We start from the raw sequence: 144,179 nt of genomic DNA, 5'->3' as shown, positions 1-144,179 counted from the left end.
ATTTCAGAAAACAAAACATCATAGTTTTAAGTCCTTTTGCTTTTCAAGTAAATGTATTTGAATTTATGAATGTGTAGTTAATTACTAGAAAATAAGACAAATTATTTTTTTGCAGTATGATCAAACTTTGCCATTTTAAAGCTTATAGTGCAATGCAATGCTGATTGGGAGCTGGAGAAATAAAGGCTCCTCAGAAGATGTGAGATGTTCTGGAGGCTTGTGAAGATCATTCCTCCGCTGTCAAAGATTTGACAACAGAAAGACACATGAAGAACAAGATGAAGCTGGACGTTTGTAAAGTTACACTAAAAGACCTTTTACTTGATAAAAAAAACTCAGACAGCAATCAATCAGACAGCAGAAGACATGGAGAAGATTGTGTGTGACAGCAGAGTTTTGTTGATGTCAAAGTCCCCAACTTTTGACCGGTAGTGTATATATATTGCATGTAAAGCAGCAGATGGAGGGAATCATCAGGGCGGAGCTGATATGTGCTGTGATTTACTGTGTTCTTACATTGCATTAGCATGATAACCACCGCAGCGTAAATCTCACTCTGCTGATACGGATGCACGAATGCATTTGTGTGATTCATGGACGGCATCTCCACATTCAGGTCTGCAAATCATTAGCGTGCAGACGTCATATTTCTGCGGTGGAAATGACAGCTCTAATGCATCTCGGGGAAGGGCCGCAGTTTCTGTGGAGAACAAACGGATGCAGCGCATTACTGCTATAAGTGGCCACAGACTGACACAAAAAGCTCAACCTTTAGACCTACAGTACAGGGTCTGCACATGAAGAAACTAATAACGTGAATTTGCACAGATGTATAAGCTGCTCTTTTAGTCAAATCATCTTTATGGCTTTGTAGAGTCGTGTTTGTTGCTTTAGGGGAAATCCCAGCTAACGGAACATTCTCACGTTTATTTATTTTTTTAAGTTGTAACAAAAAGTTCTTAAAGTAATGTTTATGGAATGTCCTTATAACTTATGATTTATTTAATTTAATCGTGGAATGTGCTTGTGATGTTATTTGTACTTTGTAAATGTTCTCATAATGTTGAGAATTTTTTTTAAGAATACTAAAAAAATAAACGTTTAAATAATGTTATAATTTGGATAGAAGTAACATTAGTAGAACATTTAAGAAATGTTTTTGTAACATTGTAATCACGACGAGAAAAACTGAGCATTTTAACGTTTTTAGGATAGTAAAATAACGTTCAAGTAACATTTTATTTTATTTATCTAAAACCAGATAAAGTTCTTAAACATCCTTCAAATTACATTTTATTTTGTCTAAAATTAAAGCTAATAGAATGTGTGAACAATTGTGTAACCTTTAGAGAAAGTTATAATCACAACATGAAAACTGTCCATGTCATCATTTTACAAACATTTGAAAATAATGTTTCCACAGTATTTTTTATTTGTTACCTGAGATTGAGGAAAGGTTATTGAGGAACGGCAGGCAATCTGAAACATCTGCATTGTTTTTTCATATATATATATATATATATATATATATATATATATATATATATATATATATATATATATATATATATATATATATATATATATATATATATATATATATATATATATATATATATATATATGTATATATGTGGTGTTCCTCAAGGATCCATTCTGGGGCCATTACTTTTTAATATGTTCATGCTTACACTTGGTAATATAATTAGTAAATATTTAATCTCTATTTATTTCTATGCTGATGATTCAAAGTTATATGTTCCATTAAAACCTAAATATTATTTGCAGCCTCTTATGGACTGTCTGAAGGACATTTAAATATGGATGGTGAATAATTTCTTCCAGCTAAATACAGGCTGAGGTGATTATTTTTGGTCCCTCTAAAACCAGAAACCCTATAGTTAGTACTTAGACAGTCTAACTCCATATGTTAAGTCACATGCAAAAAATGTAAACTTTGACTTGAAAAGCAAATTAGCTCAGTTGTTAAAAACAGCGATGATCAACTGAGAATCAGTTCTAGACTTAAATCAACACTTTCCTTTCAAGACTTGGAAAACGTTATTCATGCATTTTTCACATTATGATTGGATTACTGTAATTCCTTATACCCAGGTCCTCCCCAGTCTTCACTGGCTCATTTGCAGTTGGTCCAGAATGCTAAGCCCATATTTTTAACTGGTGCAAAAAACGTGATCATATCCCTCCAATTTTAGCGTCGCTTTAGTATTAAATTCAAAATTTTGTTAAGCAACTTAAAATGCGTTTTTTTTTTTAATCCATGGCCTTTCCTGATTTCTAATTCATGGATTAGTATGGTTATCTTGGATATTAATTTGGATTTTATTATTTCTGTATGCTATGATTGTTTTTTACAGCACTTTGGTCAGTGTAAGCTGAGTTTACTTACTTAGTGGCTTTTAGATTTGTTGAAGCTGTTGGTGGCTCTCCTCTTTGTGCACTACTTTCAGAATTATATAAAATGGATTTAGTTCGCAATTTAGAATTTTTTTTTTTTTTAAGATCCCATGAGTATTTCTGAAGCGCTTCTTGTTGGGAAGTACTCTTACCATAATTGTTCTGTTGGAAAAGAATAGGTGTCTCCTCTGTTAAAAGCTGTTAAATTATTAAGCAGCGTCTCCTGTAGGATTTTTTTCCTTGTGTTTTATTTGGTGACCACTAGGAGGTGTTCTGGGCATATATATTTTTTTCTTTCTTGGTTTTCTTGTATGCTGGAAAGCGAAAGTAAAAATTTTCACGCCAGTTTGGTGCATGTCTTTATTTAAAATCCACACTTCTTTTATAAAGAACACCATTTTCTTGCATAACGCAGTGAAGCAGCATGTGCATAGAGTGAATACTTGATTCTCAACCATCAATATCAACCAATTCAGCACCACCGCTGTGGACAGCACCTGGTAACATCTCACGTAAGAAGGTATTTCTAAAGAAACTTCCTAAGGTACAGTTCGGGGAACATGCCTAGAAATTGTGCACATTTAGCGTTATTGGGAAACACAGCCCTGTTTATGATCAATTCTGAAAAGAGTTGTGCGGGCCAGTAGATTTTTTTTTTTTTTTTGGATTCACAGATGCATAGAAAGTTCAAAAGTTCACATTTTTTTAATTTAAATACTTTGTTAAATTATAAATGTCTTTACCGTCACTTTTGACCAGTTTAAGGTGTTCTTGATTAATACTAGTTTCATTTAAAAATAAATAAGAAATCTCACTGACCTCAAACTTTTGAAAAGTGTGTGAATGTCTCATGATAAGTCTGTTTTCCAAGTGAATGTTGTCATGAGTTATATCACCTTCATTTCATGTCCTTCTGCATCAAACACAACTTCACAAATCCTGCATTGGGACAAAAGGTTAATTACAGTTGTAAATCAATCATGATGAAATATGATGAAAATCCCATCAGAGTTGTGGAGCTCATTAGCGAAAACACACGATTTGTGTTGCTCCTTTCACATCCCTGCATTTATTCAGTGAAATTCCATGGAAATCAAACCAATTTCCAGCCAATGTATTTATATTTGCATAAACATTGTTTCAGTGTAATTAATGAGAACTTTTCTACAGTTCTAGATGGAAGCAGATCATTTTTCTGTTTAGCTTTTCAATGACAAAAAGGCCTAAATCACGTTTTGTTTGTCATTGATCCTTCGGTAACTGGAAAATGAAAGTTTTATTAGAAGTTGGTTTGTTTTTCTCTATCGTCTAATTCAATACAGAATCTCGTCACGAGGAATTTTCCATTTCTGCCTTCTCATCTGCTGCACAGAGGATTTCACCAAACGCTTCGTATTTCAGCAGATGATTTAAAACATTTTCCTCTGCGTGTGCTGTCAGACTGGAATGAAATCACATTGCCAGACTCTTGCGGCCTGTTTTAAACGAGTATCATTAGATTCGTTCACACTGTTGGTGATTTACAAGGTAATTACAGTCATCTGCAAAAATACGGATCATCTGCATAATCAGACGTTAGGGTAATTATTACTATGCACTTACTTAAAATGATGAGTAAATAATGATAAACATAATGGCGCTAATCTCGACTAATGCTACTATAAACTTTCTCTCAGATTCATGCTGCGTCTGAAGCAAAGAGTCTCGAGGACAAATATATCAATCAGAAGAGTTCCTGCAGCTGATTTTTATTTTCCTAATATCAGAAGCTCAGTCTGTCTTAAAATGACAGAGATAAAAAAAACTGGTCTTCAGAGACAAGAGTTCATTGTAATATTAAACCTGCTGTAACTTTATAAACTATCCAGCGAACAGGGAACGTTCTCGGAACGCTCTGGCAAGGTTATGAACAAACGTTCTTTTATTCTTCTTTAATGTGCTCAAAATGTTAGCACAAAGACATTGTTTGTAGGTTGTTTTCTTTCAGTTGGACACTTTTCTGTTTTTTTTTTAAATGTTACTCTTTGATTTAGAATGTTCAGAGAATATTCAAAAGTTACGCTGTCATAGTAATTGCAGAAATTCTAAAATGGAATGTTCCCATAGCATTAAAAAAAAAAAAAAAAAATCTTGATGACTGTTTTTTACAAAAATGTCGAGAAACTTTGCTTTTATTTTTTATTTTTTTCAATTTACATTCTTATTTTCTAATTCAAATGAAAATTCTGCATCCTTGTTGAAAATAATACATTTTCCGTAATTAATGTAGCATATAAACTGAGAATCTTTTAACTTTGAAACCTTTATAGATTGATTTTTGATTGATTAGACATCAGTTTTCACAGTATTTAAGAAAAATGTATTAGTATTTTTGTAGTTTTCCATTACAAGTATCGAAACATCCTAAAATCAAGTTAAAAGTAAAAAAATAAATAAAGAGGAAAAAACACACATTTGCACTTAAAATAAGAATCATACATTTATGCCAGTGAGGAAAAAGGAGATAAAAGAAAATTGTATTCATAGGAGAAGAAAAAAATGTAATTCAAAGGGAAAACAAGTTTTTTTCTGACCCCCCATTTTAACCATTAAAAAAAATATAGTATAAGAATAAGTATAAAAAAACTAATAAATATTCTTAAATATTTATTATATTATATTAAGTATTTTATATATATATATATATATATATATATATATATATATATATATATATATATATATATATATATATATATATATATATATATAAAATACTAAATAATTTCTGGAAAATTTCTAAGTTAAAATATCTAGATTTAAGGATATAAAGATATTTGTATTAGAAATTAAGACAAAAATGCTAAGAGAGATTTTATTTTATTTTATTTTTTATTATAATTTTTTTTAATCTGCCAGTCACATGATTTCACTCATAACACTGACTGAGTGTGTTTTTACCATCTTTGTTTTTAAATGAAATGCTAGTTCAGTCTAATTCAATCTTGTCTGTTAATGTATTAAATATACACAGAGCTGCTAATAAAATCTGTTTCACAGTACAGCGCATCTCTGGCTCTATAAAGGTCCACAGCCCGTGATATAAGGTGATATCTGAAAGGCCCTCGGCGTCTCCTCTTTCAGAAAACAATCACATCTCTGTTGTTCTGAAGAGGTTCTTCAGTCGCCGCTCGCAGCATTCACTGATTGCTCTCGTTTGCTGCTTTGTGTCAAATATAATATTTCACGTTTCATTTGAATGATCCTGCTTCTGATATCACAAAGCATAATAAGCCGAAGATGAGATGTCCAGTCTGAGGACATGCAAAACATCTCTTTAAATTGAATCTGGCTGTATTAACATGAACATTGGGGGTTTATTGGCCAGTGTTGCAGAATCACACAAGCTATTATCATAAACCTATTCATCAAATGTCACACTCTGAGGCTGAACTTCATGCAGAATTTTAGTATTTGTTCAGTTTATTTTTTTTTAATGCTTTTACTTATGTCTTTGACATCGATTTTTGACGTTGATTTAGGCTGTTCTCCTCAGTTCATGGCAGCCACAAAGCATTCCTTGGGAAACATGATTGTGAAAATCATCGTGAGATATTGCCAGAAAAAAGAGGTTTGGCTGTCCAGACAAGAGCGAGCGATTCCAAGATACACAGTTTTCCAGAAAACTAAAAGCTGAACATGAGAAGGAATTGGTCTTTTCAGAACCATGATTTTAGAAATAAGTATTTACAGGAATACTATCAAAAACACTGATTTCTGCCATCTTTTTGATGCAAATAGTTAAAACATAATAATACAACTACAGTATAGATTGCTTGGAAATCTCTTACGTTTTCTTTTGTTTCTGTTTGACTCTGATTGATCGTAGGGCTCTTTGATCTGAGTTCATGAGTGTACCGTACGTTGCCAAAATTATGCACAAAAAAATATATGATGTGCATGAGCTCAGAACAATGAAGCAATGCAAAACCTGTGCTAAGTTGACAAAAAGATTGAATCCAATATCTGCTGAAAATAACATTTTAAAAAAAAATTGTAGGCTGGTTATTTTTGACCAGAAACACCAGAAGAGTGGGGGAAAAAGCAATGCTCAGAAAGTGCACCATTTATCGAAAGATATAATACAATAATATTAGCATTTTCTGGAAAAATAAACTTCTCTCTGAGTCAAAATGAATGGACGAGCTAGCTAGATTTGAACTGAATTAATTGGTTGCTGGGAAATTAATTAAAAGAACCATTTTTTGAGTAATCAACTTTGATCAAATTTGTGGATAGGTGCCACATTTGTAAATTTAGTTGGTTGAACATCATTATAACGACCTTAAAAAAGATTGATACAAACTGTTGTGGTATTTATTTATTTGTATTTATACTTGTTTTCCTTTTTTATATAATTATAATAATACATTAAATTACTTTTTCTTACTTTTTTTAGGGTGTTTTAACTTTTTGCATTTCTAGGTGAACAGTCATTAAATATTGGCTAGTTTGAAAGTTTAAAAAAAAGGTTAGAAATTTTAGTTTTTTTTTTTTTTACACAACCGTCATAACTGTTTTTTTTCTTCTTCTTTTTTTTTTTTTTTACAATGCTATTAATATTTTTAACAATATTGAGCATTCACATTACAATTTTTTCTTTATTATTATTATTATTATTTATTATTATTTTTTTTAGTTCTCACTCAGGTTTTCTCTGTCCTGTTTTCCTTTACAAATATATAAACATTCCTAAATCAAGACAAGCAAAGTGACATAAGATTTACTGCATAGCATTGTTTTTTTTTTAAAATGTATCGAGCTAAATAATCCATAAAATAAAAAAATAAAAATGCATACATTTTCTTAATTTTGATACTTGTTTAAGAAAACATAACTTAATATTTCAAGTCATTTTACTTCTGAAATGAATGCATCTTGATTTAAGAATGCTTAGATATTTGTTCTGGAAAACTAGACAAAAATATTGAGCAGGAATATGATTTTTGCATGTGCATTTTCTGAACTAAACTAAAGTTTCATGTGGAGTTTGTGAACTAAACTAATCTTCCGTTGGCATGTTTCCACAGCGGAGCGTCTCAACAGAAACACAGCGTCCCTATGCAGGTGAACAGAAAGCGTTTGGATGTGTTTGAGTCTGCACTGCGTCTCACACAGGCTTCAGATCAGCACAGACGTGACAGGGACAACCTCAAACTCATTTGCTTTACTGCTTCATTAAAATCAGGCTGGAGGTGTCATGTTTTAATATCGTTTACCAGCTGTTTTCTTGTAAGCAAGTCTGCATTGAAATGCACTGTACCTTGTCTGCTCATAATAGCAACACGCTACTCGTAATTAGGTTTTAAATTCTTACGAAAAGCGAGTTTGCTGCGTTGTGAGTTACTAACAAAACAGTTTGGTATTTTAAAGCTACACTGACATGTTTTAATTAAATTTGTTTAAGTTTACGAGGAGTTAGCAGTTAGTTGGATTTACGTTGAAACAGATTTCGCTCAGAAATTGATGGTTATTTTCATTAATATTATAAAAAAAAATGAATTAAACAAGAAGTTTTGGTGAGGAAGACTGACTTATTTTATTTTAAAATGAACTCCAGGGATATATTAGTTTTATTTGCAATTTATAATGTTTATTTACAACGTATATACTGTACAATAGATTTTCAAATAGATTTTTTATATTTAATTTAATTAGAGACATATTTTTTGCCACAAAACAATGAATGATTTTGACTTAATAAATCTCAGTGACAGCATTAAACTTGAGCAGATAGATTTTACTAAATTAAGTAAAATAGTATTTAAAACCAATTAAAATGCAGCTTTTAAGTGAATATTTGCCTTGAAACACTGTAAAAGTGGTATACATAGAAGTGAATCAGTGAATCACTGATCTAAATGATTCACTGAACTGATTCACTGAACTGATTCACTGAACTGGTGACAGCAATAAACTTGAGATGACTAAATTAAAAACTAAAACAATTAGAATGTGGTCTGTTTTTTATTTTTATTATTATATATATATATATATATATATTTTTTTTGAAAGCAAGGAAAACAGCAGTTTAATTAAATATTGGTTATAAAATTATCCTAAAAGTGTGATGTATGGAATTGAATCAATGAGTCTGTTCATTGACACGAACCATCCAAATGAACAGATTTTTCAAAGATTGTTTTTTAAATTCTTTTTTTAATTTTTTTACACATACTGTAGATGCATACAAAAATATTCACAAAAATAGCCGTTGACTTCCATAATATGGAGAAAAAAAAAAAATCCAATGGATATCTATGACTCTCATAAGCAGTTCTTCAAAATATTCTCTTTTGTGTTCAGAATTTTCATTTTTGGGTGAACTGTCCCTTTAAAAAGTAACATTTCCATATTGATTCCAAAACTATAAAATGGAATGTCCACTAAAAAAAAAAAAAGACTTCAGAGAACATTGAGAAATAATATTTTCATAACTTGGGACCGTGTTCATACGGGAATGTTCTTATGAGCGAGCTGGGATCATCCCACGTGTGCAGTGTTTCTCATCACCTCGTGTTGATTTAGTTTACTTCTGAGTTCTCTCTCTCTCTCTCTCTCTCTCTCTCTCTCTCTTTGCGCCTGAGGTTTTGGCTTCCCTCCATCAGTTCTAGCCCCAAACCCTTCTGTAGATCACTTCAGCTGCGGTGGAAATAATGAGTCCTAAAGGAAACCATACTGTCGACCGTTTCGGGCCAAAAGATAATTACGAAAAGAATTAAGATTTTCCGAACGCTTATAATCCTCTCGTCTTGTCGTTACAGCATGGATGAAAGTCACGGCACCAAAGGAAGCGATATTAATGATGAAGGTCAGAACATCAATTCAGGCCGGTCTCCAAAATTCCCAGTGAAGGACAGAGAGGTGTGTGTGTGTGTGTGTGTGTGTGTGTGTGTGTGTTTAGGCCCATTTACAAAAACACACTTTATCAATTAAAAAATTGCATATGCACTAGTTTTCAAAGGCTTGGGGTCAGTGAGATAAAATAATAATAATAATAATAATTATGTGTTTGGAAAAAAGTATTTTCTGCTCACCAAGATTGCATTTATTTAACTAAGAATACAATAGAAATTGTGAAAATTATTAGAATTTTAAAAAGTGGGGTTCTGTGTGAATCTGTGTTAAAGTGTAATGTATTTCTGTGATGCTCCGCTGTATTTTCAGCATCATTCCTCCAGTCTTCAGTGTCACATGATCTTCAGAAATCATGAAAATATTCTGCTCAAGAAACATTTCTGCACTGAAAAAATTATACTATTTTTTTAAGGTACTGTAAGTGGTTGCAGATAATTTATTTTAGCTACATTTAAATAATTTGTCAACTAAATTTGTTTAAACACAGCTAAAATATTTTGCATTCGACCACTTACCTTAATCAAATCTTTTGTAAATTTAATGAATCCTTTTTTTTTTCAGTGTGATCATCATTAATAATCATCAACTATACATGCCCGTTAATTTAATGGGAAAACAACTTTAAAAGGTAATTGCAACTTTTTATCTCACAATTCTGAAAGAAAATAAAGTCAAAATTGTGAGATGTAAACTTGGTAATGTGAGAAAGGTCAGAATTGTGAGAAACAAAATGCAATTATCTTTTATTTTTTTATTCTGAGGTGGAAACGAATTAACCGTGTTGGATTGAAAAAAAAAAAGTCTGAATTCTAGGTCTATACATTGCAAATTTTTACTGTGTTCTCTCAGAATACAAAGTTTATATCGGAATTGTCAGAAAAAAAGTTTGAATTGTGAGACGTAACCTCAGAATTGCGAGAAAAAGTCAAAATTGTTGGGTATAAGCTCAGAATTGAGATACACAAAATTAAAATTAAAATAAAAAAATCAGATTTTTGAGCAATAAAAACAGATATTGCAAGACAACATCGGAATTGCAATATATAAACTACAAATTGCGCGAAAAAGTCTTAATTGCTAAATATAAGTTTTTATAAGAATTGTGAGAAAAAAGTGTGTCAACTATGATTTTTTTTTTTTTTTTTTTTATTTTTAAAGATTAATTTACTGTAACTTAAACTCAGAATCAAAATCTGAACTTAATTGAGATAAAAAGTCGCAATATTTTTTTCCCCCTTCAGTTTTAGGAAACATATTTCTTGATATTTTTGCGGAAACTGTGAATTATTTATTTTTAAGTTTTTGTTTTTTTTTTACTTAAAGATGAATTTACTGTAACTCAATGCATCTTTGCTGAATAAATCTATTAATTCTCTTAAAACAATCTTTATAAACAGTAATGGTTTTCACTCCAGTAGCCTCTGATGTTTATCAGGCTGTGTTTGCATTGACTCACGCAACATTACAAATGAACAGAAGGGCTTTGGGTCATTTTCGGGTCCCAGAGTCAAACAAATGAAAGATCCAGCGATCTGATACAGAACTCGACGCCTTAATGAGCTGTGCATCCTGAGCCTGGGATCAGATCCCATCTCGTTTCATTAAACCCGTGAGTCGGCAAACTCTGGCACAGACCGACGAACCCAAGTTAGGCCGGTTTTGAAAGAACGTGTTCTGGGGTTTGAGACCGACTGTCTTTCTTGGCCCGGATGCCATCCCTAATATTCAGCACATTTCATACACGGTTCATTTCAGCTGGACAGCTTCGGTGCCAATGAAAATACATCGGCTCTCTTCGCCTTCGACACTGGGAGCGATCCAGGCCTCCCTCTCGATCCATGGAAACGTGCACAGGACGAGAAGGAGAGAAAGATTTAATTGCAAAGCGAGCCATTCATTTAAAACCGTGGAAAGACACCAGCTAACCTCTCGGTGTTATAAATCACAGGATTGATGAGGGGAATGGCTGGAGCCGAACGCAGAAGGCTGAATCTATTGTCCATGTATGTTGGCTTCAGGAATATGGAGGCTTGCTTTACAGACGCCTGTTATTTGATGACTCAATGAAACCGAGCGAAAGAAGTATGACGGGGGAAAACGAGCGCATACTCCGATAAAACCCTCTGCCAGGGCTGTTAGATCTCCTGCTTGATTTATACGTCTGCATTCCTGACACCAAATCATGCATTTTCTCCAGGTAGCATCCTAATTAGGCCAAATCAAGACAATTCATGCTTTTTAATAAATTATTTTAATTAATTAATTTTGCAATCGAAATCTGTTCCGGGAAAGTGTATCTGAATTTGCATAAATTAACAATGTGTCAAATGCAGTTATGAGAGAAAAAAAAAAAATCTGCTTTTGGCAAAATAAATTACACAGACATCATCGGTTGATTTTTCCTGCGTAATTTACAGTAAAATTTTCTCATTCTGGAAATCTTTTGGTGTTAGACTAAAAAATATTTATAAAATGTATTTATTTGGCATTCATTTAATTTGTTTGTTTTTTAACATTCACTGCATTTCTTTGTTGATTAGGCATTCATCTAATTTATTTATTTATTAGGTATCATCCAACTAATCTTTTTTAACATTAACTGCATTTATTTGTTTGCTTGCCTGTTTTGTAATTTTTATTTATTTATTATTATTTGGCATTCACTGCATTATTTATTATTAGGCATTATGTGCATTTATTTATTTGGAATTCACTTTTCTATTTTTTTAATTATTTATTTGTTTGCTATTTTCTATCTTTTTTTAAATTTTGTTTATTTTTATTCATTTATTATACCAAACGCAGTTAAAAAATACAAATGTATTACTACTATTATTATTATTATTATTATTGTTATTATTATTATTACCATTATTATTATTATTATAATTATTATTATTATTACCATTATTATTATTACCATTATTATTATTATTATTTAATTATTATTTAATTATTTAACATTTTATTTATTTAGATTTATTTCCTGACCAGTAGGTGGCGCAGTCACAGTCCATCTTTTCCCGGGCCCTAAACAGTCCTGATTAAATGAAGAGGTGCATGTCCTCGGGCTCATACTGTAGTTTCTGTCGATGATAGAGATCTTTCACTGGATCTCCACAGCCGTCCTGAAGGTTAGTTTTGCACCAGAGACTGAAGCGGGTTTCAATCTCTCACCCGCTGTTAATGACGATTGACATATTCTGGGAAAGTATGAGGCTGAAGTGGAAAAAAGATTCTGCAGAAAACCCCCAGTAATGTCTAGGGATCACAATCCTCCTTTTCTTGCTGTCCAGTTTCCATGAGTTCATGTCCTGCCCTGCCCACAGTGTACCACGCTCTTGTGAGCAAGATGTCATCAATGCATAACGTTAAACAACGTTCACATTCACATTTGAGGAGAAAATGCTTCTTCATCATCTTCAGGACTCACTTGAACGTCATTGACTCTCGACACGTGTGAACAGACTGCCCTCATCTTGCTCCGAACGCATTTGCACCTCTTTCAGACTTTTAAAACATCCACTTGAGACGTCTCGTGACACATCCCTTCCCCTGTTACTCCAAACCCCAGGCCTCCGCCAAATAACCCGCACGACACAAGCTGAAGGCATCGTATTGCTCTGAGTGCTTGCTGTGGTTTGGGAGGTGCTGTATTATCTGTAATGAATAACACATTTCAACAATTAGACTCTGCTGAAAAACATGACGTGGGTGGCGAGTCTCTGGGCATGCACTTGTTAACTGTCAAACACAGTTTATTCCCAACCAGAAACTCACTGTGGTAGTTTTTCTACATTTTAAAACAAAAGCTTATTTGTCTACGACTTGGCATCAGAAAATATAATAAAAGAGAAAATAATTATGGCAAGTTATTTCTTTGAATAAAAATACATTAAAGTGAGAGGAATAGTTCTGAAAATGTATTCATTCTTAGGCCAAACAAGATGAGGGTGAGTTTGTTTCTTCAGATCAGGTTTGGAGAAATCTAGCATTACATTAGTGTCTCATCAGTGGATGCACTGCAGTGAATGGGTGCCGTCAAAATAAGAGTGCAAACAGCTGATAAAAACATTACATTAACTGATGGACTGGAGTGCTGTGGATTATTGTGATGTTTTTATCAGCTGTTTGGACTCTCATTCTGACGGCACCCATTCACTGAAGTGCATCCACTGATGAGACACTGATGTAATGCTACATTTTAACAAATCTGATGAAGAAACAAACTCTACTTTTTGGATGGCCTGAGGATGAGTATGTGCTTTAAGGTTAAATTCACAATCCAGAGCATCTCATTGTATATAAAATTGATCTTTGTCTGCTATTTACCCTTTTGGAATTACATTATTGGATTAACTATTGCCAAATTACACTTATCTAGAACAGTAGTTTAAAACAGATATTTGACTAGATTAGGTTACACTGGTTTCATTGCGTCTGTACTTGATCTCTACAAGATTTAACAAAGTTAAAACATATCTAATATCAGATCAAGTAAAAATAGTTGCATAAATCACATTTGCACTTTTTACAGTCTCTACATTTATCGCTTTCATTATGGCATTTCTTCCAGGGAGCAAAACCATATTCCTTATGTTTAACTGTATGAGAACACTATCAATTTCCACTTCTGGAGGAAATTGAAAAATTGCATTTCACAGTTCCACTCGTTCACGTTTGACCACCTGCAGCAATGTCACACAATCCCTCCGTAATCAGACGAGTTCACCTTGATTGCACTGAACATCTGTAGGCCTGAGGACATTATTCATCTGAGACGAATCCATTCCAGGCATTAATGTCGCTTTAATATGTGAAATGTGACAAAGTGTGTTTGTCGAGAAACGGACGTCTCTGAAAAACAGGTCATAGAGCTGGACGTCAAGTCATCAGACATGTTAAAGAGCCTGTGAAATCTGAAATACAGATGTCTGGAGCTTTGAGCACATCTGTGCAAGTGGATAGTGGATGGATACGATTGAGAAAGAAAGAAAGAAAGAAAGAAAGAAATATAGAAAGAAAGATATATAGAAATAATGAATGCAGATTATATTGATGAATTTGATTAATAGATTAATTTACTGATGATAAATGAGATGACTCCCCATTTAAATAAACAAAATGTTAGCGTTCTGATTCAAATGATTCGCGAACCCGATCTGAAGTCGCGATCCGACTCAAATGATTCGCGAACCCGCTCTGAAGTCGCGATCCGACTCAAATGATTCGCGAACCTGCTCTGAAGTCGCGATCTGATTCAAATGATTCGCGAACCCGATCTGAAGTCGCGATCCGACTCAAATGATTCGCGAACCCGATCTGAAGTCGCGATCCGACTCAAATGATCCGCGAAACCGCTCTGAAGTCGCGATCCGACTCAAATGATTCGCGAACCCGCTCTGAAGTCGCGATCCGACTCAAATGATCCGCGAAACCGCTCTGAAGTCGCGATCCGACTCAAATGATTCGCGAACCCGCTCTGAAGTCGCGATCTGATTCAAATGATCCGCGAAACCGCTCTGAAGTCGCGATCCGACTCAAATGATTCGCGAACCCGATCTGAAGTCGCGATCCGACTCAAATGATCCGCGAAACCGCTCTGAAGTCGCGATCCGACTCAAATGATCCGCGAAACCGCTCTGAAGTCGCGATCCGACTCAAATGATTCGCGAACCCGCTCTGAAGTCGCGATCTGATTCAAATGATCTGCGAAACCGCTCTGAAGTCGCGATCTGATTCAAATGATTCGCGAACCCGATCTGAAGTCGCGATCCGACTCAAATGATCCGCGAAACCGCTCTGAAGTCGCGATCTGATTCAAATGATTCGCGAACCCGCTCTGAAGTCGCGATCTGATTCAAATGATTCGCGAACCCGATCTGAAGTCGCGATCCGACTCAAATGATCCGCGAACCCGCTCTGAAGTCGCAATCTGATTCAAATGATTCGCGAACCCGCTCTGAAGTCGCGATCCGACTCAAATGATTCGCGAACCCGCTCTGAAGTCGCGATCTGATTCAAATGATCCGCGAAACCGCTCTGAAGTCGCGATCCGACTCAAATGATTCGCGAACCCGCTCTGAAGTCGCGATCTGATTCAAATGATCCGCGAAACCGCTCTGAAGTCGCGATCCGACTCAAATGATTCGCGAACCCGCTCTGAAGTCGCGATCTGATTCAAATGATTCGCGAACCCGATCTGAAGTCGCGATCCGACTCAAATGATTCGCGAACCCGCTCTGAAGTCGCGATCTGATTCAAATGATTCGCGAACCCGATCTGAAGTCGCGATCCGACTCAAATGATTCGCGAACCCGATCTGAAGTCGCGATCCGACTCAAATGATCCGCGAACCCGCTCTGAAGTCGCGATCTGATTCAAATGATTCGCGAACCCGCTCTGAAGTCGCGATCCGACTCAAATGATTCGCGAACCCGCTTTGAAGTCGCGATCCGACTCAAATGATTCGCGAACTCGTTCTGAAGTCGCGATCCGACTCAAATGATTCGCGAACCCGTTCTGAAGTCGCGATCTGACTCAAATGATTCGCGAACCCGCTCTGAAGTCCCGATCCGATTCAAATGATTCGCGAACCCGCTTTGAAGTCCCGATCTGACTCGAAAGACTCTGATAATTAGAGTTTGTCCTGGAAATCAATAGAGCATTGCTTTATTTCATGGTGTTCTGTCCAAAACAGACAGAAAACAGGAGTGTTTGAGAGAAAGTTAACCATGTACAAGATAAGAAACCCTCTGAGAGCTGCCTGCTTCAATGATGCAGTACGTAGCTTTAGATTTAAGTCAGCGATCCTCAAATCTGGCGCACGAGATCCACTTTCCTGCAGAGTTTAGCTCTAACCATAATCAAACACACCTGAGCATAATCAGTGTCTTCGGGATCATTAGAAAATCACAGGTAGTTGAGTTTGATCAGGGTTGGAAATAAACTCTGCAGCGCATTGGTCCTCCAGGGCAAGATTTGAGGAACCCTGATTTAAGTTGTGGGTGCGGGATTCTGTTATTTCACCTCTCTCCTATTCAGCTAAATTGTTTGAATGTATATCTAAATGACAATAATTGGATTAGATCCCCTCAACCCACAACATCATGACATTTGCAGCGAGCGCTCAATTGGCAGAACTGCTAATCAAGAGGAAAGGCCATCGAGCTGGACGTGTTTCACAGGTGTCTGGTCCAGCCAACACCTGATTAAACTAATTACATCGCTGTTCTGGCTCCAGGCATTGATTCATCGTGGGCGGTGTGTAATGCATACCTAAAAATTTAAATACAGAGCTGATGAATGAGTCAGTGTTTGCTGCACATCTCGTCGTGATTGCTAGAAAAACATTCAGGCATCTTATAATAAGATTTCAATCTTAAAGGTAACTTGTGCCATTTCTGTGCTGTTGCACACAATTTACTCCATGCTTTCCGTCATCTGATTGATAGTTTTTTATACAGCTAATTTTTTTTTTTTTTAAATGTTCCCTGGATATTTAATGCATAATGTTTCTAGATTATACAAACATCCCATTTCATGTTTGCACCCTAGTAAAAAAATTAAATAATTAATTTTAGGTTTTAGGACAACTTTGATGAAATGTACAGTTATTTCATACTAGTATAGTTCAAATCTATTAGCTTTTACTGATACATTCCTTGAGACTTACTGATAAATAATAATAGAATTAAACTTAATGTGCGTGCACGATGCACATTTCTTAATATTAAGTCTAAAATGTGTTTTAATTAATGTCAGGAATGATGAGGGTTGTTTGATCTTTGAATAATAATAGCGGTCTTTAAATACAAGATATTTAAAGTGTACTTGCCATAGTTTCTAAATATATGTCAGTATATCTTTAATTTGACTTCAGCACTACTTCCACACTATTAAAGTGCATTAAGCACACAATTAGTTTTTTTCAATGAAGTATACCAGATTAATATACTAAAAGTTCAATGGCAGGGTATTTTTATTAATTAAGTGCATGAATATCTAAATGCATTTGTAGTATCCTTAGCATGTATTTCAAAGACATTTTAGCAATTCAGCAATACTTTTTCTATTAATCATCTTAGATGAACATCCAACTCAAATGTTTCAGTAAAACATTCCATGTATAAATAATGTTTTGAGAATGTTATTTTAAATGAATGTTGCATTACTGCTTTGTTAAGAGAACTTCGGTATAGAATGTTATGAGAATGTTCCATGTTTGTGGCGTATATGAGCTATAATGCATCAAATATGACCAGTGAAAAACACATGAGGGTGAAACGCGATTAGCAGCAGGTTGGTGTGTTTCTGGAGAGGGTTTGTTGGCTCCAGCTCTGCAGTCGTTTGTATTCACTCTCTCTGTGTGTCCTTTAAGTCTGGCTGTCTGTTCTGGCTCCTTTACAGTATGTTGTCTCTTTTATCAATTCCTTCTTGTTCCTTCCGCCCCGAGGGTCTTTTCCCTCAGAGCGTCGGGCGTCTTTTGAAGTTGACCCGTGTTGTGCTGGGGGCCGGCGAGAGTGTGTGAAGAATGGTGTGTAAGATGTTGTGTGGAAGCCAGTGGAACGAGACTCGGACTCAAACCTCAAAACCCCAAATTGGCTGTTTAGTGAAGACGGATGAACAGAGAGGAGAGGCTCTTGTAAAGGCCCATGAATAAAGAACAAATGGAGAGTTTCTGAAGAGCTTCACACGTTCTCAAAAGCCTTGCGCAGCTACTTGTGTTTACTAGTCGCCTCGCTAGTGTTTATTATGCACATGCAAATGTAACATCAGAGGTCTTTGCTGTTTTTGGCAGGTCTGGGTTAAGTTAATAGAAGCTCATTGATAAAGAAAATCTATATTTGACATTATTTTGACAGCATCCTCATTTTAGAGCAAGTGCCTAAAACTCTTAACAGCGCTGTAGATTTGCAGGAAGGTTTCTTTTAAGACTTTGTCACAGTTCTTCTGGATGTTCAAAAGTCTGGCATCAGTAATATTGTTTTTTGAAAGAAATTAATGCTTTTTAGCAAGGACGCATTCAGTTTATTTAAAGGGAGAGTTAAGACATTTTTAATGGTACAAAATATATATTTTTTTTTTTTACTTTATTCATCAGTGAATCCTGAAAAAAAAAAAAATGTATCACGGTTTCCACAAAAAATGTAGCAACACAACTGTTTTCAGCATTTATGATAATCAGAAATCCCAATCCCAATTTACTTAAAATAAAACTTAAAAGATACCTAAAAAATGTAAATAAAAAATAAAATATTAAAAAGCTAAAACCAAAATAAAAATTAATACATACCCAGGTAACAAATATTTTTATTTAAAAAAGAAAAAAGAAAAAAAGGTTATTAAACATTGTAGGAAAATCCTTTTTTTTTTTTTATATATAAAAATATTTGTTACCTGGATATGTATTAATTTTTATTTTGGTTTTAGCTTTTTAATATTTTATTTTTTATTTAAATTTTTAGGTATCTTTATGTTTTATTTTAAGTAAATTGGGCTTGGGCTGGGTAAAATTCAGCTTTGATCTCATGAATACATTCTATTCACATAGAAAACAGCTATTTTAAATTGCAATAATATTTAAACAATTTTAATGATCCTTTTTTTCATATTTCTCTTTCATAGCCTTGGTGAGCAGAAAAGACTTCACTAAAACATTAAAAATCCCAAACCTTCGAGAGTCGATCCAGCACAAATGCTACAGAATCACTATTAACAGTGATGTGTACTTAATTAACAATGTTCCTCAATGATGTTTACTTCCAGATCTGTACATTTTTATTGGTTTTAGGACTACTGTAACCTTGTGACTGCAGGTTTAACCCGCTTCGATTTTACCGCAGAAGAAAGCTCCACCGGCTTAGAGACGAAACGAAGTGGATGGAAAGCTTCTCCCTGCACTCCACAGGTACATGCTCAGATGAAAGGAGGGAAACTATTTAAAAACACTCTAAAATTCATTAGCAGCCACTCAGAGAGCTCAGCAGAGAGAGAGAGCACCTTAAGTGCTGCAGAAATGAGAGACATTAGGAGCTCCAGGACACAAAGACATGTTTTCTGACCACCAAATCATGTGGAATAGAGAAAGCACATTCCTGTTGATTATAACTCAGACCGTCTGTAATCAAACACAGATTACTGCCATGACAACAGATGAACTAATAGCTGGAAAGGATGGGCTCTGAATTTACTGCCATTTATGTGGCCTGTCAGAGCCTTTCATTATCTAATGGAAGATTGGGTTTTTTCTTTCCTTTGCCTTTCCTTCTTTCTTATCTGATGAAGTCGAGTCGCCTTTTGGGAGCTTTAGTGTGTCGATCCCGTGCCATTCTTTTAGTTACACTGCAGAAAATGACTTTTTGCATTCTTTTTCCCGTACAAATATTTAAATATTGTTAAATCAAGGTATATTTGGTGAAAGAGCAAGTCAAGTCTTGTTTTCTAAAAAATGTGTTCAAATTGAGCGTATGACTAAAACAAGAACTAGCTGAAATAAAATAGTAAAATAAAATAAAAGTAAGTTTTAAGTAATGATTTTTTAAATATGATTATTAGTTAACTATAATAAACCCAGTGTAAATATAAAATATACACACGCCTACATCAAAACATAAGCTGTGGGATATTTCTTAATTAGTATTTTTGTCTGTAGACAAAACAAAAGTTATGTAATATAATAAAACTGGTTTTCTGGGAAAAAGGTAAAAAATTAAGTGAGTTTATACTTAAAAAAGAAAAAAAAAATGTTATGATTAAAGCAAAAACAAACAAAAAAAATTTTTTTTACGTATAAAATTTTTTTAAAGTATAAAATTACTTCATTTTGAACAAATTAAAATGCTTAAAAATTTCATTATAAATCACCATAAAAATTTAAAACACCATTTTTAATTTTACTCAAAATTAATAAATCTGAGACATAACCATATAGACATTTACCCCCACCCCTCCCAAAAAAAAATTAATTATATAAAAAATTTAATTTAATTTAATTTATTTAAAAGTTAATAGATAATAATAAAGAAGTTCCATTTCTCAATTTTATTTAGTTTAATGTTATGGAATGACAAGAAAACAAAATGATTACTAAAACTTTAAAAGGACTATAGAATATACAAAACATTAAAAATATAAAATAGTATCTCAGTTATACTAAAATAAAAAATGTTATTAATGAACTTATATTTAATGGATTCTAATTCATTTTGAATTTCTTTCTGTTTTTTTGTAATAATTGAGCATTTAATTTCTGTGGATTTTTTTACAATCCCAAATGTTCAGATGTTTTTGTTTATTGCAACTTTTTTTTTTAACAGTGGCATGCAGTCTTCTTGAATTTAAATTAAAATGTATTACATTTAAAATTATAATAAAGTTTAATCATTCAAAATTATTTCATTTCACTTTTTAAATACAATAACCAAAATAAATAAATGCACCAAACTGAATCTTTGGGATTGAAAGACAAGGGTTAGTTCACTCAAAAATGGAACGATGCGGAGGAGACGAATTGATGAATAAATTATTTATTTACTTTTCTTGTGCGCGCAATAAGTGTTCTCATAGCTTCCTAAAATTACGGTTGAACCCCTGATGACCCCTGGACCTTGATTGTGTTAATTACGTTGCTGTCTATGCATGTTCAGAGAGCTCTCGGATTTCATCAAAAATATCTTAATTTGTGTTCTGAAGATGAATTGAGGTCTTACAGGTTTGGAAAAACATGAGGGTGAGTAATTAATGACAGAATTATCATTTTTGGATGAACTACCCCTTTAATGCAAAGCGATTGAATGTTCAGTGCAGGAGAAACAGAAAAAAACTCTTTATAAGGAGCTGGAAGTCTAATGGTTTCCAGTCCTTTTCTATGTCTCTCGTATTCATTGTGGATTAGGACTCTGTAAATGGAGGCTGTTTTTCATTATACCTCACACAGCTCATGCTCCAGCACTCAATGAAAAATCATCGTCCTCTAACGCAGGCTTCTGTAAAACTTCACGACTCGTGTTTTATCAGGATTCGCTGGATTCTGGGTGTTTCAGGCCTCACGCTGGCAAACTTGATGCACTAGTGATTGATGAGCACTTCAGTGCTTTACAATTAGAGCTTAATGGGTCTGATTTTAGGGGATTTTTTAAATGAATGTCGAGCTTCATTCTGATAATGGACCAGAGACGTTTGGATGGAAAATACCAGTGTTTCTCTTTGTTTTTGAAAGACAGAAGAAAAACTAGACGGAAACATTTAGATGTTATGTTATCTGAAAATGTGCAGTTTGCAGAGAGATACTAAAATTATACAATAAATGCAATAATGTTTTTTTTTTTATTTAGTTGACAAAGCAGCATTTCTACAACTGAAACAAAATTGAAATGGAAATGACGTAAAATAAAAATAAAACACTTTTTTCATGACATAACTGAAATGCAATAAATTAAAGGAATAAAACAGCATCTACATGATTATTTGTAGATTTCTGCATGTAATTCATCTTGTAGGTGAATAGATTTGACCTGAATATTTGTTAGAAAGATCATGATTAAACACTATTCCAGATCTTTTTCCCTTCACTTTCCTGTAAAGCTTCCAGACAATTAGATTTCATTATTTCATAGTATTTGGAAAAAACCTGAAAAACCTTCCAAAGACTTGATTTTCTACAATTTCTGAAATCTGTTCATCCATGCCAGACACAAATATGAGCACAAGTCAGGGTGGAAAGTTTCATGCAAAATGTGGATTGATGCCCTGATATGATTATATGCATAAGGGTGTTTGAGATGGAGTAAAAGAATAGTTTGTAAATGTTGTAATCCACTGTAATCTCCTGATGTCTTTCGCAGAAGCTCACCGATGCTTTAGTTGCACATGATTCTGCTTTTATCTCACATTAGTTATTGAAGGCAATGTGATGAAGATGTCTTCTCATCCTGAATGGACAAACCTGAGAAATCAGCAGGACCCTTCAGTCTTCACTTCACCGCTGATGTCATCCGTGACCTTCTGAACCTTTGACCTATCCGAGGTCAATCACAAGTATGTGGCACAAAAACACCTAAAACTCTGCTGAAACTTCCTATCACTTTGTATTAATTTAATAATATTTTATTTTATTTTATTTTTTTATTTTACCACAGTTTACAGTATTAACAATAGCTTATTAAATGTGGTGTATAAAAATGTTTGGGTAAATTTTTTTGGGATTCACGATAAATCCATTCTTGTCAGCCATCGTTATCAGTTTTTAATGATTTGCTATAGTTATAATTAAACCAACATTGCATGTTGATATGTCAGACTTTTATTGTGTTTAAAAGTGATATAATAATAAACTAGTAATAATAGTAATAATAATATAATGTAATATAAAGAATATATATATATATATATATATATATATATATATATATATATATATATATATATATATATATATATATATATATATATAATGCACACACACTTTATTATAATGTTTATTATTCATTCTTTATTCTGTAAATTGTTATTTTATATTAGTAAATTAAATTATATTTTAAATTAAAATTTATATAAAATACTGGACTTAAATTTAAAACATGTTTTTAAAACAAGTATTATAATAATCAAAACAATAAACATTGTTAAAAAAAAGTAAAAATTGGTAATTCATACTGAAAAATGTTTATATTATAAAATATTTTTTGGACTCATCATGTTACAAAAGGACAGACTCAGTCTCTCTCTTAATTCAGTTTCAGTTCAATTTTATAGTACATTTGTATTGTAAAAGCATTTGAAATAATAAAATATCACCAGTAAAATAATAGAACAAGTAAGAAATCAGTTCTATGTTCTCATCGTTTCAGTACATTAAAACTCTTGGCTGGTGTTTTCTTTTTTCCTCCCAACACAGAAGAAGACTCACATGTAAAATCCCCGTCATAACTCACATCTCTCCATCTGCGCTGAATTTGTGCCGATGAAATCAGTCTGAGATTAGCTGGCATTAGATGAACCGCTCACATTGGTCCTTTATTTGCCTGATTGATCTAATCTCTGCATTAACAGAATTGCTTCTGTCTACATAAAGGTTTGTTTCACTGTAATATTGTGTGTTGCTGTTATTGAGCTGTTTAGTCCCAGAAGTTTAGTGTTGATTTAGTCATATTCAGTATTGTTACAGATTTGATCTGAATTTACTTTACGAAATCTATTAAACCAACTTACAAAATTGTTTAGGATGTTACAGGTTTTTTTTTTTTTTTTTGGTATCACTGATACTATTAATGTTCTTAATTAATATTTTATTAATATAGTTTTTATTTTTACATTTTGTGGTTTCATTTTAGCTTTAGTTGAAGTTTTAGTAATTTTAGCTAATATAGCTTTTATAAATTTTTGGTTTAGCTATTTTATACATCAAGTTTAACAAAATTAAAAGGGGAAATGTTGTACTGGCTTATGAAGGTTCAAATGAAGGTTCGAGGCTTGGTATAAAATATATAACACACCTAAGAATATGATTAAAGGGCTCATGAATAATTCAAATATTTATTTCACAGGAAACCAAGTGTAAAACATATTCCTCTCAATACATTCTGCTCTGCCATATATTCCTCATATATATCGCCACAATGCTGATGGATAGCGTTATAAAATAGACTAATTAAATCTGAAAAATGAATTGTGCCAATATTTCATTCCCCGCATCATTACGGAGTGGAGTTAAATTATTTTTGCCATCAAAGTATTAAAGGCATAAATCAGCGGTCAAATAAAAGCGTGTGCTGGAGAGTTATTGTTTGAATGGAACGACAAAATCATTAGAATCAAATTTATGACCCGCGGTCACAGAGCCCGAGGGACGCTAACGCTTGCTTCGCTACCTAATGATGTCTTCAGACTAAACTGATAAACCCTGTTCATTTTTACCAGTCCATCAGTATTAACCTTCACAAGTGTCCAGTGTGTATGTTGACTGTTGATGCATTACTTTAGGGAACAGAGCTAAAAACAAATGCAGATAAATAAACACCCTCAAACTATCTCTTCTGAACATGCAAAATTCAGTATAACATTTTCTCTATCAAACGTTCCTGTTAAAGTGAAACACCCCAGGTAAATAGGGGAAAAATTGCAGTTAATTTATACAATTTTTATGCTAAAAGTTTTCTGAAATGTTATGTTTAAATATGCAAATAAGGCATTGTCTAATTCAATACGAAAAAATTTGCAGGATTGTCCATGACAAAATGTTGTCAAAAAACAAAACAAAAAAAAAAACAGGCGAGTGATAAATGAACAAACCATTCTAGAAAATGTTCACAATATAGATAGAAATTGAGCAGTATAATTTGGTGTATGAAAGTGCTGCTGGAGTGGAGAAAAAACTCATTTTGTGAAAATGGCCATTAAATACACGTATTGCAACTGAAATCTACAAGTGCAATAATAAACTTAAGGTAACTGATATATGACCAAATCCTTCTGTAAAAATATGCAGAATATATTAAGGAATAAAGCCGTAAATTTTGGTTCATGTAAGTACTGCTGAAGTAAGGTAAAAATAATTTTAAGACAAATATACGTATTTCAATTGAAATGCAAAGATGCAAATAGTGAAAGTGCAATAATAAACAAGAGATGAATGATATCAAAACAAACCTTTCAGTAAAAATCTTCAGAATATAGACAGGAATAAAATTGTAAATTTTGGTATTTGTAAGTGTTGCTGAAGTGGAGATAAAACTCATTTTGAGAAAACAGCCTGTATTGTAATTAAAATATACAGAGGCAAATAGATAAACTGCAATAATAAACACGAAATGAATGATATCAAAACAAACCCTTCAGTAAAAATCTTTAGAATATAGACAGGAATAAAACTGTAAATTTTGGTATTTGTAAGTGTTGCTGAAGTGGAGATAAATCTCATTTTGAGAAAACAGCCTGTATTGTAATTAAAATATACAGATGCAAATAGATAAAGTGCAATAATAAACACTAGATGAATGATATCAAAACAAACCCTTCAGTAAAAATCTTTAGAATATAGACGGGAATAAAACTGACCATTGCATGAAAAATATAAATATAGGCATTAGATGGTATGTGGCATATTCAGCTTTGCAGTGTCCTAATGATTGCACTGTATCAATTTATTACAGAATTTTTAAAGAAAAATATGTATATTACTATGTACCTCTTATTACGATGAATTGTTTAATCACGTTTTTAACCATGATTTTTGTGCTATATAAATGCAATTGCCTTGCCTAATACCTTTAGTGTATAATGCATAATAACTTAACAAAGCATATTCTTGAAATGTCAGATATTTTATTGTCACCATTATTACATTTTAATGAGCTTCAATAAAATAATTTCTACTTAATTTAGCCTTTGTTAAAATTAATATGCATGCTTACTGTACAGTTTTTCTTCATGATTTTCGGACTAAATGATTCCTGTGGGAGCATATATTTTTTTGTCTATATCAGTATCCATTGTTCACATTTACACAGGTGTAACCTTTTCAAATGAAGTTAGAAAATTAAAAAAAGCAATTTTCTTGAAAGTGTGGCAAATGTAGAACATGAACTAAATGGTCTATTATTCATGTTATGAAAAGTATTGAGAATTTATTTAGACAAGTCAGCATTTTCTTTTATATAATCCATTAATAAGATGATTTGTGATCTTTTCATTGTGATGATGTGACTCAAACTGAATCACCTGAATCTGTCAGTGAATCTAAGTGTCCTAATGGAGATCATTACAGCACTCTTTAAGTTACAGTATCTATAATCTTTTCCTATTTCATACATTTCACTCATAACTTTATGTAAAACAATCATATTCTCAAATTATTATTACAGAGGTAAATTAATTTTTTCATGGACATTAATCTAATAAAAATATCGAAAAGCTATTTGTAGCCGAAACTTTAATGTTTGTGTTTACACCAAAAATGTTTAAAAAAAAATTAGAATTCTACCCTGATACTTGCCCTAACCAAACAAGCAAAATAAACGAGCCAAGCAATGTATTTTTTTTATTTATTTAATTATTATTTATAGTTGTTCAGACACGTGTATATACAAATACAGACCTTAGATTTTTTTCTCTTTTTTTCCCCCAAAAGTTTGTTCCTGTTTGTACAGTGGGGAAAAGCAAGTACAGCACCCAGAGATGCAGAAGAGTTCATGGAAAGAGCAGAACCAGTGTCATCAGAAGTACAGGAGTGAGAGAGATCTGGATCAACACACACACACACACTGGTGGGATCTCTTATGTTCGTTAGGAGTGTGTTGACTAAGGCATGTGTAAAACTCCATCACTAAGAGTAGAATGACTGCAGTCTGTAGAGAGTCGAGCAGAATTCAGAATGGAAGTGGAACTGAGCTGCAAACAGGATGCAAAATTTATATATATATATATATATATATATATATATATATACATAAAAACAAATTAAGTACAGTTTTAAAGTAAATAATACATTTCATTTTTCTATATGAATTACCCATACACATTTTATATAATAGAAAATGTATACAACAAAAGTTTATTTTGGATGTATTAATAGAATGTGAAAGTTGTATGGTGTGAGCTACAGCTTTGTGTAATAATATTAAACTTGATGCATTGATTTTTAAACAGCTTTGATTAATTTCATGGGTCATAAAAGTTAATATTAAGTTCGCTTTTTTTCCAATTGTATTTTTCCATTTGAAGTACCCATAAACATTTTATATCATAAAAAGCTGTCAGAAACAGTAGTTTTTTTTATATACTTCATTGTATTTAGTTATAAATATATATTTAGTTAAATAAAACTAAAGTATTTATAGTATTTTTTATTTAATTTTTTATTTATAATAATATTGTATATAAATAAGTAATATATACATATATATATATATGTTCAGCCAAGTTGAAGCCCTAAGACTGGCAAGAGCGGAATCCAAATCTTCAGTACTTATCCTGCTTGATCTGTCCGCTGCTTTTGACATGTTTAACCACCAGAAGCATAAAGCCACTTTTACAGACTTTTAAATAAAATTTTCCCTCCTGGTTGAATAACTTTCTTAACTCAAGAATCAGCCAAAAACATATCTCTTCCATCTTTATTTGACCCTCTAACTCTATAGCACTCTCTATTCTAATTCTATTCTTAAAAAATTAAAAATTAAAAAAATCCCTTTTAGACTTGCACTCTATTAATTTGCTCCTTTAAAAAAACTAACTAGCTTTCTAATATTTTTGTATTCTATGTTTTCTTTAAATTTTTCATACAATTAACAAAATAAACAAAAAAGACCTCTAACACTAGCTTTCTCTATTGTTTTTCTATTCTGTCGTTTCATTTTTATTTATTATATTATTTAAAAATCCCTTCCTATAAGTACTGCGTTTAAGCAAACTGAGACTTGATTTTGATTGCTTCCATTGTCTTAATTTGTAAGTCACTTTGGATAAAAGTGTCTGCTAAATGCATAAATGTATGTATGTATATATTTTTTCTAGAATTTATTATTATAAATATACATAATGTAATATTTAAATAGTTAAGTAATACAATACATTTTTTGTATGATATAAAATGTTTTACGTACCATTAAATGAGTTAAAGCCAGTTAATGTATTATGAAGTCTTCTATAACAAGCTTAATAATAGTACACAAGGTTGTAGCTCAAACCCTACAAATTTTATTAACAGGATCTTAGAAAAAAAGGGTGTAATTCAAAAATGTCCATCTCCTGTGATTATAATTTCAATTCAACATCCTCTTTCAGTTCAGTTCAAGTTCACACTCACTAAAGAGATTCCCACTCTTAAACTCTAACAGAGAGTCAGACTGTGGTGCTCGGTTGATAAGAACTCATGACTGATGGCAGATGATTTATTCTCAAAATCATTGAAAACAAACAAATGAACAAATATCTCCAGAAAGATTTTAAAGCAGTGCTGGACGCTGTTAGCTAAAGCGCGTAGTGCAAAACCACAGCACTCTCCTGCATAACCTTCTCATTTCAGTGGAACTACAGCACACATGAACGTGTCGAGAAAAGAAGAGGTGAAAACAGCCAAAAGAACACTTTATTTAACATGTTTTTTCATTATCAAGTCCATGCACATGCCACGTTATGAAACCAGCAAGTTCCTTCAGTTAAAATCACAGACAGTCCGGCAAACACAGCATCATCTGAACAAACGCTGCACTTTTGAACTCCGTCCATCTGATCCTGCTGGAAAACCAAAAACATTTAAAAGCCATCCTATTGGCTCAGGGCTTCAGACCGCAGTTCAAAGGTGGCCACTGATTGGCTGCATTTGTCGTATGCAAAAATCCTAACATTTCACTTTTTGCACTCATTTATTTATTTGTATTTTTTTTTAGAAAAGACGTGAATCAAATTAATACCTTAATATCAAACATTATGTACAACACATTTTGATCATAACATTTAATGTGGTATCCATAATAACAAATAACAGTGATGCTGAATCATAATAATTAATGTTTTATGACGTGTCTATTTTTCCGCGTCCTCCAGAAAGGTACAAAAAACAAGTAGTATTCTAACACTATAATGTTATAATTTTGACTACATTAGGATACACAGTATCCATTTAATAAGCTGATTCTGTTTCCCAGTTCAAAGTGTGTACAAAGCGTGTTATTAATGGTAATAATTGGAATACAAATGATACAAATACTACTGAAGCTGACTTTTTCAAAAGTTTCTTTCATGGTTTCTAATGTAAACCATGAAACGGAGCACATATGGTGTGTTTCCTCGAGTCCTGATGTGGCAAAGGCAAGTTGCTGAAATCGCTACGCTAACAAAAACAAACAGGACTAGCAGAAGCTAACAGACTTGTGAGAGTCAGAAAGGCAGGAACCATTATCCAATTTGCAACTGTTTGAAAGTCCACAGTTTTGTTTGATATCTTCTGTCTCTTAATGAATTGGTGTTGAAACTCATTTTGTCTCTTAAACGGAAACAGCGCCACAGCGAGTAACGAGGCAAACTACAGTTTGGGTGAATCTCAATAAACACATCCAGATCACATTTCACTGCACAAAATTATATCTCCATAAAGAAAATTAAGCCTTTTGCATGTTTCACTTTAGAGTTTTGTTCTGCAGTTTCTATTATTCTAAGTGTACTTCATAAAGAGGTTGCATTTATTAAAATGATTAACAATCACTTCAATTATTCCTTGATTCAGTCGATCTGAATAAAAGCATCTGCTACATGAAGAAATATAAATGTAGCAATACTTCTACAGCATTTATGAATCTTAGATAATGCTAATTTTAGCATAACATGACCTAATATGATCATAACAACTGTATTTAATAGATTTATAAGTGCTGTAAGAAATACATTGATTATTTTTTTTAGCTAATATTAACGAATGAGACCTACACAATGGAACTTATTTGTTCTAGATTTGTGATTATTTTAACTGATTTACTAATTACTGTATTGTTTTTATATATATATATATATATATATATATATATATATATATATATATATATATATAATCATCAAATATTTAAAATGTAGTACAACAGGTGCTATGATGATAAATAAATACTTAATTTCATGGTGAAGTGTGTGATTTTTATGACACCAAACAAGATTTTAATTTAAAATTAATAACTTAAAAATGTAATGTTATAATAAAAAAAAGCATATAAATTATATCTATATTACCACAATAATTTATATGTAATTATATATTATGGCATTTTTTACAATTATTAAGTTACATATTTAAATGCTTATAATATACACACACAACACCTTTAAGTAATGTACTCTTTTAAATAAATTATCAAATTAAAATATATGACAGAATAGAATAAAATTCTGTATAATTATAATTATAAACAAATGGAGGGCACATTAATTATTCCTAAAATATGCTTCATTTTGTTTGTTGGAAATATAATTGTATTTAATTTTACATTTTTAAATTCTTTGATTCTGTGGTGAAATATGAATTTGGTTTGGTGAGATTCACCCATTGGTTCCTCTATCATATAAGGCTTCGGGAGGAGAAAAATGCCCATGTTCTAATGTATTGCGTATGTCGCATCAGCATATTAAATGAGTCAGAACGGCACCAATTGACAGCTACAGAACAAACAAATGCATTAATGAAATCATCAAATGATACTAAACTTTATTTTCTCCGATGGAAACGCTGAACTCAAAGCACTTCCAGGAGATATTAGTATAGTGTACAGTATAAGGCCTATTCAAACAGATGCTTATTTTTTCCACCCATGTAAATGGGAAACATCGTGCGGAGCCCCTTTCTGTATTTGGTTCCTAATAGAGAATCGGACACACAGTTATGACAAGAAAAGAATTTCCATGATCCGTTAATGTTGATATCTCATATCAATTGATAAAAGGTCATAGGAAAAATATAGATATTTATGTTGCAGTTAAGTTTATCTTACAAAATACAAAATCGTTGTTTTTAGTGGTGTGGTCTACTAAGACAAGTCCCTCGAATTGCATTAGAATCAAATCCAAATTCAGACTAAGCGATACAGACTAACCAACATCTTCCTGCGATTAGGAAAGATCCTGCGGCGAGATGCATAACAGACCGTTTCCTCCGATGCATTCTGCAATTTGTTAAGGGAAGGCAGACGAAGGACGAAAGGCAAGAGTCTTTGTTTATATATAATATCGCTAACAGCAGAGCCGGTGAACTCGGGTTGATGTTTATGTCTGTTTTATGTGAAACCCACCTAAAAACCTTCAGTTTTCACTGAGCGTTTCTTAAAGCATTCTCTAATTACCCACAAAAGAGCAACTAGCTCCCAATGGACCCAAATCAAATCTGAGACCCCGCCCCCTTTCACCCAGCAGCCAATCCCCAGCGACTGGCCACCGGTCGATTGGTTAAACAGACGATCTGCATTTCTTCTTTGCACGGCTAATCGACTTTTCTTAATCAAAGACAGCAAAGGACAACTTAAATATTGGAAAACAAAACGCAAGCGCAGCAGAAGTGTTCCTGGTAGATCTCAAGACGAGTGGGGTTTCCCGGGGGCTGCTTGAGGGGCCGGTGAGGGGCTATAAGGTGAGGAACACAGAGATGCAGAGCAGGAGCAGGGCCAGCAGGGGCCCTGACGTTTGGTGCCGCAGGCCTGAAGTCGACACATCGCTCCGGGACGGTTCAGCCTCGTGACTGGTGTCATCTGGAAGTGGGGAGACCAAAAAAACATTAGCCACTTCTATATAAACATTTGAAAATTATTTAAACATTTACAACCCCCCCCCCCCCACGCCCACCAAAACATTCTGTACTATCAATTTAAATTTTTATGGATTGAATTTTCCCTAACATTTGATATATATATAACATTTTCTAAACTATGACATTATTACAATTTTATATATATTTAATTTTATACAATATTAATTCTTTAACAATTTTTTTTAAATGTGTGTGTGGGTATATATATACATATATATATATATATATATATATATATATATATATATATGGGTCAAAGACGTTAAGATGTCCGCATCAAAAGAAATGTACAAAAGTGATTTTGTGTCCGTAGAAAGCACATTAAATGTAAGTAAAATGTCTACTTTTAAGGTTTCAAATAAGTTTTTGGAGAATAAAATGTCAAAATTTGGTTGAAATAATGTTACATTGTTATTCAGTGTAACACAATATTTATGCAAAAATTCAAACAACATGCTTATTCTGACGTGTACATATTAAAATATCTAAAAGAATAATGGAGCATACTAAATTTTATTGTGTTTTAAATTAGTAAAAAATTCTTACTGACAAATGGGCAAAACCTGGGATAGTTAAAAATTTAAAATTACAACTTTGGGGTGAAAGTAATTATTCTTTTAATATGTCATAAATTGATTTTGTTGTAAATATGCCTGACAAGATTGTTACACTGAATTACATTTTACTGTGTGTCTGCTGTAAATCAGTGGAAATTGATATTTGAATATGATATATATTTTTTGCTCAGAAAAACAAAAACAAGATAGCAATTAAATAAAACCGAAAACTTTTTGAATTGTTTTTTTTTTGGGGGGGGGGGGGCTACAACAGTTTAAAGCAGTATTACACTTTTTTTTATGCGTAGACACTTTTTCGTTTTGACCCATATATATATATATATATATATATGTGTGTGTGTGTGTGTGTGTGTGTGTGTGTGTGTGTGTGTGTGTTTGCTTTAATTTTGATGATTAGAGTTTATAGCTCAAGAAAGTCAAAAATCTCAAAATATTTGAATATTTCCTAAGATAAAAACAAAAACAGTAATTCAAGTCCAAGTGTGTTTATTTCTGCACTCAATACTTGGTTGGAGCTCCTTTAGCACAAACTTCAGCATCAGTGAAGTGTGGCGTCAAGCAGCTTGGATTCTGTGCCTCTACAGTCTCCCTCCAGACATTGACTTCTAAATGAAATGCCACATTTACTTTTATCTAAAAATAGGACTTTGGAGCACTGAGAAACAGTCCAGTTCTTTTTCTCCTCGGCCCAGGTGAGATGCTTCTGAAGCTGTTTTTGTTTCAGAAGTGGCTTGGTAGCTCTTTTCCCGAAGACGTCTGAGCTTCGTGACTCTTGATGCACTGACTCCAGCTTCAGTCCACCCCTTGTTAAGCTCTCCAAAGTGTTTGAATCGGCTTTGCTTGACAGTTGTGGTCATCCCTGTAGCTTGTGCAACTTTTCCTACCCATTTTCTTCCTTCCAGTCAACTTTGCATTTAATATGCTTTGATACAGCACTCTGTGAAGTAATGACCTTCTGTGACTTTCCCTCTTTGTGGAGGGTTTTAATGATCCTCTTCTGGACCATTGCCAAAAAGTCAGCAGTCTTCCCCATTTTTAGAATTTATACTGTAGAGACAGTCTTTTAATGAAACTCTAATGTCTAAACTCTAATACTGGATTTTTGATTTCTTTCATGAGCCGTGAGCTCTAATCATCAATCCTGTCAATCTCTGAACTGTTTTACATTGCAGGTAATGAATCTAAAATATAAAAAATATATAATATATATATATATATATATATATATATATATATATATATACACACACATGTGTGTGTGTGTGGATTTAGTAAAAATAAAATATGAAAAAAGAAAGAAAAAAAAACTATATATATATATATATATATATATATATATATATATATATATATATATATATACACACAAAAAAAACATTTGATAAAATTCAAAAACACAACAAAATTACTAAAAAAAAATTAATAAAACCTATAATATCATGATATCAAAGATACTAAAATAACACTAGTGCACATCCATCTAACATCTAAACTTAAACCAGCAATTAACCCCATAATCCTCGGGAATAAGAGAGTCTCAGTGTAGTTCTGCTGGTTTACTGCAGCAGACACAGACTGCAGTTATCATCAGTGAGTGTGATATGGCTTTGGAAAGCACAGCGTCTCTCTGAGGACGTCAGCGGGAGAAACGGACAGGTGTGGCGCTAAAGGAGACAGATAAATAAGCTTGGGAGGGAAGGACAGAGCAGTTTGCTGGCTCATTCAGGAGGGCAGACAGACACCTCCACTCTCTCAGCGGGGATCTGCACTAATAAATCAATGCCTCCATCATGACACGGTGCCATGCCTGGGTGGGTGTGTGTTGGCAAGGTGAAAATGCATGAGAAAACAATACTGTGTTCAACCGCACTAACACTGTCTGCAGTGTTAATTGATATAATTGATATGTGCATCTTCAGCAGCTTTTCACCATGATCACCCACGGTCTGCTCACCGAACTGAAACTGGCTCTGTGAAATGTGAACACTTTATTTTGATAGTTCACTTCAGACATCCTACCAACTAGAAGTAACTTTGCAACCTAACTTATTCTACTAACCCAAACTCTTACAGTCTACTAATACTCTTAGTTAGTTGACATTTAGTTGCACATAAGTTACTTAGTTTGTGGAATGTCTAAAGCAGACAATAGAAATAAAGTGTAAACTGTGAAATAATCTGTATATCTGGTTAGAAAGTCTAAATTTGTCAGGCATTTATTGTGTAGCCAGTTGTAGGCCTTTATTTAAATGTTTTTTATCTTTTTGTTTTTACCCAAATTCTATTTTATCATTCCCTAACTCCAATTTAAGTTCATATTTAATTTAATAGTTTAATTTTATTGTAATAATCCAAAAGCATGTTTAATCAGTGGAATTCATAGAACTTTAATTTATTTAAAATGTAACAATAATAAAATATTTAAATGTTGATTTTGTTTGTACAGAAATTATGTATTGTCTTTTTAAATTATTCTGTGATTTTTATACTACATTATTTTCATTCTTTATGATTTTATACGAATGCATCATCATAAACTGGTATTTAAATCAATGAATAAAACTTGAGCAATTTAATTTTAATTAAATGTATTTTTTTATTTTAATTTAATATTTCATTTTATTTAATTGTTTAATCAAATATTAATAATCAAAAAACATATCTAATACATTTAATTTATAAAACTTTATTAAAATACTTAAATGTCTTTATTTTTCCAGAAATGTTGTTATCTGTTCTTAATTGTTCTGTTTTATGATATTGAATATACATTTATTGTCAAAAACAATGAATGCATAAGACTTTTAAAATTTGATTAATATTTTTAAATGCATACAAATAACCATCTTTTTGGTTATCTGTTTGGTGCTGCAAAAGGTATACAGTTTAAATTAAAATGTGAATGATTTTTAAAAAAATATTTCTTAAAACATTATGCTTTAATAAACTGTATTGCTAAAACTGTTATTATGATCATTAACAGTAAAATGTTTCTGTCATTTTTTTTTTAAGTTTAACCAAACGTGTGTATTTAAAGAGGTTTCTTAAATTAAATGGTGAAACTTCTTAATTTAATAGCCTTTTAGTGGTATAATATACTATTTCATATTGTGTTTTTATCAAATGTACAGCACTACTTTCCAAATTGTGCCACATTTGTGACATTCAGCATTTTTTATGACTGGATTCATATGGTTATAGACAGATTTGACATTAAACGCCACATAAAAATAAAGCAAACGGTGTTTGGTCACAGTCAGATGGACATTTCATGTCACAATGGTTGGTTAAGATTTTATACCAATAGTCAACATTCAGATTTTTCCCTTTGTCTATTTCATTACATCTTGAATTTGAATGCAGCACCAATGTTTGATCATGACACCATGAAAGTCAAAGCTGGCGTGACAGAAATGGCAATAAAAATTACAAGCCGGGAGTCGTGCATATGTTAGTAAGTGCCATGTGTTTGGATGTAATAGGTTTCATCAGGGAGAAGCCAAAACAAGCTTGGCATCGTCCCACGTGACACTGCTAATTTGGCACAAAACCTTCATGCATATCCAAGTTTTGGATCTTAATTCTTCCCGGAACCAACGTGCATGCATATATTGTGAGTATAATCCATGCATTTCAGCTGGAAGGCATGATAGACACTGACTGACTGAAGCTTTTGGCTTTCTGAAAGGTCACATGGCTAATTTCTGGTCGCTTAATTGCTTGAGCACAAGGTGGAGATGTTGACAGACAGCCCTCAGCTATTACAAGAGAATGCATTATTAATACGATGTGTACCTCATGCATAAATAAAACAGTCTTTGTGGTTCGAAGTGTCAAGAAAAGCTCAATTCGAGGTACATTTATACACAAGCACAGAGTGATTAGAGGAACTAAAGCACACAGACTGAAGGTGATTTCAAGCCATACTGACCTCTTGGTTCTAATGCATTGTCTACTTTGTCATCGACAAAAACGCGGTCATGAACGCCTATGGTTTTCTCGCAGCCATCTACAAAAACAGAAGAAATGAAAAAGATACCGTAAGCCAATCGTGTTAGTGGTAATTCAGCAGCCCGACCCACCTGCCAATCAGAGGAAAGCACATAGAAGCAGTCACCTGCCGTTAATGTCTATTAAACTGTGTTGCATTGAAAAGCATGGGAGTTTCCAAACCAGATGTCTCCGACAGAATCATACGTGTGTGTTTTGTAATCAGTTACACTTACTTGGTGGTCTCACAAAGACTTTCAGCTTGAGACACGACTTTCTCCCGGTTTCTGTGATCATGGATGCTGTAAAACACAAAGAAGAGATAAGAGAAGGTGAGCACACACACACACACACACACACACACACACACAAACACCTGAGAAAGATATGGTATTGGTCTCACACTACACACACACACACAATCCTATGAAGCTGTGGTTTGCGGGTGTATTTTGAGGTCTGAAGTAGGAAATTGCTCCTTTCCTGTGGAATCTAAAGGGCGTGTGCACACACACACACACACACACACACACACGCACACGCGGCGCCTGCGGGGTGAAGAGAGGAACGTCACACTATCATTTGTGGTTTTCTGTCACTAGCAGTCTGCTGGTTTATCAGAGAGATTTGAACACAAATACACTGGACGGAATTCAAAGAGGAAAATCGCAGCTGAAATTATAGAGTGACTTCATCTCAAGTTTATTTTTAGGCAAAGTATGACATATGTTTCTTGAATGCTACATTTAAGGTCCAGTAGGGAAGACAAATAGCACAAAGATCTCCCCAGAATGTCAATTGTTAAAGCTAGACAGAAACAGAACTAAATGGAGATCTGACTGAAGTATCCTATGGAGAAAAATGATAAAAAATGATATTTGCAGTGCTTTTTCTAAGAGAAACCATGTTTGCTCGCACAAAACATGCTGTGTTTCAGAATTTTTCTTAGAGAACGCAAACATTTTTGCAAGCAAACAAATGTTTTGTAAGTTAAAGATTCTCGGGAAATGCAAAAATGTTACAAACGAACACAATTGTTTTGAAAGTGAAAACAAAGATTATTAGGGAATTAAGAACTATTGCAAACAAACAAATGCTTTGCAAGTGAAAACATTTCTCAGAGAACACAAAAATTTTGTGCGAGAAAACTAATGTTCTGCAAGTGAACGTAAAGTTTCTTGGGGAACACCACATTTTGCAAGCAAAAAAAATAAATAAAAACAAAATAATTTCCTAGTAAAAAAGGTTTTGCAAATAAACAAATGTTTTGCGAGCGAAAACGATGTTTCTCTGCGAATGCACAATTTTTACAAGTAAACAACTATTTTGTAAGTCAACAGTTTCTCACGGAATGCTAAAATGTAACAAATGTTTTGCAAATAAATGTTTTGCAAGCGAAAATATTTAAAGAATAAATAAAATTGTTTTGCAAATTAAAGTTTCTCGGGGAGTGCAATAGTTTTGCAAACGTAAAGCAGAGAGCTGCACGGGTCCGATTTTGTAAATCCGCACCCGCCCGTACCCGCTTAAAACAGAACCGACACCCGAAACGCACCCGAAATCAAATCAGTTAAGCCAATCACATTAGACACACGAATTTAATTGCCAGGTCATACAGAAGTTATTTATGGAAAACTCTTTTTAAAAGATACTTGTGTTTTATACATTTTATCTTAATTTTGATCAATGATTTATCAATCAATTGCCCGTATTTAATAAATAAGAAGCAAATGTATAGCAGACAATGTAATAACCTTAGTGTAATTGACAGAATTACTAAAAAATATCTTGCTACCTAAAAGTTAAATATTTTTTTGTGTCACACATGCATGCATGTCTATTTCCCTCATGTTAAAAAATAAAATGCATGTGGACTGATATTTTTCCAATGTCTGGACTCCTTTATTAATGGAGTAAACAGACGTTTCAATATATTGGTATTAAATGCATTTTCTGAGAATTTATATTTCATGTTTTTACTGCAAATGTCGAAATGCGTGCTCTTTGGTCCATCAGTGCTTGACTCACTGATCACATTAGAATAAATTATCTCATAAAAAAATACAAAATTGACTGATTTATGAATGTACAGTATATGCAAAGTTCAAATTTTTAAATCGTTCACAGCTGAGCATCGCGAGAGGCGGATCTGTGCCAGAGCGCGCATGTGAATGAGCTGCACAAAGTCATTTTCAGATGCAATAAAAAAAATAAAATAAACAACCCTTGATAGTCTAGATTAGGCCCATATTCACAAATGTGTTAGCTATGGAATGACATATCTGATATTCTGATTTTCAAATACATGCAAGTGGAAGTGTATTGTTGTTTAAACACCTTTATAACGATCGCGTTAGTTGAGCTGTATGCGCGATTTAATTTTATGACACACATTTTGAAATAGGCTTAAATCAAACACATTTTATTTCAGATTCTGTATATATATATATATACGGAGAACAAAAAAAAAACGAAAAAAAAAAACAAAACAAATTAGTCTGTTAACTAATGACTCATGCAGCCGTTCGCGCGGTTATGATTTTTTTTTAAAAGTGGAAAATAGGCCTATTTTTACGTTTTTTTTTTTTAAATAAAGAAAAAAATTTGAACAGTGTCTGAGAAATTAGCCAACTTGCCAAAGATCTCAATATGAACTCAAACACAAGTCTCTCTATCTTTTAAACTTTTGACGTATTAATTACTTTTATTTTTACTTAGCAAGAAATCAGCTCTTTCAGTGAGTCATAAATGTGAAGCTTCTTAAGCCGTGAAAGAGAAAACTGAGGAACTCTATGTTCATCTGAGGTTATTCTGTGAGTTTTATTAAGACAGACAGCACAGGGCAAGTTCAACGTTTAGACTAATTAAGGCTAATTACTCTCAACAGGGGATTTTATTCTGTGATGTTTAGTGGGAATGTGCTGTGGTGTGTGTGAGATGTGTAGAGATCCTACATTAACATCTTTTAACATCCCAGAGTCAACAATAACAAACAGTTTACCTCCATAATGTGATGCATTGCAATTAAATTAATCAGATGGACAATAAACGTAGGCCAGGACTTGATTTAATCCATAGGAAATTGATATCAGAAACAGCTGCAATAACACCATTATGAAAGTAAATAGGGTACGTTTTGATTTCCATGCATCAAAATTGCATCGTGTTTTCCTTAAAATATGATCATTGTTTCTCATGCATTTAAATGCAAACTGTTACACTGATATCTTACGGTGGCTCAGAATCGATTTGCTATAAAACATATCTTCAAATCATCACATATTGACAGCTTAATAATGACATCTGTATGTGCAATGCACATTTATGAAGTGAAACCCAATCCTGATGAGTATTGTGTGCTGCTTGAGTTTATTAAAGGAATAAAACGAACACCTGAAGCATGTCATGAATCCAAATGATAGATTCACAAAGCAAGAGCCAAATAAACCCAACAAACAGAAATATATGACTGTCAGTGTTATCCTGCTTGCTAAACTGGATTACATTACTGGCAACATAAATCACTTACAGAACATTTTTGTACTTTTTTAATACCCTGTTTCTCTTTTTTTTAAAGAACCTTGAATTACATTTAATATATTTTTAATAAACGGTTTAAGGTTTGGGGTAAGTATTGTTATTATTTTAATAGATGCTCATCAAGGATGGATTAATTGATCAAAAGTGACAAAATAGACATTTATAATCTGACATAAGATTTGAACTTTCTATTCATCTGTGAATTCAGAAATGCATCACAGTTTCCACAGAAATATCGTGCAGCACAACTGTGTTCAGTTTTGATAATAATCAGAAATGTTTCTCGAGCAGTAAATCATCATATTTTCATGGCTTCTGAAGATCACGTGACACTGAAGACTGGAGGAATGATGCTGAAAATACAGCGGAGCATCACAGAAATAAATTACAGCTTAACAGATATTCACATAGAAAAAAAGTTTTTGAAATTGTAGAAATATTTCACATTATTAGTGTTTTTACTATATTTTTAAACAAATAAATGCAGCCTTAATGGGCTTACGAGAGTTCTTTCAAAAACATAAACAAATATTTTACTTCCCCCAAACCTTTGAGCACCAACCACCAGAACAATGTACAATTTGCAGACAGAAACAAGTTTTCCACGTGCGCTGTAATGAAATGAACACATTTCCAGGAACACTGCCTCCTGCACTTCTCCTGCACACGGCTTAATAATCAAACTCATTTTACGATTGGAAATCTGGCACGCATGTACCCCTGTCAGACTCAGCCCAGCCTTTGGGCAAGTATGCTAATCAGCATTTATTTCATTTGACAAAGACAACATATGAATGCAGAGCTATTAAATATGCAGCGCTCTCTTTCGAGCGCCGTAGCCGGCGGCAGAGCTTTCTCGATTTGTCCTCATCCATAAAGAGCCTCGACTAATAGCATCAGCAGGGATGAAGAGCATTTCTCACAGCCCTCATCTGCCTCTCCGCTTTAGTGCTGCTGTCTTTCTCATCATGTACATGCAAATGAAAGATAAAGTGTGTGTGTGTGTGAGAGAGAGAAAGAGAGCAAGACAGAGATTGAAGTGTTACATTTTAACCTGTGAACCTATATATGACTTTCACAGGAGACGACACAAACTCATTCACACCACGCCGTGGATCAACAGCAGGAGCTCATCATGTGTTTAAACATGTTCTCATTACTGCCAATTCAGCTCAACTGCACTGTTATCTGGAGGGAACACGTTGGAATTGAATGTGCTTTTAATTTCTACAAGACACCAGAGACTTTCATCATTATGACGAGAACACAAAATTCACAATTATAAGAGCTTCAAAACCATCAGCTGTAACGTAATGAAATATTAGCAATACACAATCAGAATACACAGATATACACTTCCTGCTGTAAACCATTTATTACTGATGCACCTGACACATGGATTCCACTTCATACGGATCACACTAGCAAATGCATAGCAACACCATGGATACCACTGTAAACATGTTTTTACTGAAACTTAGCAACACCCTAACAACTGCAAACCTTGGAAACACCCAGGCAACTAGACAGAACACCCTGGCAAACGCATAGCAACACCCTAGCAACTGTTCAGAAACACCCTGGCAACCACTGTAAACATTTTTTTTTTTACTTATGCATAGCAACACCCTTACAACTGCAACTCCTTGGAAACACCCAAGCAATTACACAGAACACCTTAGCAACTGCACAGAAACACCCTGGCAACCACTGTAAACATGCTTTTTTTAACTTATGCATAGCAACACCCTAACAACTGCAACTCCTTGGAAACACCCAGGCAATTAGACAGAACACCCTAGCAACTGCACAGAAACACCCTGGCAACCACTGTAAACATTTTTTTTTAACTTATGCATAGCAACACCCTAACAACTGCAACCCCTTGGAAACACCCTGGTAGCTAAACAAAACACCCTAGCAATTGCAAAGCAACACGCTAGCAACTGTTCAGAAACCCCCTGGCAACCACTGTAAACATGTTTTTTTTTTTTACTCATGCACAGCAACACCCCAACAACAGCAACTCCTTGGAAACACCCAGGCAATTAGACAGAACACCCTAGCAACTGCACAGAAACACCCTGGCAACCACTGTAAACATGTTATTTTTTACTTATGCATAGCAACACCCTAACAACAGCAACTCCTTGGAAACACCCAGGCAATTAGACAGAACACCCTAGCAACTGCACAGAAACACCCTGGCAACCACTGTAAACATGTTTTTTTTTTACTTGTGCATAGCAATATCCTAACAACTGCAACCCCTTAGAAACACCCAGGCAACTAAACAGAATCGCCTAGCAACTGCTAAGCAACACCCTGGCAACTAGGCATAACATCACAAAACACCCTAGCGACTGCAAAGCAACACCCTAGCAACTAGGCATAACATGACAGAAAATCCTAGCAACTGCATAGCAACACCCTAGCAACCACAGTAAACATGTTATTTATTGACGCCGTTCATGTTCTTTTACAGATCTTTTACAGGCACATGGATCTCACTTCAATCTACGGTAACATAAAAACACATTAGGAGAATTCTCACAGATGCCATTCACAGACACGGCCTCTGGTGTGAGTGTGTGTGTGTGTGTGTGTGCGTGTGATGATCTGTCCACAGACGCTCTTTGGCAGTGTCTCTCAGTAAGTGTAAGATGCTGTCTGGCAGGCGGGCAGGTCCGGGCCATGTGCCACCGAATGTTACAGTCACACACACAGGAAGAGGAAAACAGCGGGATGCGGGGAAGTGTTGCGACCCAGAGGACGCAGAAGGGAATCAGACGAAGCAAAACAGAGAAGGAGAAGGTTCCATTCATCAAAGGCATGATAATGTCTGACGTGCTCCTTCACACCGCGGGAGAGGCGATGAAACGCCAGGAGTCTTCATGAGCGTGAGAGATGTGCTGGCTGAGTCTAGAGCTCATGCACAGAAATATAATAAACTCAGTTTGTCTGTCATTAAACTGATCTACATCACTGCGCTCATGCAAATGGACCGCCGTTACCATGGCAACCAGGGGCAGGCAAAATACAGAATTTAAGAATGGGCTTCCTTTGTGTGAGTTTAAATTGAACTGACCATGCAGGATGCTGAACTGGAATGAAAGAAAGGCAAATTTACTGAATTGCACATTTGGATTAACTTCTTATTAATTTAAAATAATGGTACAAATAAAAAGTACACTTATAATATTAACTATTAAGCAGATAACTTTTACTTTAATATTAAATAAATAAATAAATAAATGTTATCATGTTTTTGTGTTTTATTGTGTAAGTTAGCTGTAATCAAAATGGATCCAAAATGGATTAATTGAACTGTGAATTTTTTTTTTTTTTTTTTTACATTTCTTAATGTTTTTAAAAGAAGACTCTTCTGCTCACCCTGCATATATTCGAATAAAAAATACAGTAAAATATGAAATATTATTACAGTTTAAAACAGTGTTTTTCTGTTAATATTTGCTAGAATGTAATTTATTTCTGTGATGCTCCGCTGTATTTTCAGCATCATTCCTCCAGTCTTGTCAGTCCTGTCACATGATCTTCAGAAATCATGAAAATATGCTGATTTACTGCTCAAGAAACATTTCTGATTATTATCAATTTTGAAAACAGTCGTGCTGCACAATATTTCTGTGGAAACTGATACACTTTCGTTTTCAGAATTCACAGATAAATGTAAAGTTCAAAAGAACAGCATTTATTGGAAATAGAAACCTTTCGTAACATTATAAATGTCTTTACCGTCACTTTTTATCAATTGAATGCATCCCTGATGAATAAAAGTATTGATTTAGAAGTCTATATAACTTATTTTAAATTAAATCAAACTTAAAATATTTTGTTGAATGTATTCAAGTTATGTACCAAATATTCAAATTTTGAATTCCTGTTCTTATTCAAATCCAGTAATTTAAGTCACTCCCAATGTTATCCTGAATGACACCAAACTTTGATATTTTTCAGCATCTATCAGACCTGCAGCAGTCACTTGACAGTCGCCAGAGAGAGTAAAGCGTGATTTAATAAGAGTCCGTGGGGTCATAAACACCCCACGTCGTTCCTGACACTCCAAACCACATCCCGATTTTCCAATTCCACTCGCGTCAGATAAAAAAAAGTGATTCATTCTCCTCTCATCCACTGACTCCCTCCAGTAATATTGGATTTGGAGACCTTGAGAGATTAAAATCCATCCTTAAATTCACCATATTAGAAAAAGATGCTGTCTCAAGCATTTCGAGGTGGGGGGGTCAGCAGTACGCCCTGACCTTTGACCTCAGAGAGACATGCTCATATGGCTCACACGGTATTCAGCTCAATAGGCCGCAGAAGTGAACCTGCATTTTCCATTTTCAGTGTCACTTTCTACAGCAGCGAAAAACAGTGTTTGTCTCAGATGAGAAATTCCTCCTGATGGACACAATCTCTTCTCTGAAACAAAAAAATACTTGTTTGATTTCACCTCATGTCTCAATTGGCCTGATCAAATGGATAACAGCATAAAAACCTCACTAATTGCGCTGAAGGAACACAAGACATGGTTGTTTTTACATCTCGCAAACAGCAATTTGTCATTTTAATCCTCATTGTACATTTCCAATAAGCTGTCACACCGTGCTCACACTACAAATCTCTGACTAATGAAAATCACAGGCACGTTTCTAAAACAACAACACACTGCTGCTGAACACTGAGCTCTTTTATTGATGTAGACAAAAGAATAGGAGATTTTGATGTCATATTGTTTGCAGACTGTATTACACCCTCAAACATAGAACAGCCTAGCAAATCACAAAGCAACACACAAGCTGGTTTCTTTACCATCTACATCTACCATCATTGCTACTTAGGTAAATTCATCTTGATTTAAGAATCGTTAGATATTTATAATAGAAAATGCTAAGGATTTTTTTATTTTCTACAGTGCATAAACAGTTAAGAGCGCCACTAAAAGTCCGGCTTTTCCCAGCTGCTGCTATTAGAGAGAGATGTGACAGTCTGGAGAGATAATGTCAGTCGGTGAGGAACGGCTGCGATCAGAAAGAGTGATATCAGTTCTACTGAGCGCCACCTTCATGACGTGACCCTTCAAACAACTATTTAGAGAAATGTCACTGATAACCGCCATCTGAAAGCATCAGTAACGACACCATAATGCTCTTCTGTATTCTCAAGAGTTCACGTGAAAATTCAGTCAACAAGAATCCAGACCGTCAAGAGTCGCTAATGTATCCCCTCTCTCCCGGGTCCTCTCCACCACTCCTTGCACTCGCTCTGAGCGGGGCTCGAACCCGGGTCTCCGGCATGGGAGGCAGATGCACTAACAAGGAGGCTAAATGGCTATAGCCACTAGCATCTGTCGCTAGTGCATCTCTTGAGATCGGGGAGTGAGGTTTACCTGCACACTGGCCTCCGTTACACTAACCCCCTAAACCTCACTCCCGTCCGGGTCACGGCACCAACGTAACCCCTCTCTCCAGGGTCCTCTCCTCGCACTCGCTCCGAGCGGGGTTCGAACCCGGGTCTCCAGCCTTGGAGGCGGATGCACTAACAAGGAGGCTAAATGGGCTAACAAGGAAGCTAAATGCCTCCATTACACTAAGATAGCGAGCTGTGATCAAACTCTATAAAAACATACAAATACACAGCAAACTTAAATGAAAGGTAATTAGACTGAACCAGTTTCTATACCTTTTTATCATTGCATGACATATATATAGTATTAATTTGTCTTGATTTAAATAATACCAAGTCTGCAAATCTGACTGATAAACTTGATGCTGTTATTAAACTATAGTGTAGATAAAGTCCTGTGCGCTTTTTCCCCTTTTTGCAAAGTTTAATGTTGGTATAACTTTGGCAAAACTGTCTTTGGGTTCGTGTTGTTGAAGTCACCGGCTATTATGCCTAGCCCTAGCCCTAACTCTAACCCTAGCCCTAAATCTAGCCCTAACCTTCTGCCCCTTCTCACAAAATCAAATTTAATAAGCATAATATATATATTTTCAATGTCTGTCAATGGAGAAAGATGCGTTTCACAGTCTAACCAGCTAACCACTAGGTACGTCTAGTTTTAGTCTAGTTATAGTCTCAGACCTTAAAGGCCAAAGTCACTGTCAGCAGATATGACCAAATAAACATTCAGTGAACATGAGCATAATCAATCAGTTGAACAATATAATTAAGAAATGTGCAGTGACATGGACGTCAGTATGATATAAATCACTATTAAAACGGAGTTTGACAGTTTTCATTAAAGTCTAAATGAAAGCTTGACAGATGAACATTTGCTTAAATATTCCTGCCATGGAAAGCTAATGTCGTTAAGCGTCTCTAATTGTGAAATCATCTTTCTAAATACATATAATAATTAATAATACGATGACTCTTTCAATGTCAGCGAGACGAGTCATTGTAAAATATGGCAGCTAAAAAGTGAGACTTCAGCTTCAGCTCTGACTTTCTGTTTAGAATTATGTTCAACATGATTGTCGTGATGTATATTAATTATGATGTTCACCAGAGAGACAGAAGCTGCCAAGATCTCTCTGGCAGGAGCTGAATAAAGACTCCAGCGTAGCAAGACGGACGGATCCGTGCAGTGAGACAGAACAATCAGTCAGAGAGGGCAAACGTATTTCACAGATGTTCGCTCTGGACCGTGAGCGAGGATGATGGGACTCGAGAGAAGAGCGATATGCCGGATCATTTTCCCGTTCTCAGCGGCACCGGCGAGTCAAGCACATAATAATGGCTCTCCGTGTAACGATATGAAGGTCCTGCAGGAGCTAACTAATGAGTTTGCCTGTATTTTCATCTCACCTTGTCGACAGGTGTCCTTCAGCGAATATTGATTCATATTGATTTCTGCCCTGCCTGGATTTCATATGCATTCGTCCTTGAAAGTGAATCTCAAAAAGTTACAGCCTCGACCCAGCGAGAGAAAACATTGCATTTTCTTATCGTCTCCATGCAGTTGAGAAACATGTACAAATGGCTTTGTCACTGACACACAGCGAGGGAAATAAACTTTTATTACATCTGAAATGAAACAGCCTTTGGCCCTAAACGCATCAAAGTCCACCAGAAATGTGAGAAGTAAAAAAAAAAAAAAACAAAGCACACCTGGATGACAGGTATTTCTGGTTTCTGACTGATATTTCACCTAATAATGTAACTCTACAGTGTGACGTCATGTTTATACATCATTCTGCACGCTTGAAAAAACGATCTCTCATAAAAGACTTTAAAATCACCCAAAGCCGTTTTAAAGGCAGAAATAAAAAACTAAATAAAAACATGTTCTTTTTAAATGTATTTCTACCTTCTTGGTTTTCACATTTATACATTTGGCAATTGCTTTTATGCAATGAAATTTACACTGTGCGAGTGCCATGCTTTTGTTTTAAACGTTTAAACAAAATGTTTATGAGACTATATATACAAAATGAAAACCTATAAATAATAGTTTTAATAATCATAAGTCAACAGCCACCCCATGATGATAAAAATCCACAAACGATAACCCCATACTCAGATTCTTCTATGTGCGACATCACACAGACCCAGGCTCCTCCCACTATTGTTGATTGACACTGGCCCACCGATCTACATAAATGTGTCTATGTCCACACGAATCATTCGTGATCCGGCCTCAAGTGGGTATAAGGTTCTTTTATGAATCTTCGCTTTTCCTAATAACATGCTAATTAGCAAGTTCCACTGTCTAAGCTAGCACGGAAGAGAGGGGCGGGGTCAGCAGAGCTCATTAGCATTTAAAGCAACATGCACTAAAACGGCTTGCTGTGAATAGAGCTGTTTATGACAAGGTGACATACACTACCATTGATAAGTTTGAACCAAAGTATGTTATAGATTTTTCATTAACCCCCTAAAGAATCAATTCAGTCGGCCTCTCGCTCTCATACTCACAGATGTAGTAATACTCTCGGCCCGGTCTGAACTCGAAGCCCAGCGAGAAAGGCGTGAAGAGCTGGAACTTCTCGGAGAACTTGAGCGGGCCGTTGGGCGAGTGCGGCCGGTTGCACTCCCAGCGCTTGAAGCCCTTGGCCGTGTGGTCACACGTGCTGTAGCCGTCATAGTTGACCATGTAGAGCACATAACGCTCCGCTCTCTCCTCAGGGACCGAGTCCTCATAGTGCGGACAGTAGACGTCCAGGTAGTCGTTTATACAGACGTCGATGTGATAGTCTCCACGGTGAAACCTGCAGGACACATAGAGCCAGATTCATCAGAAAACAATCCTACGCTTCTCCTATCAAGTGCTTCATGCATCTGAAAGATTTCAGAGAGAAATGTGTGATAGATTGCACATGTAATTCATTTTCCAAAGCGACGGGAACATGAGACTGAAACCGCTTTTTGCTTTAAAAATGAACGCTTTTCTAAACTAAAACAATCTTCCAGTGAATATGAGAGGATGCTCTTTAATCACAAGCAATGATATTTTAGTATCTTTGATATACTATTTCAGTTTTTGTTAATATTCTGAACATTAATTGTTAGTAAATGTTAGTTACTAACGTTAATTAATTGTAAAGTATTACTTTTTTAGTTCATTTAGTTAGCGACTGTAGTACTTTGATGTAAATTAAAAAAGAAAAATTTAGCTTCTGAAATCAGAATCAGAGAAAAAAATATTAAAATGATAAAATGTATTTAAAAAATGTAAATTAAAAAATAAAAATATTTCCAAATGTAATTGTTATATTTTATATTTAATTTTAGTTTAGTTTTTTTTTTTTTTATATATTAGTTAAAATAACTAATGGCAACTTATTGTAAATTGTTACCGTTTTCTTTTATTTAATCTTAGTGACTGCAGCACACTAAGAAAGTATGTGAAATGCTGCCATGGTAAATAGCTGAAATATTTTTTTTCAAAATATTTTATACATTTTATATTTTAGTTTAAGACTTTTTACAAATATTTATTTTATTTCAGATTTCAATTTTTATTTTTATTTTATTTTAGATTTAGTTACCGCTAATAACTGAATACGTTTGCATTTTACTGAGATAAACACTGGTTTGCTTCCAAACACTCCTCTGACTCGTTTGCCAAGCATCTTGAAACAACTCCAACTTGCAACACAAGAAATGATCTCATTAATCACAAAAGAGACTAACATGTCCAAATACGTGCCTGATGTGTTTACGGATGACATCTGCTATAATCTCACTGATGAAATACACAACGTGCTCGTATTCTGTTCTCAGAACACTGTTTGTGAAAGCGTTGAAGAGAATGACCTCTGACTCACAGTATTTCTGTCTTTGGGCCGCCGACCCTCAAGTGCACGCTTCACCTGTAAACACTCTCAACCTCGTTCTCTAAACTTCCAACGAATGACTAAACAACCTCATTCCTGCCTCTAAACAGCCATTTCACTGGCAGCTCAAAGTTTTAATTGAGAATCAGTTAGAGAAATGGCCTGACAGAAACTTTTAATTGAAATTCTCCATCCTTGAATTCCACCGAAAAACTATTCTATCGCTGTTTTAAATCAGAAATCGAAGCGTGCGGCGAATGGCGATGCTGTTGACAGTCTAGAGCTGAAATAAATCAGAGACCGATCCGATCAGGCCAAATATATTCAAGAGCAGACAGAAAAGCTCTCCTCGTTCAATCTGCATCACTGTTTGCATCCGCACACACACTCAGCTCAATTAACAAAGTTAATAATCCTCTTCTCAATGACGGCACGCTTCATTAGCAGGAGCCGCTGGTGTTCTGGAGGGGTAAACAGCGAGGACAGACAATTAACGTCAACACCAGACCGTCAGAGCTCCTGTATTTACGTCTGGAATAAATACATTCTACATGCAAGAAACTGAAAAGTGATTAATGCATATCCAACGAATGGTTAAGCTTCTGACAAGGTTTCTTCAGTGTTTTAAACAAACGTCTTTTAATAACATTTATGGAACGTTCATTGTTTGGTAACATTATCAAAACGTTACTTTGTATCGTTCATGGAACGTTCAACTCTTAAAAGTTGTATCTACTAATGTTATTTAATGGAACAGAGCTGTTACTTTGTAACACGTTATTTGTTAATTGTTAATGTAAGTTACTAAAATTAACCATTTGCTACAAATGTTAAATGTTATCACATTTTTTTTGTGTAATTAGTTTTAGCGACTTAGTATTAGCGACTTTAGTATTTCAAACTAAACTTCACAAAAATGAGAAATGTTGCTTTTTTATATAAGATTTAATATTTAACATTTAATATACATATATTCTTAATTTATATACTGACCATTTTTGCAAATCATTACAGTTATTTTTATAAACTACATACTATTTATTTCAGATGGTTAATATTTTCAAACTTTAAATGAACATTAGCAAAATGTTCTTAGCACTTTATTTAAGAATATATTAAATCTTCAAAACAAACATGAACTATAAAATATCTAAAAAGATTGTATCGTATCAGCCCAAATAATAACAATAATAATACAAATTATAATAATAACATACTTATTCAAAATATTCGGTATAATTTATATAGTAATAATAAAAAGAAAAAACTATATATTTTGCAAGACATAAATATTTTATAATACATACACACACATTATATATTATATAAATATTACTATAATATTAGCATAAATATTCCTTTATAAAAATAGCCTAAACATTCACATAATCAAGAAAAACTTTAAATGTAAAAAAAATAAAGACAATCCATATGTTTTGATTTTTCTGAGAACTTTCATAACTTAATGGGAACATTTTCAAAACATTCGTAGGTCTTATTTTTATTATGTTGAATTGCTGCTGAAAGATCACCAAACTTAAGTGTATTCTAGCTTAAATTTAAATACCGTGGTAAACAAATACAGTAAATGTTACCACTAAAAACTCATTCAGCACTGCAGTATTATATTTCCTGCTTTCAGAGGGAAATGCAGAGATTTACTGTGAGAACAGATGTTTGGAAATTTCTGCTCTTATCCATAAAATATAATTTCATAGACACATAATTCAACAGCTGAAGAAGCTGTGGTCTTTTGAAGTTTCGCAAACAATATTTCAATAGACACAAGCTTTTTCTCTCATCTGGAGCTCGGTATGAAGAACAGCGGTTCTAACTGGTTACAAAACAAATATTCAGTAGACGCTGCTTCTGAAGATCTCACGCCAAGAACTGCAGAAATACAGACAGATTGTTGAATATGAATATTACGTTTCTCTGGATGAGAATAGAGTTGCAATATTTCTTTTGAAACCCCAGGACCCAGAATATTATTCATAAGAGGAATGTCCCTGTAAAGTCTAGCGAGGTTTTAATCTGTTTTTATTTGTTACTGATATCACTTCGTCTGCACATAAATTTATAGATTTCCAGGAACCTCGTGGCAATCTATTTTAAATTAAATTAATTTGCTGTCTTTCAAAAGCAATACAGTCTGACACAAACATCCTGTGTTCAGTTGTGTGTAACATGACCTAATTTAGCAAAAATATTTTCAGCAAGCTCGAAGCACAAGTACAGTGATGGAAGTCTATGAGCAAGGCACTGCGGAGGGTTGAAACAGAAATGTGCCATTTGTGTTTAATTACAGCACATATTAAATCCTGAAAATGATCTGTAAATATGAAAATAAGCTGTAGAGTATCTAATTAAGACACTTTTCAAGAAGATTTTTTTAACAGTCTAAATAACAACAACCACTACTACAACAAAAACAATAATATAACTACTACTATTAATAATAGTGTTACAATATATGCTTCTTTAATAAAAACAAATGCTATATATGTATAACAACAATAATAACTACGATTAATAAAAAGTTATACAATATATACTTAATAAAAGCCATTATATATACTCTCTCTCTCTCTCTCTCTCTCTCTCTCTCTCTCTGTATATATATATATATATATATATATATATATATATATATTATATTACTGTAATTGTTAATTGCAGTAAAGCTGAGCTGTAAAGTCTCAGTCTAAATAGCAAGAACCATAGTTAATAATATTAAAAACAATTATATACAATATAATTATTTAATTAAAGCTTATGCTATAAATTATCATATCATTAATAATAATAGAATTTGCAATATTCTAATATATATGAAAAATATTTTATTTTTAATTAATGTTTTACAATAGTTTTTTATAACATTATATATATATATATATATATATATATATATATATATATATATATATATATATATATATATATATATATAGTTACAGTATTTTTATTATTATTATTGTTATTTTGATGATATGTTAAATGTGTAATTGTGATGCTTTTGCTTTCAAAACAGTGTGTATTTAAATGTTTATCCGGGTGAAATATCAAACCCCATTGACTTCCACTGTAAGTGCATTACTTGAAATGCAATTTTCCTTTGTTTTTACAAAGTGGAAATGATTTTCTGTGTTAATGGACCGGATGTCACAGATGCCGGATCTTGTATTGATTCCATACATTTCCTTTAATTCATTTATCCGGGTGATTATTATTATTTTTTCCACTGTTATTTTCTCGACCTCTGCTGAAAAACAAGTATTGAGAAACTCGGTTCTGCTGTTCCTGCAGGAAAAGTCCTCCATGCTCCGGTCATACGAAAGGCAGTAATTAAAAACTGGGAATGGATGGCAGGCTAATTGTCAAATTATGATAATTACACGTCTTTGTTATGCTCCAGCTGTCTGGGAGAGAAGCTGAGGTCAAATGCAGCTCTGTAATCAGAGAGGAGGATCGGCCAACTTTAGAACATTTATTACAAGCTGATTATAAACCCGAGGAGCTCACCATGCTTTCTGTCTTTGACTCTGTACTGGGTCTGTTTGGGACTGAGGCGGCCTTCCATACAGCCTCCTGATTGGTCCATTTCCCTGACAATTACACAGCTCACTGAAAGCGGCCACACAGTAAATGAAGAGCCGTCTGACGGCACAATGATTACGCTGCTCGACCGCCCGACAGAGAGAGAGAAAATCCATTCACTGTGATAAGACCTGCAGGTGTGATTGCCCACTGCACTTGACTGAGAAAACACACACACACACATTTACTGAGCATCTGAATGAAGCCAATGTGGATATATATGTATACATATTCTGGAGGGTGAAGGCATGTCAAAGATGAGGATGTAATACATTCTGGCGTATTCTGCATTACGTCTGTTTCCACACATCTCAATACCCATCTGCTGTTTTTAAACACAGTATCGTTCTACTTTATATCCAAGGTGTGTGTTTCTCCAGTGTTTTACCTCACTGGAGCTGACAGCTGCATTTACCTCTCACTGTTCACTGTGCAAAGCTCAAATAAACATGTCTAGCTGTACTGTATTTACCGTGGTGCTGTCATTAGCATAAAACAAAGTACAATAAACACTAATACAATGCATCAACAACTTAACCCTCTAATACTAACATAATATATTCTATTTCATCTACTCGTTTTCTTGTTTATTAAAAAATCGACCATCTAACACTAGCGTTCTCTATTCTATCTAATTGTTTTATTTTATTTATTATTCAAAATAATAAAAAACTTGCTAAGTGTACTGTGACTACATAGGGCTTGTCATAGCCAGTGGAGTAGAGTATTATGAGAGAGTGTGATTACCTGCATCTGATTACAGCATTCATTCTTTAGATCAATCTCATATTCACAATAAAACATGAGTTTGAATGTCCGCTGAGGAGAGCGATATCTTTATCATAATATCCTTTCATCTGTATAGCTTAACTTTAGATGACAGTGCTGGGTCTTACAAGTTGTTATTGAAAGTAAAAATAACTTTCTCGTTTACAACCAAGTTTCAGTCTTTCAAAATAAAAGTCTTTACTGCTGACTCACTCATAAAAACATGTCGCCATCTAATGTTGGAACAATGTATCCAAACGCAAAAGTTGTTACGCAATTCAGTCAAAAGTACAAAGGCAGCGCTCTGATATACAGTAATGAAGTTATATAAAATATTATTTTGAGACTTTGCCCTCAGCCAAAACTATTTGCTCTAGAACAAATAATAGATTAATGAGATCAAACACTGCCCATTAGAATGACCCAAAACTAATTATATCTCATATTTAACTACTATAGAGACATCAGAGCCAGCAGTTCATTTCAGATCTGGTCGAGGTGAAGCGCGCTCAGTTGGTTTTATAAGCACTGAATGAGATTAATAAAAATGTGTGTGTGTGTGTAGACATGTATATAAAATTATGCCAATCATGTATATGTCAAATAACATTAACATATCCACGAACATACAAGCCACTGTGATTATGATCAGAAATGAAGTTCCTCAATTGTCATTGAATCATCATCAATCCACACTACATGTGTTCCCAGCCCATTCCCAGAGAACCATTAGAGACCTGGAATTCGGAAGTCCACCGTGAGACATTTTTCCATGTAAAGTGGTGGGATGCGTGACAGGAGGGATCAACAGCCTGTCTTTCTATCAGATCTCCACCTGCTCCCGTTCCAGCAGCCCTGCTGAATACAAGCAACAGCTGCCTTCAATAAATCCTGAAGCTGCTGCAGCGCAGGTAATATCTGTAACCGAAGAGGCCTGATCGTAAGTCCTTCTGCAGTCGAGCAGGACACTATTTAGGAGGTTAGGCATGTGGCGCTCACCCAGAACGCGTCTAGAGTTTTCATACGAGCCGAGATGGAAACAGCAACCGTATTTCCATCATTGCAAGAATGCGGAGGGAAGTTGTGCTGATGGTTTGATGGGCTGCTGGTTGGACCATCTCACCTGCTTCTGGCTAAAAGCACCAGTCAACACATGCTGGACACATGTTTGACTTCCTCTGTCTGGCTTGCAAACATCCTTGCCAAAAAGCCGCGAGGAAAATCTGGTTTAGAAAGACACGCGCATGAACCTGAAGTGCCTGAGATCCCACAAGAAACAGGAGAGGAGAAAATCAAACATACCAAGCAGAAAATGGGTATCAATCCCAACTGTTAGCATGCCAAATTAGGACTATTGCTTCCCAAATTCTATCTATCTATCTATCTATCTATCTATCTATCTATCTATCTATCTATCTATCTATCTATCTATCTATCTATCTATCTATCTATCTATATTACGGGTGTAACAGTACACAAATATAACGGTTCGGTACATACCTCGGTTTTAACGTAACGTTCGGTACGAAATATGGGGGAAAACTGAACAAGTGGCATTTTCTTTAAAGTTTACATTTTGTTATTGATACAAATCTACATCAGCTTACACTTAAAACTATAGAGAGCCATTTTTCATTATAAGGTTACAATTAGGCCTAACAACTTAACCCAAACATAAATTCAATTACGATTTATTTTTAAATAGATGATCAACACTCAGCTTATAATAAAATAATAAAATGTATGCAAACATGTACATGGCACATAATGCAGTTTTTATATTAACTTATAAATGATACAAATTTGAAGTTATTTGTTAAAATATATTCAATCACACAATGGCTGTCATTACATTTTTCATAACAGATTAATTTAAACATACTGTACATTAAATAATTGAGACTAACAGGTTTAGTAAAATATAATGAGTATATGGTGTAATATTTCACAAAATGCTCCTCTTTAGACTTAATTTTAGCTAGATTCTGTAATCACAACTTTCGGAGCGATTGGCATGGTAATGTACATGGCAATGTGAATGTATTTGGCTCATAGCAGATCTATACAGGTGGAGCTGGGGAAGGTGGAGGGTTTCTGAAACAAGCGTACGAGCTTACATAACGAGGTTCATGCATCAGATTTCATAAGCAGCACACATGTTGATCAGAATCACCACCACAAGCAAACATCTGCAATTATGAATGGGCAGTAACAACAGGGTCAGATCTGAGCGTTTCTCTGTGGGTCAGAGCGAGTTCAGCTCATTTACTGACGACTAAATCATGGAGACGCTGCTCTCCTCCGGCTCTTCTTAAAGAAGACAAACAGACGACGCCAGAGTAAACCGCGCTCCATCTTTATTAATATGCTCATCAAATATCCCAAATATCCTTGCTGGCTTGAGGATTTACATAATAGCATGTAAATTGAGGCTGCTTGAGTTTACTTCACTCAGTAAAAATGAATATTTCCTTTTAGAGATGGTTTGAAGCTATTAATCAACTCGTGTGTCACCTGATAAACACATTCAGAGAAATAAAACCAGTCTGGAAAACACTGTGATTTACTCACACATGCAAAACCACATTGTATTGCTTACACAAATTTTCAAAACTTGGCCTCTTTTTTTTTTTTTTTTTTTACTATACACACAAATCCAAGAATTGCACACACAAAATGTAAAAATGCACATCTCTTGCAAAATAAAGCATTGTATTCAAAATATCTCAAAAACAGACATTTGCAAACACCATTTTTGTGTGTTGCACAGAGAATTGTGTTTTGTGTTTTGCAAAAAGTGTTTTTTTATGGTTAGTGTATCATTAGTGTTTGGTTTTGTATATTTGGTGTGTGTTTCTGCTGTTTGAGAGTCAGCTTTCAGAAACTGTGTGACAAGAAAAGACTTTGTGTGCAAGCACTTGAAAAAAAAACAACTGTAAAATTATTAGATATAATATTTATAGCAACATGTAAATAATAAGAATATGTTTAAGTTAAAGTACTAAAATTATCAACTAGTAAAAATCACTTTCATTAATTAAAATGTAATAATATGAAACAAATAGAATAGAAATATAGCTAAAAATAATCAAACTTAAAATTAAAACAATATTTGTTATAATAAATAATATTTACTGTAATTTTTTATATTATTATTAATAATAATGTAATTATAAATAATATTATTTAGTAGACGAAGTACTAAAATCACTAAAAATAAATGTATAAATCTATCTATCATCCATATAAATATATATATATATATATATATATATATATATATATATATATATATATATATATATATATATATATATATATATAAACACACATAAGCACATAAAAAAATTACTAAAACTTTAGCAAAAAATTAAATTGAAATACTGTAAATATAGAAACCTCTCAAAACATTAAGAAACACTGTAACAGTAGGTAAATAATGTTAAAATACCTCTGACACTGATAGTGTACAGTGGTTACTGTGTGAAAGTGAGAGTGTGCTGCGACATCAACACTTTCCTCAGAAACAGAACAGAAGAGAGGACGAGACTCAAGCTGTCGATCTGGAGCGGATCTCGCCTCTAATGAGCTTCAGGACTGGGGTTCGAGGCCAGAATGCCAGCGGATGATCTGGATGATTTGTGTACGAGATGGTGTGAAATGTCTGACGGAGAGCACAAACACAAAACTGGATGTGAGGAAACACAAACCCACGGGGAATGACGCGGTGCAATGTGTGCCATGCCTCGTATTTCTGGACTCTGCATTTACAGTAATAATATCTCTCGAAGCACGGCATCGCACCCAAGATAGCAACATGTGAGTGTTTATTACAGATGATTATTCACATCAGGGCTGGACTCTCTCTCTCTCTCTCTCTCTCTCTCTCTCTCTCTGTGTGTGTGTGGTTTATGGGTTAGTTAATCAAATACTAGTCTGTTTTTTATTTAACTTTATTCTTTTATTTAATTGCATTTCAGTCGTTCAAATTTTACTTTATTTTATTTCTATTTTATTTTATTCTATTTCAGTTGTTTAAATACTGCTTTGTCAACTAAATGAAAAAAAAAAAAGTTTTTTTAAAATATTTATTTTTATTTTACTTTTTTGTATCATTTCAGTTTAGCTGATATTTATTTCCTGTAACATATTTTTTATTGTTTTAGTTGGCTATAATAACCTTGATATAAAATAAAAAACAATATACGCATATCTATAGCAGATTTATAGCTTTCAAACCTAAAATATATTCAAATAACATTCATATAAAATCAATGAGAAAATATAGCTTTGGAACAAGCTGAAATAAAAATCTGCTATTTTATTTTATTTTTATTTTGTATTTTATTTTTCCATTATGTAGCATACATAAGAAACTTTGAATCTCTCTTCAACACACCTACCTGAAATTATTACACTGACTTAGAGTTCATGTCATAAAATCTACAACAGATATTTAATATTTAGTGTGAGAGCAGCTAGAAAAGCTCTCTCTCGAGCAGGTTTGATCCACGTGTTACGATGAGTGAGCGTCCTCAGGTGAGCTAAAGAGATAACCAGTCATGTCCATTAGGATCTGACCTCTGGGGCAGGTCTGTGACCTCTGACCCCGCCGGGTCATGAGACTCGACTGAATTATGTGATCTGCGGCGGCAATCAGCCTCTTACACAGCCTTTCTTTTTTTTCAGCATCATTCCTCCAGTCTTCAGTGTCACATTATCTTCAGAAATCATGAAAATATGATGATTTACTGCTCGAGAAACATTTCTGATTATTATCATTACATTAACATTTTGTCATTTAGCAGACGCTTTTATCCAAAGTGACAGTGGAAGCAATCCAAACTAATTAAAGAGCAATGATATGCAAGTGCTATTACATGTCTTAGCTAGCTTAATTTGATACATATAGCATGCTTTTATTTTTTTATTATATAATAAATAAAAAGAAACAGATGAATAGAAAATGAATAGAGCAAGCTAGTGTTAGAGGTCTTTTTTTGTTGTTGTTGCTTTATGTTAATTGTAAAACAAATAAAAAGCATGCATTAAGTAAACATAAACAGAATTGATAAGCTAGTGTTTTTTATGTATTTATTTTTTTTATATTTTTTTTTTACTTTATCAATACTGAAAACAGTTCATTATTTTGTGGAAACCCTGATCCATTTAATTTCCAATTGTATTTATTTAAAAAAAAAAAATTATAGGAAATTAAAAGGTACATCATTTATTTGAACCAGATTTTTTTTGTAACAATATAAAAAATTTTACTGTCGCTTTTTATCATTTTTAATCCGTCCTTGATGAATAAAAGTATTAATTTCTTTAAATAATAATAATGTTTTTTGCTTTTTCCAATTTAAATTTGACACATAAAATAATTAAATACATAAAATTACTGATATAAAAAGTCATTATAATTAACAAAAAAAAGAGATAAGCCCTCAATACAGTTGTCTTTATTCACATACATAAATATTACAATGCAATGACCATAAAATGAGCAAAATAAAATAAAATAAAAAAATCAGTTTTGTTTTTCTGTTTTGTTTTAATTATGTCTGTTTAGTATTTTTGTTTTGTTTTAGTTTTAGTTTTAGCACATCAACATAAACAAAACAAAAATAAATAAATTTTGCCTTCAATTATAAAAAAAATAAAAAACACTTTTAATGTATTAAATTGATCAAAAGTGACAGTAAAGATTTCAATTTCAAATAAATGTTCTTTAAAACTTTTTATTCTGAAAAATTCAGAAGAAAAAAAATCATTGTTTCCACAAAAATATTGTGCAGCACAACTGTGTTCAACACTGATAATAATCAGAAATGTTTCTTGAGCAGTAAATCATCATATTTTCATGATTTCTGAAGATCATGTGACACTGAAGACTGGAGGAATGATGCTGAAAATACAGCGGAGCATCACAGAAATAAATTACACTTTAACACAGATTCACACAGAAAACAGATGTTTTAAATTATAATAATATTTCAAATTTTTACTGTGTTTTTGATCAAATAAATGCAGCCTGGGTGAGAATCTAAGATGAAAATCTATGATTTGTAGGAGTGTGAGAACATGATGAATGAACTATGGACTATGCCTTTGCTCGAATGAAAGCGGGAAGGACAGAGGGAATATTCAGACGCTAAACATAGCGAGCGCTGACAGCAAACCGAGCGTCTCGCTGTCCGAACCCCTGCAGCTGTTGCCTAACTCTCCCGTCGAGTCTTGGCAGATCTGTCAGAGCCTCGGGGTCGAGCGTCTGCTCACAGCGGGTCTGGAGAAACAGCCCAAACACACTCCAGCTGACCCTCGCTCACATTACAGCCCCACAAAACCAGCCATGAGGGTCATTTTGGAGAAGTTGAGATGCATGCATCATCTGAAAGCTGAATAAAGCATCTCTCCATTGATGTGTGGTTTGTTAGGAGGACAATATTAAAAAAGGGTGCAAGAAAATCTACATATAGAGAAAATCATCTTTAAAGTATAGTTCTTAGCAATGCATATTACTAAGCTTTGATATATTTACACTAAATATCTGCAAGGAACATGATCTTTGCATAATATTCGAATGATTTTTGGCATCTATATTTTGACCCATGTATTGTTGGCTATTGCTACAGAAAATATTAGACAAAAATATCAAGGCCATAGCTTCATTGAAAGTTCACTGAAACGAAATAAATGTTAGCTACAATGACATATTTTAGTTTGTTGCAAAAGGTAAAATTTTACTTTTTTAGTTTGTGTTTTTTTTTATTACTAAAACCAATACATAAATAAATAAATAAAACTGATATAAAAACACAAATAAATAAATAAATAGACATATTTTATAAAAACAAATAAACAAACAAACAAAAAAATGCTCCAGGAAAACATTACACTAAAATTAAAATCGAATCAGAAAATATAAAAAGATAAAAAGTAAAAAAATATAAATAATAGTAATTAATTAACGGAAATTAAGCAGAAAGAAAAAAATATATAAAATAAAAACTAAAACCAACAAAATTACTAAAGCTTAAAATAAAACTAAAATGAAAACAGAATATATATATATATATATAAAAAACAAATTCAAAATATTATAAACCATAATAATATATTAATATTACTTAAAAAAACTAAATTTTATTTACTTCAAAAAACATTAAAAAAAAAACAATTATTATAACTTAAGTTAAAGTTAAAGCAAAACATAAAAAAAAAGATTACAAAAGTTATATGAAATTACATATTAGTAATAGTAAAAAAAAATTTATTTGTTTTATCATCTGATTATGAATAATTCACATTATTCTGGAGAGGAAAACTTTTTCTTCATAATCCTGAGATTATCAAATCAATTCCAGCTGTACGTGATTTTCTTGTTGAATACTTTGTTACAAATACTGCACAACAAACTGAATTTTTTGTCAAATTTAAATCAATGCCACTAAAGCTTCACGACTTGTTCACTGACTCACAGAGAAAGAAAGAAAGCGATCTTTAAATCCAGCTCAATATCACTGAGATATAAACATCTTAATAACAAAGATCAGATTTCTGCTTGAAGTAAAAGAAGACAATCGATTCTTGATTTACATTCCAATCAGAGGAGACGAATCACAGAAGGAAAGCAGCGGATGGAAAATGTAATTTGTCGGCTGGAAAGTTCCTTTGATTTAGTGTTTGAGACGAAGAGGAATATCTCATCCATATCTGTGTGGAAGTCATGGATGGCCAGGATTAAATTGAATCGGTCCCATCATGCTCTCTGTTCTCAGCACAGGACGCTTGAGATGATGAACGTGAACGAGAGAATCTCCGTATGATTCTGAGAGAGTCAGTGTCCAGATCACACACACCAGCTGCACCGACACACACACACACACACACACACACACACACACAGAGACACACGACACACACACACACACACACACACACACTCACACACACACAGACACACACACACACACACACACACACACAGACACACACACACACACACACACAGACACACACAAAAACTCACTCAGACACACAGAGAGACAGACACACACAGACACACACGCACAGACACACACACACACACACACACACACATAGGCCACACAGCCTCTCTCTCTGTGTGTGTCTGAGTGAGTTTTTGTGTGTGTGTGTCTGTGTGTGTGTGTGTGTGCCATATGCAGACTCTATTATTAATATATATATATATATATATATATATATAAATAAGTTAATATTTCATGAAGTTAACAACATTTTTGCATATTCACGGTTCTCAGATGTTGGTTAATGGTCACATGACATGCAGCTAAAATAAAATATTGATATTTCTACATTTCTCATTTCTGGTGAGTTTAAGCTGACAACTAAGCTAAAACTGAAATAATCAATTAATAAATAAATGTAGAATTATTTGCCATTTATGTATAGTCTATTTTATTAACAGTTTAGTAGTATTAGTAGTAAGATACAGTTTATTTCAAAATGTGTCCAGACAGGCTTCAGAGATGCCAGCGAACGAAATAATACACATTCAGTAAGAGATTGAACGCCTCTTGACCTCTGCACGACCTCTAGGGTTCAGCCACAGATGCTCTTCTGACCCAAACCGAGCGAAGCACAGCGTCGAGCACAAGCATGAGATGCATTTATATCTAACACCAGCCAAACTCTAACTACTCCAGATCTGAACCCCATTTCACAGAGAAAGAAAGATCCTGGTTTAAACATCTCCAGGAGCCTATCATCAGATCGATGAACGAGCTTGTTAAGATCATGCACTGGATGAGACCGAAGCAGAGCGCTGTAACAGACCTGCTGAATATTAGAGACAACACACACTAAAAACAGACCTCCTGAACACTAGAGTTTGCATGAAACAATCATCTTTTACAAGAAAATACTCTTTCACTTCTAAAGCCTCACATTTGATTCAATGTGTTAGGGCTGTAGTACTCGAGTCCGGTCTTGGACTCGAGTCCGGACTCGAGACATTTTTCTGTCGTCTCGGACTTGTCTCGGACTCGTTGAATTTGCACTCGGACTTGTCTCGGACTTGGCCATTGGACTCGCCAAGTCTTCTAGTTGGTCTCGACCGAGTCCAGCAAAAAAATAAAATAAAAAATTTCTCCTTCAAAACAAAACCACATTTGCATGATGTCGCGACTGAAAACGTGTGGAAAACGCTAGGCGCGCCGCTCTCCTTATTTCCAAAGCACTCTGTAGCCTGCGCTTGCGCTCCAGTGGCGTCTGCTGTTGCTGGGCAACCATGACCCGCTCTCCATGAAGACGCAGAAGTTTCAGCAAAGAATAAATGGAATTCCAGCACTTAAAATCACTTGCAGTAGCTCTGCTAATAGATTCATTTAAAAAATGGCTATCCTTGTACAACTATGATCATCTGTTTCTCCATCTTGCCTTAGCTTTCAGTATTGTTCCGGGAAAGGATGTGCATGACCAGTGGTGCACATACTGCGACCTGAAAAGTTTAGATGTTTCTAATTTAATTTTCTACCTGTTAGATTGTGTTTTACCTAGATAACCTTTTTTTTTATCAATAAACGCGTATTAATGTATAGCCTTATGCAACAATTACATATGTAAATTTTAAAAACTTTATATATGACATTAGATATTTACATTTTCATGTAACAGCCAGTATTTGTATCTGTAACAATCACAATTTTTTTCCTATCTGCATTCGGATACAACATCGTACAGTTACTTGATAAGACTGTTATGACATTTTATATATTTTTTCGTAGTTATCACTGAACAAGTATGTCGTGTTAAACTGAAATAATTATTAATTTCTAAAATAATATTTATCATGCAAGCAGAGAGATGTCATGACAAACGTTTAGTGATCATTTGAACACGACTGAATTCATTCGATGCACACATTTTCATTACAGAACACTTTGAGCGAGTCTTAATGTTAATGAACTTCACTAAACAGATGTGTGTGTTCCGCGCAAACCAGCAAAAGGTAAAGATGCAAACATGTAGGACAAGTAGACAATGTATCCGTATCTAAGCTGATCATTAGCCTACTCTTGAGAGAGAACTGATTTGGTTTTTGAGAGACTGAGACGCGCAGCGCGGCTGTTTGATTGGCGAGCGCGCTGTGCTTATTCCATTCATTCGTATCATGGTAGCCTAAGCTTTCAATATTTGCCTTTTAAATATATACAAATAATATAACGTGTAGCTATGATGTATTATTATAGGTAAAATTACTCTTGCAACGCTCTGATTTCTGAGAGATAAACAGAGAGGCGACAACAAATGCGGTGTTTGATTTGCTCTCTTTTCACTCATAAAGTTTACATTCATTCACTTCTGGCGCTGATGCCCTGGCTCACCTGTTATCTAGCAAACACCAGACTGTGTCAGCTTCAGCCGAGTATTCAGGCAGAATTATTCCTTGAGCGTTATTCGTTTTTTAAGCCATTATCTGTGCCATTCCGAATAAGGTATTCGGCTTCAGGCACAACCCTAATTATTACATTACATATTTTATTTTTACATGCAACATAGATACGGTCATATAGTAACAGCTCCACGCAATATTGTAATTCTAAAATTCACGTCGTACTTGCAAACACTTTGTGTGAATTATGGTTAATGCATGCTGGAGTAGTCGATTGTTTCCGACAGAGCTCGACTAGTCTATGCAAGCCCTAGTACAGTATGACAAAAATGTCGAGTAGAGCCAAACGTATCCATTCTAGCCTTGCTGGGCGCATTTGTCATATCCCGAGCTTTGCGTGTGTCTGTGCACTGTGCCAATTAGGCATAGTCATATACATTTTTGACCACAGATATAATGTCAACAAAAAATAAAGTACATAAAAATTATTTGACCTTACAGTTCCAAACTTTGTTCTTTTATCCAAGTTTAGCTCCCAGGGTCGGACTGGGGGTAAAACCACTCATTAGCAAGGCCCCAAAGGAAGAGAGGGCCCTTGAAAAGTATGAATCTGAAATATATATTTTTTACCTGGATATTTTCATGGGTGGGGGCCTTGGGCGCCCATCAGGACTGCCTATAAATAGGGCCCAGGATCTTGTTTAACGCCCCTGTTAGCTTTAACCCTAATTATACACACTTGAACCTAATCAAGCTCTTACTAGACACACTAATCTTCCAGGTGTTTTAAGGCCAGTTGGAGCTAAAATTTTCAGGACATTGGCCATCCAGGATGTAGTTTGGAGACCCCTGTCCTACAGAGTTGTTACTTTGCACATGCTTTTGATCATTACAAATAATAATGTAAAATGATTTTCTTAGAATAGGAGATATGCTTTCTCTCGCATCACAAACATTATCAGTAGTTAAGTATGTGGTCTTGAAGAGGACCCTTTTTTCACTCATTTGGACTCGGTCTTGGACTTGGACTCGAAACTTTTGGACTTGGACTTGACTTGGACTCGAACCTCTTTGGACTCGGTCTTGACTCGGTCTCGACTAGTCCTGGACTTGGACTTGACTTGGACTCGACAAAGCCGGACTTGACTACAGCTCTACAATGTGTTACTTACCTTTTCTAATTGTTGGTGAGGTTTACTAGTAAAACTTGTTTCTACGTACATCAAATACACCAGTTTCTTCAGTGTACCTACAAATTAATGACTTGAACCTATATAATAACCCATGTTAGATTATCTGAAATGCAAATGTTGTTCAAACTAGTAATAAAGTGAATGTTGAGAGTGGCTGTGGTCCAAACTCTAGTGAACCTTTGGTGAAAAAACAAATTATAAAATTAAAAATTAAACCCATTTTTTAACACTTTTTTTTTTTTTAGAAAGTATAATTATTATTTAAAAAATAAAAAATAATCAAATTAAAATAACTTTTTTTAAATAGAATAATTTATAAAATATAAATAAAGAAATATTTTAAAACTAATAGAACGTTGTAAAAAATAAAATAAAAATGTGACCAACGTCAGAGAGCTTGCTACAAGTGTGACTGCATCATATAACAATTATTAATTAATAATATTGATAATGTTCATCGTCTAGCTGACTACATCTTGTATTAATTTTTTCTAAAAATCCTGTCAAACGTGCACAAACTCAGTCACCACCATAAGCATCTACTAAATATTGTAGAAACATTATTTTCTGTAAAGTTGCTTTGTGACGATTCGTATTGTAAAAAGCGATATACAAATAAACTTGAATTGAATTGAATTGAGCTATGAATATTTGAAAATGTGCACCACTAATAACTTAAAATCTCAGGTGGAAAATATCAACAACCCTTGTTTTGTTTTTTTTGCAGTGCAGTGTACATAGGCAGCTCCCTTTATAGACTGCTATCTGTTTTATTTATTATTATGCATTTAGCAGATCCTTTTATCCAAAGTGATTTACAGTGCATTCATTGCTAACACAATGCTCTACCACTTGAGCCACAAGAACACACAAAAATCTGTGAATCAAGAAGTTGTTGGCCAAAAGAAGGACTCTAGGAAGGCAGCATCAGGTGTTGTCTAGGCAGCTAACTAGGGTTTGGGACACAGTCACATTCATTACTGCTAATGATGAGAGACCGGCCAAACCAAAGCCAAAAAGTCTAATTAACTTTCACAAGATGCACCCTACTAAATGAATCTATGATTTTCTATGATATTGAGCTACTGTATATGAGGATTTAGCAAAGAACAACAGCGTGAATGAGAAACACAAAGAGCCTCGGGTCATGTTTTACACTCTCTATCTGAAGCTGAAGGTGCGAGTACAAGATGAGTTTGAGTGAACATCTCTATGAGCTGATTCTCTATCAGACAGCAGGAGACAAAGGGAGAAATCACAGATAAAATGCATTAAAATTACTAACCCTCATTCTGCATTCAAAATCGGTATACTATTTTCACATTCTGGGTCCTTTTGGACCCGAAAATCCTCATTTTATAAAACTTCATCATGACTTCATATTTTTCTAAAATCTTTTTCATAATGTATCCGATCTGTGACTTTTATGGCTTTTATAATTTTTTTCATTCATTGAAACATTTTGAAATTATTTGAAATTTTAAATTATGCATAAACCACAACCACAAAATCAAAAAATGCACAAAAAAAACCAGTCCAAATTGATAAGACCAACATATTTTTTAAAAACCAAATAAATAGAAACATCAAAACAACATAAATATTACTTTTGTACTTATTACTAAATAAATTCATTTTACTTGCAGAAACTTTCTCTTTCACATAAAAATATATATATATGATTAATGATGCAGTGGTTCATCAATAGACGAACATATTTATGTTAATCAAAAAAATTCTGTTTATATGGGGGGAAAAAGCACAATATATTTTACAATTTATTAATTTATTTTACTAAGCCGTTTTGACACCTAACAGTGCTCCATACAAACCTGGAACAAAATGCCCTAAACATGTAACTATATATATATATATATATATATATATATACACACACATACATACATACATACATATATATATATATATATATTATGGCTCTCTTAAAAAATTATTGTAAAAAAAATCAGAAGAAAATAATAATAAATTGTGTGTATTTTAATATCCTAATGTATTTGCAAAGTATGTATATATATATATCTTCTTTATCAAAACAGACCTGAATGCATTACAAAATTAATCTCGGCCTCCACATTATTTACATGCAGCATTATTTTCTCCCTGCCGTCCGTGACTCACTGAAGACCTGAGATGTATTTCTGAGTCTTGACCTGTCGAATATTCCTCTCTAGATATTTCCCCCGACTTCGAGGCTTTCCTTGTCAAAATCTGAAAAATGTCATTCTTCCTGTGAAGGGTTACAGAGTCTAACCTGGAGACGTCTGGAGTAATCAAGCAATTAACCTCTGCTGGAGAGGAGGAGAAGAACAACAGACACAAAGTGATTCCTCATCCTCACAGGCATTTCAGACTAATCCCGCAGCGCTTTAACCCACAACTCATGACTCCCCCTTACGAAAAATAACCATGGTTGTATTATAGTAAAACTGTAGTAACCCATGGTTTTTTGGCGTATTGACTGCCATTTGTAAAACCACAGATTTACTACAAATTCCATGGTTAAACTATGGTTAATATAGCAAAACCATGGTTAATTTGTGGTTACCATGGTTTAACTACAGTAACTATGGTTTTTTGGTTTTATTTGTAGTAAAACCATGGTTAATTTTCGTAAGGGCCAACACTCTCCGAGTCATACAGCACTACAAATCCCACAATGCATCAGAATTAAGCCTCCACCCACGGACTCGTCCCGTAAGATCAGATTCAGTTCTTTCTGTTCATCAGCATTGACGCACACCATCATGATCACAGCTTCGTTGTTGTTTTATCATCATCGTGTTCATTAGCGTTCGGCTTTATTTAATCTACTCAGGACTGGAACAGTCTAAAATCGTCCCGTTTCATCTGAGCGCCAAAAATGTGGCGATAAACATCGGTGTTTGAAGAACAACAGCTGAACCAACATCGTGCTAACTCTCCTCGTCAATGAACACACCAATTCTCTCTCTCAAATACACACACACTCACACACACACACACACACACACACACACACACACACACACACACACACACACACACACTCACACACACACACACACACACTCTCACACACACACACACACACACAGACACTTATGGACTGTCTGATACTGAAAATGGATAAATCAACAAGAGTTTTCTAAACATTGGTAAACTTAATATGACTGGCTCTACATTAGTTTAGGGTCAGTAGGATATTAATGCATTTATTCAGAAAGGATGCATTAAATTAATAAAAAATGACAGTAAAGACAATTAAGTTTCAAATAAACACTGTTCTTGTGAACTTTCTATTCATCAAATATTCATGAAAAACCAAACTATGAACTGTGTTCAACATTGATAATAATCAGAAATGTTTCTCGAGCAGTAAATCGTCATATTTTCATGATTTCTGAAGATCATGTGACACTGAAGACTGGAGGAATGATGCTGAAAATACAGCTTTGATTAAATAAATAAATTATATTTTACTATACATACACATTGATTTCCAATTATTTAAAATTGTACAAATATTTCATATTTTTCTGTATTTACTGTCATTTTTAACAAATAAATCCAGCCTTGCAGAGCAGAAACGTCTTTTATTATGATGACAGTCAGGCTACACAAGACTTAGCATCTCAAGCTCCAATCTCAGAGACGAGTGTGACGGAGGATTTTATTAAACTGAGTTATCAAACAGAGAGATCTGTGATAAAGTTCACTGCAGTGTGTCTCTCCATCATCTGCTGTCTGTCGTCTCGTCTCTCATCCCGAACGCACAGCAGAAGGGTTAAAAATGAGATCTTACACACTTGAGAAAACCTACTGCTTCCTCCTGTCTGCTGTGAGACATTTATCTGATCTCTAGATGTGACTCAATCCCTCATTTAATGCAACTCTGGGAGATTTTCAAGCAGTTTTTTCATCCACCATCAATCCGATCTGAGAGCAGGTCTTTGAATGCTAATAATAATAATAATAACTTTCAACATCAGCGTTTGGTTTCTGTGTTACTCACATCAGTGATTCTGCTTTGAATGGTGTGTAAGATCCAGACTCATTTGTGGAAATGAAGCACTACTGATGAAATATAATTGGCTCATTAGAGTATAACGTGGTTCTCATTGCCGCCCGTCTCGTATTCTTCAAATCTCCTTGAATCCATAGACAGATGTTATTCTGTGCATGTAAAAATGGTATGTATTTATTATAAATTTGACATTATTATCATTCATAAACCACCATCATGCGCCAACACCACCCCATAGAAACACAGCCGCTCAAATGAGGAAACACCATCAACATTTATTTTCCATGAAATAACATTAAGCGAAGGTTAAATCCACCTTGACCTTGTTTGCGGTGCTTTCACGCTGATGCAGTGGTGAGTAATCAGTTTGGACGGAGCGGGACCGTTTTGGCAGGTGTTGAAATGACGCTCGAGGCCCAAAATACAAGAACACGGTGGACTTTTACAGGCCTCCGCCCAGCTGTCCGGCTGCTGCTTCACCCGACTCATAAAACAGCAGACTCTGTCCCACAATCCTCTCTGTCTGGGTGTGTGTGAGGTCAAGCCGAGCGTGAAGGAGCCTCTGTTCTCCAACACCACAACCTCCAAATATCATTTACAGTCAGCATCAGACACCAGTCAGGGACAGAGCTGCTAGCTGCTTTCATGGAGATAGGATCATAATAATAATAAAACAAATAAATATATCTTCCTTCTATCTGTCTGTCCATCTATCCATCCATCCATCTATCTATTTGTCTTTCTGTCCATCCGTCCATCTACCTATCAGTCTATCTATCCATCCATCCGTCTATCCATCTATCCATCTATCCGTCTGTCTATCTGTCCATCTGTCCATCCATCTGTCAGTCTATCTATCCATCCATCCATCTATCTGTCTATCCATCCATCCGTCTATCCATCTATCCGTCTGTCTATCTGTCCATCTGTCCATCCATCTGTCAGTCTATCTATCCATCCATCCATCTATCTGTCTATCCATCCATCCGTCTATCCATCTATCCGTCTGTCTATCTGTCCATCCGTCCATCCATCTATCCGTCTATCCATCCATCCATCCACCCATCTATCCATCCATCTATCTATCCATCAATCCATCGATCCAACTATCAGTCTATCCATCCATCCATCCGTCCATCAATCTATCCATCCATCCATTCATCCATCCATCCATCCATCCATCCATCCATCCATCCATCCATCCATCCATCAATCTATCTATCCATCCATCCATTCATCCGTCCATCTATACATCCATCCGTCCATCTATCCAACTATCCATCAATCAATCCATCCATCCATCCGTCTATCCATCCATCCATTCAACTATCCATCTATCCATCTATCCATCCATCCGTCCATCAATCTATCCATCCATCCATTCATCCATCCATCTATCCATCCATCCATCCGTCCATCTATCCAACTATCCATCAATCAATCCGTCCATCCATCTGTCTATCCATTCATCCATCCGTCCATCTATACATCCATCCGTCCGTCTATCCATCCATCCATCGATCCATTCATCCATTCCTCTATCCATCCATCCATCCATCAATCCATCCATCCGTCCATCCATCCGTCCATCCGTCCATCTATCCATCAATCTGTCTACCCAGTCTATCCATCTGTCTATCCATCCATCCATCCATCTGTTCATCTATCCATCCATCCATCCATCTGTTCATCTATCCATCCATCCATCCATCTAACCTAATTAACTTTTTTTGTGTGAAGCTCTAGTAATCTCAGAGATAAATTTATCAGCTAAATTGGAAATATCACACAGTTCTTAACAATTCTGAATATTGTTGGCTCCTTGACAATTTTTGTTCCTCTTTTTTCGCTTTGGATGCAAGCATCTGCTAACTGCACGACTGTAAATGCACATACAGGTTTGCAATATAATAAGCGCACTAGGCTTTATAGTGATCTCACAACTCTAGTGAAATTCAGTGAAAAAATCTCAAACTGTGCTGGGCTTCATCTCGGTCCAAAGATCTTAAGATGAGCTCAAACATTTCTCATCACAGATCGAATTCCCTAAACCTCGTGAGTTCAGAAAGAGCAGCATATGTGCATGAGCATATCTCCTCCAAAACACATGAATCAGACGTGATTGTGAGAGACGTGAGCGTCTCACGAGAGCAAATAAACAGCAGAGCAGATGTGCGTCCTGCGTTGAGTTCAGGTTCTGTGATTGTGTGACAGTCAAACACACACGTCTATTAACACTGAACACATCTACTGACAATAAAACACACATTACAGCGCTTGTACTACATCTAGAGGATCTGTTCCTCTCCTGATTCAATTACAGACCCGACTGAAGCGGTTCAGCTGTGCGCACATCATGCTACACCATTTATACTTCCATAGACAGAACTTAACATAATTTATAGATAAGAATATAAGATAATAATACACGAATTTGGAAACTTTTGGACACTCAAGTCACACTTGATCTCATTGTGATAGATACAAAATATCAAACCAAGGAGCATCTGCATCTATTAATAATTTTAGAGCTTAGAGACACTTTTTCAGTTATTTTTTATAGTTCATCATGTTATTAGCATATTAATATTTTTTCACACAGTTTGACAGGAACTGAAAAATCTTGTGTCTTTAATTTAAACAACGTTTCATCTTTCAAAACCTCATTTTGTGAAATTTTTTGACTGAAAAATGCTTGTATATGTGACTTTAAATAAATGCAAACTGTTTTAATACTGTATTATTAAATGCAACAATGAAATTCAGACGTTTAAGTGTGACTCCAATGCCTTTTCATACATTTTTAAATTATGGCTTAAGTGAATTTTCCAGTAAAATTATTAAATTGGGATATTTTAGTATGCATTTTAATATATTTGTATATATTTTATTTGACATATATATTATAATATAATTTGATATATAATAATTTTACATATACTTATATTATATAATTAATAATAATAAGAGATTTTATAAAATTACAATTTTTTTATATGTGTCAGTTAAAAATATCTAACGAAATGTTATCAAAATATATAAAATAAATCATATACAAATTAGCACAGATAAAATATATAACATTTATAATCAACACATAAAATAAAATTGTATTGTCTATTATAATTATATGTATATAATCAAGTTTAATGAAATAACAATAAAACTGTGTGAGAAAGAGACATACTGTATATCTAAAACGTAATTAAATATTAGAAAAAATATAATATATAAAATGTTCAAAATGTATGTAAGAATAAAATATATTACATAGAAAAATATAATAAAACACATTACAAAAATGTATGCATGTGCGTGCGTGCATGTGTGTGTGTGTGCGCGCAATATAAAACAATATGGTCAAAATTATCCTTTTTTTAATGCCAAAAATCATTAGGATATTAAGTAAAGATCATGTTCCATGAAGATAGTTTGTAAATGTCCAACTGTAAATATATCAGAACTTCATTTTTGATTAGTAATATGCATTGCTAAGAACTTCATTTGAACAACTTTAAAGATGATTTTTTTAAAGATTTTTTTGCTTCCTCAGATTCCAGATTTTCAAATAGTTGCATCTCAGAGAAATATTGGCAGATCATAATTATGTATTCAGCTATCAGATGATGTATACAGTGGGGATCGAAAGTTTGGGCACCCCTTGCAGAATCTTTGAAAATATGAGTAATTTTCAAAAAATAGGAGAGATCATACTAAATGCATGTTATTTTTTATTTAGTACTGTCCTGAGTAAGATATTGTACATAAAATATATTAACATTTACTCCACAAGACAAAAGAATTGCTGAAATTATTCAAATAACCCCACTCAAAAGTTTGGGAACCCTTGGTTCTTAGTACTGTGTTCTGTTCCCTGATGATCCTCGACTGTCTTTCTGTTTTGTGATGGTTGTGCATGAGTCCCTTGTTTGTTCTGAACAGTTAAACTGAGCAGCGTTCTTCAGAAAAATCTTTAAGGTCCTGCAGATTCTTCAGTTTTCCAGCATCTTTGCATATTTGAACCCTTTCCAGCAGTGACTTTATGATTTTGAGATACACCTTATCACACTGAGTACATTTGAGGGACTCAAACACAACTATTTAAAAAGATTCAAACATTCACTGATGCTCCAGAAGGAAACAAGATGCATGAAGAGCTGGGGGGTGAAAACTTTTGGAATTTGGAGATCAAGGTAAATTGTACTTAATTTGTGTACCGGGAAACATACAAGTATCTTCTGTTGCTTACGAAGGGCAGAACTAAATGGAAAAAAATTATATTTCAACAAAATAAGACAAATTTGGCCATCTTCATCGTGTTCTTAATGCATCTTGTTTCCTTCTGGAGCATCAGTGAATGTTTGAATCTTTTTAAATAGTTGTGTTTTTAGTCCCTCAAATGTCCTCAGTGTGATAAGATGTATCTCAAAATCATAAAGTCACTGCTGGAAAGGGTTCAAATATGCAAAGATGCTGGAAAACTGAAGAATCTGCAGGAGCTTAAAGATTTTTCTGAAGAACGCTGCTCAGTTTAACTGTTCAGAACAAACAAGGGACTCATGCACAACCATCACAAAACAGAAAGACAGTCGAGGATCATCAGGTGACAGAACACAGTACTAAGAACCAAGGGTTCCCAAACTTTTGAGTGGGGTTATTTGAATAATTTCAGCAATGTTTTTGTCTTGTGGACTAAATGTTAAAATATTTTATGTACAATATCTTACTCAGGACAGTACTAAATAAAAAATAACATGCATTTAGTATGATCTCTCCTATTTTTTGTAAATTACTCATATTTTCACAGATTCTGCAAGGGGTGCCCAAACTTTCGATCCCCACTGTAAATATCAATTTGGAAAAATGTACCCTTATGACTGGTTTTGTGGTCCCAGGGTCACACACACACACACACACACACACACTCATATATATATATATATATATATCGTCTGTCTGCGAGGAACACAGAGCTTCAGCTTCTGTAGAGTTACTCAAGAACTAAAACAGCACAGCATGAGTCTGAAATAACAACAGAGTGGAAACACTGCGATCAGCTGTTTATGACACCCAGACGCTGAGAACATTTACGAGGACAGCTCCACACTTTTCAACACTGGCTCATCTGTGCAGCTGTTACAGTAAATAAAAACCAGTGAACGTTTTCAAGAGAGATCCAAATGTAGAGCTCATTTCATATGCAAAGATGTCAGCCAATCAGATCAGTGGGCGTTTCCTTTGAGTCTCACAGAAGACACGCCCCTTCAAACAGAGCTAGGAGCAAATTACAATTTTATTGATCAAACTTATGCAAGTTTTTGATGGAAAAAAACAAAGGTGCACCTTAGGAAACATTAAAATCATTAAAAAATGCACTTCATACTCCTTTAAAAATACGAACAAAGATAATGCATATTTTTCAATTCTTTGTCTGAATTCATGACTGAATTATGATATATATATATATATATGTATATATATATATTTTTTTTTTTTGTACTGTCCCTATCCAAATAACCAATAATAATAGCTTAAGAATAAATAAATAAATAAATAAATAAATAAATAAATAAAACTAAGTCCTTAAATTTGTAAAAAAAAAAAAAAAAAAAACATATTTACAATTACCAATTATTTTAATAAATATTATTAACTTAACGTCTCATATTAGAATAAAATGAACATTTTAACATTACATGCACTGAATGTTTCAGAACAAATTGTAGCATTTACATTTGACCAACAAAAATGTATTACTATTATAATAAATTATTATTATATATTATTTTGATAAACTCTTAATTATACAAGCTTATCTTTTAAGCTAACATTATATTTGGTAACAGTTTACTTAAAAGCTTTCATAAATTACTGAAAGCAATTTGAAAATGCATCATAATATTCAAAGGTTTATTTGTCTTGTATTTTAACACCTTATACTTTTTATAGGTGTAAAAATGAAAAGATAAATATTTTAATGTATTATATTTGTGGAAACAATTATTAATGAGATCATACAATGCATTATAATGTGCGTTACAAGCCTAATTAATGCATTAAAACTACTTTTATAATGAATTACATATAAAGGCTTTAAATGTTAGAAATACAATATAGAATAAAACAAACAGAATATAAAGAGTATTGAATATATATATATATATATATCTATATATATATATATATATATATATAGACATTAGTCAAATATATATTTGTAAACCTTTTAAAAGTATTGTTACATTTTTTCAAAATTTTAATTAGAATTGATTTCGAAAAATAGTTAAAATGAAAAAAAAAAAAACTTTGTTGTTACAATTTTTTTAAATAGAAATTGCTGTTACATTGTATATGTTGTGTGATTTCAGTTAATTAGACATGCTTTTTGGTTACTAAACTTTGATTTAACCACTAAGATGGAATCCATTAAAAGTAAAATGGAAAAAATCTGAAACAAGAAAAATAATTTTTTTTTTTTACTTTGTAATGCCATATTCCCATGCTGTCCTCTCTAACACACTCACTGCCTTTTTTCTGTCCATTTCTTTACCTATTTACAGAAAACACAAGAGCACTTGCGACAATCCGGAGACTGAAAGCTCATGTTCATTATGCAGGAATTCTTTTGTTGGTTTAAACTCATTTAGCGCTGGAGTAACTCCCACAGGTTAATCGAGCGCCGCAATTAAACCCAAGAGAACCTTCGCCAGAGATTTCTTTAAGTCCGAGCCATTCACTTCCAGGAACCTTTACAGAAAAGGAGCCACAAATCTCAAAAGCGTCCCAAACAAATGTTTAGAGGATCTCTGGGGAACAGGAGGAGCGAGAGAGAGCCAGCACGGAAACCCTTCGCCTAATGCTGTAAAACACCATCAGATTCAAGAGAGACATTAGTTTATTTATAATGCCAGCCACATGCAAGAACAGAATTCACTCCAAATACTAGAAAATGGCCAAAACAGAGGCTGGAAAAAAGGAAATGGTCATAAAGATGTACTTATAACTTACACTTTTGCAGTTCTCTTTTTCTTTACTGACTTTAATGTGACCATTAAAATGGAATCCAAAAATAAATAAATATATGCATACCTAAAAAACTCCAGAAAATTGTATCTTTTTTTTGCTTTTAATAAATTGTTTTTTGTTGTATCAGTTTCATGATTTCAACTAATTAGACATTTTTGACTACTCAAACTAATTTAACCATTAAAATGGAACTAAAAAAGGGAAAAAAATATTACTAGAAAATAAAGTGTAAAAAAAAATCATATTGATGGAATTAATTAAAAAAGTTAATCTTTTAATAAATTGCTGTTACACTGTAGAGGTTTCATGACGTCAGTTAATTAGACATGCTCTTTTAACGATGGAATCCAGAAATTAAACAATAATAAAATAAATAAATACAAGTTATCTGCACCTGGAGAATCATTAATATTTATAATGTCAGGTGCATGGAAAAGAAAATATTAAACTTTAGCAAAAGTCCACAAAAAAAAGTTAAAAAGGAAATGATCATAAAGAAACAAGCCACATCCTAATATGTTCCTAATTACTCACACTTTTGCTGTTCTCCTGAGAACCAATTACCAGCAGTGCTTTTCCATAAAGCGCTTTGATTGGCTGTAGACGTTTAACAGTCTATAAACACCAGCGGCTGATCTGTAACTCCACAGGTCTGAGATCAGCGTGACGTCACACGTCTGAGGCACACAGAGACTGCTAACTGGATGATATCACACACACACACACACACACACACACCCTCATACACACTCTCATACACACACACCCTCATACACACTCTCATACACACACACACACACACACACACACACCCTCATACACACTCTCATACACACACACACACACACACACACACACACACCCTCATCCACACACACACACACACACCCTCATACACACACAGACACACACACTCAGAGACACACACACACGCACTCACACACACACACACACTCACACACACAAAGTTAAAAAAAATGCCCTATTAACTAAAACACGTACTTTTAATTTAAAACGTTTTTAAAATTTAAATTTTATTCAAAATCTTACGTAATTATGATTATTGTATTTAAAATGTAATAACTCTGTGTGCTCTGGTTGCACTGGATATATGCAAAGTATCCATACTGCAGAAGTACATTAGACCGTTATTCTGAGCATCTCCAATCTTGCTCACATGCTGCATTCTGTTTTCCTCAGAAAGAAACATCCCACTTAGATTCACAACAGAATGACACCGGAAAACATGATTTCATCAAAATGCAGTCATTACATGAACACAGCTGTGCTGTAATGATAAACATTCACTTTAAAACAAATGAAATGCATCAAGTGAGTCGCCACGTGACGGTAAAAGCGCTTTAGCACACATTTGCAGTGTATAATCTTCTCTATTGATAATCATACACCTGCAGAACAAATGCTAGCATTAGCATCATTCATCCTCAATACTGGGTTGCTAAGAGACGTCTTCACTGACAATTGAACACCTGCGAAGCTACAATTATCACACGTTAACCTCTTCTGTACAGCGTGAAGCAGGAGAAATATGGTAAAAGCATGAATCATCATCAATGTCTGCCGTCCCATAAAGTTCAAGATAAAATAAAAAATTATATTTATTTCAAAAAAATAAAATTTATATATATATATATATATATATATATATATATATATATATATATATATATATATATATATATATATATAACAATTTTAATTAATTCCACGTGTGAATATAATTACAAAAAATATATAAAAATAATTAATTTAATTATCTGAAAATGTAATCATTATTATAATCTAAATTTGTATTGATTGATATATATTTTAATAATTTAATTTAATCAAAACTTTTCAATATTATACTATAAATTATAATAATGATAAACATTCTAAATAATTAAATAAATAATATAATATTTTTCATTTAAATATGAACTTTGTTTGATATATGCATGTATATTGTTGATATACATGCATGTGTGTGTATAAAATATACATATATATACACACACATATAGTATGTAAAAATAAAAAAAAATATTTATATATATGTGACAGACATGAATGAGCGGAGACTTAAATACAATCTGATTGGGCTGTTAAATAATACAAAAAGAGCTGGAGAATAGACAGCATCTGGACGACACTCGTTCTAAGGTCACTTTTAATTCACTTTAATTCTATAAAGTCCAAATGTGATTGGTGTAATGAGAGAATCGCAGCCGCTCGCATGAGCTGAAAAACAGCAACGAAACTTGGTTTTCATTCAATTCATGTACTATTTTAAAGTCAAACGATTTTAAAGTGCTACCCGAGAGTTACGTCTCTTAAATTTACAATCGCCGCTATTTGAGGCAGTTCTGTGTCATATTTGAGTCTTCGGAGTAAGTGCGTATTTTGCACATGATTTTTGAGAGCGTTGACTTACACTGTCATATTTCTCGTTCAAACCGCTTTGGGTGTCATCCGAGATGACGCATCCCAGAGGGTTAAAGTGCCTAAAATTGCTACTTATTTAGTTTCAGCTATTCAAACACATTCTCACATCTCTCTGTGCGTCTGAAGGCGTCTCCTGTCTTGCATGCTCTCGTTTCCTCCGCTCTTAACCTCCTCATGTCACTCCATTAACTCAAACCACTGCCTTCATTTCCACAGCACACTTCAGTCTGGAGCTTCCTTCTCAAACATGCAGAGAAAGAGAAAAACGACATTCAGACGTCTTTCCCTGAGGACATTATTAATGATTTCTGCTTTAGACGTAAGCAGAAGTAGAAGAAGTGTGTCTCAGACGCAACTGGCAATTTATCTTGTCCACAATCGCCAGGAAAACAAAGAGGCGGTGTAATTAGTTTATAAAGTTTAGTCAGCTTGTTGTGGCTCCTTTATCTTGTCATGTTTTTTTACGTTTTTTTCTTCACTAAAGGCTCGATCGGTGCTTATTTCATTTGCACAGTTTCCCATTTGCGATTTTTTGTTTCCACCACAGAATAAAAAGTCAAAAAGATAATTATATAAGACCATTATAATTTTATCACACAATTCAGGCTTTTCTGATTTACGTATAAACTCCCAGTTATGAACTTTTCCTTAAAATTATGAGTTTTGAGTTTAATTCTCAGAATTTTGAGATAATTCAGATTTTTGTTTGTTTCTATAAATACTTACTTTACATCTTGTACTTGTTTATTTTTTTCAGCCTAAAAAATAAAAAATCGTACATTATTCTTCTCAATTATATATTCATCTCGCAATTTTACTTTTAAATTAAATCATGCAATTCTTTATATTTCACAGTTTATATTTCACAAAACAAAAGTTCATTCACAGAATTGTGAGAAAAAAAGCAAGAATTGTGAGATTTAATGTTTACTTGCAATTAAAATGTAAAAAAATTTAAATGAAAAAATTCATCATTTTGGTCACTGTTTATTTTAAGGTGTTTAAATTATACATTTACGTACTGAGTAATATTCATTAACTACATGCACATACTATATGGTTAGGGTTCAGTTTGGAGTTACTTACAATTATGCATAATTTATTGTTATTATAATAGTAAGTATATGTGTAACAACGACACCTTAAAATAACGTAACCGAACATTTTTATATTTTTATCCCATGGCAGAAACATGAAATGTATCGGACTGGAGAGACTAACCAACACTATCTCACGACCAATTCGTACGTATTTTACGAGGTGGCTTATTCGTACGAATTTGTACGACCTCACTCGTACGGTTTTATACGATTTGTCTAAACCACAGTGACGGTTAGGTTTAGGGGCGGGGTTAGGTGTAGGTCATTCGCATGAATTCATACGAATTGTGCAACTCGTAAAATACGTACGATTTGGCAAAAATTTTACGAATTCGTACGAATTAGCCATTTCGGAAAATATGTACGAATTGCCTTGAGATCGGGTTGGACTACCTTACACTGCTGAAGGAGCACAAGCGGAAAGTCTTTGATCAGCTTTGGGAACCATACATGAAAATCATGTAAATGGACATTACTTGACATTGTACTGACTTTTATTTGACAGTAAACCCTGGCTGTTTGCAGCACTAGAGTAAGCGACTCCAGGAAGGCTCACTGAGGAAGCATTAGATTAGTTCCACTCCAGAAGCGAGTTTGCTGCATGAGTATGAGCTTCCTGATAGGGTTATTCTCCTGGGTCTGCTCCAAACCTCACGCAGGCTTTTGATCAGGGATCTCAGCCGCTGTAACACAATGCCGACGGCCCATTAGCTCAGCAAACACGAAGGGAAGCCTGCTGGGCGAGGAGTGTCGGACTCTCTCTAGGTCATTCTCTACAGAGCCGTGAAAATCTCTGCACGCTTGCAGATTGATGAACACAGGCTTCCTGCACAGAGCCGTATCAGATATAAAGTCAAGATGAGCTATCTATCTATCTATATGTATGTATATAACCATGACTTATTTTCTTATAACCCTGAGTTTATATCTCACAAAAAAAGTTTTTTTCACCACAGAATATTTTTTTTTTTTGACAATTTTGCATTTATCTAATACACAAACCATTATTTTATTTTTTTTATTAAATCATCTTACCATTCTGACTTTTTTCTCTCAGTCGTGAATTTATATTTCACAGTTTATATTTTAGTTTATTTCTTCACAGACTTTACTTCTTAAAGTCCCGAGTTATTTACTTGCAATTGTGACTATATATGTATAGGACTTATCTCAGGATTGTTTCTCAGTTTATTTCTTGCAATTCTGTATTTATGTCTCTCAGTAATGGGAGAAAAATCCAAAATTGTGAGAAATAAACAATTAAATATTAATATATTAAATATTATTATTATTTGTAAAATATAAACACACACACTTTCACACTTTCAAACACACACACACACACAAACACACACACATATATATATATATATATATATATATATATATATATATATATATATATAGGGATCTATAATTAAATATATCTAATAAATCTAATAAATATATCTAATAATAAATAAATCTATAATTAAATATTAAATAATGAAATATAATTAAAGAATTAGAGCCGAAATTCAGAAATTCATGCAAAACTAATGATTGTTTAGTTTAAAAAGTTCAAAGATATATATATATATATATATATATATATATATATATATATATATATATATATATATATATATATATATATATATATATATATATATATATTTGAACTTTTTTAACTAAACAATCATTAGTTTTGCATGAATTTCTTTGAATTTCGGCTCTAATTCTTTAATTATATTTCTTTAAATTCAAATGAAAATTCTGCATCCTGTTTGCAATCTTACTCCAAACCGAAATAAAATTCCAGCATTCAATCCGAATGTAAAGAGAGTTTTCAGTTCACCTGTGAACGACACGCAGCCCTGGTCACACAGTAAAGGTCACAGGTCACAGGTCACAGTAATGCAGCCGGAGACAGATCCTCATATTCTCAGCCCATCTCACTGTGCATTCACGTGAACGAGATTCGCAGACTCTGGTTTGAGAGCGGGGCTGAATGTGTGCGTGTTGAATGGATAAACCAGCCTCATGCCACTCATCTCCGCCATCTGCAATCCCCTCTCGCCTCGGGATGCTAGCTTCGCTTCAGAATGCGTCTGTGAGAAGGATCTTCAGGATCTGCCTGCGGCGCTGTCATTCTCTGCCCAGGTGCGCAGGAAGACGAGCCTCACCTGTGCGCTGCGAGCGATGCCACCCTCGCTTCTGAAGAGGCCTGTGTTTGTGTGTTACTGCATCCGGCTCTGGAGAGTCTCTCAGAAACACTCGAGCGTGTTTTTACAGCTGCGCTCTGCCTCGGGCTGAGGTGCTCTTCAGAAAGCGACAGGCGACGGTTTGGCCTGCAGTGAGATGATGCTCAAGCTCGTCTGTTTGCTCTGTGCTGGAGAGACCAAACCTTAATGAGGCACAAGTCAACATTTAACACAGACGTCTGAGAGCCATTCTTCCTTCCCTCAGGCAGAGACGAGCAGCTCCTGAGCTGAGAAAATGCTTGGAATCATACAACACGCATTTACGCAACAGTTCCTTGCTGTCGTTTTCTGATGATAAACCTTGCCCACTTGGAGAAAAAAAAATGGCATAATGCCTTAAACTGAAAAGAAAAAGAAAAACAAATCATGCACTCTACCATATAACCTTCAAAAACATACAATATATTTAATTCATCAGTCTGAAACATTGCTTTACTGTTTGTTTTGCAAATACGGTGGTGTGTTTTTTTTCTTTTCAATGCATGATGCAATTTGCATTTCATTTATAAGTTCAGGGGTTGTTATTTAACATTTTGAATCTTTGAGAGTCTGTGCAATCATGCACAAGAAAGATAATAATGTAAAAAGAAAGAGATGCATGCTTTGAATTTATAAAGAACTGAAATTCAAAGAAATTCATAGAACGGCAATAAGTGTGATTAAAAACTAAGAACTTCATTTCCCAGAATGCATTGCATGTTGAATTCAAAACTGAACTGCATTGACAGTATCGGATGAGAACTGAATAAACTGCATCAAAACATTAACAGTTACTGAACTGAATTACAACACGCTCAGGCTACAGTGCTTTGCATTTGTTGTTCATTGTGATCATAAACCATGCACACTTTAAAAAATGTGGCAAATTCATAATGCCATAAACTGAGAAGAAAAACATGAAGCAAATAATGCACTCTAGTATAACTTACAAAAACAAACATATATTTAATGCAACATTTATTTCATTTACTGAAACATTGCATTAAATACCCTGTTTTAAATATAATATAAAATTAAATATTATATTAAACATACTGTGCTATTTTTTCCTCCCTGCTTATAATGGAGTCTTTCAATTCAGAGGTTATTCTTTAGTCTCTGCAAACATGCTCAAGGATATGCATTTCTGTAACTAATAATGAAAAAAGGTGCATGCTTTGAATTAAAAAATAAATTAGATTTAAGTAACAAGTGTGATTTAAAACCTAGTTTGAAAAGTCTTGAAATTTAAAGGTTTTAGGCCTTACTGACAGATTTAAGGATCAGGGTGAAAGAACTACATTTCCCAGAATGCACTGCATTTTAAATTGAGAATTAAATTGCACTGACACTATCAAATGAAGACGAAAGTGAGTCGATTGCTACTTTCTGAATTTTTCACAACTCTTCTGCTGATTGGTATTTACTATGGTCGACCAATGTACTTGTATTTCAAACAAACCCTTGCATGGAACAGCATTGTAGTTTTTCTAAATACTGTATTGTAAGGCCAGGCATAAAATTCATGAGGCCTTAATTTTCACGAGCACTGCATACTGTCTAAAGCACACAGGCCGTTTGAAGATGGTCTCAAGCGATAACCTTGAGAAACAGGACAGCTGCAGACCTTTGGCCAAATCAAAAGGTCAGAGTTCTAGCTGCAGGGATGGAGAGACGTTTAATTTATGATTCACTTGGTGTTGGCTGTGTTTCTCTGACGGACAGCTGGCTCTGAGCCGCTCCGGTCCTCCGCCAGCGAGCACTGAACCGCCCCATTGGACATTCAGCACCACCTCCTGCACAATAACAGCGTTTGTCAAGGCTGATGAGGAAATAACGGTTTGAAGGGAACAAATTGGGCCGTCTTGACTGAGCCTTGTAAGCAGGATGCTAACAGCCAACAGTGGTTTATGTGAAGAGAAAGGTGATTTTGCGACGCATGGAGGGATGCAAATAGGTGGGGAACGGGACATGGCCCGGTTTATTTAATCACAAATATCTATTACAGTTAACTGGAGGGTCCAAAAACACACACACACAGACACACACACACACACACAGAGACATAGAGACACAGACATACACACAGAGACACACACAGACGCACACACAACAAACAAATTCATTCAGAAAAATTCACTGAATCATTCCTTCAACCAATTTGTTCAAAACACTGTTTAATTCAAGAACGCTTAAATTACTGTCATTAAAAGTGAATCACTGAATCATTTGTTCAACCAGTTCATTCAAAACACTGATTCATTCAAGAACAAACAGATAACTTTACTTGCTTTTACTGTCAAAAACAAAACGATAAAAACATTTTTTTGTAATATTTTATCTAAAATCTACAGTTACCCAATATTAACTTATTGTTTACTGAAATTTATAAAACTAACTTACAATTATTTTGTATGTCGCCACTGATTTGAACTCTGATTGAGGCTCATTTTACAAATAAAAAAGTTGAAATAAGCGCTTTTCACTGTTGTTATCATAATAAATTATTAATTGAATTAATTGTGCAATTCTGTTGAAATGCACTGAGCGATGTCTCCGGCTCCGAGGTTTCAGTGTGTTAATGTCTGCCCTAAATTCTTCAACTCTTAGACAGCTTTCCTGAAGTGAGCCGAGCGAGAGATTTCTCCAAGGATTTCCGCGCTCCCGTTGTAATAATGATATTTTGATGAGGTCACTCGAGATAAAACACACACACACACACACACACACACACATAGAATGACCTTTAAAATGGCCAAAATTCTTTGCTAGCCCAGACAAAACAATGACTAAAGACAGTGATGCTTGTGTTAACGACACAATCCAGAACAAGCTCCGGGCAAAATGACAACATGCCAACGCTCAACACGACTGTGTTCTGATCATCCAGTTAAAAACACAGCATCGTCTGACAGCCGATCTCCTCGTCCGAGGCATGTAAAAGTCTTCTTTCTACATCTATTGTCCATGTTCCTCTCGAAGGCCCGAGGACAGACAGAGGCCGCTCTTTAAGAGTTTATTAAACAGCACTTACAGCCCTTCCCTCTTCAGCAGACTGCTTTTCTCTTCAGTCCTTTCTAAAGAGACAAAACACACACATACGGTTGGGACAGAGTCTCACGCTTGGCCTGTTGCTACGAGACGCCATGTCGGTCTCGAACCCTCCTCCTCCGTCCGTTAACGAGCCGCGGCCTCGTAAATAACAGGTAGAGTCCTGCATCGCTCATTACATGAATGCAAATGGAGTTTTAAAGTCTCTGGGGCTGAGAAATAAACCCGTGTGTTTGTGTTCAGCATTCAGCGGCGGTGAATAGCATTCAGAGTTTGGTTGGCAGGGGGTTCGGGAAACTCAGATAGTGATGTCTGGTTTCAGAGAAGCTCACAAACACATGAGGAAGGAGAAGAAAAGCCTTTTTTCTTTCCTCTATGACACACACATACAGTAGAGATCTGATATCTCATCCTCAGGGTCACACAAGAGATAATCTTCCTTAAAGGTGATTCAGACTTCAATAAAAGGAATTTTCTGAACTTATAGTTGTACTTGTATTTTAAGTTACTTAACAGATCCTCTTTTATGCGAGACATAAGTCTTGAGTATTTTTTAGTCCACCTTTTTAAAGAAAATGCTCATAAACTTAATGGATAATGTCCTTGCAGAAAATTACCTGTACTTTTTCTTATTATTTTAAACCGTTTCATGGTGTGCGGAATTCAGAAGTGAATTGAGAAGTGAATTTAAATATTTTTCTAAATACTTCACTTTACATTACAATTAAATTACTTATTTTGAACTGAAAAGCAATTCAAATGGAATTTTATTTTAAAGTTTAATTTAAATGTTTTTCTGTAAATGTACAGTAAAAATTACATTCAGCATAAAATTTACTTAATTTAAAGAAATTTAATAACCTTAATAAGTGTTTTTAAGTACTTTTTAAAGTATTTTTATAATTTTTTATGTAAATTTACAATTAAAATGTAACATTCAAATAAACCGAAAGTAATAGATTAATTTACCTTATATGTTTATATTATTATTTAAAGTCAATCCATGTTTTTTTGTAAGTGTAATATTGAAATTTAGCATTAAAATGAACTGAAATTCAAATAAATTTATTTTCCTCAATATATTTGTTTATGATTATATTTTTATTTTATTTTATAATTGAAATTCAGCTTTAAAAATTAACTGAAACTCATTCAGTTAAACAAACATTTTTTTATTATTATTATTTAAAGTATTCATTTATTAATTCGTTAACTAATTTCAATGCAGAATCGAATATATTGATTATTTAAACATTGGCTTGAACAAATCTTGTTTGAAAAGTAAAAAAAGACCTGAAGATTCATGAAGATTCAAGTCTTACATACAGATTTATGGATCAGGGTCAATCCATACAGTACATTTAAAGTAATTGCCCAGAATTCATCAACTGCATAAAATTTAAATGCATAAAAAGTAAAAAGCAAGCAGCAGAAGCAGTGATTTTTCCCATTGAGAATAACATGCGCTAATAAACGGTGTGCAATAACAGCAGTCACATTTATTAAGAAGGTAAAAAGGACCAGTTTGAGTCGATCTCAAGTCGTCTTAAACATCCGAACGTAAAGCTGCCGGCGTGATGAACTGCACAGACTCGCTGAGCTCATGCATCTGTTTACTGGCATCACATTGTGAATCACGCCGGCTTCCAATCACCTCTGGCTTCCAGGAAATCAACCATCCATAGCTTCATCAGCAGATGGACAGCGCCGGAGGAGGCCGCTTATAAAGCCCGTTCACAGACAAGCCTCGAGTTATCATCTCCACACCTGCCAAACACAGTGCCACAAACCTATATTCACATGACAAACTGCATTTATTTGCAGACCCTCATCCATCACGGACTGCTCGCGAGACCGTCTCTGGCTGGAGGCAATAAAAATGCTTTTCTTCCATACGCAATACAGCCGATGCAATCTAAACCGCTGCTTTTTCCTGCCAGCTGCATTTTCTATAGCTGTATCTCACAGTCAGCTGTTAGTCTGTGAAATGACACACCTGCAGACGACGACGGGAATGAATAAACATCCTTAAAACACCCTAAAATAAACAACATTTCCACTGCCTGGCTGTTATTAAATTTAGTCATGTTAAATAGTAACACAAAATAATATATGTGAGGGTAAATGTGTGGGGGTATATTTGTAGCAATAGCCAACAATAAACTGTATGGGTCTTTTGTGTCAAAAATCATTAGGATATTAAGTAAAAATCATGTTCCATGAAGATATTTTGTAAATTTCCTACCGTAAATATATAAAAACTTAATTTTTGATTAGTAATATGCATTGATTAGAAATTAATTTGAACAACTTTAAAGATGATTTTCTCAGTATTTAGATTTTTTTTTTTTTTTTTTTGCTTTCTCAGATTCCAGATTTTCAAATAGTTGCATCTCGAACCAAAATTGTGTTATCATAAAAAACCATACATCAATGGAAAGTGCATTTATTCAGTATGTATAAATCTTAATTTAGAAAAAAATTGACACTTAAGACAAATAGTATTAATAATAAAAATAAATTAATAATAATACATTCTTTATAAGTATTTAAGTATTTAATTCTGTATGCCGAATTTAACAACGGACTTTGAGAAAAAAGAAAACACGTTTTTTTTAATGGATTAATGTGCATGTTGGCAGCGTCACTTTTATGACTCCGTTGGTTTCAGAAGAGAAGCACGCTTGTGTTTTAAGCTTTGACTGATAGCAGCATCTGCGGTGTCTCTCTCGTAATAATTCTGCATGTGTGTTATCAGAGAGCAGATCTTCACAGGCCTCACAGGGCCGCATTGTGTTTCAGGAACAGGTGTCTTTCTGTCCAGGCTTGTAGTGCACTTCTCTTACAGTCGAACCCAAACCAGATGCAGCTCCTCTGACAACTTCAATGCTTTCATGATGTGACGTCCATCAAATATTAATGCTGTATCCTCCAGCTAATCACAATCACTCAATGAAGCCCAGAGGAGCAAAGAACCGCTGCTTTTATGTCATTGTGGTTTTTAATTTGAACAGACAGATTCGTCTCTTTTATGCTCAGGTGAGGTGGACTCGCATGGCAATTATTCTGACACATAAAATTACTTTCTATTATTCTTCAATTATTTTAGTTTGATGTTGATGCATGCTAGGCAGTGCTTTTATTGTTAACTAATAATATTTTTTTTTTAAATGGTTTCTGTGCCTAAATAATGACATGAATGAAAATACAGATGAAAATGGAAACATAGATGACTATAAAGGCTGCAAAAAAAAATTATAATAATAAAAAAATAATAATAACATATTAAAATGTGTAAGTTAAATAAAAAAATGGAAATATAAAAATAAAAGCTAATTCAAAATAATAATAAACTCTCTCTATATATAAATTTTAATATTATAATATCTATAAATCTTCAAACATAAAAGACTTTAAGTCTATTTTTTTTAACTTTCAAACACATCTTTGCCAAGTCAACATTCAAGTTTGTCTAGCTTTTCTATTTTTTATTATTTCCTTTGAATGCTAAAAGTAATTCTTTATACATTCATATACAGTATTTTAATTTCCTGGATCACAAATTCAAAGGCTCTCAATGATGAACAACCTACAAAAGGTTTAACAGTCTGCGGCAAATGTGCAACAATTTCCACAAAACACTACAAGATTTGACGGTTTGTGTCTCATGCAAGGCTCTAAACGGATTCTTTTTCAATGCACAAAAACCTTGTGCGCAGCTAGGGTTTTTACTCGATCAGAATACACTATAAAGCAAACTTTCTTCATTCTGTCTTCAGGGAGCATCTGGTGTCTCTCCTCAGCTCTCCGTTTCCTGTTTCCTGTGTCTGATTTCCTGTTGGATTCACCTCCGCCCTCAACATCGCTGTCATGAATCTGTGTCAAACCAACCTGCCAAAACTCGCTATAACATACCCACTAACAGGTTTAATCTATGAGTTCAGTTCCTTATGCATCACAGAACAAGCTGTTTAATAAAGAATAACTTTTCCAAACGCTGACAGCAGCTTCACGCGTGTGTTTACTTCATGCAAGCATCTGCGGGAATCTGTGTCACGGAAGAGGAAGAGAAAACGTCAAGGAAACACACAAAATCTGACAGACTGTCATGCAGAACATACAAAATCAGACTCATGTTTGTTTGTTTGCAATAACAATAAAGCATCTGGTTCAGCATCCCGGTTGAAAATACCGTAGTAAAACCCCTCAAAGGTTCCTTCAGAGACTCAAAGAAGGAGATCACAGTGTCTTTGTGATGCTCGCTCGCTCGCTCTCAGTCCAGGTTCCACAATCATTTGGGAATCTTGAATGTGTTAACACATGCAGATGCACACTGATGAACGAGGAGAGCCTCTTGAAGCACATATGTGGAAACCAGACCAAACAATAACTTCAGCATGTCTCAGAGTCGTTTCTGTCTTAGAGAGCTGCGTGATTTGTTAAAAAACTTTTTTTCTGATAAAAATACCTCTTTCAATGTAACGTGTTTTTCCAAAAAAAATTCAAGATGCAGGTTGCAGTGTTTGTTTGTAGGCCTGTTCAATTTGGCCCAAATTTATGTTTTTATACAACTAATAATAATTTAGAGTGAAAATATTAAAATTATGATATTTATTATTATGTTTAAATATTTATTTCACAATAATATCACTATGTGTTATTATTATTAACAATAATAATAATAATAATAATAATAGATTGTTTCCTAATTGTTAAAATTATTTTATAAAGTAAACACAATTATATATATATATATATATATATATATATATATATATATATAATATTTCACTTTAAATTAAAAAATACATATATAATTTTTTTATTTATTATTAGTAAAATTATTAGAATTAAATTTTTTTATATAACTAAAAAATAAGTATTATTACAATTCTAATATTTCTCTGTTAAGAAAAATAGTATTTAACAGGACAAATATCTAAATAAAATAAATTATTTAATACTGTAAAACTTTAATACACATATATAAAAACAATATCAGTATATTAAAAATACTAATTATAATATTTCTCTTAAGAAAATGTGTATTTAATAAAAAAAAACTTTTTTTTTCAAACTACAACTGTAAAATTGCATTAGTAATTTATAGAAAATGAGTAATATTTGTGAGTAAATAAGAAATCACAATCACAAAGCGAATATCTATAAATGTCTTCATTTCTTAATTTTCAATCATTAAACCAGTAAAAGTTTAGGCAGAAAATCACGAGAAGGCCTTAAAGCTTAACTCTGAAGCGCATAGCACATATATTCATGTAATTAAATCACAGCATGTTATTTGGATAAGCTGTGCAACCCTACTGTCTTAAGTGAAATGTTTTTTAAATCTATATTTTTTACACCTGTTTTATGAAAATGCTAGATGATTCACGTCTACATCAAGTCACTAACTATAAGTGTGAGTGAACACGATAGATGCTATTCTATCTGGCCTCTGAACAAGAAAGTTAAATGTCTTTCTGTCACTTAATTCTGGAAAAGCCCTGAATGTATTAGATAATGAAGAGGGCCTTGCCCCGTCCACTTAACTCTACAACTACAGTTATGATTGCATTGTCCATTACCCAAATGGACAGCACTCTGTCGTATTGATCTTCTCCCCTTTCCAGTCGCGCTCATCTGCATCGCTGCAAACCGCGCCTCGGCCGCGACCCGATAAATCAGAGCTATTATCAGCGTCCTCCGGCGGGGTCCACAGACCTCCAGGGAAACACACAGGCTCCTTAAGGAAGATTAATGAGCGCTCCGGCCGGATACGTGACCCCACATCTGAGCTTCATGCCTTAACAGGGACAATCGCAAACAGCAGGACGCTTTATTAACAAGGGAGGACGAGACCCGGGCCATTAGCTGCTTTTGACCCGTAAAGAGACAAACTCTCAAAACGTCTCCCAATTTACAACTGTGTCTGTATATAGCTGAAGACTGCAGTAAAATGTTCCAAAACATGCATTCATGTAGAAAAGAAAAAAAAGTATAATAATAATAATAACAAAAATTATTATTAATAATATGAGTCTCAACTGAGTCTCTATCTAGTTTCAAACTGTGCATTAATACCCCCCCCCAATTCATATATATATTTATTTATATATCTAACGACAAAGTGTGCAGTAAAATGTCCCAGATCATGCTTTAATGTAAAAAAAACAAAAAACTATAAGTATAATAGGATGTACTACTACTACTACTAATAATAATAATAACAATAATAACTATAATAAAAGGAATGAATTTATTATTTTTATTAAAATAATTAAGTCTCCATCTTACAACAAACTGTGCAGTAAAATGTCCTAGAACATGCTTTAATGTAATAATTAACAATAAGAATATAAGGAATGCATATAATAATAATAATAATTACTGCAATAAAAGTTTCCAGAGCATTATTATTTATAAATATACTGAAAGGAATGCATATATTATTATTATTATTATTATTATTAACTGCAATAAAATGCCCTAGAACATGCTTTGTGTTAACAGATTGATAACAAAAATGCATTTGGCAGCTTTTATAAATGTAATTAGTTCATGCATTCCCTGGGAATCAAACTCATGACCTTGGTGTTGCGAGCACAATGGCTTTCTTCAGTAAAAAAAAAAAAAAAAAAAAACATACATTGCATAGTGTTCTTTTCCATAACGTGGGGGAAAATGACCAAAAAGCCCTATCTACACATCTAGTGCACTATATTCCACATCTTCTTCACAAGTCTGTGGTGTTGTGGCTGAAATGTAGCACATTATTTGCTGAAATTCCCTTCTGTCACACTACAGCAGACAGCACATGAGATCTGTGGATGTCTATTATTGTGCTTTCCTGAGCTTGAAGGCCCTGCTGCACATTATGAAGAAAGAAACACACTCCGGACATCACACACACACACATCTGCGCTCCTCAGAAGAAAGACTGACAAACCAGGACAGGATTCAAACCAGTGTTTGAGTAAAGCTGTCGGAGATTATGCACGAGACGATGCAGATATTTGGCGTCTCAACACCTCATGAGCTCTACCAACCCAAACCTGCGTGGCACAGCAGGCTTTTCAGCAGATAAAATGTAGTTTCATGCTTCGGATACGAGAGAGGAGATGAAGCTTAAATCAGAAACATGTGAACTGAAGCCGCTTCATAAAGAAGACGAAAAACAGGTGAATCACATCCAGAATAAAGCAGCAGAAAGAAATCACGTGAAGAATCACATCAGCCTTCATTTTTATTAATACATTTTTCAGCATAATGTTTTTATTTCTATTTACCTTTATTTCAGTTTTAGTTTTAGTGATTTTAGTACTCCACCTTATTTACTTATTTAAATTTTCAGCATTTATCATTCAAGTTTTTAAATTAATTAACTTTTTCGAAGTTTTTACGATTTTAATCTATTTCATTTTATTTCAGCTTTATTTCAATTACTGAAAAATATTTAAATATTTATTTCAGTTTCTTGCTAAGGCAACATGTATGATTTCCATTTATGTTTTTTTCAATTATTTGAAAATATTAATTTTTTATGTATTTATTTAAAAATATATTTTTTATTTTATTTTTATTATTGTGTTCTATGTCCGCTTTATTTAAATTACTGAAAATCATTTTACTCGTTTTTAATTTGTATAATGTTACTCTAATATTTTGGATTAGCTTTATATATAATTACTAAAATTTTGGCAATTACACTATTTTGTTGTGTACTTTTATGTCTTTGTTTTTTGTATTTTTATTTATTTCTAATATTTCTATTTTATTTCAGATTTATTTAAATTTCATGAATTAATTTTGTAGTTTTTAATTAGTATAGTAATATTATACTAACATTTTGAATAATATTTCATATTAATTTATTTGTATATATAATTTCTTTCTAGTTTTAGTCATTTAAGTACTCAAAGTTTAACTTATTCTCATGAAAAACAACAGATGAATCTCATCCATAATGAGCATGACGTGAAGAATCGCCTCGTCTTTCTTCCACCAAACGCTCTTCTTATCAGCTGGATGGAGATGGAGTGGAATCAGAAGTGTTTATCCTTGGCTTTAGAAAAGAATAAACTCAGTCAGATGAAACGCAAACAGGCCTTCACTTCCTCCAGCAGACGAGCCAGAAAGGCTTCACAAACACACCCGTGTGGTCTGGATCTGATCGTCCCAACATGCATCTACATTATAGAAAAATGGACTTATGAATATCCCACAAGAAAAAGAGATGTTCAGATGCAGAGGATTCCAGATGTGCTGATTTCACTGCTTTATGAGAGTGAGGAAACGTTGGCAGGCGCCTCGATCCACGCGGCACTTTGAGAAAACATGAGAAATTATAAACACCAGTTTATTGCTAATGGAAAGAAACACGACACTCTTCAGTTCTTCTCACATAAAATGACTTCTACTCATAATATGAGATCAGAAAGGCAGAAAAGCTGCTCTGAATCTCAAAATTCAGAATCAGCAGAATAGAGTTCACAGATGCATCTCAATGCTGAGATGAAGTTGCATCTCCAACTTCATTCCCTTTAAAACAATGCTTTTGGTCAACTAGTTAATGAATATATTTTTTGTTCGGACTAACAAAAGACTAGTTTACTTTTATGTCTTCTGATTCATTGTTTAAAGCAGCACAGCTAAAACATTAACAATTATAATGACAACACTATTAATCAACCATCCTGGCCAATGTTATATTAGTATTATTTATATGCTGATAATTATTACTTCTGTTTTTAGGTTTTTTATATTACTATAAAATAGCTTTGATTTTTTTATTTATTTAATTTTACATAATTTTAACTTATTTCAGTTATTTGCCAATGCAACATTTCTCATTTTCATTTAAATTGTAAAATTTTCATCCAAATTTATATTTTAAATTATTTTATTTTAGCTTTTATTTCAATTATCAAAAAGCTTATTTTTTATTTTTTATTATTATACAGTATCAATATACAAATATGGAGAATTGTCATTTTATTTATTTATTTATTATAGAAATTTAGCAGTTTAGCAATTTTATTAGGTACTTTAGAATTTTTTAATTTGTTTGTTTTTATTTATATTTAGCTTTCATTTATTTCATTTTTAGTCTAGAAAGTGTTCAGTTAGTTGTCATTTCTCATATTAATTTAATATTTTATATATATATATATATATATATATATATATATATATATATATATATATATATATATATATATAATTCTTCATCTAATATTTAGATTTCATTTTATTTCACCTTGATTTCAATTACTCAAAATGTTAACAATAAATACTCCCATTTCTAGACCTTGTACAGAAGGTTTTACATATTTAATGAAACACATACTGTACAATAATGCTTTGTGAGGATCAGTGTATTACAGCATTACGTGAACCCCTTTGAAACAGATCGGAGAGAACAGAAACGGCCTGAAAATCCCATTACTTCTGGAAAGGTCATGGCAGAGTGCAGTGTTCCTGAGAGACCGTGCACACACACACACACACACACACACATACACAGCCGCATCACAGCAAACACGGCTGCTGATAATACCTGCTAGAATTGATTTAGGCTGTGATTGGAATAAAATCAGTTTTGGAGGTGAAGTTCAAGGTTTTGCCCCAGTTCCCGAGACCCATTTCCTGCCGAATCTGCAAATATTTGCCTCCAGAGGGCTGACGCAATCACATAGCTCATAAAACAATCCGCCCCTGCAATAGTTTGAAAAATACAGCCTGCCGAAATGTGTTTTATATTCCCTTTCCTAATTATAGCTCTTTTCCTCTCGCCGTGACATCACATGACTAATACTGACACTACAGTAAATCCAAAAATTAAAAGTCTGTCACCATTTGTCATTCCCCCTCATGTCATTTCTTTCTTTCTTTTTTCTTTTTTTCTCACTTTTCGTGCTTCCTTAAGTCGTGTTTATTCACACGTTTTGTTTTGGCTGAGAGAAAACCTCAGAATCCTGAAATAGCAGACCCCTGACACGAATTGAGAATTTATAATGAGCCGGTCTGGAAAATAAGAGGAACGGGAAAGAGTTTTATCTCCCAGACAGCTGTTTGACCCTGTGACAGACACTGGGAGAAACATCCAGTGGGAATCTTACTCCTCCAGCACAACTGAAAATGTAAAATAATTAGCTTATAATTACCAGACAGAAGAGACTTGGTGTTGTTTCCAAACTAATGGAAATATATCGGTATCGTCATCGGTCAAAACGAGTTGAAAATATCGGTATATTGGCTACCGACCAAACGAGTTGAAAAATATCTGCATATCGCTATTGTACAAAACCAGTTGAAAAATATCGGCATATCTGCGAAAATGAGTTGAAAAATATCACCATATTGGCTATTGTCCAAAACAAGTTGAAAAATATCGCCATATCGGCCAAAATGAGTTGGAAAATATCGCCATATCAGCTATCGAACAAATGAGGTGAAAATGTTTGGAATATCGGCTATTTTCCAAAATGAGCTGAAAAATATCGGCATATCGGCTATTGTCCAAAACGAGTTGAAAAATATTGGCATATTAGCTTTCAACCAAAAGATTTGAAAAATATCAGAATATCGGCAAAAATGAGTTGAAAAATATTGGCATATCGGCTATCGGCCAAAACGAGTTGAAAATTATTGGCAAATCGAATATCGGCAAAATTCAATATTGTGCATTCCTATCCTACACCTAAACCTACCCCTTACAGAAAACTACATGCAATTTTTATATTTCAAAAAACACTGTTTTGTAAATTTTTAAGCCTTTTATCTTATGGAGATACAGGAAGTATCTTCATTATACACATTTGGGTCCTCTTGAACCATATATATCAGAACAGACACACACAAAATAACAGAATTCTCCAAAAACTTTCTTTCAGCCAAGAAAATCATTTCGGTCTAGTTTTGGCACGACAGTGGTTTCTCACAGGCCTGATCTCCAGATATCACAGCTCAGAGCTGCTGAACGTGAGACGTGGCTAATACAGACTCATCCGCTGGAATGTTTGCGGACGGCTGGAGAATAAAGCAGGAAAAACACACTTCTGCTGAAAGCGTCGCATTTCTCGCCTGTAATCAGGATTTTGTGCTCGTTCGGTGACATCGAAGCTTGTCTTGTTTTGATCTGCTGCAGTCGCGCCTAATATCACGATTAAAAGACTACTGCTAAAATCCACAAATATGATGCAAGAGCTACTCGATCCTTCTTTTGTGCAAACGGGAAATCTCCCGAGGAGTGTTCTTGGACGGACACAAGACCCGAGTGTCTTAAAGACTTATTTACATTGTGGCGAAGGTATGATTAACTTGTTAATGTTGCACATAACTACGCTCAGCCAAAGTCAGCAAATGAGTGGATTTGTAATCAAAACTAAACGATTCTCAAGGAGAAAGCGTATCCTGAAACCACAGCAGCGTTCCCAGCATTCGTCTGTCTCTTTCTGACCATCTAAACCATGTGGTTTGTCAGCTCGGAGAGACGTGGCTTGTGTTTCTCTACCATAAACGGCTTTAAAAGCAAACCATGTTTGATGCAAGCTTCTATTAGAGAAACAGACGCATCAACAAGACACAAAGCAACAAACAAACCTTGTCTATTTGCATGAAAGCGCTACTTTAGACTTTCAGAGGTCACAGCATTTGACCCTTGAAACCAAAGCCCGACGCAGCCTTCAAAACCTCAAACACGCTCCAACACATGATGATTGAGTAAATACTAAAGCAAATATACAAAGCCATGAATGAATAAAGAGATAAAATACTGCGGTCCTGAAACGGATACAGCATTGAGTCAACATGCAATCAAAACTGACCTTATTTAATTCCTTGATGGGCTTTGTGTTCTTGGTCTTGCTAGGAATGATTCATCAGAGCACATTACTATTACATTTTAACTATTACATTGACAGCTGGCATCGCTAGTCCTAGAAGCTTTTCACTATCCAGTCCATTACTGATGGATAAAATCAAGTCCTATCTTACATTTTTTCCAAACCCCCCCCCCAAAAAAACTAATTTTTTATTTTTTATATATATATATATATATATATATATATATATATATATAATTATAAATAAATATTATATATATATATATATATATATATATATATATATATATATATATATATATATATAAATATGTGTGTATGTATAAATATATGCTAGTAATAATTTCACAAATAATTATAAAGAAACGTCAAGCAACATACTGATTTAAAAGTGAAATGTTTTTTCTTGTAAATGTACTACAATAATTGAATAACTTTGAAAAATCATATTACAGAGTGGTTTCGCTCTGAAATACAGCACATTATGGACTTAAAATGGGTTGTGAATTTCATGCTGACTTGATCTTACACCCTTCAAATATATTAATAAAGTTATGCTTTAAGTATATCTCAGTCTGTCTATGAGAAAGCCATGTGTGTGTTAGATATAACACAGAATAAAACCAGTCTGCAGGACTCAGAGAGAAAGAGGCTTTCCCAATAACATCTAATGTAGAGGATCTTTGTTTTTCTCTCGTCTGCTGCTCACCGCAGAACGGAGGAAATAAAACGTTGGGAAATCAATAAATAAAAGGTTTATATTCCTCCGAAGTGAAATCACCCCGAGGTGACGCTTCCCATGTGTCGAGCGTTATAAACCCGACTCGATACAGAGTTTATCAGCTCAGCGTGTGGAAACAGTGAGGAAAGACTGTGAATCATTCTCTTCAATACATCTGGATGAACAAACAAACTCGCACTGATTTCATCACAGCTCCTGTGCATCTTCCGGTAAAGTGTGTTTTGATTGCTTTTTTATGGTAATCTGTAGATCAGAAGTGACTCCGATTTCATAAAACACAAACGTGTGCGACAGAAACGCTCATGTTCTGTGGATCATGGTGAGCTGTAAGTAAAAAATGACTGTGAAAAACAAAACAGTCTATATAATAAACAGATTCATACTTGTTATCCTATCATGGCATTTTAACAAATATACTGTAGTTAAAAAAACGTGACTAAAAAAGAAAGTGAACCTTTTAACCAACACAGCTTTTAATCTGAGATAAAAACTATACAATATAAGGCAAATAAATCAAAAGTGATGAAAGATGCTTTTTTTAGAACCTGTTTAAAAACAATCAGATGTCAAATGAAAGAGGCCTTCTCTAAACTGAGTTTGAGTCGTTCAGCTGATAAAGTCGGTGTTGACAGAAATCTAATCCATCTATTTGTTTTAAAGGGGCTTCTGAGTTTTACGGTCCCCTGATGTTACGTTACACCACTGCTGCTTTTCCCTCCGTTTTACAAGCACATGAGTAACTTCGTCGCCGCTTTAAACCTCTCGGGCGCTGAAAGCAGTGTTTAGGCCTTGACCTTGTCACGTTCGGAGGGTTAGGCCTGATTTTACACCGGGGGGTTCGCGTTAAGGGTCCGCAAAGACAAAAAGCGAGCTTGTCTCGGGTCCCTAGCTGCTAAACACTGCTGCTAATGCTCCTTGTACAGGAAGCCTGAGGAACAATGAGCTTTTCTACCCACAATTAGCCGTGCTACAGACGCATACTAATCAGAGCGCAGCGGGTCACACACAGGAGGAAGTTCTGCAGAAACGTCTCTCATTACTGGCTAACTATTGCCGATGAATAATTAGAAACTTAAAGTGTGAACACAGAGCGGCGTGGCGTAATGTCAGGGGAGACGGTGATATTTGGTGTCCTCTGTAGAGATCATCCGTCTGCATATTCAATGAGAAACCAGCAGCTGCCACAACAACCTGACCTTTGACCTCAGACTCAGCCGGAAAGTTCATTCACGATTCCAGCGACATCCATCCGAGCGCAGACGGAGAACAACCGACCATTTACATGAGACTTTGATTTCTATATATATAACGAGCCTCTGCTGAATATAATGAAGGAGGCTGACGGTGGGATTTGATTTACAGACTATTTAATTGTTATTTACTGAAAGCAATAGGGTTTTATGCAGACAAACAGAATGCATGCAAAATCATGATCTGAAAATGAGGTGGTTCAAGCTCAACTGATGCTGTTTTCTTTCTTTTGTGACTCATTTTGCAATTTTCAACACTTAACAAGTAGGTGCCAACAAATTGCTTTTTATGAGTAAATCACTAAATAATTTACTCAACTGATTTGTTCAACATCACTGATTCATTTGTAAACTAAACAAATGGGTGTCTTTTTGAATCAGTCATTGAATCATTTACTCAACTGATTTGTTCAACATCACTGATTCATTTGTGAACTAAACAGATGGCTGTCTTTATTAATGAGTCATTGAATCATTTACTCAACTGATTTGTTCAACATCACTGATTCATTTGTGAACTAAACAAATGGCTGTCTTTGTGAATGAGTCATTGAATCATTTACTCAACTGATTTGTTCAACATCACTGATTCATTTGTTAACTAAACAAATGGCTGTCTTTATTAATGAGTCATTGAATCATTTACTCAACTGATTTGTTCAACATCACTGATTTATTTGTGAACTAAACAAATGGCTGTCTTTGTGAATGAGTCATTGAATCATTTACTCAACTGATTTGTTCAACATCACTGATTCATTTGTTAACTAAACAAATGGCTGTCTTTGTTAATGAGTCATTGAATCATTTACTCAACTGATTTGTTCAACAACACTGATTTATTTGTGAACTAAACAAATTGCTGTCTTTGTGAATGAGTCATTGAATCATTTACTCAACTGATTTGTTCAACAACACTGATTCATTGTGGAGTGCAGTTACTGTGTCGGAAATGCACAACGTTAAATTCTTCTATAGCTTTGTTTCGAAATATGTACATTGGCAAAGCAAAAACAGACGAAGTAATTGACAATTCTGTGATTAAATTGTACTTTACTCAGTATTAACTTGTATATTGAACTGTTGTTGAATACAAGCAAAAGCAAACTCGCAATTATGCCTTCAGACTAAATATCATTCACGTGATCAGCTGCAGCATGATGACATTCAGAACAGCACTGATGCTCCAGTAATATTATTTTTAAAATAATAATTCAAAAGAACAGCCTGGAATCGTACAGATGTGTCGGAGCAGATGTATAAAATACACATCTGTGGTTTTGCTGGAAATAGATGTCCCTCCCTTTAACAGTTTCTCTTGTAAAACTCAGTGGCGTGTGCACCCTGCAGACCCGTGACCAGTTCCCCGTGACTCATTAATCTCATTCAGCCAAATATAAAGAGTAATATTTGTGTTAACTAGCCATTACCAAAGACAGGTGATAATTGAATTACTGGCGTAACAGCGGGACTCTCTGTGGGCCTGGACAATTTTTTCCCTCCCATTTCCCAAATAATGTTGTTGGAGTTTATTGGACCCAGGAGTACATGCTATGACCGTGCCATAATTAGCCCTGACTGATGGCACGTATTTAACATCAAACAATTAGCGCACATTCTCTTTTTCAGCATAAAGGCTCAAGATTGGGGGCTCTGGCCGCTGGCTTGATGAAAACCAGTTCTGGCATGGCCACCGAATCAATTATGAAGTGAAAGTGAGCGGTGTCTTCTGGGTAACTGTCATTCTGTTGCGCAAGGATTAATTAATGTGTTTCCAAAACTGAGCTTTTTTTTAAACAGAGCAGATTTAAGCCAAAGCCTTGTGTCTAGCCAAGTTTTCATTAATTTATTCTACAGTGACTCTGTATGATTTATGTCTGTAAAATCCACATCCATCGACAGCCTTCAACAAAATCCACAACCATCTAATTGAATGCCGGTAATGCTGACAGCCCAAAGAGTTATTCAAAACAAATAAAGTCTACATGATACAGCATTAACTCGCTTTATGTGATGCATTTTGGGCTGATTTCAGTCTTCAGTCTATAAAAAAGTTCAAAGAAGTGATTAGAATCTATTTTAAACACTCAGGTTTTTCTAATAAAACTGAAAACTTTCATGCATTTTTTTGCTGTTCGCTTACACAACAACAGCGCTTTGACAGCCTGAGAATGCAAACGTTTGAAAACTGGTTTCAAAGTGCACGTTTTTTAAAACTATACTGTTATCATTTCTTTGTAAACTATACAAACACAAATTTGTGAAAACATTGACATCATGCACATACATACTGTATAGCATGTTCAGTATATAGGAATGCATATGTGCACATGTGTATAGTGTTTCTTTACAAAATAACATTGCAAATGTGGATTGTTTAAACAATGTTGTCTTCTGTAAACAAATCTTTCCAAAACAAAGTAAAAAACATTTTCAACTAAAAACTATTTTTTATGCAATTTGGGCATTCATATGTATGCATGTGATGTGTTCAGTCTATAAGAATGCATGTGTGCACAAGTGCATAGAGTTTCTTTAAAAAAGTAACATCGCCAACTAGTGGCCTGGCATGCATAATGCAGCCTTTTTAGTCATTATTGCGAATCTGTGTGAACGGAGATTTGATAACGTTGTCGTCTGTACACAAAACTTTTTAAAATATACAGAAAAAAACTACTGATGCATAATGTAGCGTTTTTAGTTGTTTTTGTGGATCCATGTGATTGGTGATTGTTTTGACAGCATTAAATGCCAAAAGAAAAAAAACTTTCGTGTAAATGTACCCTCGAACTGCACATCTGTATGTTCGGAGGCAATTGACACTGGCAGCCAATCAAATGCGACAGCACAGAAAACGCCCAAATCCAGCATGGCGGTTCCAGTCAGTGGTCTCCAGAGATAGTCTTTTGAGGCCGCTGGAGCACAAAGAGGGTTTAATTATCTTGCTTTGTTATTCGCACAACAGATCTGCTTCATCCCCTTAAAAGAAGATTCCACTGTGAACTGCTGGCCTGGTGTCCCTCCTCAAACGGACCACTGGCCACTTTGAAGCCCATTCTTTCAGTCCCATCATGGGGCATTTGTTTTTTGGCTTGGAGCCAGGAATCATGGGGGTCTCTCAGTTGGTGCGCTGGGTTTCATAGAGCTTGTGTGATAGACAGAACGCTCTACTGAAGAAGAGAGGCTTTGAAATACTTGACGGAGACAGAACCCTGCGGGGAGCGACACTGCGCTGGGAAATGTGAGCGGTTCTGTTTCCTTTAGTCTGGGACTGTAAACGTTTGCATTGCACAGATTAATGGAGATTCAGAAACACAGCAGAGCAAGATGTTGGGGCCATTTTTCTGTAAGGCTTCCAGGCCTGAGTGGAATTACAGTACATTACTGGAATATAAAAATATATATATAAAAAAAAAATAATAATAATAATAAAAATAAAACAGTGAAGTAAGTCCTGAGACTGAATAAATATTTTCTGTTCAAACTAGGCAGCTGAGTAGAGATGGTTTGAGTTCTGGTGTGTCATATTATAAACATCTAGTGATCACAAACAACTGAAACTGCAAGAACGAGACAAAGGTAGAAAAACGAAATGGAGTAAAAGAGAAGAAATTAAATTAAATTGAATTAACTTATAGAAAAAATAAATGAAATAAAATAAAAAATAAAAAATAATTCAAAAAATAAAATAAAATAAAATAAAATAAAATGACAAAATAAAAAAATTAAATTAAATTAAATTAAATTAAATTAAATTAAATTCTCGAATCTCAAAAATAAACATACGTTTAAACTAAATAGCTAAGCAGAGATGGTTTAAATTCTGGTGTTTCAGGTTCTACTTTTACTTTTTATTTCTACTGCATTATACTTCTAGCAACAGGAACTAAAAGGAAAAAAAATCAATTACTGTGCAAATGTCATGTTTGTCTGAATTAGGCTCAAAAAAACACTGAATAAATACTTCTGTTAACTACTGTGCTTGAGCTCATGTCGTTTATTCTCATTTCTTAAGGGACATGAGATAAGTCTTGGCCTCCAGTGGGCCTTTAGCCTGACCTTGTGTACAAACCTCCACGGCATTCATGTGATACACCATCAGTGAGAAAAGGAATTTGTTCCGTTTACATAAGGGACGCAACCTCCGTGCCAGCGTGCCAAGGGCTCAGCGTTTTTCCAGATGGCATCGGATTAAGATCCGACTCTCAATACGTTTTCCACCATCAGGAAAGTGGCTTTATCCTAATATAGGATTCCTCTGAGAAAAAGAGCGAAATAATGAAAACTGAGCCGGTTTACAAGTGTCAATTAAGTCTTGCTGAAGAATGCAGATAAGAAATAAAGCACAAAGAGTCAGTGGACTAGAACGGCAGCGCAGTTTATCCTTTATTGTGTTTGCTATTGCAATAAAAGTTTCTACTGTATAAAGTTGTTTTATTTGTGTGTTTCCCGCAAGGTTGAGCCACAGAGCACGAGTAATATTTGTTTTATAATAATCGCTTCGCCCTGAGCTGTAAAATCTGAAACTAAATGGAATCCAGCACAATATACGGCACTTAATAACAGCAAACAGAGCACAGCGGGACAAAAGCATCCGCTCGTAATATTATTAATAACCCGGCTGCACTTCACGTGGTGATTTTCCTTGTTTTCCCTTATTTCCACTGCCGTACAGATAGACAGCGTGTCCGGTCTCTAAAGGATGCATCCGCCATCGATTATTTCAGACATTTAACAGAAATTGCAAATGCAGCCTGGAGCTTGAAAGCATGGCCTCTGCATTCATACTTCCATTTCAGTAATTGCAGATATGAAATGGTACAATTTTCCTGCAAATTGCAGGTATTCCTATTCGTGTGACAATAATGGAAAATGCTACAACTTCAAACAAACCATCATGGGGGAAAAAAATGGAATTAATTATTGTGCTATTTGACAACTGCACCATGCCAAAGTGTGCTAAATCCATCAGTTAAACGCAGCTTTCTTCAGCCAAGCACAATAATCTTCCCCTGAAGCCTGAATAGCACTTCAATCCATCTGTGGCTCGTATTAGTGCTCAGAGACTCTAAGATGTTTTGCTCCGGAGCGACACCAGCGGCAGACATCCACTCCCCGCAAATGATAGATTCCCCAAAACCAAACAGCGCCAAAGAAAGTTAGTCCGGATTCCAAGAGAGCATTTCCCATGAAAGCGTGTCGAAAACTACCGGGTCCCATCACACGGGGGCAAAAGGGTGGCTGGAAAACAGCCTCGTGACTCATTAGTGGGGGATTTAGACACATGACCTGTGATTGGACAGCTGGAGATGCACTGTGCTGCTGATTGGCTGGGACAGATTTAGAAATGCTGGTGAACATAAGAGAGAAAAATCACACGTTAGATCTCTATTCTACACAGCTGTGAGACAAACTCTCAGATGTTTGTCCAACACTCTCGGACAAATAGGTACAAAAGCTCTCACTGGGACAGGACTTTTTCAAGAGAGAAACTTTTGTCCTTATTTACATTTAAATACTTCAAGATTCCATATTAGTGCCAAAATGTAAATTTTAGTACCTAAAGCATGCATATTAGCACCTTAGTGGTAGTCTACATATAAGGACCTTTTGAAAGAGTATTGCTCCAGTAACAGATTTTGTACCTTTTTTTTTCTTTTCTCTTGAAAGTCTCAGAAAAAATGACTAGTAAACACACATTAAATCAAGAGTATAAGAAAACATATTTTTAAATCATGATTATTTAGCAAAAAATATATATATAATCACAATTATTAATCACAATTATCATAGAGCACATGCAAAGTTCATGGTTTCCAGGTTGAAAAGAGGTTAAGCAAACCAATAGGCGTAAACGTATATATTTTTGAAAAAAACTCTGAAAATTAAATTTCTTGAGATTAGGCAACCCAACCATGAAAGCTCGTTACCAATGCAACATAACGCAAATTCAAATTTAAAACAAAATGTTTTAATATCAAAGATAAAAATATATAAATAAACAAACATTTGAGATAAGGTGAAATTGTTAAAATATATTTAATTTTGCAGCCCTATGTTTTTCAGTCTGACCGAGCCATCAATCTGATTATAAATGGATCATTTGAGTGCATCTAATCATAGCTGACGTCTCAAACTGTGCTCAAATTTACCAAAAGCCTAAAGTGTGCATTCAAAAGACTCAGTATGAACTCAGATGTTTCTCAACAGATGATCAGAACTGCTTACTGCATTCATTTTACAGCTCTATACTCTTACTGCATGACTGTTTTTATTTCTCCAAAGAGATTTCATTCCAGAAACAGAATGAAAGATCACTGAGAATGCAAATCTGTCCATGAAACAGCAACAGTTGTGCAATAAAATTACATTCAGGGTGACGAACAATTGATGACTCAAAAGCTGCCTGATCTGAAACACATTTTCATGCACATACTCATTTTAGTAGTGCTTTAAATTTATGAGACTTATTGTCTTTTAAAAAAAAATCTTGTGCTACAAAACGACCATCACGAAGAAACAATCTATCATGGACATCAAGGTTTAAAGCATTGAGAAGACGTGCTCTGATTCATGTTACAGATTATTCTGCTCATCGCTGAAAATCACACAGAACAATCCACTATTCAAGACAAATAAAGCTCCTTTTTAGAGCAAAATGCACTACAATAACGCTGGCTAATAGTTCATTTCATGGTGCATGTGATCCGCTTCAATAAGCCAAAATAACTCAATGTTGACTCAATAAAACGTCTGGACACACACACTTGTGACCTTTTCTTAATGAAAATAAAGGTATTAATGAGGCATGTTCCAGGCGGTACAAACATGACAATAACCAATGACGCACAGATACTTACGAGGAACTGAACTACATGATGTGTGGCGCAACTAAATGCTCCCAAATAATTCATGTAATATCATATATAAGATCGCTCAATCCTGGTTATAAAACCCTGAAGCACATGGAGTAAGACAGAATGAATCCCTGTGGCTCTTGATGATATTTTGAGTTCTTATGAAGCGAAATGATCAGTCTGTGCAAGAAACTGAACATTATTTACAGCATTATCACCTGTAATCCAGAGCCTTTATTACTAATTATTATTTAATGATAATTTGCCGTTAAGTAAATCTTTCCAAATAAGTTGTTTAGTTTTGCACAATTTTTTTTTCAATTAATAAAAGTTATTTTCATAACACACCGACATTCATTGTATAAAGAAAAACCCAACATTACCATTCTTTTTCCTTTATCTTATTTATAGTCCGGCTCAATGGTAGCACATATTAGGTAAAAAATGCACTGTAAGTTGCTTTGGATAAAAGTGTCTGCTAAATGCATAAATAATCGAAGAATATGCATTACATTTAAAGCACGAGAACAGTTAAACTTGATAAGTAACTAAAAAACTCACAGCTGTGGGTCGAAACAGCAGACAACACACACTTAACCTCCATCCAAAACCACACTGAGAGGTCGTTTTCTGCAGTAAGTCAAACACTAAATAATCCAAACCGATTTTAAGATTATCGGCATCACCAGACAACCACATGGGATAAAAAATGTTGGAGTTCTGACCACATTTTTACAGGAAAGTTGCAGATTTCTGGTCTGCGTTTGCTTCTTCAGTGAATCAGTCACAAATCATTCATGGGTTTTGCGGCCGCCATAATATCAGGACAATAAAACCCCTTTTATCTCTCTGTCCTCCACAAACAAAGCCTGACCGTTGAGACTCAAGGTTGTTCCAGTAAGTCAGAAATACAGTATGTGTGTCCCCGAGAGGATTCAACACCAGACAGAAACCACCGTAAGAACAGAAAGTTACACAGAAATCAGAGCGGTCCACAGACATGTTCTTGTGATCTTAACGCCTGAATTAGAAGTTTTGTAAAAAGTTCAGTGACTTTCTTACATTTTTGTTTACTTTTTCCTTCTAGACAGATATTAATATAATACAGTAGATTACTACAGTATATGCATATATATTATATATATATATATATATATATATATATATATATATATATATAAAATGTTATTTATAATTTTTATAATATACACTGTATATTTAATTCATACATATAATTTGATAATAAATTAGAATTCTAAACAGTATCAAAAATCTATCTATATATATATATATATATATATATATATATATATATATATATATATATATATATACATATATATGTGTGTGTGTGTGTGTGTGTGTGTGTGTGTATGCTAATTATATTTTGACATTATATATATATATTGTATTTTTATATATATATATATATTTTGAATACATAGACATAAAATTCATATTTATAGAATTATATTCAACATAATGCTTAAAAATATTATTTAAAGCCATTTAAGTTATGCAAAAATTATATATATATATATATATATACATATATACCCTGCACTTTTACACTCAAGACAACAAAGAGCGGTAAGGAAAGTGTGTGTGTGTGTGTGTGTGTGTGTGTGTGTGTGTGTGTGTGTGTGTGTGTTTGTGTGTGTGTGTGTGCTTTACAGATGATCCCTGGACAAACACTGACCTTGAAAGAAGATTTGAGAGACGTGAACGACACACTCGCCCCCCGTGAACACTAATGTGGCCCTCTCTCAGAGATAATTACTCACAGCGGGGGAAAAAGGGAGGAATTTCCGTAATGACAAGCCTTTAAAACACTACAAGAGACACCATGGGCTGGCCGTCCAGCAGATGGGGTCTAATCTGAGAGAGAGAGGACGTAAAAACAGCCATCAGACGGACCACACCCTGATGAACCCCCCGCCAGACGCTTCACACCCATCAACAGTGACAGAAAAGACTTCTATAATGCTACAAAAGACTTCTATTTCAAATGAAAATTAAAAATACATCACAGTTTCCACAAAAATATGAACTGTGTTCAACACTGATAATAATCAGAGATGTTTCAAATCATCGTATTTTCATGATTTCTGAAGATCATGTGACACTGAAGACTGGAGGAATGATGCTGAAAATACAGCGGAGCATCACAGAAATAAATTACACTTTAACAGATATCCACATAGAAAACAGATGTTTTAAATTCTAATATTTTTACACTATTTTACACTATTTTACTGGAATAAATGCAGTCTTCACAAATGTACCAACCCCAATCTTTCCCCGTTTTTCAGTGTACTGCTGAAGCCAACAGAAAACCCTAATTATTTTCAGCTGACATCGGTTTAGCCGTTCTGTACGGACCTGATGTAATGCTGTTAACGTTAATGTAACATGAACTCACATTCAGCTCTGAAACACCCACTATTCATCATCCAATCAACTCCTGATGATAAAATCAATTCACGCCCTACATATGTTTCCACATTGACTTTAATAACAATAATATCCAGCGTATCATGTCCTCAGAGTGCTCTGCTGTAACGCGAGACTGATTTCAGTTAGTGTGGTCTGTTGTGGACGTCCTGAGTCAGCAGGGCTCATCGTGAGCCGAGCAGATCTGGATCAGATAGACCTTAACAAAAGAAACGTGTGTGTGTGTGTGTGTGTGACGGCGAGCAGAGACTCAATGTGAGCACATTCCACATCTATTGTGCCTCCTGCCAGACAGTGAAGAGAGAGAGAGAAACTCGTTTCATCCATGCATGTTTAAGACAGCGATTTACACAAGTCAAGACAAAAAAATAGAAATCCATTCATTGCAACTTTAGAAAAAAAAAATATATATATAAAAAATGTTAAATCTGGCCAAATGCATGCTCTAATATTTGTATAAACTTACCACATTTGCATCATATCAAGAGTGATATTACCTATAAAGAGATATACATATGAGCATTCACTGTGCAGATGAAGATATAATATAATATCCACATAATAAAATGCATAACATATGTATACATCTATATGTTAACTATATACAGTATTTATGTATGTATGCATGCATGCATATATATATATATGTGTGTGTGTGTGTGTGTGTGTATACATGTACATTTACATATTTGTATAGTTTAGATATATATGTTAATATATTAAATCGTTCCAATTTCTAATAAGTTTCATATGCATTATTTCTTAGTCTGAAAATATTTTCCATATATGAATATGTATACGTGCATATATCACATTTGGGTTTTATTTAGTTTGAAAAATATGTTTCTACACTTCAGAATATCCATTGAAAGATTTTAAGTTGAAACTTGAACTAATAGTTTCCATTCATGATTTTAATGAATATACAGACATTTAATGCACGTACATTAGCATATGAATAATTCATAATTTTTTACAGTGCATTATACATTTTTTGATCGAACCGTGAAGCTGCTGGACTCAGAAATCTCAGAAGAGAGAGAAATAGACTCAACTTAAAATGTGAGAAGATGTGAAAGCAGAAAGGTGAACGTGTGCGTCTGATCGATCTCTCTTTAATTAAAGCTGAGCGGCCACATCACATCGTCTGAGTTTATCTGGAAATGCAATCGGAGTGAGCTGCGTTCTCAGTCTGTGTGTTATATACAGTGACCCTTTCTCTCTGCTTTCATCACAATGCAGATGTGATATTGATCGTCTGTTTTGTGAGTCAGGTAATGGCACCAGGATATTACAACAGGGGAGAAATCAATGTGCTGTGCTTTAATTCTGCAGACTGGTTTCTCAGCGCAGGTGAAAAGAGCGTTTCATGGGACGCTCAGAGCTTCCCTCCTCGTCCTGAGATCAGGAGGACTGGGAGAGAAACGCTTTATTTCCACGCAGTCTGAGCCTGAACACACAGGAATCATGCAGATCATGCAACGGCACAAACAAACCTGTGAACACGTGCCAGCAGTAAATATACTGGACCTTCTGCCAGCTTCATTTTAATTAGCCTAAAATAAATAATACAGCTCTAAAATAAAGCCAGAATTTATATTTTTTTAAAAAGTAAATTATTATTATTATTATTTTATTATTGACTTATTTTGTTTTTATATGAATTTTTTTAATGCACACACTTCCAAGTCACAAAAAATATTTTTTTAATATTATAAATATATATATAAAATAATCATTTTATATTTTTTATAATTACAATTAATAATTATAAAAATTATAAAATAAATACATTTATTATTAAAATTTAACAAACAATTTTTTTTTATAATTATTAAAAATATATAATTATTTACACACTTTTTTTGTAAGAAAAAAAGAATGTTTTTTTTTTCTAAATAATGCCCACAAAAACAAAATTCAATGATAAATAAAAATTTAAATAACTAAGCACTAAGTGAAAAAATATGAGAGTAAAATTAGTGGAAAAACTGTTTGCATGAAGTATAAATGTTGTTTAAGGCATGCAAATATTGATGCTGTTCATGCACGGTATAAATAGAGGTAATATCAGAGCAATGCTGGATGGAGTTATTGAAAATAACTTTGCAAACTTTAATGTGCACGTAGTGTAAATAGACTGCTTAATTAATCTTTCATCAGACGCTTTTCAAACTCAAATTTGCTCTTAAAAATGCTTTTCTAGATGAACTGCAGTCATGATTTCTAAAACTAATTCACACAGATGTATCTTCTTTCACACAAACACTGATTTTTTCCTACATGCAAAAAGGATCTGGCAGAAAACGGCAGCACTTCTGTGCATTTTTGGCGATTAAGAAGAGCCACATGAAGGAAAACCCCTAACTAATAATCTCTGTGAAGAGAAAGTGCTCTTTGAAGCGCCGTCTCTCACTACAACACGAGCCAGATCATATTCACTCGGGTGAGAGCTAGATCAAGGAGACACAAGTCAGACTTAACAAAGCATTTCCTCTCTGTGCAAAAAACCACAGCTAAACTTCATGAAGAGAGATTCTTAATAAGAAAGGCCTTCATCCACACACATACAAGCAGTTTACTCTGCTCTCCACACAATAAGGGCACTAAAACATTATTTACAGCCCCTTATAAAGCATACAATACATACACTTGAAGGTTGTAGGACAGATAGAAGTAATATGTCAAAAATGAATGGGGATAAAACATGCTAACGAATGCTAACGAATGCTAGGAATAAAGAAAAGCCATATAAGGGTGCAAAAAATTATGATATGAAACAAAACATAATAAAATTAAAATGAGTAATTAAGTGATTATTGTGAAATATAATGTATTAAAAATGTATTTTAAAAAATTATAATGTATTTTTTTATTTTATTTTTTTCTCAGAATTATTAAAAGTACTAATTTGATTGTTCTACTTATTTGTAAGTCGCTTTGGATAAACCAGCTTTATTTTACAGTATCTGGGTCAGTCCTGGAAAAATAGCTAGAAATAAGATAGAGCAGATTTATATATATAATATAAAGCCAGAATTGATCAAATAAATAAATAAATAAATATTTTAGCCATTTTTTGTGTGTTAAATTTTTGGATCAAATTGCAATAAAAAATAAAACAAAAAAAAAACTGCTCATACTTTTGCAAGTCACATTTTTTGTCAAGGAATAAGTCAAAATAAAATAATATTATCTCAAATATAAAACATGATAGTAATACTTTAATGTAATTAACAGCTAAAAGAAAATAAGAATTTAAATTTTACATTTTTTTTCTTTTTCATATAAATCAAACACTACAAAGTAAAGATTGAAATATGAGTTATATATATATATATATATGACATGATGTGCAGATTATTGTGCTGATAAAAGCTCATGTAAGTTCTGGTAAAAGAGTTTTAAATAAGGAGAAATGGCCAAGCAGTGAATGCAATTACTGTTTTCATAATTGACAGTTAAATCTTTTTAATTACAGGATGGCTCAAGCTATAATGAGGCGAATGAATGATGCAAATAACAAAAAGTCAACAAAATTAATAATAAAAATAATAATCGGCAGGGTACGGTGGTTTCCACAGCGTCTCGTGTGTGTGGAGAACTCAATTAAGAGCCATATCTATCACAATCGTCATTTACCTTGAGAATGAATCTAAACATTAATTGTTTGTTCACAATTAAAGTACAGAGTAAGTCAGCTTTTAATTTAGGACTCCATGAAATCCATTTACTTTCCCCCTATAGTCTGTGTATATTCTATTTACAGTATGATGTAATACAATTATCTCATCCAAAATTGTTTGTGCGAAAATAAAACTTTAACAATTGAATTTTTTTTTTAAATAATGTAACATTGCATTTTTATTTTTTTTTTACATTCTCATAATCATAATTTTCTGATGTTGTTAATAGTCACATTTATTTATTTATTTATTTATTTATTCAAAGAAGTAATAAATAAATGACTAAATATGCCAGTTAATGGTCCATGTTTAATTATTATAATTTATTTATTTTATTTATTAAACGACTAAATCAATTGATGAATTAATTAAATGATGTGTTAAGCAAACAGTTTAAATAAAAATATTTTTATTAATTTATTTAAATTAAATCTAATAAATAATGCAACTATACATTTTTAGGATTTGTATTCTTTGAAAAAAATAATATGCTGAAACCATGAATGATGTTTTTTAAAATATAATTATTATTATAACTTTGAGAGTGTGTCTTATATACAACAGGAACATATTTCGTTCATAATTTCCTCAAGTTAAATAAAACTTTTATTTTGGCGGGTTGTCATAAAAGCCTTTTTTTTTACATTAATATTAAACGTATATCAATACATAACTTATAGCTCAGCCCAACTACAATGCAATTTGTGAAACATGATCTGCTGATTTCACAATATATATAAAAAAAGAACCTGATGGGATCAAAATTGCATGTAACAAATATTTTACCGTTGTTTTGCTGCTGACTCTCTGCACACATAAATAACTCCCGTCTCTGAAGGTGCTCTCACTGAGAAAGCGCTCATAAATCTCTTTATATGTTTCCTGGACACACAGCGACTAATGCGTCTATCAGATGCTTTATGACTGCATTGTAGCTGCTCAAACATGCCATAAAAGCATTGTAAAGTCTGCTCGGATGCAGGGCTTTCTCCACACCGCTAATTGCTCACGCAGCAAGACAGGCGTATTACCTCATCTCTGTATGGAAATATTCATGTTTTATTATTGCAAGTTGATTTTTGGATGGATGCATGTCTTTTACTGGCAGAAGTGGCTGGAGATTGCATGGTTTGATCAGCCATTAGCAGTTTGGATTAAATGCATGTGGGATGTGTGGGAAGAGTCGCTGTAAACATGCCCTCATCATGCATCTGTTTCTCAGGTGTCGTGTTCACCTGAAGAGAATTGAGAATTACCCATGAGCTTCTTTCATAACCGAGTCGCGCTTGCAAAATTATAGTAATATTGTGAAAAGAGTAGTTTTTTTATTATTTGATTATATTTTTAAATGTTATTTATTCCTGTTAATTCTACGCTGAATTTTCACAGGGTCAAAATATTGGAATAAATGATGTTTTAAATGTTATTTATGTCTTATTGCTCACCAAGGCTTCGTACATTTGATTAAAAATATAATAAAAACATTAAAAATTCTGAAACGTTATTACAATTTAACAGTATAGTATGTGATTACTGTATATTGTAAAAAATAATTTATTTTTTTGATGTAAGACTGAATTTTCAGCATTGTGATACATAGCCATTCAGCAAAAGTTTGAAGTAAAACTTTTTTTTTATTATTATTATTAAAAATAATAATAATATTTTTATTCAGCAAGGATGCATTAAAATAATCAAAAGTGACAATAAAGACTTTTATAATGTTACAAAAGATTTATATTTCAAATAAATGCTGTTCATCAGAACTTTCTATTCATCTGTGCATCATGAAAAATAAAAAGTATCAGTTTTCACACAAATATTGAGCAGCACGATGGTTTTCAACACTGATAATAATCAGAAACGTTTCTTGAGTAAATCACGGATTTCTGAAGATCATGTGACACTGAAGACTGGAGGAATGATGCTGAAAATACATATTTAATGACAGATTTACTGTATTTTTGAGGCAGTCTTGGTGAGAGAAGGACTCATTTCAAGCTCTTGACAGGTTCGTGTTAAATCAGCGAGTGGTTTCTAATGAAGCGTAGAGCGAGCTCTATAAACACCTCAGAGCTGGACCATCTCTCTGATTCATTTAGCATGTGAATCTGATCCTGATTAGCACAGACTAAATACGGCTGGCGAACAAAACCCAAAAACCCTTTCTTTTTCCAATTAGCATTACACCAGAGCGGCCCAAGAATGCTTTGAAACACAAAGCGAAGCCACAATTAATGCCAGCCATTTCTGTGTAACTCTTGAGAGAGAGAGTGGATCTCAGTTCAGAGTCACCGGGATTGAGTCTGACCACTTTCCCCTCGCATTACTTCTGCTTTTCTAACTTTTCCCCTTCTGAGCAGCATCAATTATGCACTGGAATAACACGGGCCCCGGCAGCGGCGCACGACATAAAGGACGATTATGAGCGTGAATAATTCAGCCATCGTCGTGCCGTGGTGCTCTCACCGGCGATACGGCGTCAGGCTCACGTGCCGCTTTTAGCCGAATTATTGAGAAACTGCTTCTTCTTCTTTCGACGCTTGGCTTAGTCTGACGCAGAGCATTTCTGAGGAGAGTTGCATGGAAAATATGTGACCCTGGACCACAAGACCATAAGGGTTTAGATTTATACATCTATATATCATATATAAAATAAATGCACGTTCAATTGATGCATGGTTTGTTATGATTGGACAATATTTGTCTGAGATGCAACTATTTGAAAATCTGGAATCTGAGGATGCAAAAAAAATCTAAATATTGAGAAAATCATCTTTAAAGTTGTTCAGATGAAGTTCTTAGTAATACAATGAAGTTCTGATTTAGGAGATTTACTAAATATCTTCATGCAACATTATCTTTACTTAATATCCTAATGATTTTTGGCATAAAAGAAAAATGTATAATTTTGAACCCATACAATGCATTGTTGTCTATTTCTACAAATATACGTCTGTGATACTTCAGACTCCTTCTGTGTTCATATTTAAGGTGAAAATACGGACTGACTTTGCAATCCACTGGTCTACAGTTAAAGACTGAACTCTGGATGTTTCAGCACATAAAAGCAGGACTCGAACCCTCGGGTTTCACCTCTGCGTGGCAGACTTGACCTGGTTTCTTCAGGATTGCGTGCGAAGGATTGCCAGCACAGCTCGACTGAGAGATCACAAACAGTTTTTAATATTTCATACTCTCACCAGAATCACATTCAGCTTCACCGACTGAGCCAATCAGACGGCAGGAAACGCTGCGCTCCCATTGGCTGATCCACAGCCCCAAAACACCACAGGCCTCCTGCAGGTCTGCTGAGAAGATTTCAAAGACGGGGAATAAACCAGCCATGTCAAAACACAATTATTAAAACTATTGTGAATATGGAAACCTTTCAAGAAGTGTTACTGCTAGATTTACAAGATATCTATCATCTATTAAATGCACTTAAAATAATATACATTTGAAAATGAAATAAAAATATCATATAAAGTAAACATAAATGTTAAACCAATGTTATTTTAGCATCCCTGAAATACTATAAAATTCTTTTTTTAGTTTTAGTAATTTTGTTGTGCATTTCTGTACTTTGTAGTAGTGTTTGAGGATTATATAATATAATATAATATAATATAATATAATATAATATAATATAATATAATATAATATAATATAATATAATATAATATATTTATTTATTTTTATTTAATTTATATATATTACAGAGTTTTTATTCATTTTTTATTTCAGCTAATGTTTATTTTATTTCAAGTAATGAAAAAGTCTTTCAGTGGTTTTCATTTTATTTTAATAACCCTGATTTAACTAATGTAAAAATATTTGTATAAAAAAATAAAAATAATTATTATTATTATTATTATAAAAAGTTCTACATCTCACCAAATAAAAAAAATGAATTGTGATGATTTCTAAGTAGTCATCTGAATTTCATCTGGTGTCTAAATAATTTTGTTTTATCGCAATTAATGATGCACTTATTCAAACTGGCAATTCATTATATTCTCATTTTTATGTTAAGTTATCATATCAGTGAAATAATCTCAAAGAAGATTTCTGATGGTCAATACAAACAGTTCCACATTACACACTCTTTTACTTTTACACATAAGCCTTGATTCTAGATATTTCTCCGTGTGCAGCTCAAAACGGTCGAGTATTTTATATTCACACATCCTCAGCCACGAGCCGTACACATTAAGATTAGATCTCAGTCTTCAGTCGATGACTCCACCTTCACCGTCTGGATGTTCGTGACTCGTCCGCATTAACTAAGCGTCCACAAATCAAACAGAGGAGCGCAGGAGACACCCCAACAGCCCTAAAGCCCTGAGCCTATTACACCCGATGTGAAGGGCACAGTAATCCCCGATTAGAGAGAGAGAGACCGGACCACTGAGCTCCAGGAGGGCAACAACAACACATCTTGAGGTTTGGGAAGCAGAGAGATCAGCAGCCAAACAAACACGGCTTTAGAAAGAGACGCTGTAAACTCAAACATCTTCAATTTCTCAGGCAGAAGAGGACAAGTAAACGTTCTCAGGCTCTCAAAGCGACTGTCCGGGGCGATATCTATAACTTAAATGTTTCTGCGCACTTCCAAAGACACTCCGGGGTTCCTCTTAAGTCGTATTTTTCTCATTAGGCCTTTAAGACTGATTAATATGAATGCCGAATGTGAGCGGGAAGGTTTCTATGGAGGAGAGGAAGAGGAAAGGGTTTTGTGTCAGTAGACAATGAGCTGATGGCTTTTTAAGCCCTTTAGTGACTCCAGGCATGAAAGAGGGACGGAGAGGAGACCTCGAGTCACAGAGACGCTTAACAAACACCTCTGTGTATCTCTGTGAACGCACGCATTCCCAGGTGAGCCCAGGTTTACGCCAAACAATGTTAAACATGTTAAGATGCAAGATGTTAAACATACCTGACCACATGCTTGAGACAAAAAAAGCCAAAGGGTTTTCTTTACACACAGCCAGTCTACTCCTTCTGTTTTATACATGCATCAATACACAAATCAGGCCAAATTAACCACTGACGGAAAAATATTAAGTTACTTATTCATCCAGTCTAAAAAAAAAAAAAAAATCAAATGAGAAAATAAATAAAAAGGGTAAATTTTAGATCTTTTAAAAGATCAAAATGTCTTTTTATTTTGAGGAACACACATGGAGTCGAGGGTATCAAATAAAATAAATACAAACAAAAACCCTAAACATTTAATGATATGGAATAAAAAAAATAAGATTTTAAAAGATTTGAAGAATCTTGCAGATCAAACGTTCTTAAGATCTTTTAGTCCAGTGTATCAAAAATGTATTTGAATCAAATTTAGTTGGTTATACCTGACAAAAAAAAAATAATAATAATAATAAAAGATTATAAAATTATATTAAAAATTTTTAAAATATTGATATATATTAAATATAATAACAATAATAATAATCTTAAATGAAAAAAATATATTAATTACTGACGGAAAAATATTAGCTTACATCCATTCAATTGGATGCAAAAAAATAAAAAAAAATAAAAAGGATACATTTTAAATCTTTTAAAAAATCAAAAGTTCTTTTTATTTTGAGGAACACACATGCAGTCAAGTGTATCAAATAAAATAAATACAAACAAAAACCCTAAACATTTAACGATATGGAATAAAAAATATATATTTTAAAAGATTTGAAGAATCTTGCAGATCAAACGTTCTTTAGATCTTTTAGTCCAGTGTATCAAAAATGTATTTGAATCAAATTTAGTTGGTTACACCTGACAAAAAAAATAAAAATTAAAAAAAATAATTCAAAAATATATATTAAAATATTGATATATATTAAATATAATAACAATAATAATAATAATCTTAAATGAAAAAAATATAATATATATTTAATAATATATATAAAAATATATTTAATTTAAAAAATTTTAGAAAATGTTTAAATCAATAAAACAAATATTAATATATACAAATATTTACTTTTTGTTTATTTTGTCTAGAATTCCTATGAGTGCTGAACCTTTGTCTAAAAACTTGATTCGAAGCATAAAGGGCAGAAACCTTCAGATCAAAAGCTCTTTAGATCTTAAAAAAAAAAACACAAATTCAGTCAAGCGTGTCTGCACTTCACGCAGGGGACCCCGAGTGTTTCGGGAAAGCGAAGGCAAATCATGTTCCTTTGTGCACGTCTCCGACATCTTTCCAACAACACGAGGCCTGATACTGTATCTCGAGTGCCACAAAACCCCTTCGACCCATCACGAAACCCCTCTGCCCCCGGAGGACCTCAAGAAGGACAAAGGCCGGTTCTGGGGTTAATCCTGTCGGCTTAGGGCACGTCTCAGACCCCGAGCTCCCAAATGTCACCTAGATTGTTCGAAGCGTCTGTGAAACCCTGCTTGGCATGGGAGAGATCTCTTCTGCGCTCCATTGTGACCCGTTCACGGCGTCCCTGTAAACGCAGAGAGTATTACAAGCAGCACTCCATTCACCCCCTTCATCCTCTCCTGCTCTCCTTTCTCTAAATGCATGCATACTTTCGGCCCGGGTTGTGGAGAGGCGACAGCGAGGGGAAACAATAGTGGCCTTTCAGAGCGGCCGAGGCCTGGCCGTGAGGAAGAGAGAGAGGAACTGGCCACTCAATATTTACAGCGGGCGGTTGGTTTGTTTGTTTGTGCATGCAATGAGCCGCTCGCCGGAGTAAACACTGATGCACATTAAAAATAATCAAATGATGCACTCACTCCACACACTCTCTGCACTTATGAAATCTTACGGCATGCTACCTGGCTCACCAAACCGGTTTCAATTTCTTGAGAGTTTTCCCGCAGCTGGAGACTGATTTATTTTCCTTAAACGGAGGTGTGAATGTGGAATGGCACGGGTGAAGCAGGCATGACCGGAGCGCCAGCCACACGGGCGTCATGCCACATTTAGAGCAATGCAGCGTTACAAATAAAGCATTGGAACAGTCACAAACTCTGTTTGCACCAAATATTAATTCACACTGAATGAGAAGAATCAAGTCCTGCTTTGAATGTTCTTCTATTGCAACCAGACTTATTTTAACCATCAAAATAAGTGCATTGTAAACATGCATTATGAATAAAAGCAAATAAAAAACTTGAAATGTTGTATTGTGCATATGCATATTTTAACCATTTTTGCTGGATAAGGCTCTCAACCATTAAATATAATTACATATGCATTATAAGGGGTGTTATCTTTTATAAATGTATTAATATGTTCACTGTATGGAATTAAATTATGTATGATATGATATATACTTTTAAGGTAATACAATGGAGACTTTTAAGACAAAAGAGGTACAAAGGTGTAATATTTGGAAGTATATATTTTTTTATGAATGCATTTGCTTATTTTTTATGAATGCAAGCTTCATACTAAATATGTTTTATGAATAAAACATAAATAAAAATAATTGCACATACTCCACAATAAAAAGAACATGCTTTGCACGCTCTATTACTACTAAATATCTCTCTAGTGCACACTTTAAGAAAAAAAAAAAGGTACAAAAGCTGTCGCTTTCAATAAGAACTGACATATACACTTTCGGCACAAATATGTACATTTAAGGTACTAAAATGCATATTTTGGAGGTAAATAAGATACAAAGTTTGAAAGGGTATCGACGTGACTGTGAATTTATACTGCATATGCATTTTGAATAAAACCAAATAAAATGAATTCCATTTAAACAGAATTAAAAGAATCTTGTTTTATGAGCTCTAAAAGATGCAAAAACATACTGTACATTTGTAAAACAAAAAAAATCCATTTAGGTATTAATTTAGGAAAAATATGCACCTAAAATGCACCTTTTGGGGATAAATAATGTATAAAGGCGTACCTTTAGAAAGTGTATCATCCCAATGACATCTGTTTTTACTTCTTTTGCATATTTTAACCATGATTTGCTGGAAAAGGCTCTAAGATTTCAAATATTAAGAATGCATTATGAATAAAACCAAATAAAACAAATTACATTACTTTTCAGTCTTGTTCGGGGAAAGGATCTTGCTTTACATGCTTGTGCATACTCTGAGAAAAAAGGTACAAAAGCCGAGGGTCTGAGAGTAACTGGGGCGTTACCCTTTCAAAAGATACTAATTTGTACCATTAAGGTACTAGTTTAAGAACAAATATGTGCCTTTAAGCTACTAAAATACTCCTTTTGGTGTAAAGAAGTTACAAAGGTATGCTTTTTGAAAGGGTATGCATCCCAAAAACAGCTTTTGTACCTTTTTTGCTAATTGCATTTTCTTATTATAACCATTATTTGCTGGATAAGGTTTTCAAATGTCAAATATGTATTTATATTGCACATGCATCATGAATAAAAGCAAATAAAATGAGCACTAAAGTCTTGTTCAGTAGATGCTCTTGCTTCAAACGTTCCTCTATTACTACCAGACGATGCACAAACAGCTGTCTTGTGCATTTGCTTATTTTAACCATCATAATCATGCTGATGCACAAAACATGTTCAACAAAACCAAAACCTGCAGCACAGACGTATTTAACTCACATTCCTCTACTGCATATTAAAAGTGGACCAGAACATTAAGACATGTGGCTTTAGATTAAACACAAGCACAACCCAATAAGAGTCTGCACTAAATTAATTACGTGAATCTAATTACACGAGAGAATCAGCTAGAATGTTGCAGATAATAAATTCGTCCTGATTCTACAGTGAAGCGTTGCTCATGTGTGTCTAATCCAGAGCAGAATCCACCGTCAGATCGAAAAGTTTACACAGTCTTGTCCTGAAAAAGCATTTTATCCAAAAACAGCAGACAGTAGATTCCTGGCTCTTTTCTCTTATGGAATAAAAAACTGTTGCATTGCACAAAAGTCCTGCTGCCTTATCAAGCACCTAATGAGCTTTTAAAAAAAAAAACTAACATTAATCCAGTGACATCCTGGTCTCTGTTTTTGTTTTTTAAATCTGTTGTCTTTAAAATCATCACAATAAATCTCCACACCAGGTTTCTCACGGACTTGCTGAACTCTCCAAACCGTCTTTGAGAATGAATTTCGACGGGGAAAAGGCACGGCACATTTTACATACCGCGGGAGTAGTTTTACAAGGCTAAAAGAGGAAAATAGGCAGTGTCAAAACTAGTCAAGTCAGTCCGAATTGCAGCAGGATCGGTTTAAGACTGAAGAATGAGAGGCTCTGTTTTTATATTTGGAGCAGAAGTCATATATGGCCAAATGCATGAGAGACATACCGTGTTTTATGTTTCTCCGCTCAGCTGGATCATGTATTACAGTACTTTATTAATCTCTAACTGAAGAGGGAGATTTAAGAGATGCTAAAATGCATATAAAATACATGCAAGCTGTTATGTGTGGTGTTTGCGGAGGTCAGAAAGGTCAAACAACCGCATTGTCTTAAAGCAGCAATAAAAATATGCAAAATAGTTCTTTGCAAACATAACTTTAATAGAAAGTTGTTTTTAAAAATGTAAAAAATAAAAAAATAAAAATTATATATATATTTAATTATAATAAATTAATTATATGGAATATTTAATTAAAAAAAGTGTTTATTTTTTTCTTTATTTTGCAAACAAATTTTAATAATGAATTTTTGGGGGTATTACATTTTTTATTGTAAGAATATTGTGCTAACAAAAAATTTATAAAATAATAAATGTATTAAAAAATGTATAAATAATTATGAATACTGCATAAAAACTATTTTTTATTAGAAATATATTGTAATTTTTTTCTTAGCAAACAACATTTTAATAAACTCATAAAAAACTATTATTTTCATATTTAATCATTATTTAAAATATATATATATAAAAAAAGAACACACACACACACACATAGAATTTGCAATTTTACGGGAAATGTTGCTGTAAACACAGTCGTCCCGTAAACACCGGATGGTCCTGCATGTTTAAGTCGAGTGGGAACACATTTCTGACTGCTTCATCATGGAACATTTTCACGAGCGACCAACGATCGTGTTACAGCTGAATGTATGTGGGGTTTCTGTTCAGAGAGTGCATGACCCTTGCACCCGGGTCTCCGCACAGCCGGAATGAAGCTCCTGAAATATCTAATTGTATTCATTCATTTTCTCTGCTCAGCATGGCACTGAGAAATAAAGAGAGTCACAGCTAAAAGGGAAGGAAGTCAGAGAGAATCTGGCTAGCAGGGTTTCTTGAGCATGGGAAACGGTACTGCGTCCTCATTACGGCTGTTTACTGTGCCAAACATGCAGTGAGTAATTAACCAATTAACGATTCATCCTCAGAAAGGAGGTGTGGACAGCCAACAGATGGCCCGAGTCAATCTGATATTCAGTCAGAGCTCGTGAGATGAATACAAACAGAGTAAAATTTCCAGATAAAGACCGTTCATATCATATCGTGCATGCATGCACTTCTTTTTCAGATCATTCTGATGTTGTAAGAGTCAAACAAACAAGATTATTGCACATCAAATTGAGTTACTGGACACAAAACATGCTTTCTGTGAGTCTTTCTGCTTCTCTCCAGCAAAAACAAGACAATAAAATACTTCAGAAACCACTGGATTCTTACAGGCCTTGACGTGAATCACTGCAAACCATCTGGGATTCTGGGAACTAGGGTTATTTCCCCCAAAAAACATGGAGGGAAAAAAAAAAAAAGACTTTATTCCTCTTTTTTTGTGCACAGCAACCTGCAATTAAACTTTCTCATTTTTTGGTTAATTATGAAACAGAAGGCTTGCAAACCGTGCGACCAAAAGAACCCGTGGCTTTTCAGCGTCACATACCAAATGAAACCTGACTTTGCGTTTTTCTGTTTAAACAAAGTGTCACATAAATAAACGGCTCTCGACGCAGGAGAGTAATTCTGACCGCAAAACTTCTAATCAGCAGAGATCTGTTCAGTCTGACGGAGGGGTTTAACAACTGTCTAATGCTTTCAAACAAGTCTTAAATATGAAATGCAACCTATTCTTTTCACTAGATGCATTGAAAAAAAATGCACTTTATTGCTTTTATAAATGTGTGAATATCCAATCACATTTACAGATTTTAAATAACAAACAGGTAATGCAGGAAAAACTAGTGACTGATACAAACAGTATATATGAATAGCCATGTAGACCAGAGTTATAGCCCATTTTAACTTGTTTTCTTAATTAGAAAAAATAAACATGAAGCATTATTGAAGGCATTCTTGTGTTTTAGGTCTAGAAATATAAAAACAGTGCTCTAATCTTTAAGTGCATTCACCACAAATTAACCTGGTAAGACATTTTAACATGTATTTATTTATTTATTTTGTGACTGAGAATTGCACAGTCATTTATATTTGTGTTGCTTCATAAGAAACAGATCCCTTCACCTTGCGGCCCTTTTAATATCCACAAATATAGGGTTTACATCTGCTTTTTAATTAATGCATCAGTTAAAATAATTTCAGGATAATGAACAGCATTTATGTGTAAATGCATATATAACAGAGTTTATATTTCAGAATTTAACTGGCAGTGAATCGACGCTTCTTTCACAGTGAAGCGTCGATTAATTATAGTTTAATATTTTTTTATTATTTTAATATTTTTGGATCAGTAACTTAAATATCATGCTGGAAAAATGCACAACGCCTTAAGAAACCACCTGAATGATAAATAAACATAATACAGAACCAAACACTAAAGTAAACCTTACAATAGTTTACAAAGTCCGATCGGCACTCGTAGCGACTGAGCAGCGTTCGCGGCAAAACTGTGACGATTTGTCAATAAATGCGCGCCATGCGATATAATAAAAAATAACATAAAATCCTTATTTATTTATTTTTATTCTAACTGTGAGTGTTTAATCTCTAAATGACTTTTGTTTATGATACAACATGTGTATCCATATGAATAAACGGAATGAGATATTATCCTACTGTTCTGATGTAAACAAAACAAAAAAATTCCACGATTCATAATTTATAACAAATCACGAATAATCGCAGAAACGCGGCCGATGCGCGCAACTGTAGCGGCATCGATAAAGCGTCCACATCCAGACAAAAAACGCTCTTTCACATATATCGTTGTGTTTACTTCATCTTAATAACTATATTTTAAATTAGCTATAACTGCACTTTAAACCCATGCATGTTAATAACTCTCTCTATATAAATGCAAAGTGTCGCGCAGAGAAAGTTCGCGCACAGCGGCGAATATAAACACATCGATCCGCTCACCTGGGGTTGCTTCGGTTCCAGTAGACAGCGTATCGATCAGCCATCACCTTTGAGCTGGGCTCTTGACTAAATACACACATCCACAGAATCACACCCACGAATAGGATCATTTCCACTTGCAGCATCGCTACAGCGCACTCGGACACCTATATTCCTCTTGCTTTAGTCGACTTTGATTCGCATCTGTGGCTCGGCGGATGTCAGAGAGTGGAGCAAGTGTTGAGATGTCCGAGATCTTCTGTCACTGGTGTGAATGTCCGCACTTCGGTCAATAACTGTGGACTGCGCCGCCGGAGAGACGAAAACCGGGCAGTCAGTGTTCAGGGTTCATTCTAGTTTTAGAAAACACGCTCATATCAATCAGAGACGACCGTGTCTGCAGAAGCGCGTCTCATCCACACATGCGCGCGGTGTTCCTCCGAGAGAGGGATCTGAAGAAGTTGCACAGACTGATCTCAACGCAGAAGTCCGCTCAGAGAAACGCAGAGCTCGAGGAACACACGCGCGTCACTCTCCGTCATTCTACTGCGGGAGACACGGAGCAGCGCGGGGGGCATCGGTTAGTTCACGCGCTGGAGGTGTGATGATGATGATGTGAACCCAGCGCAGCTCGCTGCGAATGACTCTGCGCTCAGTTAAGCCCATTGGTCCGAACTAGGGTGGGCGGGGCGCTAACGACACAAACCCCGCCCCTCATCTAACCCTTTACTTCACACACTTACTTCATCAATATAAAATAGAGAGAGAGATGATGGATGCATAGATATATGGATACTAAATATTATTATATAGGCTATTTTAATTTAAATATGATACATTTAATACAAAAAAATAACAGTGTGACCATATACTCTATATAAATAAAATAATATAACATATATTAGAAATAAACACCATTATAAATCAAATATAACTGTTTAAATAAATATAGATATAAAAGCAAAAACATATAAATACATACAGGCAGACAAAAGATAGATAGATAGATAGATAGATAGATAGATAGATAGATAGATAGATAGATAGATAGATAGATAGATAGATAGATTTTAGCGTACCAGTACGTTCATTTGGACATCTGCTTTAATAGAGGTTTTAATCCTTTTCCTGCCGCTGCCGCTTTTCAGAGCGCCCTTCACAATGCACGCTTCCTAATTCTTCCTAGTTCGGAGTATGGAGCGTGAATCATTTGAACCAGTTCTGGAGTTCGGATCGGGTTCGCGAATCATTTGAGTCAATTCGGGAGTTCGTAGCGGGTTCGCGAATCATTTGAGTCAGTTTGGGGTTCGCGAATCATTTGAATCAGTTCGGGAGTTCGGAGCGGCTTCGCGAATCATTTGAGTAAATTCGGGAGTTCGTAGCGGGTTCGCGAATCATTTGAGTCAGTTTGGGGTTCGCGAATCATTTGAATCAGTTCGGGAGTTCGGATCGGGTTCGCGAATCATTTGAGTCAATTCGGGAGTTCGTAGCGGGTTCGCGAATCATTTGAGTCAGTTTGGGGTTCGCGAATCATTTGAATCAGTTCGGGAGTTCGGAGCGGCTTCGCGGATCATTTGAGTCAATTCGAGAGTTCGTAGCGGGTTCGCGAATCATTTGAGTGAATTTGGGGATCGCAAATCATTTGAATCAGTTCGGGAGTTCGGAGCGGCTTCGCGAATCATTTGAATCAGTTCAGGAGTTCGTAGCGGGTTCGCGAATCAATTGAGTCAGTTTGAATGCAATAGTTCTTTCTAAGGGTATTTTTTCAAAATCCTTTAGCACATTTTATTTATGTTCAGTAGTTCTTTCTAGCTCAAGCAAACCTTTTTTTTTTTTGGCTAAAATAGAGTACCGGCACCTCTTTTGGGCCACTTAAAGCACTGGATAGATAGATAGATAGATAGATAGATAGATAGATAGATAGATAGATAGATAGATAGATAGATAGATAGATAGATAGATAGATAGATAGATAAACTAAATATTATAATATATATTATTAAATAAATATTATAAACACAAAACTATACATATAACAGTGCGACTTTATACACTATTATGTAAATACATTTATATATTATATATTAGAAATAAACACTATTCTAAAATTGGAAATATTGGTTTAATTAAATATAAATATAAAAGCAAAACATAAACAGATATATAGATGAAGAATGGTGTATCTTAAAACACTTTTGCAAATGTATTTACTCACTTTATTAAATATTGTATGACTGTTTCCTGAGCTGGTGCCAGTGTGCACTTGTTTGCAGTGTGTGTGTGTGTGAGAGAGAGAGAGTGTGTGTGTGTGTGTGTGTGTGTGTGTGTGTGTGTGTGTGTTGTCCTGCAGTGGAAATAGAGAAAAGTATCATACAAATGCAGCTAATCTACACCCAGAGGCACAAACACATGATAAAAGAGCTGTGAGCAGTGCTGGAAAATACACAGTTGCTAAATATTTACTTTAGTTACAGGAATTATGTAAATGCCAGCCGATTCTCGACCTCTGTGTCATCAGAACACTAAATATAACATCCCTTATAAAACTTTGGGAATCCTCGAGCCTCTCAACCTGTTGCTTTACAGAACTCTGATGACCTTCAGAAGCTGTCTGTTTGTGGAGCGAGTGTTTTCGGATGTGCTTGGCCTTCAGACGCAGCGAGAGAGAGCCAGTTGTGGCCTGTATTCTGGTCACATCGAGCAGCAGGGGGCGGCTCGGGGGGATGAGGTCATTGCATCAGCAGCAGCAGCGTCTCTGCAATCTCTCCTCACCGAACAGCCGTGTTCTCCCGCTGAGCTGCGTACAGAACGCATGTTGTCTCCATCTGATTTCAAAGGAAAGATGATATTCCTCACGCTCGCCTTTCACCCGGGCCTCGGCTTCACAATAGGCGTTTCGATTACTTGTTATGCCATATAATTTTCCATCGAAGGCAGAGCTGTCAAAGAAACGGACCAACTATGAACCTCATCCCAGAGACACATTTATCGTGATTGATTGTTATTGTCTATGGAGGTGCAGAAAGCGATTCTATCATGCGGGAAAAGACTCTTGTGCGAGATGGAAAAACATCCCTCTAGTCCTCGCTGATAAAAAGTTCACAGAGATATGAGTTTTCCAAGAGTAAGTGCCAATAAATAAGTACACACAAATAATTAATGACCCTCAAGATAAATGATGTTCACCATCTAATGGCCGAGAGACTGAAACCCAAGAAAAGCATCAGATAACTGCTTACCGATGCTGTTATATTGAACACAATAGTGTCTGGACGAAGCACTTTATTGTTTTTAGACATGTACTTAGTGTTGATTCAGTGGATGTTTTAAGAAGCCTACCTTTTTCAGTTAAAGGGATAGTTCACCCAAAAATTAAAATGTGCTGTTAATTCACTCACCCACTCAGGTCATCAACGATGATGTAGATTAGTCTTTTTTTTTTTTGGTAGAACAGTAAAAACGATTTTTAACAGCAAATATATATCAGAAATATCACTTTAAGCTTGGATGTAAAGCTTTCTTGGCGTGCTTCTAATCTCAACACAGACACATTAGTTATAATGTGCATCCATAAAGGACAATTGCACATAATCCCGGATGAGCCCACACTCTATTTACCAAGTTGGAAAAGCAGAGAGTGTTGGATGTGGTTCAGATCGCTGTCTCATTCAATCGCCACCACGTCAGCCAGAGCCGAACGCTGTATGCCAGCAGCGGAGCAGCATTTGCCATCCTGACGGCCGAAGTCAAATATGCCGGATCTCATTTGTATACAGATCACAGGCCATGCTGTAATACTCCCGCATTCACCCAGACAATGGAGCCATTGTGAATTAGGATCAGTTGCACATGTCGCGCTGTTATACGGACATGCAGCACGCGTGTGCACAGTGTCACGGGCTGGACCGCAACCTAACAATACTGCAAGCAAACTGTTCTGGTGGACCTCAGTGTGGAAATCCATTCATGAAGATTAGAGTTGCTGGAATTGCAGATATCCGGGAACAGACCAGATTGGATGCATTTAAAAAAGCCGAATTAGATTTGTCATGTAATGCTATTGTTCCCTTTGTGTTGAAGTCAGAAAGACCATCAGATTCCATCAAATAATTATGTGCAACGCTTACAGTGGTGCACATAATTATCTAAAAAAAAAATCTATATTGTTCACTCTAGATATCCGCTAATCCAATGCACTCGCAATCCAAATATCAGTAAACAATCATTTAGCTGCTAATTGCAAAGCTAGACAAATTCAGAGGATCCCTATAGCTCTGAGTTGCACAAGCGGTGTTCACTACAAGTTAAGCAATTACTAAGGAGAGAGAGAAAGGTGCGTTATTTCACCAAGTGATCAGACTTATAATGTTTACTTCTGGCTGATAAAACTGGTAAAAAACAAAACAAAAAAACACATAGTAGCCATCCGGGATGCCCTAGCGACCCCCCACAACACCATAACAACTACTCAGAATGCTCTAGCATCCCCCCACAACATCGTAACAACAACTCAGAATGCCCTAGCAACCCCCCACCACACCCTAACACAAACTCAGAATGCCCTAGCAACCCCCCACAACATCGTAACAACAACTCAGAATATCCTAGCAACCCCCCACCACACCCTAACAACAACTCAGAATGCCCTAGCAACCCCCCACAACACCGTAACAACTCAGAATGTCCTAGCAACCCCCCACAACACCATAACAACTACTCAGAATGCCCTAGCAACCCCGCACCGCACCCTAACAACAACTCAGAATGCACTAGCAACCCCCCACAACACCGTAACAACAACTCAGAATGTCCTAGCAACCCCCCACAACACCGTAACAACAACTCAGAATGGCATAGCAACAACCAACACTGTAACAACAACCCAGAATTTCCTAGCAACCCCCACCACATCCTAACAACAACTCAGAATGCCCTACCAACCACCCACAACACCTTAACAACAACTCAGAATGCCCTAGCAACTGCCCACAACACCGTAACAACAACTCAGAATGCCCTAGCAACCCCTCACAACACCGTAACAACAATTCAGAATGCCCTAGCAACCCCCAACAACACCGTAACAACAACTTAGAATGCCCTAGCAACCCCTCACAACACCGTAACAACAATTCAGAATGCCATAGCAATCCCCCACAACATCGTAACAACAACTCAGAATTCCATAGCAACCACCCACAACACTCAAAAAAAAAACTCAGAATGCCCTAGCAACCCCCCACAACACTGTAACAACAACTCAGAATGCCCTAGCAACCCCTCACAACACCATAACAACAACTCAGAATGCCCTAGCAACCCCCCACAACACTGTAACAACAACCCAGAATTTCCTACCAACCGCCCACAACACCTTAATAACAACCATGAATGCCCTAGAAACCATTTAGAATGCCCTAGCAACCACGCAGAACAACCTAACAATGCCCTAGCAACCACTTAGGAATGCCCTAGCAACCACCTGTAACACCCTGACAACAACCCAGAGCACTCTACTGTAGCAACAGCCCATAGTACAAATGTAAACACACAATACACACCAGTTACCACCCAGAATACCCTAGCAACCAGCCACATTCTTGTATCAATCAGAAACACTTTAGCAGCCGCAGAGTGACGTATTAAAACCACCTGTTGTACTCCACGTGTAATGCTCCTAACTGAGCTTGTCTAGTTCATTGTTTACCTTCACTTATTGTCATTTCATTCATCACGTATTGGCTTTGAGATTTTACCATCGGGCTAAATGTACTTCAATCCGTCGCTAATCAAATCAGTCTGTTGTGTTCTGCAACAGGAAAGATGGCCTGACTCGAGCATGTAGCAAACACAGGCAGAGATCGATCGGAGTGATCTAATTGGATATATTTCCTCTGACGCTTCCCTTGGCTGAATGCTGATGATGGAGAGTCTCACAGGCAGGCTGAGAGCAGAAGACCTGGTCTGACCAATAAGATGTGTTAAGGAGTTTTTCCAAAGCCTTGCCAGCAAAGAAGTGCATGTCAATTTATCTTCCAGCCCTTTTTAAAAGTCTTGTCTGAGTTAAAGGGATAGTTCACCCAGAAATGAAAATGTACTCACCCTCAGGCCATCAAAGATGTAGGTGATTTTTTCTTCAGCAAAACAGTGAAGACTTACACAGCTGAAACTTTGCTCCTTGGTGATTCACAAAATGCAAGTCAATGGATGCTGTCACATTTTGAAAGTCAAAAAACATTAATCCCCTGATATATTGAGGTCTTATGAAGCGAAACGATCAATCTGTGCATTATTTACAGCTTTATCGTCAGGAGCCAGATGTAGTAATTTTAAATTTGCATTATATTTTTTCAGCTAAAAGTCATCTTTACTGTTCTAAAGAGTCATCTACATCTCATATGGCTTAAGGGTGAGAAAATTAACAGCATTGTTTTTATTCCGGGTGAACTATCCCTTTAAGGAGTTTTCTCAAAGCCTTGCCAACAATGAAGCACTTGTCAATTTATCTTCCAGTCTTTTTTAAAAGTCTCGTCTGAGTTGAGGCCCACCAACACAATATCTCAGCGTTAATCTTCCTGCACAAATATTTCCTTCACTTCACTACAACAAACCTACTCTTTTCCACATGGCCATTTGAGGATTTATGAACTTGTTTATGTGTCTGCTAATTCAGTTTACATAACACATATTACGTTAGCATTAGTGAGCATTACTGGTGGGCTAAGAGTATTACATGTTACAGTATCCTTATTTCCTCAATCTGCTTTCACAAATTACTCAACATTCACGGGTGTCATGCACCAGTTTTTCCCCCTGGCTCAGTACGAGATGACAGAGAACTAAAGCAGAAGAAAACTTTAACAACTATATGTTTGTTTGTTTTTTTTAATTTGATTGTATGCTATTTAAAAAAATAATAATAATAATAAATAAGTTTTTCTTTTTTTTTATTATAATGCAGTGAATTCCTCTTCCTGTTGTGGTCGATTCTGTTCAAATGAAACATGCACAGCTCCGATTAACATTTACCATATAACTTTACTCATGCACATCCACAAACACACTGAGGCAGCAGCGTTTGTGTTTCTGTTAGATGCTAAATTAAAATGAATTCATTTCCTGGATCTCCAGCTGCTCTGTATCACTGACACTCTATATCTCACCAGAACAGATAACGCTTACGCTATTTAATACATCTTCACTAATGTTTTTCCCAAACACATCCCGTATGCACCCACAATCAGGTCCCTCTGCAATCACACTATTTATTTGGTCTGAAATAAAGGGTTTGTTTTTTTAATGTCGGTGTGTGATGCATTGAGAGGCATGATGCTGAGAAACACCAGCTGCTGAAGCTCTAAGAACAGCTGGAAATCAAAGCTGCGCTGCTCAACCCCAAAACGACTCTCAGGTCCCATGATGCTGAACACAAAAAATAATAGTGTAAATCTGAGGTTAATATATCTCGCAATTCTGAGTTTACATCTTGCAAGTTTACATCTCGCAATTCTGAGTTTAGATTTCTCAATTTTGAGTTTATAGCTCGCAATTCTGAGTTTATATCTTGCAATTCTGAGTTAATGTCTCGCAATTCTGAGTTTATATCTCGCAATTCTGAGTTTACGTCTCGCAATTCTGAGTTTACATCTCGCAATTCTGAGTTTACGTCTCGCAATTCTGAGTTTATATCTCGCAATTCTGAGTTTACATCTCGCAATTCTGAGTTTACGTCTCGCAATTCTGAGTTTATATCTCGCAATTCTGAGTTTATATCTCGCAATTCTGAGTTAATGTCTCGCAATTCTGAGTTTATATCTCGCAATTCTGAGTTTACATCTCGCAATTCTGAGTTTATATCTCGCAATTCTGAGTTAATGTCTCGCAATTCTGAGTTTATATCTCGCAATTCTGAGTTTATATCTTGCAATTCTGAGTTTATAGCTCGCAATTCTGAGTTTATATCTCGCAATTCTGAGTTTATTTCTCGCAATTCTGAGTTTATATCTTGCAATTCTGAGTTAATGTCTCGCAATTCTGAGTTTATAGCTCGCAATTCTGAGTTTATATCTCGCAATTCTGAGTTTATAGCTCGCAATTCTGAGTTTATATCTCGCAATTCTGAGTTTATATCTCGCAATTCTGAGTTTATATCTCGCAATTCTGAGTTTATTTCTCGCAATTCTGAGTTTATATCTTGCAATTCTGAGTTAATGTCTCGCAATTCTGAGTTTATATCTTGCAATTCTGAGTTAATGTCTCGCAATTCTGAGTTTATATCTCGCAATTCTGAGTTTATATCTTGCAATTCTGAGTTAATGTCTCGCAATTCTGAGTTTATATCTCGCAATTCTGAGTTTATAGCTCGCAATTCTGAGTTAATGTCTCGCAATTCTGAGTTTAAATCTCGCAATTCTGAGTTTATATCTTGCAATTCTGAGTTAATGTCTCGCAATTCTGAGTTTATTTCTTGCAATTCTGAGTTTATATCTTGCAATTCTGAGTTAATGTCTCGCAATTCTGAGTTTATATCTCGCAATTCTGAGTTTATATCTTGCAATTCTGAGTTAATGTCTCGCAATTCTGAGTTTATATCTCGCAATTCTGAGTTTATAGCTCGCAATTCTGAGTTTATAGCTCGCAATTCTGAGTTTATATCTCGCAATTCTGAGTTTATATCTTGCAATTCTGAGTTAATGTCTCGCAATTCTGAGTTTATATCTCGCAATTCTGAGTTTATAGCTCGCAATTCTGAGTTTATAGCTCGCAATTCTGAGTTTATATCTCGCAATTCTGAGTTTATATCTCGCAATTCTGAGTTTATATCTTGCAATTCTGAGTTTATTTCTTGCAATTCTGAGTTTATTTCTCGCAATTCTGAGTTTATTTCTCGCAATTCTGAGTTTACATCTCTCAATTCTGAGTTTATATCTCTCAATTCTGAGTTTATATCTCGCAATTCTGAGTTAATGTCTCGCAATTCTGAGTTTATTTCTCGCAATTCTGAGTTTATTTCTCGCAATTCTGAGTTTATTTCTCGCAATTCTGAGTTTATTTCTCGCAATTCTGAGTTTATTTCTCGCAATTCTGAGTTTACATCTCTCAATTCTGAGTTTACATCTCTCAATTCTGAGTTTACATCTTGCAATTCTGAGTTTAGATCTCGCAATTCTGAGTTAATGTCTCGCAATTCTGAGTTTTTTATTTCACAATTTAGAGTTCAGAATTCAATTCAGAGTTTATATCTCTCAGTTTTTTGTTTTCTTTTATCTAATACAATACAAATAAAATCTAAAATGTGAGATATAATCTCAAAAAAAAAAAAAAAATCAGAACTGTGAAAAGTTCCAGTTACCTTTTTTATTAATTTTTTTCTCAAGTGGCGGCAACAAGCTTCCACAGACTGGCCCTTTGTAGTCCATCACAAAGATTTCAACAAACAAGACCTACTGTCTCAAGGTTTAGTGTCCTCAGAAAAGAGCTTTCATGGGAATGACCGCCGTTTAACCAGATGCCCTGCAGAGAAGCGAACAAATCCAGTCCTGCGAACAATTCAATCTCTTATCATCACTGCAATGAAACCAGAGGCGATTTGGTCTGACCTTACAGATATCACAACATCACTGGCCTATAAAAAATAATTGAGCTATCATTGAGACAAATAAAGAGTGAAGAAAACGATATTCATTATATGGCAGTTCTTCTAAAAGAAAATGAATTGACAATTAAAAGTGGCTAGTGTCTAGTGATAAAGTGTTTCGCCTGAATGGAGTCAGAACTAAATGACCAAACACAATGGTCTAAGAATGAGACCGTAATCGCTCATTCGGCAGCCATTTTTAAAGGAAGTGACAGCAGAATATCAATTCTGTGCCATTTCAGGGCACTCGATCAAACTGTGCTCATCTGTGCTGAAGGTTTATGAGAATACAATTATGAAAAAGAGATCCAAACATCACAGATTGTGATGCATATGTCTGTGATGTAAAAAAGGCAAGGATTTCTGGATTTAATTAACATTTCTATCAACGCTTATGAAGTGATCTGTCAACATCAGCCTCTCCTTTAAATCCTGCCTGTTAATGAGGGAAAGTTCAAATGCTTTTGTGAGGCCAGACCAAACATCCACTCACAGATATCACACTTGACACTGATAGCGCTCTCCATCTGACTTTATTTTGCTCATTTTTCATGGACTTTTCTGTTCTAGGTTAGCTGGAGAATGCTGGAGAAAAATATCCACAAATATCTTAGAAATGGTTGTATCTTGTAAAGCTTTGCAAATGAGGCAATTTAATAAAATGACAATATGATACAAAGGCAGAATAAAATATAGAATATAACAATGCATTTGTATTGCATTACTTAATCTGCATCATAAACAAACAGCACAAAAGCATTTCATCATAAACGCTCTCTCAGCTACTGGTTTGAGTGTTAAATCAGGCCGTTCATCTCTACAGTCATCTTTCCAGTACATTTTTGAGGTATTTAACTTCCCTTTTTAACTTGGCCTGCTGCTTGCCTTAATGGTAATTTAAATTGAGATCCTGGTTTGATCGGCGTGAACTATGGTGAGTGTTAATTGTCGCCCCAGGAGAGACTCTTTAACGGCACAGCATGCCTTCAAATCCTTAACATCTCCCTGTTTTGATCAAAGAAGGCGAGTGCTATGGGTAAACGCACAAATCAGATGGAGGAAAAGAGCCTGCTTTCGTTTCTGGAGACTGGTTTGATGAACGTCGCCGGGTGATTAGCTGAAGGATGCAATCGAGTGACGCTACGCCGTACGATTCAAACAGTGGAGGAACACAAACGAGGCTTTTATTGAACTCAGGGTGTTTTCAGACAACCCTCTCTCCTATATGGTTCACACATGAGATGTTTTGAAATATGGGTGTTATAAAGCCATAGCTGGAGGCCCTCGGTCCAGACAGTGGCCCACCTGCTATTGGTACTGTAAAAACACAGAGATCGATGATAACTTTCCAGTAGATGTGATGCTGAATAGACCCAGCAGCACTGAGAGAATTAACCCATTAAAGTCTTCAGATTAAACACAGAGATGTGTAATACAGCAGCATCAATCATCATGTGCTTCCCATGCACTGCTTTTCAAAGTTACAGTGAATAAATGTTCAGTTATATTCACAATATTTCTGTTTTTGAAAGTAGTTTTTCCACTTGTATGATTTATAAATGATTAATTCAACCATGTCATTAAACAGAACCTGTTCAAAAGATTGATTCATTTGCAAATCAGACACTAAATCCAACATTCTTTTTGAAAACACAAGAAATCAAGTTTATTTGTATAGCACTTTTTACAATACAAATCGTTACAAAGCAACTTTACAGAAAATTATGTTTCTACAATATTTAGTAGTAGCTTATGGTGGTGACTGTGAGTTTGTGCACGTTTGACAGGATTTTAGAAAAAAAATTAATACCAGACGTAGTCAGCTAGACGATGAACATTATTAATATTATTAATTAATAGTTATTATATGATTCAGTCACACATTTAGCAATAATTGTTAGTTCTGTTGTTGATTCAGGGTTAGCATCATCTGAGGTCCTCTGAGGGTCAGCATCATCTCTTCTCAGGTGTTCTGGATCCAGACTGGAGCTTGTGGAAATCCTAGTTACCACGGGATGAAGATCCAGCAGAAACAGAGAAACACATAGAGATATCATTAGCGTAGCTGCTGTTCCAACAAAGTAAAATAAGTTTAACCCAAGCTAATGAATAATAATGCACCTTTGATCAGATGCAACTACACTCACAATTAAAAAGATGCATTATTCGAATGCTTGGTGAAAGAGATGTGTTTTTAATCTAGATTTAAACAGAGAGAGTGTGTCTGAACCCCGAACATTATCAGGAAGGCTATTCCAGAGTTTGGGAGCCAAATGTGAGAAAGCTCTACCTCCTTTAGTGGACTTTGCTATCCTAGGAACGACCAAAAGTCCAGCGTTTTGTGACCTTAGGGTGCGTGATGGGTTGTAGCGTGGTAGAAGGCTAGTTAGGTACGCAGGAGCTAAACCATTTAGGGCCTCATAGGTAAGTAATGATAATTTGTAACTGATACGGAACTTAATAGGTAGCCAGTGCAGAGACTGTAAAATTGGGGTAATATGATCCTATTTTCTTGACCTGGTAAGGACTCTAGCTGCTGCATTTTGGACGACCTGTAGCTTGTTTATTGACGATGCAGGACAACCACCTAGAAGTGCATTACAATAGTCCAGTCTAGAGGTCATGAATGCATGAACTAGCTTTTCTGCATCAGAAACAGATTACATGTTTCGTAGCTTGGCAATGTTTCTAAGATGGAAGAATGCAGTTTTTGTAACATTGGAAATATGATTTTCAAAAGACAAATTGCTGTCTAATATGACACCCAGATTTCTGACTGTAGAGGAAGTAACAGTACATCCGTCTAGTTGCAGATTGTAATCTACAAGATTCTGTGTAGTGTTTTTTGGTCCAATAATTAGTATCTCTGTCTTATCCGAATTTAATTGGAGAAAATTATTTGTCATCCAATCTTTTACATTTTTAACACACTGTTAGCTTAGATAATTGAGTATAGAAATAGTCTATGTGGAAATTAAATTACTCATCTTGTGCACTGCAAATGACTGAATAAAAAACGAAAAAATAAAAATGTATTAGAATTAATTTGATGTCATAACTCATGAGGTACTAGAATGACGTCAGTTCCTTTGAATGAGGTTGTGAGCAGAGGAAAGCGAGCGCGAAACTTTAAGTCATTTCAGTCAGATCGCGACTTCAGAGCGGGTTCACGAATCATTTGAGTCATTTGAGTCAGATCGCGAATTCACATCGGGTTCGCAAATCATTTGAGTTATTTGAGTCAGATCGCGACTTCAGATCGGATCCGCGAATCATTTGAGTCAGATCGCGACTTCAGATCGGATCCGCGAATCATTTGAGTCAGATCGCGACTTCAGAGCGGATCCGCGAATCATTTGAGTCAGATCGCGACTTCAGATCGGATCCGCGAATCATTTGAGTCATTTGAGTCAGATCGCGACTTCAGAGCGGATCCGCGAATCATTTGAGTCAGATCGCGACTTCAGATCGGATCCGCGAATCATTTGAGTCATTTGAGTCAGATCGCGACTTCAGATCGGATCCGCGAATCATTTGAGTCAGATCGCGACTTCAGATCGGATCCGCGAATCATTTGAGTCATTTGAGTCAGATCGCGACTTCAGAGCGGATCCGCGAATCATTTGAGTCAGATCGCGACTTCAGATCGGATCCGCGAATCATTTGAGTCAGATCGCGACTTCAGAGCGGATCCGCGAATCATTTGAGTCAGATCGCGACTTCAGAGCGGATCCGCGAATCATTTGAGTCATTTGAGTCAGATCGCGACTTCAGATCGGATCCGCGAATCATTTGAGTCAGATCGCGACTTCAGAGCAGATCCGCGAATCATTTGAGTCAGATCGCGACTTCAGATCGGATCCTGCGAATCATTTGAGTCAGATCGCGACTTCAGAGCGGATCCGCGAATCATTTGAGTCAGATCGCGACTTCAGAGCGGATCCGCGAATCATTTGAGTCAGATCGCGACTTCAGATCGGATCCGCGAATCATTTGAGTCAGATCGCGACTTCAGAGCGGATCCGCGAATCATTTGAGTCAGATCGCGACTTCAGATCGGATCCGCGAATCATTTGAGTCATTTGAGTCAGATCGCGACTTCAGAGCGGATCCGCGAATCATTTGAGTCAGATCGCGACTTCAGATCGGATCCGCGAATCATTTGAGTCATTTGAGTCAGATCGCGACTTCAGAGCGGATCCGCGAATCATTTGAGTCAGATCGCGACTTCAGATCGGATCCGCGAATCATTTGAGTCAGATCGCGACTTCAGAGCGGATCCGCGAATCATTTGAGTCAGATCGCGACTTCAGAGCGGATCCGCGAATCATTTGAGTCATTTGAGTCAGATCGCGACTTCAGATCGGATCCGCGAATCATTTGAGTCAGATCGCGACTTCAGAGCAGATCCGCGAATCATTTGAGTCAGATCGCGACTTCAGATCGGATCCTGCGAATCATTTGAGTCAGATCGCGACTTCAGAGCGGATCCGCGAATCATTTGAGTCAGATCGCGACTTCAGAGCGGATCCGCGAATCATTTGAGTCAGATCGCGACTTCAGATCGGGTTCGCGAATCATTTGAGTCCGATCGGGATTTCAGAGCCGTTCGCGAATCATTTGAGTCATTTGAGTCAGATCGGGACTTTTTTATTTTTAGTAAACTATACAAACATTAAAACCCTCTGGAGTCTAAGGGTATTTTTGGGGACTGGAGAATTTTTGTCATGCCGTGACATTTGTGCTTTTTTCCCTTTCTTATAAATATCTAAATGGGTAAAGTCTAATCTCACTGTAAACAGCACAAACTGGGCTATAATAATATGTGAAATGCATGCATGTACATGATTGTATTTTTGAGGGAAAGAAATGTTATGCGTGGTTACTGAAAAACTAAAAATGTTAAATCACTTGAATAAGGCAATAAAACACATACAGAACATTGGTAGCAAAACGTTGCGCACCGTTTTGAACTTGAACATGCCCCTGATGAGGATGTTTCTCCCTCCCCGGGCCCAACATCAACAGACAGTGTTGCCAGATTGGAAATGTCCAAGTTTCATACCAGAAGTTCAAAATTATCGGATTTGGAAGAAAATTATTACATTTAACAATTAACTAAATTTTGACACGACCTGCAAATTACCACTAGGAGTATGGTTGGACGGAAGCAGTGCGACAGTAATCTGACAATACATGTGGCACACCCAGATTTTCATATGCACACCCAGAGTCTCTTTTCTAGCTACGCTACTGCTGGCTGCTTTTTCTTCTGTGTTGGTGAATCTGAATAGCACGTTCAGCGCGGGGGTGTGGTCACATTAGATATAATGAATGTGAAAATCCCAGGATGTCTTTCGAAAAGAGTAGAGGTGTGACCTCGGCAACCTGGCTAAATTCGCCCACTGGCCTCTGACCATCATGGCCTCCTAACAATCCCCAGATCTGCTGATTGGCTTCATCACTCTGTCTCCTCTCCACCAGTAAGCTGATGTGTGGTGGGCGTTCTGGCGCACTATGGCTGCCGTCGCATCATCCAGGTGGATGCTGCACACTGGTGATGGATGAGGAGATACCGAGCGGCAACCTCGCGCTCTCTCTCGTGAGGCCAATAAGGAAGTGACTAAAACTGCAATTCATCGACTGGCCGCTTGAGGCTGGCAGCAGAAGAGAGTCAGTCCCATAGACTCCCCATGTTAAAATAACCAACTTTAAAGCAGAAAAAAACATGTTTACAGCCTGGTTCAAAAAATGATTTTGGTCTATATTGCTAATTTTGCCCTTCGTGACAACTGTGAGGGGGGTGAATTTTTTTATAACTCATCTGTTTAAATTATATTAAGCCTTAAAGTTCTGCATAAGTAAGGGCGTGGCCTATTGAGTGACAGGTGGATTGCCGCTGTTGACAATGCCGTCGTGGTAGGTGGGCGTGGCTTCAGCAATCAGCTCCCGCCTTTTTGCCCATTTTCGATTATCCGGGTGAATCGCGCAGTGACGCGCTGCCAAGATGGCGACGGCTCGCTCTGCACACTTTAGGCTTCAAAACCGCTATTGAGGAGTCTATGGGTGACGTCACGGACACTACGTCCATATTTTTTTACAGTCTATGGGAGATACCCCCTGACTATGTAAGCGCTTTGAGTGTCTAGAAAAGCGCTATATAAATGTAAGGAATTATTATTATTATTATTATTATTATTATTATTATTATAACGCGTATCCGCGTTAATCGACTCTAAAGGGTTAAAGGTCACGGTTTTCGTGGTTGATTGTGTTTACAGTGAGCAATATAACATGTGTTCATGTTTCGCGTGTAAAAAAAACACGGTATTTTTCACACAATTCATATCAATCTGAATACCGCTGTTTTCACTGTCATAAAAACGGGCTGATGACTTCCTTGTTCTATAAAGTCCCTCCTTTAGAAAAACGTAATGAGTTCTGATTGGGTCAGCGGTTCCTGTGTTGTGATTCGAAAGCAGCTGAGCGCGCGCTGCCCTCCTGGAAACACAATTGGGCTAGTTTTGAAGTAGTTTTGAGAAACAAGTGGGAAGGATTTATTTTGAAAACCTGGCAATCCTGATCCGAACCATAGACAGTAAAAGAGCGCACGTGCTGGAAATGTACTTATAATCACAGAACACTTTTACTGACGAGACGCGCATGAAAATCGCATTTGATTTTTTTGGCACAGCCCTAACATCTAGTTAACAAAGCTAAACAGCGTTGACCTTTGTGTAATAAGTTACAGAAACTGTTAAACGCACCAACTTAAATAATAAAATACACTTACCGGTTGTGGTCCATAAACAACGCCTTCTCCAGACAAAGAGGGAACTGCTCCATCTTTCAAGAATAATCTTTCTGTGAATCCGGCATTAAACTGATTGAGATTGAGGAAGCTGTCCTCAGCAAAATGTGCTGCACATAGTTTTACATGCGGATTATAATTTTTGGGAACCAAGTTAAAAATAAATTGTAAACATTCATTTCCAAGTACAGTGTCCCTGGGAAGCCCAAACAAAGGTGATTGGACTCCGAGATGAAAATAACAGCATTTCGACGACATGGAGAGACAAACACACTCTTCAAATGCAGCTCTTCCTCCTCCTCAGTGCGAGCGCAACAAGACCACGCCCCCTTTTTGTGTATTCATGTGGGCGGAGCTTAGTCAAAAAACTGTTTTAGTGACGTCATTCCTGCAGGAACTAGAGGGGTGTAGTCCAAACGGGTCGTTCGTTGTAGACGAATTCTGTTAAATCAAATATCTCGCTTGGCAATAAACTTTGAGCTTTAGAATTTTGCAGATATTATTTACACTCTAACAACAACATTACACACTGACAAAGTTTAAAACACGAGATCACGAATAACGGGACCTTTAACCTTTCAAATGTGAGCCCAGCTCCCCATTCTTCCTAAAAACTACAAGCACACAAATAAATCATCAGGAACATAGGAGTATTTTTCCTTGGGAAACTTTGGTGAATTGTGAAGCTGAGCCAGTATTGTGCTTTTCAGAGTAATGCGTTATGATTTTTCAGCTTCAGGTGGGATTTCTCTCGACACGTCGTGCTCTTGTGATGTCAGCGGCCAGGATGAATGAAAACGCAGGAGGGAATACATACGGCGAAGGAATGTCGGACTTCATTCCCAGACAGCTGATCTCCTTTGAACGTCCTGGATCATAAATTAAACATATGCATTTTAATAAAGCTGCGCTGGGAACACATATCCTCACGCTTCCGGCTGGCTTTTATGAATGAATCTGCTCGATTTGTTTCAGCACGTGGATGGAGGCGATGAGAGCTGCATCCAGAGAGTGGAAGAGTAACGAGGAACAGTTAAACGTGAAGGTCACTAAAGTGGCAGGTTCACAGACGCTCAGAAAGGTTAGGCCCTAGGAAGCGCTTCATTAGCGGGATAAACCGACCCGAGGAGGGAAAACACTAAATGTGACGCTTGGCTTTCAAATGTCAGAGAATACATTTGCATTTATCATACTTTATACTGGTGGCTTTTATTTTAATTTTAATGTTTTTTTTTTGTTGTTGTTTTTTACCAATATGGAAAATATATATGTTTTTGGGGAACAAAATATATGCTAACTATGTTATAAAGTGTGAAGCTAAATTATTATTATTTTTATTTTTGAAAATATATTTAGTTTCAAACATCATACTGTACATTAATATCTTAAATTGTTTTTCTGGAATTGAAATATATAGAGGGTAAAATATATTTTAAAATGCTTTTATAATTTTAAAAAAATCTATTTTCAAAAATGTCTAAGTATATTACACTAATTCATTTTTTATATTATTGTTCATTAATATATATTAATTTATTTTCTCTGTGAAACGTGGCAATGTGTTTATTAACATAAAAAATGTTGGTTTAATGTTTGAAAATTAAGAGAGACAGCCATAATATTATTATCATTGTAATTTTAAAGTTATAATGAAAAACAAAATAATTATTTTCTTAAATACTCAATTTTTTATTTTAAAATGAAATATTGCAAAAGTAGCCTTATACTTCTTTTTTATTATTTAGTATTTTTTATACTATAATTATTTTTATTATTATTACTTATTTTATTTTTTACAGCCATATTGATATATAGATATCATAAAATGTTAGCCAAATTGTCTAATTGTGTTTATTTATTTATTTATTTGCAATTTGAAAACTTTTTTTTAAATAATAATAATAATAATAATAATAATAAATATAGATATATTTATGAAATATATTCATTTATAAAAATATATTTTTTTTTATTTCATTATATATAATTAATATATATATTCTCATTTTTGGCTGTATGAGAACAACTGTTTCTATTGTTCATCTCGAGGAAACTTGTGAAAGGAGAGAAAGCTAAAGAACAGACGCCAGTGGCTTCAAACCTCTGGAAGGTCTCAGAAGCGCAGAGCGTTAATTAAGCAAAGAAATTAAAACTGATCCAGCTGGTGTTGCCCCCAATCAAACCATGTTTGTAAACGATCGTCGTGTGTGCAGAGGGTTTAAGTGCTTTGAAATTGCCTCGAGCCGCACAAAACAACAAAGAAAAGATGCAGTTTTGCTGTAGTAGGTTTATATTCCACGCGACAAACCCACACAAGACACCTTGAAATGCATTCTGCATGGTTTATCCTGCGCTTCATATCTGCGCCGCATTCATCACGCCGCCACAGTGGCTTCGGTCCCACACATAAAGTTAAATCGCTTGTTTAGATTGGCCTTCCCGGAGAAATCTCAGGCCTCCCCAGCGCCATGAGGTCATTGAGGAGCCGTCAATACGGATTACGGCAAATTGCTCGGCTGTCTGTGGGAGCTCAGGACGAACGGCTCTGGTACAACTGTGAGAGAACTGTGTGCAATTTAAAGGTGTGTTTTCCCTGCTGACAAGCCCCTAATTGAGGATAAAGGCCCTTTTCAGGTGCCCACAGCTGTAGAGTCATTACAGCTTTGATTTGAATGTGATTTCTTCTGCTAAAACCCGACCTGGATCAAATTATCCAAGATGTTTTCTGAGAACGTGTCGCTCTCGAAGCCTTTCAAGCGCCATCAGGAAGACATCACGGGTGTAAAAATCAATGTTACTGATTCACACGTTCAGGCAAAACCTCTTATAATCACATCGGCTAAATGAGCAACATGTGCTGACACACTTCCAGCATTTCGGGAAGCGATTGCTTCTTTAAAACAGTCACATTTTGAAACTCATTGCCTGTTAATTAAATAACCAGTCACTCACTCTCTTTATCTGGCGGCAACCCAAAACCTCTGAGAAGATACGGACTTTGGATAAATGAATGTCATTCATAATGTCAAGAGTTAAAGGGATAGTTTAGCAAGAACTTGATTTTACAAAAGCACAAAGTTTGAAGGTCAATGTTGTTGGACGCCAGTGTTTTTCAAAATATCTTCTAAACTGAAGAAAGAAAGCCATGCAGGTTTGGAACAATAGGTTTGGAGATTGTGATATTTTAATGCATTTTTTGCTCACCAAGGCAGCATTTATTTGATCAAAAATACAGAACAAATCTCTAGAAAATGTGAAATATTATTACAATTCAGTCTAGCTGTTTTCTGTTTGAATATGTGGTAAAGTGTCATTTATTTCTGTGATGCTCCGCTGTATTTTCAGCATCATTCCTCCAGTCTTCAGTGTCACATGATCTTCAGAAATCATGAAAATATGATGATTTACTGCTTAAGAAACATTATCAAAGATATATTTCATTTTTCATTAACCTTGATGAATAGAAAGTTTAAAAGAACAGCATTTATTTGAAATAGAATAGACATTATAAATTTCTTTACTGTCACTTTTAATCAATTGAACGCATCCTTGCTGAATGTAAGTATTCATTTTTTTTTTTTGCAAGGATGCATTCAATTTATTTAAAGTGACAGTAAAGACATGTATAATGTCTATTCTATTTCAAATAAATGCTGTTCTTTTAAACTTTCTATTCATCAAAGATCCTGAAAAATGAAATATATCACAATTTCCATGACAGGAAACAATCACATGTGCTGAAATGTTGATTCAGACAGAATACAAGACATTCACTAACCACAACAAATGTATATTTATGTTTCGTTGGCTGAACCAGTGTTCAATCCGCTGGCAGTCTGTTTATG

At 34.9% G+C, this 144,179-nt stretch overlaps 1 protein-coding gene and 1 long non-coding RNA gene across 5 annotated transcripts; one reads left to right on the top strand and one right to left on the bottom strand.

The window, feature by feature from the left end:
• The first annotated feature begins 16,267 nt into the window (after positions 1–16,267).
• LOC127964102 (uncharacterized) lies at positions 16,268–26,718 on the top strand. 3 transcript variants are annotated; one of them, XR_008154995.1, is made up of 5 exons: positions 16,268–16,578; positions 19,134–19,225; positions 22,212–22,353; positions 23,213–23,389; positions 26,444–26,718. It is a non-coding gene; the product is annotated as an uncharacterized LOC127964102 (long non-coding RNA). The 3 variants fall into 3 exon arrangements; XR_008154996.1 differs by lacking the exon at positions 16,268–16,578 and adding an exon at positions 16,593–16,702 and having other exon boundaries at positions 19,161–19,225; XR_008154994.1 differs by lacking the exon at positions 16,268–16,578 and adding an exon at positions 16,596–16,702.
• Positions 26,719–29,779: 3,061 nt separating this feature from the next.
• Positions 29,780–124,528, bottom strand: LOC127964101 (ephrin-A5b). 2 transcript variants are annotated; one of them, XM_052564267.1, is made up of 5 exons: positions 123,908–124,528; positions 47,653–47,945; positions 36,402–36,467; positions 36,107–36,184; positions 29,780–31,538 (listed from the first exon to the last, which is right to left on the bottom strand). In XM_052564267.1, exons 1-5 carry the CDS (start codon positions 124,030–124,032, stop codon positions 31,414–31,416), a joined length of 687 nt encoding a protein of 228 aa, XP_052420227.1. In that variant the 5' UTR covers positions 124,033–124,528; the 3' UTR covers positions 29,780–31,413. The 2 variants fall into 2 exon arrangements, with proteins under 2 accessions (XP_052420227.1, XP_052420226.1); XM_052564266.1 differs by lacking the exon at positions 36,107–36,184 and having other exon boundaries at positions 29,782–31,538; positions 123,908–124,514.
• Positions 124,529–144,179: the final 19,651 nt, after the last annotated feature.

The sequence above is a fragment of the Carassius gibelio genome, chromosome B8, assembly GCF_023724105.1.
Source record: "Carassius gibelio isolate Cgi1373 ecotype wild population from Czech Republic chromosome B8, carGib1.2-hapl.c, whole genome shotgun sequence".
Lineage (NCBI taxonomy): Eukaryota > Metazoa > Chordata > Actinopteri > Cypriniformes > Cyprinidae > Carassius > Carassius gibelio.
The sequence above is the reverse complement of the archived record's forward strand: the minus strand, read 5'-3'. Positions and strand labels throughout refer to the sequence as shown.

Coding starts and splice junctions, on each gene's coding strand:
- LOC127964101 (XM_052564267.1), bottom strand. CDS start 124,032: ATGCTGCAAGTGGAAATGATCCTATTCGTGGGTGTGATTCTGTGGATG. Junction 47,946..123,907: donor TGGAACCGAAGCAACCCCAG/GTGAGCGGATCG, acceptor TGTGTCCTGCAG/GTTTCACCGTGGAGACTATC. Junction 36,185..36,401: donor AGTCTTTGTGAGACCACCAA/GTAAGTGTAACT, acceptor CTGTTTTTGTAG/ATGGCTGCGAGAAAACCATA.